At 47.2% G+C, this 144,179-nt stretch overlaps 2 protein-coding genes across 3 annotated transcripts; one reads left to right on the forward strand and one right to left on the reverse strand.

Annotated features, from left to right (window-relative positions):
- Window positions 1–25,993: 25,993 nt before the first annotated feature.
- Window positions 25,994–35,653, reverse strand: LIPT2 (lipoyl(octanoyl) transferase 2). Its single transcript, XM_082247852.1, has 2 exons — window positions 35,156–35,653; window positions 25,994–26,358 (listed from the first exon to the last, which is right to left on the reverse strand). Exons 1-2 carry the CDS (start codon window positions 35,595–35,597, stop codon window positions 26,087–26,089), a joined length of 714 nt encoding a protein of 237 aa, XP_082103978.1. The 5' UTR covers window positions 35,598–35,653; the 3' UTR covers window positions 25,994–26,086.
- Window positions 35,654–61,319: 25,666 nt separating this feature from the next.
- Window positions 61,320–120,513, forward strand: LOC309545541 (putative nuclease HARBI1). 2 transcript variants are annotated; one of them, XM_082244753.1, is made up of 5 exons: window positions 61,320–62,285; window positions 78,592–78,957; window positions 87,266–87,322; window positions 107,441–107,511; window positions 120,100–120,513. In XM_082244753.1, coding segments are annotated over exons 1-3 (1,128 nt in total). In that variant the 5' UTR covers window positions 61,320–61,525; the 3' UTR covers window positions 87,268–87,322; window positions 107,441–107,511; window positions 120,100–120,513. The 2 variants fall into 2 exon arrangements, with proteins under 2 accessions (XP_082100879.1, XP_082100878.1); XM_082244752.1 differs by having other exon boundaries at window positions 61,321–62,285; window positions 87,266–87,326.
- The last annotated feature ends 23,666 nt before the right edge of the window (window positions 120,514–144,179 follow it).

A 144,179-nucleotide genomic window follows, 5' to 3' on the forward strand; every position in this document is an offset into this window, starting at 1 on the left:
TAAAAGTTCCCCGGGCCCTTTCAGTTCAGGAACAGAGGCTGGGGGTAGAAAGGGGACTTTCATTTTCGGGATCAGGTGGAGTAATCCTCGGTGCTGTGGCTCCCAATAATAAATTAAATTGCCTAAAGAATCAATTCTGTGCCCCTCTCTGATTTAGTTTTACTAGGGTTGAATTTCTCTGATTTCATTGCTATAATAATGGCAGCCGGGGTGGAAGAGTGGGTCCCCCTGTACCAGTTCAACAAGGGACTCGGGTTCAGAGAGGGAATTCTTTAAAAGCCTTTGGGTGCATGTTACATAGTTACATAGTTACATAGTTAGTGAGGCTGAAAAAAGACACAAGTCCATCCAGTTCAACCTATGTGTGTGTGTTTGCTTTTAACCGTACATTGTATACCCCTGTATGTTGTGGTCTTTAAGGCGTCCATCCAATAGTTTTTTGAAACTATCAATGCTCCCCGCTGATACGACTGCTTGCGGAAGAGAATTCCACATCCTTACCGCTCTTACAGTGAAGAACCCCTTACGCACTTTAAGGTTAAACCGCCTTTCCTCTAGTTTTAGTGAGTGGCCACGTGTCTTATTGTATTCCCTTACTCTAAATAGTTTGTTCCTTATGCTCGGGTCGCCAGTACAGTATTTGTACATTGATATCATATCCCCCCTCAAGCGTCTCTTCTCCAGAGAGAATAGGTTCAGTGCTTGTAGTCTTTCCTCATAGCCGATGTCCTCCATTTCCCTAATTATTTTTGTTGCCCTTCTCTGGACTTTCTCCAGTTCCAGCACATCCTTCCTGAGGACCGGTGCCCAGAACTGGACAGCATACTCCAGATGTGGCCGGACCAGAGTCTTGTAGAGTGGAAGAATAATCTCTTTATTTCTGGAGTGAATCCCCTTTTTTATACAACCCAGTATTCTGTTGGCTTTGCTTGCAGCGGCTTGGCATTGCATGCCACTTCCAAGCCTGTTGTCTACCAGTACCCCCAGGTCCCTTTCCATCCTAGATTCACCCAGAGGTTCCCCCCCTAGTGAGTAGCTTGCTTTCTGGTTTCTGGCCCCCAAGTGCATTACTTTACATTTTTCTACATTAAATCTCATCTGCCATGTAGTTGCCCACCCCGTTATTTTGTTCAGGTCTGCTTGCAAGATTTCCACATCCTGCATAGAAGATATTGGCATGCCTAATTTAGTATCATCTGCAAATACTGAGATTGTACTAGATATCCCCTCCTCTAGATCATTTATGAATAAATTAAACAGGATTGGTCCCAGGACAGAACCCTGGGGGACCCCACTTTCCACACCCGCCCAATCCGAGTACTCCCCATTAATCACCACCCTCTGTACTCTCCCCTGGAGCCAGTTCTCTATCCAGGTACTCACCTTATGGTCCATACCTATCTTCCTTAGTTTGTACAGTAAGCGTTTGTGGGGAACGGTGTCAAAGGCCTTTGCAAAGTCCAGATACACCACATCCACAGGCTTACCTTTATCTAAGTGGCAGCTCACTTCATCGTAGAAGGTTAATAGATTGGTTTGGCATGAACGATTTTTCATGAATCCATGCTGATTACTACTTATAATACCGTTTTCATTACTAAAGTCTTGTATGTGGTCCCTTATCATCCCCTCCAAAATTTTGCAGACTACAGATGTTAGGCTGACCGGCCTATAGTTACCCGGGATATATCTCGGCCCCTTATTAAATATTGGTACCACGTTGGCTTTTTTCCAATCAGCTGGCACCATACCTGTCTGTAAACTATCCTTAAAGATCAAGAATAATGGTCTGGCAATCACCTGACTGAGCTCATTTAGAACCCTTGGGTGCAAGCCATCCGGTCCCGGGGATTTATTTATGTTAAGTTTCTCTAGTTTAGCTCTAAGTCTATCCTCTGTTAGCCATGGCGGCACTTCCTGAGGTGTATTATTTAGTTCGGCCTTACAAGCGGGGTTCATGTAGCCCCCCGATTCCTTTGTGAAGACTGAAGAAAAGAAATTATTTAACACTTCCGCCTTTTCTCTGTCCTCAGTGGCCATTTTTCCTTTATCATCTTTTATGGGGCCAATGTGTTCTGGCCTTGCTTTTTTTACTGTTTATATACTTAAAGAATTTCTTGGGGTTCTTTTTACTCTCCTCCGCTATATGTCTCTCGTGTTCTATTTTAGCCGCCCTGATTTCATCTTTACATTTCTTATTGCACTCTTTGTAATGCTTAAATGCTGCCAATGACCCCTCAGTCTTGTATTTTTTGAAGGCCTTTTCTTTAGCTCTAATATACATTTTTATGTTGGAGTTTAGCCACCCAGGGTTTAGTTTTGCTCTTTTAAATTTATTTCCCAGTGGAATGCACTGGCCCACCCCCTTGTTAAGTATGCTCTTGAAGCACTCCCATGTTTCCTCCGTGTTCTTTGTTCCCAGGGTTCTATCCCATTTGATATTTTCTAGCAGTGAGCGCAGTTTAGGGAAATTGGCTCTTTTGAAATTCAGTGTCCTTATATTACCCTTGTGTTTCCTATTACTGTAATTAATACTGTAACCAATTGACCTATGGTCACTGTTCCCTAAGTTGTCCCGTATTTCTATATCCGTGAGCAGGTCTGTGCATGTACAGTAATCCCACCAGCCGGGGGTCCCAGCTATTAAATACAAGTTCCCCGGGCTTTAGGATTGGCGTTCTGGTCCACCCTGGTTGGTTGATATAGAAGAAGAGACGGTAACTTTAATTTAATGGTCAGTGGATTACGCCACCTAATCCAGAAAATGAGTGAATAGCCCAATGTCTATCCCCGGCCGCTGCTGCTGAACTGATGGGGCCTGAAGCTCTTGTATTTACGTAATCATTGGTAGCAGAGGCGTAACTAGAACCTTCAGGGCCCTGGTGCAAGAAACCATGAAGGGCCATCCGAGCCCCAGACCAGGGCCCTTCACATTGATTCTGGGGCCCTTTAATCCTGTTGCACTGCCCCCGTAGGGACTGCTGAATATTAATTCTGCAGGCTCCCTTGGTTATCAACACACGGTTATAAGAAAATGCAATTCTTACATTCCTCTTGGCTCTTCACTTCAATAAAAAGCCCAGGGGTATTGTTTTTTTTGTTGTTTATTTAGTAATGGGGATAGGAGAAGGGAATAGTTGGATACTCCAATTTAACTATTCACAATATCTGAGGACTTCCATCTTCACAACTCCGCTTGTAGATGTGAAACAGCCAGGCTGTTAATTCATCCCGCCACTTTAGATGAATGGGGTTAAAGCAGAGTTCTGGCCACGGGGATGAAATTTAGATAAATATACCCCTGGGACAGTCAGGGCTAGTAGTACATTCCATAATGGATAGCCTCTGTACTGTCCCGGGTCGCACTTAACTTTTAGAAGAAATACTTACCTTGAAAATTTCTTCTCCAGCGCTGCCATCTTGGATGTGGGCAGCTGAAGCCAGCGTGTCCTCTTCCGTGTCCTCTTCCCCCAGAATGCGCCTGCACCGGCCCCACTCGTCACTTCCAGTGCGGCGCGTCATCCCTCCACAGCTTCTGGGCATGCCCAGAAGCTGTTTAGCAGGGAATGAGGCGCCGCACCAGAAGTGACAAGCGGGGCCGGTGCAGGCGCATTGATTCTTGGGAGCGATGACGTTCAGCTCCCAGGAATCAATGCAAAGAGGAAGTGAAGGCGCGGGCCCCGGCCGCAGAGGGAGGAAGTGGAAGAAAGGTGAGTATATGTTGGGGGTTTTTTGGTGCCTCAAACCAAGTAGAAAATGGGACTTTATGGGCAAGTAGATGCGAAGTATTGATATATGAATATACAATATATACAAAATATACAAAAAATGATAAAGGATATATTACTCTAAGGATAAAAAATCCAAACAATGATTTATTTAACAAAATAATTTTTCCAGGTATTATTGATAGCATAATAGTGAGTATTGTGCTTGGGGTAAGGAGCCCAAAAGTGAGAAAGTAAGAAAGAGGTTGATTCCGAGGAATCAGTGACAGTGGTGCAAAGGTGACAAATCTTGAGGATTTTTTGGGCTGTTTTCCAGTAGATGTTATAGGGACTTTAGGTCCCCCCAAAAAGATCCCAGTTTTCTGGCGCGTTTCGGCTCGCAGGCCTTTTTCAAAGCTTTCAGTCACTCAGTGCTTGTTCTATGAAGAAGAAAGTATGTTTAAGCCTATTTGGGTCCTTAATATTACCATAGGTATGATACAGTTAATGGGTAGGAAGACAATTCCACATACATTAATGTAGCTGGCGGCTATTGCATCAGGGTCCCCTGTCCTTATTGTAGTCACAGCGGGATCATGTTCTGCGCAAGACCTGGGATGGTATTGGTGAAAAAAGGTAAGTATTGGATACAGTATGTCCAATTTGTGTGTAGACATATGTATGTATATTTATGGCCACTTACAGTTGCGGAGGTTAATAGACGCTTCCTCTTAGGGGGGTGGTTTTTAGGGAGGAAACGCTTTAAAGCCTAGTACACACGCAACGAATTCCCGCCGACCGGTTGTCCGTCTTTTGTCCAGAGTTGTATTTTGTTGGTTGGAATGTACCTAGACTGCACACAAATTTTCCCGCACGACAAAATTCTACTTCAGAAGTGATGTCATGTGTTGGATTGCTTTCTTTGTGTTCTTTCTTCTCTGAGCATGCCCAGTCTTGCTCATAAGATTTTTCCCGGTCGAAATCTGTACTGACTTCACGAAAATCGGCGGTGTTTTGACGGAGGACAAAAATTTTATACCTGCACACCAGATTTTTTTCGGCTGAAAAGTTGGAGTCGGTTGTCAGAAGCAACATACTAACAAGCCGAAAATCGGCAGATCGGTCAGACGAAAATTCCCGGCCGAATTTTGACGCGTGTGTACAAGGCTTAAGTCTCTTGCTTTCTCTCAAGAGGGCTTGGTGAACAATATCTTACTTTATCTTTAAGGATTCTCTCCCTAGTATACTTTTTCTGCTGACACCCGTCGACTGGCTATCCTATGAGCAGGGGTGGCCCCCCTCAGGGAGAAGGCCTGGCTCGCAGTCTCCGCTCTAATTCATCCCAAAGGTCTTCTATCAGGGTTAGGTCAGGACTCCCAAACCAGTGGCGGAGCTAGACTTTTAAAACAGGGGTGGCAAGTTACTACAGCGTGCCCCCATTCAATGCAGAGTTACTACAGTGTGCCCTCATTCAATGCAGAGTTACTACAGCATGCCACCATTCAATGCAGTGACCAGCGTGCCCCTCATCAATGCAGTGACCAGCGTGCCCCCCATCAATGCAGTGACCAGCGTGCCGTGTCCCCTTCAATGCAGTGACCAGCATGCCCCCCATCAATGTAGTGACCAGCGTACCCCCCCCATCAATGTAGTGTAGCAGCATGCCCCCCATCAATGTAGTGACCAGCGTACCCCCCATCAATGTAGTTCTCTTGACTGAGCGGTGAGCGCGACACAGCGAACCAATTATGTTGTGAGTAGCGGCACAGTGAAGCAATCAGGTGTGCAGGCACGCGTGATTGGTTAGCCGTGCAGCTGCTCACGGCGCCGCTGCTGCTCACCGCTCAGTCAGGAGAACTAGCTGCAGGCGCCTACGCTCTATCGTTCAGCTAATAAGTGTAATGTTTTCAGCGAGCGGGGTGGCAACAGGGGTGGCAAGGACTTCGTCTTGGGTGGCAATTGCCACCCCAGCTAGCCCTCTGGCTCCGCCGATCGCTCATCCATGCCTTTATGGACCTTGCTTAGTGCACTGGTCCAAATCATTTGGTGGAGGGGGGATTATGGTGTGGGGGTGTTGGGTTTGACCCCTTAGTTCCAGTGAAGGGAACTCTTAAGGCATCAGCATATGAAGACATTTTGGACAATTTAATTTCAATTTCATGCTCCCAACTTTGTGGGAACAGTTTGGGGATGGCCCCTTCCTGTTCCAACATGACTGCGCACCAGTGCACAAAGTAAGATCCATAAAGACATGGATGAGCGAGTTTGGGGTGGAGGAACTTGGCTTGGTCCTGACCTCAACCCAATAGAAAACCTTTGGGATGAATTAGAGTGGAGACTGTGAGGCAGGCCTTGTCGTCCAACATCAGTGCCTGACCTCACAAATGTTCTTCTGGAAGAATGGTCAAACATTCCCATAGACACTCCTAAACCTTGTGGACGGCCTTCCCAGAAGAGTTGAAGCTGTTATAACTGTAAAGGGTGGACCAACTCAATATTGAACCCTACGGACTAAGACTGGGATGGTATTAAAGTTCATGTGTGTGTAAAGGCAGGCGTCCCAATACTTTTGGTAATATAGTGTATATCTCTGATGTCTGTACTCAGTAATAAATGGAGCACAGGTTGAATTTTCTAACAGATATGGTAGATTCCATAGGAGGACGGCACATCTGGTCAGCACATGTCACACTCTCCCTCTAGTTTGTGATGTCATCGGAGCAGAACAGACAAATCACCGACAGACACTAAATGGCAGAAGAAATATCACTGCAGCACCATACAGCCCAGCTTCTTAACCACTTCTGGACCGGAAGGATTTCCCCCCTTAATGACCAGGCCATTTTTTGCGATTTGGCAATGTGTTACTTTAACCACATAAGCCCCGGAAGATTTTACCCCCATTCCAACCAGGGTGTTTTTGCGATTCGGCACTGCGTGACTTTAACGGACAATTGCGCGGTCGTGCGACGCCGTACCCAAATGAAATTGACGTCCTTTTTTTCCCACAAACAGAGCTTTCTTTTGGTGGTATTTGATCACCTGTGTGATTTTTACTTTTTGCGCTATAAACAAAAAAAAAGCGAAAATTTTGAAAAAAATAACAATATTTTTCACATTTTTTATATGAAATTCCCCAAAAAAAAAAATGTAAAAATCTAAATTTTTTTACATTTTAGGCCAATTTGTATTCTGCTACATATTTTTGGTAAAGAAAAATCCCAATAAGCGTATTTTGATTGGTTTGCACAAAAGTTATCACATCTACAAACTAGGGGAAAGATTTATGTCATCTTTATTTTTTATTTTTTTAACTAGTAATGGCGGCGATCTGCAATTTTTAGCGGGATTGCCACATGGCGGCGGACAGATCGAACCCCTAACTGACATTTTATCAAACCAGAAAAAAAATCCCCTAAGGGTTTGGGACTTTTAAGGCACTAAGTAGGGTATACAGGATTTATTTTCATAAAAAAAAAAAAATTTTTGACACATAGATAAAAAAAACAGGTAGATATACACAATTCAACAAGAAATACAAAAGATAAATAAGATCGCAAACCATGAATTATGGCATGACAATACAAGAGTGGTGATGTTGTAGTACAGCGTAACCATACCCGACACGTTTAAAGCTATCTGGTGCTTCTTCTTCAGGGGTATAGTATTTTGTTACACATAATCTCTAGGGGTAAGATAATACAGTAATTGGTGTACATAATTTGATATATTTATGATATATATACATAATTTGATATATTTGTAATATTTAGAGATTTATATGTTTACACATAACACATAACATACTCATGGCACAGTAACTAGAGAACTCTATGCTGAGAAAACCCATTTATTTAACTAATTGACACTTTTGGGGGGGACCAGTGACATTACTACAGTAATCAGTGCTAAAAATATGCACTGTTGCTGTAATAATTACACTGACAGGGAAGGGGGTTAACCCAGGGGCGATCAAAGGGTTAAGTATGAGCCTAGGGGGTGTTTTCTAACTGTATGGGGGATGGGCTTGTGGAATCAACACAGAGACCTGTGATCCTATATAGAAGGATCACAGGGACTCTGTGTTCATTCAATAAAGAACAACGGTCTGCTGTGTTTACAACAGCAGACCGCCATTCTCTCTTCGCGGGGAGCGATCGCGGGTGCCCGGTGGCAATCGCGGCCGCCGGCCCCATGGATCGGCTTCCCCACTGGCGAGTGGGCGCCCCCAGGATCGGTCCCGTGGACCGCCGTACAGGTACGGCAATTCATGGGAACCTGCCGACATATAACTGTGCCGGCTGGTCGGCAAGTGGTTAACTTTTTTATTTTCTGTACATAGGGGGCAAAACGTCCCCTATGTGATGATTTTTAGGTGACAGGTTCTCTTTAACGAGGCATGCATGGTCTAAAAGACCCCTCCTCTGGGCTCCAATGAATGTATTACAATGCAGATGGCACTGCAGTACATCCCCTCCCGGCTTGGCTAGCCAGGGAAGGTGACAGGGTGACGCAGAAGTGACATCATACACGTCACTTTCCAGGTCACAGCAAGAAGGGGAGAAGAGCGGATGTGTGTCCACTCTTCTCCCTCCCCTCCACCCGCCATGTTGGTCCCGGTCCTGCAGATGGACAAGCGGTGCCCGGATTACATGTTAGGGGGAGGGGCACTGGCACTGGGGGTGAGTGGAGGCAATCGGGTGGCAGCACAGCCGACCGGATTCTTCCACCTGACAGGCAGGAGTCTGACTGTCAGTTTTACACGCACTCCTGGTGTATGGAACCCTTCCGCTGTCAGGTCAGTATTATATTCAGACCTGGAAGTGATAGGGTTAATAATAGATTGTAAGCTCTAACAAGCAGAGCCCTCTGATTCCTACTGTATTGAAGTGTATTGTATTTGTACTGTCTACCCTCAAGTTGTAAAGCGCTGGGTAAACTGTCGGTGCTATATAAATCCTATATAATAATAATAATAATAAAAAAATTAAAAAATAAATAGTTAACTGGAGAAGGGGAAGAAGGAGTTCATTTGGGATGAATAGAGTAATTAAAGGGTTAAATAGAAATATATTTCATTAAAAATAAGCAACTTTAAGGTTTCTTAACCCGCAAAGGCATCCCTTAAAAATTTTCAGAATTTTTTTTTTTGGGGGGGGGGAGGGGTGGCCCAATCACGTGACCACTGTGATAGTGTGATTGCCTGTCACCAAGGTCACATGATCTGGAGTATTTTCAGCTGGGAGTGCTGACAACAGCTGAGACATGGAAGCCTATGGGTGCCGTCACCACTCCCAGATTTCCCAGGCGTTGTTGGCACTCTCTCTTCTCCCCTGTGTCAGTGAGTGGTGGCTGCAGAGGAGAGGAGGAGGGAGTGCCAACAACAGCTGAGACATGGAAGCCTATGGGTGATGTCACCATTCCCAGATTTCCCAGGTTTTGTCTACGCTCCCTGCTCTCTCCTGTGGCATTGAGCAACAGCTGCAGGGGAGAGGAGAGAGTGCTGACAACAGCTGAGATGAGACATGGAAGCCTATGGGTGCCGTCACCACTCCCAGATTTCCCAGGCGTTGTTGGCACTCCCTCTTCTCCCCTGTGGCAGTGAGTGGTGGATGCAGAGAAGAGGAGGAAGGAGTGCCAACAACAGCTGAGACATGGAAGCCTATGGGTGATGTCACCATTCCCAGATTTCCCAGGTGTTGTTTGCGCTCCCTCCTCTCTCCTGTAGAAGTGAGCAACAGCTGCAGGGGAGAGGAGAGAGTGCTGACAACAGCTGAGACATGGAAGCCTATGGGTGCTGTCACCACTCCCAGATTTCCCAGGCGTTGTTGGCACTCCCTCTTCTCCCCTGTGGCAGTGAGTGGTGGCTGCAGAGAAGAGGAGGAGGGAGAGCCAACAACAGCTGAGACATGGAAGCCTATGGGCGATGTCACCGCTTCCAAATTTCCCAGGCGTTGTTGGCACTCCCTCTTCTCCACTGTGTCAGTGAGCAGCAGCTTTAGGGGAGAGGAGGGAGCTCTGACAACAGCTAATATAGAAGCCTATGGGTGTTGTCACCACTCCCAGATTTCCTAGGCCTTGTTGGCACTCCCTCCTCTCCCCCGTGTCAATGAGCACTGGCTGCAGGGGAGAGGGAGTAAACATTTGCCCTAAAATTCACTTTATTGTGTTTTTTACTGAATTCTGCAGTAATATCGTGTGACATACAAAATTGGAAGTACCACTATTTAATTTTCTACGCGGGTGTCCGCTTTCAGAAAATATACACTGTTAAAAAAAATGAAAGGAACACTTGGAAAACACATTGGATGTCAATGGGGAAAAAATCTCATGCTGGATATCTATACTGGTATGGACTGGGTAATGCGTTAGGATCTATACTGGTATGGACTGGGTAATGTGTTAGGATCTATACTGGTATGGACTGGGTAATGTGTTAGGATCTATACTGGTATGGACTGGGTAATGTGTTAGGATCTATACTGGTATGGACTGGGTAATGTGTTAGGATCTATACTGGTATGGACTGGGTAATGTGTTAGGATCTATACTGGTATGGATGGGGTAATGTGTTAGGATCTATACTGGTATGGACTGGGTAATGTGTTAGGATCTATACTGGTATGGACTGGGTAATGTGTTAGGATCTATACTGGTATGGACTGGGTAATGTGCTAGGATCTATACTGGTATGGACTGGGTAATGTGCTAGGATCTATACAGGTATGGACTGGGTAATGTGTTAGGATCTATACTGGTATGGACTGGGTAATGTGTTAGGATCTATACTGGTATGGACTGGGTAATGTGTTAGGATCTATACTGGTATGGACTGGGTAATGTGTTAGGATCTATACTGGTATGGACTGGGCAATGCCTTAGGAAGGAAAGGATTGTAAGCTCTAACGAGCAGGGCCCTCTGATTCCTTTTGTTCCAAATTGTATTGTAGCTGTACTGTCTGCCTTCATTTTGTTAAGTGCTGCGCAAACTGTTGGCGCTATATAAATCCTGTATAATAATAATACCACATAGTTTGATGGAAATTAAAATTATCACCCTACAGAGGGCTGAATTCAAAGACACCCCAAAATAATAGTAAAAAAATGATGCAGCAGGCGAGTCCATTTTGCTGAAATTTCATTTAATCTCAGAATGGTCCTCAGTAGTGTGTATGGCCCCCACGTGCTTGTATGGATGCCTGACATCGGGACATGCTCCTAATGAGATGACGGATGGTGTCCTGGGATATTTCCTCCCAGATCTGGACCAGGGCATCACTGAGCTCCTGAACAGACTGAGGTGCAACCTGGCAGTGTCAGATAGACCGAAACATAATGTCCCAGAGGTGTTCTATTGGATTTAGGTCAGGCGAGTGTGGGGGCCATTCAATGGTATCAATTCCTTCATCCTCCAGGAACTGGCTGCATACTCTCATCACATGAGGCCGGGCATTGTCATTCACCAGGAGGAACCCAGTACCCACTGCACCAGCGTAGGATCTGACAATGGGTCCAAGGATTTCATCCCAATACCTAATGGCAGTCAGGGTGCCATTGTCTAGCCTGTAGAGGTCTGTGTGTCCCTCCATGGATTTGCCTCCTCAGACCATCACTGACCCACCACCAAACCCATTCATGCTGAGCGATGTTACAGGCAGCATAACGTTCTCCACGGCTTCTCCAGACCCTTTCACGTCTGTCACATGTACTCAGGGTGAACCTGCTCTCATCTGTGAAAAGCACAGGGTGCCAGTGGTGGAGCTGCCAATTCTGGTGTTCAATGGCAAATGCCAATCGAGCTCCATGGTGCCGGGCAGTGAGCACAGCGCCCACTAGAGGACATCGGCCCTTATTCCACCATCATGAAGTCTGTTTCTGATTGTTTGGTCAGAGACATTCACACCAGTGTCCTGCTGGAGGTCATTTTGTAGGGCTCTGGCAGGGCTCATCCTGTTCCTCCTTGCACAAAGGAGCAGATACCGGTCCTGCTGATGGGTTAAGGACTTTCTACGGCCCTGTCCAGCTCTCCTAGAGTAACTGTCTGTCTCCTGGAATCCCCTCCTTGCTCTCAGACTGTGCTGGGAGACACAGCAAACCTTCTGGCAATGGTACATATTGCTGTGCCATCCTGGAGGAGTTGGACTGCCTGTGCAACCTCTATAGGGTCCAGGTATCGCCTCATGCCACCAGTAGTGACACTGACCCCAGCCAAATGCAAAACTAGTGAAAAACAGTCAGAAAAGATAAGGAGGGAAAAAAAAATGTCAGTGTACTGAATCTGTAAAACCATTTCTGTTTTGGAGGCCGTCTCATTGTTGCCCATCTAGTGCACCTGTTGTTAATTTTATTAACACCAAAGCAGCTGAAACTGATTAACAACCCCCTCTGCTACTTAACTGACCAGATCAATATCCCAGGAGAGTTGATGCTATACTCGGATTAAAAAGTGTTCCTTTAATTTTTTTGGGCAGTGTATAATATTTTTTTTGGGGGGGGGGGGGGTATGTGATCTTCAGGCCTGAATAGATTTTATTAAACGTGCGTGCAAAAAAATAAAAAGACATAAATAAACGCAAAAATGGCTCTGGCAGCAAAAGGGTTAATATTTCCATTTGGCCGGTTTTCATGTTGTTTTGTACCTCAAAACTAAAAAACGTGAAGAAATAAATAAAAAAAAAAAAAAAAAAAAAAAGGAAATGCCTTTATTCATTTTCAAAGAACTTTGAACCAGAAATATCATTTACTTCCTTTTAAACTGAAAAATTAAAGAATCCATTTTCTATTTTTCTTTAAACCACAGCCCCAAAACGGATGAAAATTACATTTTTCTATTTTTTCTTTTGTCTATACAATCAATAAACAATAAAATCATTTTTGAAATGCAATACTGGGAAAAGGAAACCTATTTTTTCCCCTTAAAAAATTTGTACTTTTTTGTACGTTAGCGTATAACTAAAGGAAAACTTTTTTTTTTTTTTAGATAGAGTGGAGAGGGAGTAGAACCCCTGTCATGTGTTTATTGCTGTCTGTGTCCCCGTTAGTGAGATTTACCCTCCTTATGGTCCCTGTTTACTGTTATCACTGAGAGTGAATGTGAAAGATAATCCCAAATGTTGGGCTGTGACCAGAACAGGAATAGAAGGGAAATCTTCCAATGGGGACACTAGTTTTGGTGACAACCGGGGATTCCCTCACGTTGGAGTGATTTCCTCTCACTTCCTGTTTTGGCTATGGGACAGGATGTGAAGGGAAATCTGGGGCAGGGTGGGACGAAAAAAAACTGAGAGGGGTTATAACTGTCCCTTATTCCCCCCCCCCCCCCCAAAAAAAAAAAAAAAAAAAAAAAACAACAACAAAGTTTTGCCTTCAGATCTCCTCTAAGAAGTGACAAAGGTATCGGCAAATAAACAGTCCCATAGTGGAGATGTAAATTTTGCTCTGGTCCACCAGTAGTGTGCAGGGACAAGAGCCTAAATAATACACAAAATTCATTTTTATTTTAATTAGAACTAAAATAAAAACTGTATTTTTCATTTTGGATAGAGTAAGGGAGGATTATAACCTGTCAGTTTTTTTTTTTTTTTTTTGCTGTGTCCCATTGGGGACATTCCCTGCACTTCCAGTCCTATAACTGAAACAGGAACTGAGAGAAAATCCCTCCAAAGTGAGGGAATCCCTGGTTGTCATCAGAACTGGTGTCTCCATTCGGGAGATTTTCCTGTACTTCCTGTCCGATAACTGAAACAGGAAGTGAGGGAGTCCCTGGCTGTCATCAGAACTGGTGTCTCCATTCGGGAGATTTTCCTGTACTTCCTGTCCTATTACTGAAACAGGAAGTGAGGGAATCCCTGGCTGTCATCAGAACCGGTGTCTCCATTCGGGAAATTTTCCTGTACTTCCTGTCCTATAACTGAAAACAGGAAGTGAGAGGAAATCCCTGGTGGTCCCCAGAACTAATGTCTCCATTGGGGGGATTCCCTGCACTTCCTGTCCTATAACTGTAACAGGAAGTGAGAGAAAATCCCTCCAAAGTGAGGGAATCCCTGGTTGTCATCAGAACTGGTGTCTCCATTCGGGAGATTTTCCTGTACTTCCTGTCCGATAACAAACAAGAAGTGAGGGAATCCCTGGCTGTCATCAGAACTGGTGTCTCCATTCGGGAGATTTTCCTGTACTTCTTGTCCTATTACTGAAACAGGAGGTGAGGGGATCCCTGGCTGTCATCAGAACTGGTGTCTCCATTTGGGAAATTTTCCTGTACTTCCTGTCTTATAACTGAAAACAGGAAGTGAGAGGAAATCCCTGGTGGTCCCCAGAACTAATGTCTCCATTGAGGAGATTTCCCTGCACTTCCTGCCCCATAGCCAAAACAGGAAGTGAGAAGAAATCCCTCCAAAGCGAGAGAATGCCTGGTTGACACCTGAACTAGTGTCTCCATTAGGGAGATTTCCCTGCACTTCCTGTCCCATAACCAAAACAGGAAGTGAGCAGAAATCCGCCAGAACTAGTGTCCCCATTGAGAAGATTTCTATTCACATTCTGTCTCATAACCAGAACAGGAAGTGAGCGGATATCTCTCCAAAGTGAAGGAATCCCTGCTTGTCACCAGAACTAGTTTCTCCATTAGGGAGATTTCCCTGCACTACCTTCCACATGATGGTAAAGGGATGGAATGGCCTTACTTGAAAAGAAATGTCTTTTTGGAACCTGCCACTGTGGTACAGCACATTCTGCAAATTCACGAAAGGGGGCAGAGTCTACCAGATGAAAAGGCAGCAATTGTAGTGCTAGCAATTTGGCCACGCTAGCATTTAGATGCTGAGCATGTGGATGGCTGGGACGGGATTTCTTTTTACGGTTCAGCAACTGGGATAGCGAAATTTGCCTGCTGGTCAAATCAACAGGTGGTGTACCGCTAGCAGATTGGGTGCAAGTATCTGTGGCACTCATTTCTATACCATCATCCCTCTCAGTGCAGGTTTTTGAGATGGCATGAGGTATAGTAGGGGTAGAGATCTCAGATGAGGAGCAAGGTGAAGTATGCTTTTTATTATGATGTTGGTCTTTCAGGTGCTGTTGCCAACGGACTGCATGGCAGGTCGTCATATGTCTTTTCAAGCATGTGGTGCCCAAGCGGCTGGTGTTCTGGCCACGCTTGAGCCGCTTCAGACAGAGATTGCATACAGCAATGCTGCAGTCTACTGCACATGTGCTGAAAAAAGCCCACACCAATGAACTTTTGGAAGTCAGCGGGGAGTTAACAGCGCCCTGCAAGTGTGGAGCTCTGTGATGTGATGCAATAGGGTGGCTTCCCTTAAGGCGGCCCCTGGAGCACATCCTGCCTCATTGGAGTTGTGCCACCTCCCTTTCCTCTATTCTCTCAGGCACCCAAGTATAGTCAGTGACCTCATTATCCCCTCCCTCCTCGTCACTAGAGCAAACTTGGCAGTATGCTGCAGCTGTGGCAACATGACTGCTAGTTTCTTGTCCATCATTGTCACCCCCTCTCTTTAGGCTCACGTTATTCCCTTCCTCAATCTGGGAACCAACATTGAAGCATTCAAGTTGCTGCGCATCCTCCAGCATCATGCAACTGACACTATGATCAAATAATTCAGGTGACTCCTCCATGCATGATGGTGAGGCTATGGAAGGAGTAGCTGTGAAGAAGGAGCCTGTGGAATGGGACACTTTGGCAGCCGCAGTGGAAGGCAAACTAGTACCGTGTTTCCCCGAAAATAAGCCTGGGTCTTATATTAATTTTGGCACCAAAAGACACAGTAGGGCTTATTTTTAGGGTAGGTCTTATAATGTTCTGTCCCTCTCTGCCCTCCCTGCCTGCCAGAAACCCAGTGTAAACCTAGTTTAGTGTATATAAAATCCTAGGATGCACTTTATTAGTGTTTTATATACTGTCCAGTGAGTGTTTTTATAATACAATTGTGTGAAATACCTTCATTATGGTACATCGCTGCTCTGTGCTCAGCTAATCTCCTGCTCTCTCCTCTCATACGGTAGCTGTCAGAGGGGGATCTCAGCCCCTCCCCTCTAAAGTGTACACAGAAGAGCCGGTGTTCCGTGGTAGATTAGATTAGAATAGGTTTAGCTGATCTGCCGCTCTGCTGTCCTCTTTTCCCTGGTATTTCCCACAATTCTAATCGAACATTCGGCGCTTTTGTGTACACTGCAGAGGGGAGGGGCTGAGATCCCCCACTGACAGCTACGGTATGAGAGGAGAAAGACAGCAGGGAATCACCTGAGAGCAGAGCGGCGATGTAAGGAAGGTATTTCACAGTATTATATTACAAAAACACACTGGACATTATTTAAAACGCTAATAAAGTACATCCTAGGATTTTTAATACTAAACTAGGGCTTATTTTCAGGGTAGGGCTTATATTGCAGCCCGCCACGATAATCAAGATAGGTCTTATTTTCGGGGTAGGGCTTACTTTCGGGGAAACACGGTATGAGCCTGGGTGACAGAGGATGAGGACGGCTTAGTCATCCACTCCACCAACTCTTCTGTATATTGTGGCTCAATAACATGGCCAGCACCTGAAAAAAAAAGGCAAGCATTCCCCACCTGCAGAGGATGCACAATGTCCGTTGCCATCACTTCTCACTGTGGACACAGAGGCTGCTTGGCCTCTTTTAGTGGTCTGTGAGCGTCTGCCTTTCCTTGTCGGCCTTTCGGACATGATGGGAATTTGGGGGGGGGGGGGGGTTTATAACTGATTATTATAGAATGTGTGATGGAAATATGATGCTTGGGTACAATAATTTTGTGCTTGGTGCACTACAAACTGTTTTATTATTGTGTTTTATTTTTTGGGGGGGATTTTTGTAACTTTTTAGTATAATGTGTGGAAAGGAAAGGAAATATGCTGCTTGGGTGCAATACTTTTGTGCTTGGTGCACTATAAACTGTTTTATTATATTTTTTTATTAATAAAGAAAAAAATAATAAAGCCAAAAAAAAGAAAACCCCTGCTCAGGCAGAAGGAAGATTGCCTGAGATGCACAAGGGTGTACAGCAATTATGCCCCTAATATTATGGGTGCTGGTTCACCACCAAAAAAAAAAAAACACCCACTTCTGGAGCTGAAGGAAAAGTGCCTGAGATGCACAAGGGGGGTACAGAAATTATGCCCCTAGTATTATTGTTGTTGGTTCACCACCCATCAAAAACACCCACGTCTGGTGCAGAAGGAAGAGCGCCTGAGATGCACAAGGGGGTATAGCAATTATGGCCCAATATTATGATTGTTGGTTCACCACCCATCAAAAAACATCAACTTCTGGAGCAGAAGGAAGAGCGCCTGAGATGCACAAAGAGGTACAGCAATTATGTCCCTAATATTGTTGTTGGTTCACCACCTACCAAAAAACACCCACGTCTGGAGCAGAAGGAAGAGCACCCGAGATGCACAAGGGTGTACAGCAATTATGCCCCTAATATTATTGTTGTTGGTTCACCACCCACCAAAAAGCACCCACATCTGGAGCAGAAGGAAGAGCGTCTGAGATGCACAAGGGGGTACAGCAATTATGGCCCCAATATTATTTTTGCTGGTTCACCACCCACCAAAAAGCACCCACATCTGGAGCAGAAGGAAGAGCACCCGAGATGCACAAGGGTGTACAGCAATTATGCCCCTAATAGTATTTTTGTTGGTTCACCACCCACCAAAAAACACCCACGTCTGGAGCAGAAGGAAGAGCGTCTGAGATGCACAAGGGGGTACAGCAATTATGCCCCTAATAGTATTGGTGCTGGTTCACCACCAAAAAAAAAAACACCCATGTCTGGAGCAGAAGGAAGAGCGTCCAAGATGCACAGGGGGGTACAGCAATTATGGCCCTACTATTATTTTTCCTGGTTCACCACCCACCAAAAAGCACCCACTTCTGGAGCAGAAGGAAGAGCACCCGAGATGCACAAGGGGGTACAGCAATTATGGCCCTAATATTGTTGATGCAGGTGTACCACCAAAAAACACCCACTTCTGGAGCAGAAGAAACAGTGCCTGAGATGCACAAAGGGAGCAGAAAGTATGCCCTAAATATTATTAGTGCTGCTGCGCAAAATAAAAAAAAAAAATTGCTGTTGACGCAGAAGGACTTTCTACCACCTGCGACACACAGGGGAGAGTACTAATTTTGCAGCAACAGAACCTGATGCTGTTTAAAAAATGGATTGAAAAGAAAAAAAAAATTATATATACAGTGGGTACGGAAAGTATTCAGACCCCCTTAAATTTTTCACTCTTTGTTATATTGCAGCCATTTGCTAAAATCATTTAAGTTCATTCTTCTTCCTCATGAATGTACACATAGCACCCCATACTGACAGAAAAACACAGAATTGTTGACATTGTTGCAGATTTATTAAAAAAGAAAAACTGAAATATCACATGGTCCTAAGTATTCAGACCCTTTGCTCAGTATTTAGTAGAAGCCCCCTTTTGATCTAATACAGCCAGGAGTCTTTTTGGGAAAGATGCAACAAGTCTTTCACACCTGGATTTGGGGATCCTCTGCCATTCCTCCTTGCAGATCCTCTCCAGTTCTGTCAGGTTGGATGGTAAACGTTGGTGGACAGCCATTTTTAGGTCTCTCCAGAGATGCTCAATTGGGTTTAAGTCAGGGCTCTGGCTGGGCCATTCAAGAACAGTCACGGAGTTGTTGTGAAGCCACTCCTTCGTTATTTTAGCTGTGTGCTTAGGGTCATTGTCTTGTTGGAAGGTAAACCTTCGGCCCAGTCTGAGGTCCAGAGCACTCTGGAGAAGGTTTTTGTCCAGGATATCCCTGTACTTGGCCGCATTCATCTTTCCCTCGATTGCAACCAGTCGTCCTGTCCCTGCAGCTGAAAAACACCCCCACAGCATGATGCTGCCACCACCATGCTTCACTGTTGGGACTGTATTGGACAGGTGATGAGCAGTGCCTGGTTTTCTCCACACATACCGCTTAGAATTAAGGCCAAAAAGTTCTATTTTGGTCTCATCAGACCAGTGAATCTTATTTCTCACCATATTGGAGTCCTTCAGGTGTTTTTTAGCAAACTCCATGCGGGCTTTCATGTGTCTTACACTGAGGAGAGGCTTCCGTCGGGCCACTCTGCCATAAAGCCCCGACTGGTGGAGGGCTGCAGTGATGGTTGACTTTCTACAACTTTCTCCCATCTCCTGACTGCATCTCTGGAGCTCAGCCACAGTGATCTTTGGGTTCTTCTTTACCTCTCTCACCAAGGCTCTTCTCCCCCGATAGCTCAGTTTGGCCGGACAGCCAGCTCTAGGAAGGGTTCTGGTCGTCCCAAACGTCTTCCATTTGAGGATTATGGAGGCCACTGTGCTCTTAGGAACCTTAAGTGCAGCAGAAATCTTTTTGTAACCTTGGCCAGATCTGTGCCTTGCCACAATTCTGTCTCTGAGCTCTTCAGGCAGTTCCTTTGACTTCATGATTCTCATTTGCTCTGACATGCATTGTGATCTGGAAGGTCTTATATAGACAGGTGTGTGGCTTTCCTAATCAAGTCAAATCAGTATAATCAAACACAGCTGGACTCAAATGAAGGTGTAGAACCATCTCAAGGATGATCAGAAGAAATGGAAAGCACCTGAGTTAAATATATGAGTGTCACAGCAAAGGGTCTGGATGGCTTGCACCCGAGGGTTCTTAATGAGCTCAGCCAGGTGATCGCCAGACCATTATTCTTGATCTTTAAGGATAGTTTACAGACGGGTATGGTGCCAGCTGATTGGAAAAAAGCCAACGTGGTACCAATATTTAAGAAGGGGCCGAGATATATCCCGGGTAACTATAGGCCGGTCAGCCTAACATCTGTAGTCTGCAAAATTTTGGAGGGGATGTTAAGGGACCACATACAAGACTTTAGTAATGAAAACGGTATTATAATAGTAATCAGCATGGATTCATGAAAAATCGTTCGTGCCAAACCAATCTATTAACCTTCTACGATGAAGTGAGCAGCCACCTAGATAAAGGTAAGCCTGTGGATGTGGTGTATCTGGACTTTGCAAAGGCCTTTGACACCGTTCCCCACAAACGATTACTGTACAAACTAAGGAAGGTAGGTATGGATCAGAAGGTGAGTAACTGGATAGAGAACTGGCTCCAGGGGAGAGTACAGAGGGTGGTGATTAATGGGGAGTACTCGGATTGGGCGGGTGTGGAAAGTGGGGTCCCCCAGGTTTCTGTCCTGGGACCAATCCTGTTTAATTTGTTCATAAATGATCTAGAGGAGGGGATATCTAGCACAATCTCAGTATTTGCAGATGATACTAAACTAGGCATGCCAATATCTTCTATGCAGGATGTGGAAACCTTGCAAGCAGACCTGAACAAAATAACGGGGTGGGCAACTACATGGCAGATGAGGTTTAATGTTGATAAATGTAAAGTAATGCACTTGGGGGCCAGAAACCAGAAAGCAAGCTACTCACTAGGGGGGGAACCTCTGGGTGAGTCTAGGATGGAAAAGGACTTGGGGGTACTGGTAGACAACAAGCTTGGCAGTGGCATGCAATGCCAAGCCGCCGCAAGCAAAGCCAACAGAATACTGGGATGTATAAAAAAGGGGATTCACTCCAGAAATAAAGAGATTATTCTCCCACTCTACAAGACTCTGGTCCGGCCACATCTGGAGTATGCTGTCCAGTTCTGGGCACCGGTCCTCAGGAAGGATGTGCTGGAACTGGAGAAAGTCCAGAGAAGGGCAACAAAAATAATTAGGGGAATGGAGGACATCAGCTATGAGGAAAGACTACAAGCCCTGAACCTTTTCTCTCTGGAGAAAAGACGATTGAGGGGGGATATGATATCAATGTACAAATACTGTACTGGTGACCCGAGCATAAGGAACAAACTATTCAGAGAAAGGAGATACAATAAGACACGTGGCCACTCACTAAAACTAGAGGAAAGGCGGTTTAACCTTAAAGTGCGTAAGGGGTTCTTCACTGTAAGAACGGTAAGGATGTGGAATTCTCTACCACAAGCAGTCATATCAGCAGGGAGCATTGATAGTTTCAAAAAACTATTAGATGGACACCTTAAAGACCACAACATACAGGGGTATACAATGTACGGTTAAAAGCAAACACACACACGCATCATAGGTTGAACTGGATGGACTGATGTCTTTTTTCAACCTCACTAACTATGTAACTATGTAACTATGTAACTTAGGACCATGTGATATTTCAGTTTTTCTTTTTTAATAAATCTGCAACAATGTCAACAATTCTGTGTTTTTCTGTCAGTATGGGGTGCTATGTGTACATTCATGAGGAAGAAGAATGAACTTAAATGATTTTAGCAAATGGCTGCAATATAACAAAGAGTGAAAAATGTAAGGGGGTCTGAATACTTTCCGTACCCACTGTATATATATATATATATATATATATACTGCTCTGGCGGATATATATATACTGGACTTGGCCGATATATATACTGCACTGGCGGATATATATCCCACAGTAACTGATAAAAATATATACTGCACTATCTGATATCATGAACTATCTTATATCCTGCAATAACTGATAAATATATATACTCCACTATCTCCTGCAATAGCTGATGAATATATATATATATATATATATATATATATATATAGGAGCAAAGTACGGAACAAGAGAGGCTAGCAATATAACCTTGCTCACCCGCCGCTCACAAAACTGTATAACTAAATAGAGTTGTTATACTTACGAAGGATTTCTACCATAAACAACTGTCTGAGATGCTTTCTGACACACAGACTTATGTGGAATTGAAAGGGGACCTGACGTCTGAATATCGAAGGGTATTGAAGGATTTGGTAACTTATGGGTATGATCAGCGGGTGTTATGCGATAAAGAAAAAAGATACCTTATGCCAAGTTTTAATCGGATCCCCACGATACCCAAAATCCATAAGGATGCTTTCAATCCCCCTGCCAGACCCATAGTCAATGGGATTAATTCTGTCACTGCTCGGATGGGAGAATATCTCGACTGCTTCCTTCAGACCAGTGTAATTAATCTGAGGTCCTATTTGAAGGACACAAAGGATTTTTTGTGTGCGTTGAGAGAAATTCCGGTTCCCCCAGATAAAGAGATGTTTTTAGTCACAGCCGATGTATCCTCTTTGTACACTGTGATACAGCATGATGATGCTTTATTAGCTCTCAACTGGGCTTTTAGTAGACGAACAGACCTCCCAGACCCCCAGAAAAGGTTCTTAAGGTATGCCTTGGAATTTTGCTTGGCAAATAATTATTTTTGGTATAATGGCAGGTTCTTTAGTCAGAAACGTGGAGTGGCTAAGGGAGCCAAATTTGCTCCGAGCCTTGCCAACCTTTTCATGGGGGAATGGGAGGATAGGTTGGGAGGAAGATCACAGCTCAAAATGTACAAGAGGTACATTGATGACCTGTTTTTTATATGGGAGGGCCCTGAGAATGAGTTGGCAGAGTTTGCCAACTCATTAAATTCAAATACTAATAACATCCGATTAGAATTTAATTGGAGCCAAGCTTCAATCCACTATTTGGATGTGGAGGTCATGTTGCGGAACAGGGTTTTAGAGACCAGGGTCTACTTCAAGCCCACGGACCGCAACGGTCACCTCCCCATCCATAGTGGACACCACAACAGTTGGTTGCGTAACATCCCTAAGGGGCAATTGTTACGGGTAAGGAGGAATTGTACCACTGATGCCGACTATCAGACTCAATCTCAAGTGATTCGCCAGCGATTCCTAGAAAAGGGATATGATGGCGAATCGTTAGATAAAAATATATTTGGAGGTGGCGACAATTTCACAACAGGCTTGTTTGGCAGAACGTGTTAATACTCCTGATAACAAACATGAGTGGAGTTTTTTAACTCAGTACAATTCCCAGCATAAAGAGATTGAGGAAATTATCAGGAGACATTGGGGGGTTCTATGCCTTGATAAGATCCTTGGCAACAACTTACCATCTAGGCTTTCTTTCATATATAGAAAAGCACCCACTTTCGGAGACCAAATTGTGCATAAGGTCTTAGATCCCCCTACCAAACCTACTATGTTTTGGGAGAATAAGACGGGTTTTTACACATGCCGACAGTGCAAAACCTGCAAACAAGTGCGTTCCCATTTAAGGGGTTTTACCTCTTTTTACTCTTTTGCTAATGGGGAGAATTTCGAGATCGAAGATTTAATCACATGCCACACGACCCATGTCGTTTATGGCATGGAGTGCCCTTGTGGTCTTCTTTATATTGGCAGGACCAAGAGAACCCTGGCGATTCGGATATCAGAACATATCGCCAACATTAGGAAAGGGTTCAAAGACCATAATGTATCCCTTCACTTTAAAGAGTACCACAACCAGGATCCCACATATTTGAAATTTTGGGGCATAGAACGGGTAGATCCGGTGTGGAGGGGTTCTAACCGAGTTAGAGATCTGTCCAAACGAGAAACGTATTGGATTTTCCAAACCAATTCTCTACATCCGAAAGGGCTCAATATAGATCTCAACATCAATTGTTTTATCAGTAATTATTGATTCGTGACATCTGTGTTTTATATTTTATATACTAAATGTGTTTATATATATATTGAGTAATTTTTTTATATATATCTATATTTATATTGGCTGATTCTATACCTGTATTTTGATTTTATGTAACCTATATGAAATTTTAGGGGTACGCAATCACCCTGCTGCCATTTTAGTCTATGTACCGTATATACTCGAGTATAAGCCGAGTTTTTCAGCACATTTTTTTGTGCTGAAAACGTCCCCCTCGGCTTATACTCGAGTCAAGGAAAAAAATGTCCTCTCCGACGGGTTTAAGGTTTAAAAATGGCGCCGCCCGTCGCATACATGTTACCGCGCACGCGCCGCCGCCGCTCGTGTAATTTCGGCTATTCCCGGCGCCGCTCGGGAGAGGCCGGGAATAGCCGAAAGTATACGAGCGGCGGCGGCGCGTGCGCAATGACGTGTCGGCCCCGGGCGGCGCCATTTTTAAAATGAAGGCGCCTCTGGAACAGGTAAGTGAAACAGCTTCACTACCTGCCATGGGCTGCGGGCACACTACGAGGGATGCAGTGCTGCGGGCATGGTCCACATGTACCATGCCCACAGCACTGCATCTCCTGTAGTATGCCCACAACCCCGGATCCTCTAGTACCATGCCAGTACCCTGCAATCTCCTGCACCATGCCAGTACCCTGCAATCTCCTGCACCATGCCAGTACCCTGCAATCTCCTGCACCATGCCAGTACCCTGCATTCTCCTGCACCATGCCAGTACCCTGCATTCTCCTGTACCATGCCAGTACCCTGCATTCTCCTGCACCATGCCAGTACCTTGCATTCTCCTGTACCATGCCAGTACCCTGCATTCTCCTATACCATGCCAGTACCCTGCATTCTCCTGCACCATGCCAGTCACCCTGCATTCTCCTGCACCATGCCCGCCGCCCTGCATTCTCACCCTAGGCTTATACTCGAGTCAATGATTTTTCCCATCTTTTTGTGGTAAAAGTAGGGGTCTCGGCTTATACTCGGGTCGGCTTATACTCGAGTATATACGGTATATAGGGTTTTATTGGTGGTTTTAATATGATTATATGAAATGTGTGATTAATTTATGATGTATTAATAACATGTATGCACAGCATTTGCACTTTATAATAGTTAGCCAAATTAGAGTACTAAAGCCATTAAGTACTTAACAATACTGTCATAGTATTGGCTATATGATCCGCTGATGATCTTGAGCCGGATAATGTGGTCTATGTGTGTGAACAGATCGCGATCCGGGCAGTGAAAGCGGTGACGCCAGTTGTGGGCGGAAGTGCAGCATACATGAAGAGTGCTGAGGAAAGGGCGGAAGTGGGAGGGAGGCAACTTGCCCATGTGATCGGCCAAATGCCGTCGCCGCCCACTCCAATGCAGTTAAATACTAGTGACTATGCTGCGTGACCACGCCCTCGGTAGAAGTCACTCGCTGACGAAATGCGTCAGGCGTGGTCACGCAATCACGCAGGAAGCCCTCGTCACACGCCGATTCCTCGAGGCTCGCAGCTAGGTACCGAGGGGCGGGCGAACAGGACGGGAAACGTCGGTAGAACTGTCGGCATTTCCTCAAATTAACATGCTGTTGATTTTATTCTGTCTGTAAGTGCAATGATTGAGGGATTTATGTTTTGGGAATAAAAAGCGCATTTTGCTGGATTACGCTATGTTGCTTTGTTATTCTACATGCAAACTGTCTACATGTTGGTGAGGCGATCATCGGTTTGATATCGTAAGGTGCTCCGATTGAGGTGCTGACCAAATTGCGGGTGTCTGGAGGAGACTAGGTGATCCCACTGACTGTTATGTTCGGCGCATATACAGATTCTATCTGGTAAGTGTTCCCACTTAAGGGTGCACACAGCGGTGTGGTGGAGGTCTTTTCTGGTTTCCTGCAAGAATTCACCATCTTCAGAATCTGGTTATATTTGGGACTTTATGCATGGACTTTCCCTGACATTTATTATATAGGTTCATTTTATGTGGACTTTAGCGCTGCTAGTGTGTGAAGGATTTCGAGCCAGTGGTTCTGTTAATTTGTTTCACACACCTATTTTTTGATATACCGTATTTTCCGGCGTATAAGACGACTGGGTGTATAAGACGACCCCCCCTAATTTTCATCTACCGGTAATAATTATACTTAGGTTACCTTGGAGATATTATACTCGGCGTATAAGATGACCCCCCATTTTTGGGGGATTTTTTTGAGGTTCAAAAGTACTCTTATACGTCAGAAAATACAGTATATATCTCCTACACTGGTGGATCTATTAATATATAACCCGCACACTCCACTAACTACCCTGCCTAATCTCCACTCCTAACACACTGCACATGACTGCAGTGTAAGCAGCCTTTATATAGTGTGGGGGGCGTGGACTTAGCCCCTGAGCCATGATTGGCTAAAGGCACCCTGCCTTTGGCCAATCACGGACATTGTGCTGTGATTGGCCAAAGCATACAGGTAAAGGTGCATGCTTTGGCCAATCACAAGCATTGTATTATGGAGTGCAAATTTCCCACGAACTGCCCCGTTTGTTCGTTGTTCTACGTACTAATGAACACTCGATGTTCGAGAGGAACTCGAAGCTCATTCCTAATTGGAGGATTCCTCCTTTATTCCTGTTCTGGAGACAACCCAAAAGTGGTTCCAATCCCTCTCCACTCTATCCAAACCTTCCCCACACATTCATTCATAAATTACACATTGCTAGTGGAATCATAAAGTACAGTCACTGTGTAGTAGCTCCTCAGTCTATTCATAAAGCACAGTCACTGTGTAGTAGCTCCTCAGTCTCTTCGTAAAGCACAGTCACTGTGTAGTAGCTCCTCAGCCTCTTCTCTATCGCTGAGCTGTAAAGTGCAGTTGAACTCTTCCTGGAAGGCTTCTAGGAATGGTGGGATGACCTCTTCCACGCCGATGTCTCTTCCCAGCTCGGCACTCAGGGAGGTGACCCCCTTCCCCTCGATCCCGCACGGCACGATGTGGTTGAACCATGTCAGGTCGGTGTTGCAGTTCAGGGCTAACCCGTGGGAGGTGATATGGTGAGAGCAATGGACGCCTGCCAGAGGGAGGAGATGTAATCAGCAACTTCACCAAAATAACACAAAGGGGTAAAAATAGAGAGAAAAATAATGATTTGATCCCCTGCAGATTGTGTAAGTTTGGAATTTTGCCAACTTATAGAGAAATAAAGAGTCTATAATTTTTATCATAGGTGTATTTTAAATGATAGAGACAGAATACCAACCATAAATCCAGAAAAAACACAATACAAATGTTATAAATTGAATTGCAGTTCAGTGAGTAAAATAAGTATTTGATTCCCAACCAACCAACAATAATTGGTCATATGGTGCACAGATTAGTTCAGTCAATGTAAGAAGGTGTTCCTAAATGACAACTCGTTATGTGTATAAAAGTCACCTGTCCACAGAATCTTCCTTCTATTCAAACCTCACCATCGTGGTTAACCACTTGCCGACCAGTCACTGGGACTGCACTGCGGCAAAGTGGCTCGATTCCGTCCAGCGACGTAGACCTACGTCACTGGACTCCTCCCCTTGTGGGCGGCGCTCGCGCGCCGCCGGAGGCGCGCTCCCGCTGTTTTCAGTCATAGCGGGAGTCTGGCCAGGGGAGGAGCAGCGGCGATCGCCGCCGCTCTTCCCCGATCGTCGGGGGAATCGAGTGAGGAGATCCGCCCGCTTGTGTAAACAGAGCAGGCGGATCTCCTAAGTGACAAACAGTGACAGATTGCAGGGTTCAGCATAGCTGAACATGCGATCTGTCCTTGTGTCACTCAGTCACCTCCCCCCCCCCACACGTCAGTAAGCACCAGGCATACATTAACCCCTCCCTCTCCAATAAAATTAACCCCTTCCCTGCCAGTGTAATTTTACAGTAACAGTGCATATATATAGCACTGATTACTGCAGTAATGTCACTGGTACCCCCAAAAGTGTCAAAAATGTCAGTCAAGGGTCCGATCTGTCTGCCGCAATGTCACAGTCCCGCAAAAAAAAGAAAAAAATCGCAGATCGCCGCCATTACGCGTTAAAAAAAACCCACCAAAAATGACAGAAATCTTTCCCTTTGTTAGTAAACGCGATAACTTTTGCGCAAACCAATCAAAATACGCTTATTGTGAATTTTTTTTACCAAACACATGTAGCAGAAAACAAATTGGCCAAAAATTTAAAAAATGTTTGATTTTTACATTTTTTTGGGGGGGAATTTCATATAAAAAATGTGAAAAATATTGTTATTTTTTCAAAATTTACGCTCTTTTTTTGTTTATAGCGCAAAAAGTAAAAATCGCACAGGTGATCAAATAACACCAAAGGAAAGCTCTGTTTGTGGGGAAAAAAGGACGTAAATTTCGTTTGGGTACGGCGTCGTACGACCGCGCAATTGTCAGTTAACCGGTTGCCGACCGCCGCACGACTATGTACTGCGGCGGTCAGCCCCGGCCAGGCAGAGTGACGTATCGATACGTCACTCGCCTGTCACTGACTTGCGAGCGGGCGCTGCGGCTCGTTCACAGACAAGTCAGTGCGTGTGACGGCGGACCCGATGTCCGCCGGTCACACTAGGATCGCTCCTGTGAAGGGAGAAAGGCGGAGCGGCTTATGTAAACAAGCCGCCCGTCATTCTCCCTGGTGTAAAAATGAAGATCAGACAGTTCTACTATGTAGAACTGTTGATCTTTGTTTTTACACCAATAGCATTGTCCCTGCACAGTTAGAATCACGCCCCTAGGACACACTTAACCCCTCCCTGTCCAATAAAGTTAACCCCTTCCCTGCCAGTGTCATTTTTGCAGTAACAGTGCATATGTATAGCACTGATTACTGCAGTAATGTCACTGGTATCCCCAAAAGTGTCAAAAATGTCAGTCAAGGGTCCGATCTGTCCGCCGCAATGTCGCAGTACCGCAAAAAAAAAAAAAAAAAAAAAAAAAAAAATCGCAGATCGCCGCCATTACGCGTTAAAAAAAAAAACACCAAAAATGACAAAAATCTTTCCCTTTGTTAGTAAACGCAATAACTTTTGCGCAAACCAATCAAAATACGCTTTTTGCGATTTTTTTTACCAAACATAGGTAGCGTAAAACAATTTGGCCGAAAATGTTAAAAAATTTTGATTTTTACATTTTTTTGGGGGGGAATTTCATATAAAAAAATGTGAAAAATATTGTTATTTTTGCAAAAATTACGCTCTTTTTTTGTTTATAGCGCATGATCAAAAAATCGCATAGGTGATCAAATACCACCAAAAGAAAGCTCTGTTTGTGGGAAAAAAAGGATGTGAAATTCGTTTAGGTACAGCGTCGCACGACCGCGCAATTGTCCGTCAAAGTCACGCAGTAAAAAAAAAAAAAAATCGCAAAAAAAACCCTGGTCTTTTAGCAGCCAAATCCTCCGGGGCTTAAGTGGTTAAAGTCGCACAGTGCCGAATTGCAAAAAGTGGCCCGGACGTAAGACAGCAAAATCCTCCGGTGGTAAAGTGGTTAAGATGAAAGAGCTGTCAAAAGGACATCAGGGAGAAGATTGTAGATCTGATGCACAAGGCTGGAATGGGCTACAAGACCATCGGCAAGAAGCTTGGCGAGGAGACAACTGTTGGAGCGATTATTTACAAAGAAGAAATACAAAATAAACATCAATCGCCCTCGGTCTGAAGCTCCATGCAAGATTTCCCCTCATGGGGTAAGGATGATCATGAGAAAAGTGAGGGATAACAAAGAACTACACGGGAAGAGCTTGTGAATGATCTCAAGGCAGTTGGGACCGCAGTCACCAAACAAACCATTGGTAACACAATAAGTCGCCATGGGTTGAAATCTTGCAGCAACCGCAAGGTCCCCCTCCTCAAGAAGGCCCATGTACAGTAATGCCAATGAACATCTAAACCAGGAGTGTCAAACTCAATTTCATTGTGGGCCGTATCAGCATTAGGGTTGTCCTAAAAGGGACTGTTGTATCTGTAAGACTATCGACTTATGGCACTTTTCCACTGCAAGTACCGGCTCGGCTCCACTCGGCACTGCTTGGCCCAGCTCGGTTTGCTTTTCCACTGTGTGGTACGGGTCGGCACGTTTCGGCACTGTATAGGCTCTAATCGGCTCAGTTTGCTTTTCCACTAAAGTAGTAAGTGGGTGGGATTACAATGATTCTCTGACCAATCAGTGGCTAGTAGTGACAAACAATCAAGGCTGCATGCAAAGGATTGTGGGATATGGTATAGGTACAGCCCACTTGGAACCCCAATCGAGGTGGTACTGTTTAAGCGAGCCGTACCATGTAGTGGAAAAGCGCCGCTGTACCAAACCGTTCGAACACGTACCATGCGGTACCATGCAGTGGAAAAGCGCCAAACCGAGCCGTACCATGCAGTGGAAAAGCGCTATAAGATACCTATGAGTGTAGAGTTCACGTGTGTGCTACATACAGATTGCAGTGTTCACGGTAGCGCTGTGTACAGACTGCAGGGTTGAGGAGTGTATTGGCACTTTTCCACTGCAAGTACCGGCTCGGCTCTACTCGGCCCGGTTTGCTTTTCCACTGCTGGTACCGCATGGTACAGTGTTGGAACGGTTCGGTACGGTACGGTTTGCTTTTCTACCAAAGTAGTACTAAAGTTAAGTGGGTGGGATAACAACTGGGTGGGTGGGATTCTCTGACCAATCAGTGGCTAGTAGTGACTGCATGCAAAGGATTGTGGGATATGGTACCGGGTATGGTACCTCTTGGAACCACAACCGAGGTGGTACTGTTTTTGAGAGCCGTACCGTTCGGTTCCATGCAGTGGAAAAGCGCCGCCGTACCGTACCGTACCGTTCCTACACTATACCATGCGGTACCAGCAGTGGAAAAGCACAAAAGCGAGCCGAACCGTTCGGTTCCATGCAGTGGAAAAGCGCCATATGACATACAGAGTGCAGGGTTGAGGAGTGTAGGACATACAGAGTGCAGGGTTGAGGAGTGTAGGACATACAGAGTGCAGGGTTGAGGAATGTAGGACATACAGAGTGCAGGGTTGAGGAGTGTAGGACATACAGAGTGCAGGGTTGAGGAGTGTATGACATACAGAGTGCAGGGTTGAGGAGTGTATGACATACAGAGTGCAGGGTTGAGGAGTGTTTGAAATACAGAGTGCAGGGTTGAGGAGTGTATGACATACAGAGTGCAGGGTTGAGGAGTGTGTGACATACAGAGTGCAGGGTTGAGGAGTGTGTGACATACAGAGTGCAGGGTTGAGGACTGTTTGACATACAGAGTGCAGGGTTGAGGAGTGTATGACATACAGAGTGCAGGGTTGAGGAGTGTGTGACATACAGAGTGCAGGGTTGAGGAGTGTGTGACATACAGAGTGCAGGGTTGAGGAGTGTATGACATACAGAGTGCAGGGTTGAGGAGTGTATGACATACAGAGTGCAGGGTTGAGGAGTGTATGACAAACAGACTGCAGGGTTGAGGAGTGTATGACATACAGAGTGCAGGGTTGAGGAGTGTATGACATACAGAGTGCAGGGTTGAGGAGTGTATGACATACAGAGTGCAGGGTTGAGGAGTGTATGACATACAGAGTGCAGGGTTGAGGAGTGTATGACATACAGAGTGCAGGGTTGAGGAGTGTAGGACATACAGAGTGCAGGGTTGAGGAGTGTAGGACATACAGAGTGCAGGGTTGAGGAGTGTAGGACATACAGAGTGCAGGGTTGAGGAGTGTGTGACATACAGAGTGCAGGGTTGAGGAGTGTATGACATACAGAGTGCAGGGTTGAGGAGTGTATGACATACAGAGTGCAGGGTTGAGGAGTGTATGACATACAGAGTGCAGGGTTGAGGAGTGTGTGACATACAGAGTGCAGGGTTGAGGAGTGTATGACATACAGAGTGCAGGGTTGAGGAGTGTATGACATACAGAGTGCAGGGTTGAGGAGTGTGTGACATACAGAGTGCAGGGTTGAGGAGTGTGTGACATACAGAGTGCAGGGTTGAGGAGTGTATGACATACAGAGTGCAGGGTTGAGGAGTGTATGACATACAGAGTGCAGGGTTGAGGAGTGTATGACATACAGAGTGCAGGGTTGAGGAGTGTATGACATACAGAGTGCAGGGTTGAGGAGTGTATGACATACAGAGTGCAGGGTTGAGGAGTGTATGACATACAGAGTGCAGGTTTGAGGAGTGTATGACATTCAGAGTGCAGGGTTGAGGAGTGTGTGACATACAGAGTGCAGGGTTGAGGAGTGTGTGACATACAGAGTGCAGGGTTGAGGAGTGTATGACAAACAGAGTGCAGGGTTGAGGAGTGTATGACATACAGAGTGCAGGGTTGAGGAGTGTATGACATACAGAGTGCAGGGTTGAGGAGTGTATGACATACAGACTGCAGGGTTGAGGAGTGTGTGACATACAGACTGCAGGGTTGAGGAGTGTATGACATACAGACTGCAGGGTTGAGGAGTGTATGACATACAGACTGCAGGGTTGAGGAGTGTATGACATACAGACTGCAGGGTTGAGGAGTGTATGACATACAGAGTGCAGGGTTGAGGAGTGTATGACAAACAGACTGCAGGGTTGAGGAGTGTATGACATACAGAGTGCAGGGTTGAGGAGTGTATGACATACAGACTGCAGGGTTGAGGAGTGTATGACATACAGAGTGCAGGGTTGAGGAGTGTATGACATACAGACTGCAGGGTTGAGGAGTGTGTGACATACAGAGTGCAGGGTTGAGGAGTGTGTGACATACAGAGTGCAGGGTTGAGGAGTGTGTGACATACAGAGTGCAGGGTTGAGGAGTGTATGACATACAGAGTGCAGGGTTGAGGAGTGTATGACATACAGAGTGCAGGGTTGAGGAGTGTATGACATACAGAGTGCAGGGTTGAGGAGTGTATGACATACAGAGTGCAGGGTTGAGGAGTGTATGACATACAGAGTGCAGGTTTGAGGATTGCGTGACATACAGACTGCAGGGTTGAGGAGTGTGTGACATACAGACTGCAGGGTTGAGGAGTGTGTGACATACAGACTGCAGGGTTGAGGAGTGTATGACATACAGACTGCAGGGTTGAGGAGTGTATGACATACAGAGTGCAGGGTTGAGGAGTGTATGACAAACAGACTGCAGGGTTGAGGAGTGTATGACATACAGAGTGCAGGGTTGAGGAGTGTTTGACATACAGAGTGCAGGGTTGAGGAGTGTATGACATACAGACTGCAGGGTTGAGGAGTGTATGACATACAGAGTGCAGGGTTGAGGAGTGTATGACATACAGACTGCAGGGTTGAGGAGTGTATGACATACAGAGTGCAGGGTTGAGGAGTGTATGACATACAGAGTGCAGGGTTGAGGAGTGTGCTACGTACAGAACGCAGAGATAAGCAGTATGGGGCATGCAGATTGCAGGAGTGTGCGGAGTACAGAGTTCCCCCCACCTCCCAAAAAATCTTCCTCACATCTCAGCTGCCTGTCTCTACTACCTCCCAGCAATGTAGGTCTCTCTGTAGATCATTGGTCGGCACTGCCTTGCCCCGTTGTGAGTGCATGCAAGGTAGGCAAGGATCTGCAATACTCGGAGGTGGTGGAACGGAGTTCCACCACATTCCAGTTGAAAAAAGCCCTGGGTGCGAGGGCCACATGAAATGGCCTGGCGGGCCTTCTGTTTGACACCTGTGATGTAAAGGATTCAGAGAAGAATTGGGAGAAAGTGCTGTGGTCAGATGAGACCAAAATTGAGTTCTTCGGCATTAACTCAACTCACCGTATATGAAGGAAGAAAAATGCTGACTACGACCCTAAGGACACCATCCCTACACTCAAGCATGGAGGTGGAAACATGATGCGTTGGGGCTGTTTCCCTGCTAAAGGTACAGATCGACTTTGCCGAATTGAGGGGTCAATGGATGGGGCCATGTATTGGATGAGAAACTTCTACCCTCAGCCAGAACGCTGAAGATGGGTCTTCCAATATGACAATGACTCAAAACATACCGCCAAGGCAAGGTGAGGCTCAAGAAGAAGCACATTGGAGAGTCATGGAGTGGCCTGCATGTCTCCAAACCTTAATCCTATAGAAAATGTATGGAGGGAGCTGAAACTTCGATTTACAAAGAGTCAACCAAGAAACCTTAAGGATTTAGAGAAGATCTGTAAAGAAGAGTGGATTAAAATCCCTCCTGAGATGTGCAAACCTGGTCACCAACTACAAGAAACATCTCTTACCTAACAAGGGCTTCTCCACCAAGTCATGTTTCACTTGGGGATCAAATACTTATTTTACTCACTGAACTGCAACTCAATTTATAACATTTGTATTATGTTTTTTCTGGATTTGTGTTTTTTTTCTGGATTCTGTCTCGATCATATAAAATACACCTATGATAACAATGATAGACCCTTCATTTCTCTGTATGTGGGCAAACGTACGAAATCTGCAGGGGGTCCAATAATTATTTCCCCCACTGTAGATGAGAATGGACAATATGGAGCTAAGGATGGAGTGCGGGAGGTTAGAACCCCTGGTAGGTTATTTATAGCTGTCTATGTCTCTCCCAGGGAGATTCTCCCTCTCCAGTTGGGAGTTGTAGACCCCTCATATAATATATAGGACGTGCTGAGAGCTGTAGTCCTCCTCATATAATATACAGGACAGACTGGGAGTTGTAGTCCCTTCATATATTACACAAGACATGCTGGAGGTTGTAGTCCCCCCCATATAATATACAGAACATGCTGGGGGTTGTAGTTCCCTCATATAATACACAGGACATGCTGGGAGTTGTAGTCCTCTCATATCATATACAGGACATGCTGGGAGTTGTAGTCCTCTCATATCATATACAGGACATGCTGGGAGTTGTAGTCCTCTCATATCATATACAGGACATGCTGGGAGTTGTAGTCCTCTCATATCATATACAGGACATGCTGGGAGTTGTAGTCCCCTCATATAATACACAGGACATGCTGGGAGTTGTAGTCCCTTCTTATAATACACAGGACATGCTGGGAGTTGTAGTCCCTTCATATAATACACAGGACATGCTGGGAGTTGTAGTCCCTTCTATAACACACAGGACATGCTGGAAATTGTAGTCCCTTCATATAATACACAGGACATGCTGGGAGTTGTAGTCCCTTCTATAACACACGGGACATGCTGGGAGTTGTAGTCCTCTATATAATACACAGGACATGCTGGGAGTTATAGTCCCCTCATATAACACACAGGACATGCTGGGAGTTGTAGTCCTCCCATATAACACACAGGACATGCTGGGAGTTGTAGTCCTCCCATATAACACACAGGACATGCTGGGAGTTGTAGTCCTCCCATATAACACACAGGACATGCTGGGAGTTGTAATCCTCTCATATAACACACAGGACATGCTGGGAGTTGTAGTCCCTAATATAACGTAGAGGACATGCTGGGAGTTGTAGTCCCTTCTATAATACACAGGACATGCTGGGGGTTGTAGTCCTCTCATATAATACACAGGACATGCTGGGAGTTGTAGTCCCTTCTATAATACACAGGACATGCTGGGAGTTGTAGTCCTCTCATATAATGCACAGGACATGCTGGGAGTTGTAGTCCCTTCTATAACACACAGGACATGCTGGGAGTTGTAGTCCTCTCATATAACACACAGGACATGCTGGGAGTTGTAGTCCCGCATATAACGCACAGGACATGCTGGGAGTTGTAGTCCTCTCATATAACACACAGGACATGCTGGGAGTTGTAGTCCTCTCATATAACACACAGGGCATGCTGGGAGTTGTAGTCCTCTCATATAACACACAGCAGTACCCCGCACACAGAGTCCAGTCCTCACCTATGGCGCAGATCTTCTTCTCTCCCACCCAGACTCCGGTCTCCTCAGCCCGCTCCCCGGACACCCCGAGCCCCCGGCACAGGCCTATGGCCGCCCCCTCCAGGCCGCACACGTATCTCCGGAGTCCGCGGTGCAGGCGGCGGAGGCTGAGGACCGGGTAACACACCAGCTGCCCGGGGCCGTGGAAGGTGATGAGGCCCCCGCGGCCAGTCCGCTGGAAATCCGCCCCAAGTGCCCGGAGCCTGGCCTCCTCCTCCGCCGAGTACCGACCCTGCCGGATCCCCACCGTGTACACCGGCCTGTGCTCCAACAGCAGCAGCCTGTCCTCCCCCCGCTCCGCACACAGGCGGGCGCTCCGGGCCTGGGCCCGCACAGCCTCGGGGTAGGGCAACAAACCCAGCCGCAGGACGCGCAGCATCGGTCGGCCCGCCGAGTGCGACATACCGGGGTTCCGCCGGGGCCTGCTGGAGGGGGCGGGGACGTCTGTTCTGGGTCACAGGCTGGAAGACTGCAAGTCCCAGCCAGGAGTCAGGACTAATGATGCATCACAAGTCCCAGCCAGGACTGATGAGGCACCACAAATCAGAGGTAGAACTAATGAAGCACCACAAGTCCCAGTCATAACTACTATGTACCACAATTCCAAGCCAGGACTAATGAGGCACAACAAGTCCCAGCCAGCCAGGACTAATTAGGCACCACAAGTCCCAGTCAGGACTAATGAGGCACCACAAGTCCCAATCATAACTACTATGCACCACAAATCCAGGCAGGCCTAATAAGGCCCCACAACTCCCAGCCAGGACTAATAAGGTATCACTACTCCCAGCCAGGACTAATGAGGCACCACAACTCCAAGCCAGGCCCAATAAGGCACCACAAGTCCCAGTCTAGTCATAACTACTATGCACCACAAGTCCCAGCCAGGACTAATGAGGCACCACAAGTCCCAGTCATAACTACTATGCACCACAAGTCCCAGCCAGGACTAATGTGGCACCACAAATCTTAGGCAGGACTAATGAGGCACCACAACTCCCAGCCAGGCCTATTGTGTAAAGTAACTTGTCAGAAGAGTCACATAAAAGCAGCTGTTGCATAATTCTAATGGAAAGGCATGTTGCCTGTCTGTAATCCTGGCTGGGATTTGTAGTTCCCAGGAATGCTGTGCAGGGAACTGCATGGTAACCAAAGTCCTGGCTGGAATTTGCAGTCCAGTGGCTGGGACATGTAGTTCTGCTGTACGGCTGCCTGGGAGTTGTGGTTTAATAATAGGACTGGCTGAGGAGTAGTTCAGTGGTGGGTCTGGCTGGGACTTGTATTCCTATAAAACTCCTTCCTGTGACTGTCTGCGGATTATAGTGGTAGAACACGCTGCGACATGTAAGCACTATATGGCACAGGGCTTACTTGGAGACACTATATGGCACTGGGCTTACTTGGAGACACTATATGGCACGGGGCTTACTTGGAGACACTATATGGCACAGGGCTTACTTGGAGACACTATATGGCATGGGACTTACTTGGAGACACTATATGGCACAGGGCTTACTTGGAGACACTATATGGCATGGGACTTACTTGGAGACACTATATGGCACAGGGCTTACTTGGAGACACTATATGGCACTGGGCTTACTTGGAGACACTATATGGCACGGGGCTTACTTGGAGACACTATATGGCACAGGGCTTACTTGGAGACACTATATGGCACTGGGCTTACTTGGAGACACTATATGGCATGGGACTTACTTGGAGACACTATATGGCACGGGGCTTACTTGGAGACACTATATGGCACTGGGCTTACTTGGAGACACTATATGGCACGGGGCTTACTTGGAGACACTATATGGCACAGGGCTTACTTGGAGACACTATATGGCATGGGACTTACTTGGAGACACTATATGGCACAGGGCTTACTTGGAGACACTATATGGCATGGGACTTACTTGGAGACACTATATGGCACAGGGCTTACTTGGAGACACTATATGGCACTGGGCTTACTTGGAGACACTATATGGCATGGGACTTACTTGGAGACACTATATGGCACGGGGCTTACTTGGAGACACTATATGGCACAGGGCTTACTTGGAGACACTATATGGCACTGGGCTTACTTGGAGACACTATATGGCATGGGACTTACTTGGAGACACTATATGGCACGGGGCTTACTTGGAGACACTATATGGCACTGGGCTTACTTGGAGACACTATATGGCACAGGGCTTACTTGGAGACACTATATGGCACTGGGCTTACTTGGAGACACTATATGGCATGGGACTTACTTGGAGACACTATATGGCACGGGGCTTACTTGGAGACACTATATGGCACTGGGCTTACTTGGAGACACTATATGGCACTGGGCTTACTTGGAGACACTATATGGCACGGGGCTTACTTGGAGACACTATATGGCACTGGGCTTACTTGGAGACACTATATGGCATGGGACTTACTTGGAGACACTATATGGCACAGGGCTTACTTGGAGACACTATATGGCACTGGGCTTACTTGGAGACACTATATGGCATGGGACTTACTTGGAGACACTATATGGCACGGGGCTTACTTGGAGACACTATATGGCACTGGGCTTACTTGGAGACACTATATGGCACAGGGCTTACTTGGAGACACTATATGGCACAGGGCTTACTTGGAGACACTATATGGCACTGGGCTTACTTGGAGACACTATATGGCACAGGGCTTACTTGGAGACACTATATGGCATGGGGCTTACTTGGAGACACTATATGGCACAGGGCTTACTTGGAGACACTATATGGCACGGGACTTACTTGGAGACACTATATGGCACTGGGCTTACTTGGAGACATTATATGGCACAGGGCTTACTTGGAGACACTATATGGCACAGGGCTTACTTGGAGACACTATATGGCACTGGGCTTACTTGGAGACACTATATGGCACGGGACTTACTTGGAGACACTATATGGCACTGGGCTTACTTGGAGACACTATATGGCACAGGGCTTACTTGGAGACACTATATGGCACAGGGCTTACTTGGAGACACTATATGGCACTGGGCTTACTTGGAGACACTATATGGCACAGGGCTTACTTGGAGACACTATATGGCACTGGGCTTACTTGGAGACACTATATGGCACAGGGCTTACTTGGAGACACTATATGGCACAGGGCTTACTTGGAGACACTATATGGCACGGGACTTACTTGGAGACACTATATGGCACTGGGCTTACTTGGAGACACTATATGGCACAGGGCTTACTTGGAGACACTATATGGCACGGGACTTGGAGACACTATATGGCACTGGGCTTACTTGGAGACACTATATGGCACTGGACTTACTTGGAGTCACTATATGGCACTGGGCTTACTTGGAGACACTATATGGCACGGGGCTTACTTGGAGACACTATATGGCACAGGGCTTACTTGGAGACACTATATGGCACAGGGCTTACTTGGAGACACTATATGGCACAGGGCTTACTTGAAGTCACTATATGGCACTGAGCTTATTTGGAGACACTATATGGCACTGGGCTTACTTGGAGACACTATATGGCACTGGGCTTACTTGGAGACACTATATGGCACAGGGCTTACTTGGAGACACTATATGGCACTGAGCTTATTTGGAGTCACTATATGGCACTGGGCTTACTTGGAGACACTATATGGCACTGGGCTTACTTGGAGACACTATATGGCACAGGGCTTACTTGGAGACACTATATGGCACTGGGCTTACTTGGAGACACTATATGGCAGGGGGCTTACTTGGAGACACTATATGGCACAGGGCTTACTTGGAGACACTATATGGCACAGGGCTTACTTGGAGACACTATATGGCACAGGGCTTACTTGGAGACACTATATGGCACTGGGCTTACTTGGAGACACTATATGGCACAGGGCTTACTTGGAGACACTATATGGCACAGGGCTTACTTGGAGACACTATATGGCACAGGGCTTACTTGGAGTCACTATATGGCACTGAGCTTATTTGGAGTCACTATATGGCACAGGGCTTACTTGGAGACACTATATGGCACAGGGCTTACTTGGAGACACTATATGGCACAGGGCTTACTTGGAGACACTATATGGCACAGGGCTTACTTGGAGACACTATATGGGACTGGGCTTACTTGGAGTCACTATATGGCACTGAGCTTATTTGGAGACACTATATGGCACTGGGCTTACTTGGAGACACTATATGGCACGGGGCTTACTTGGAGACACTATATGGCACAGGGCTTACTTGGAGACACTATATGGCACTGGGCTTACTTGGAGACACTATATGGCACTGGGCTTACTTGGAGATACTATATGGCACTGGGCTTACTTGGAGACACTATATGGCACAGGGCTTACTTGGAGACACTATATGGCACTGGGCTTACTTGGAGACACTATATGGCACTGAGCTTATTTGGAGTCACTATATGGCACTGGGCTTACTTGGAGACACTATATGGCACAGGGCTTACTTGGAGACACTATATGGCACAGGGCTTACTTGGAGACACTATATGGCACTGGGCTTACTTGGAGACACTATATGGCACAGGGCTTACTTTGGAGACACTATGTGGCACAGGGCTTACTTGGAGACACTATGTGGCACAGGGCTTATTGGAGACACTATATGGCACTGGGCTTACTTGGAGACACTATATGGCACAGGGCTTACTTGGAGACACTATATGGCACAGGGCTTACTTGGAGACACTATATGGCACAGGGCTTACTTGGAGACACTATATGGCACAGGGCTTACTTGGAGACACTATATGGCACAGGGCTTACTTGGAGACACTATATGGCACTGGGCTTACTTGGAGACACTATATGGCACTGGGCTTACTTGGAGACACTATATGGCACAGGGCTTACTTGGAGACACTATATGGCACTGTGCTTACTTGGACACACTATATGGCACTGGGCTTACTTAGAGACACTATATGGCACAGGGCTTACTTGGAGACACTATATGGCACGGGGCTGAGTTGGAGACACTATATGGCACGGGGCTTACTTGGAGACACTATATGGCACTGGGCTTACTTGGAGACACTATATGGCACAGGGCTTACTTGGAGACACTATATGGCACAGGGCTTACTTGGAGTCACTATGTGGCACGGGGCTTACTTGGAGACACTATATGGCACGGGGCTTACTTGGAGACACTATATGGCACAGGGCTTACTTGGAGACACTATATGGTACAGGGCTTACTTGGAGACACTATATGGCACTGGGCTTACTTGGAGACACTATATGGCACAGGGCTTACTTGGAGTCACTATATGGCACTGGGCTTACTTGGAGACACTATATGGCACTGGGCTTACTTGGAGACACTATATGGCACTGGGCTTACTTGGAGACACTATATGGCACGGGTCTTACTTGGAGACACTATATGGCACTGGGCTTACTTGGAGACACTATATGGCACTGGGCTTACTTGGAGACACTATATGGCACGGGGCTTACTTGGAGACACTATATGGCACGGGGCTGAGTTGGAGACACTATATGGCACGGGGCTTACTTGGAGACACTATATGGCATGGGGCTTACTTGGAGACACTATATGGCACTGGGTTTACTTGGAGACACTATATGGCACGGGGCTTAGTTGGAGACACTATATGGCACAGGGCTTACTTGGAGACACTATATGGCACTGGGCTTACTTGGAGACACTATATGGCACGGGGCTTACTTGGAGACACTATATGGCACAGGGCTTACTTGGAGACACTATATGGCATGGGACTTACTTGGAGACACTATATGGCACAGGGCTTACTTGGAGACACTATATGGCATGGGACTTACTTGGAGACACTATATGGCACAGGGCTTACTTGGAGACACTATATGGCACTGGGCTTACTTGGAGACACTATATGGCACGGGGCTTACTTGGAGACACTATATGGCACAGGGCTTACTTGGAGACACTATATGGCACTGGGCTTACTTGGAGACACTATATGGCATGGGACTTACTTGGAGACACTATATGGCACGGGGCTTACTTGGAGACACTATATGGCACTGGGCTTACTTGGAGACACTATATGGCACGGGGCTTACTTGGAGACACTATATGGCACAGGGCTTACTTGGAGACACTATATGGCATGGGACTTACTTGGAGACACTATATGGCACAGGGCTTACTTGGAGACACTATATGGCATGGGACTTACTTGGAGACACTATATGGCACAGGGCTTACTTGGAGACACTATATGGCACTGGGCTTACTTGGAGACACTATATGGCATGGGACTTACTTGGAGACACTATATGGCACGGGGCTTACTTGGAGACACTATATGGCACAGGGCTTACTTGGAGACACTATATGGCACTGGGCTTACTTGGAGACACTATATGGCATGGGACTTACTTGGAGACACTATATGGCACGGGGCTTACTTGGAGACACTATATGGCACTGGGCTTACTTGGAGACACTATATGGCACAGGGCTTACTTGGAGACACTATATGGCACTGGGCTTACTTGGAGACACTATATGGCATGGGACTTACTTGGAGACACTATATGGCACGGGGCTTACTTGGAGACACTATATGGCACTGGGCTTACTTGGAGACACTATATGGCACTGGGCTTACTTGGAGACACTATATGGCACGGGGCTTACTTGGAGACACTATATGGCACTGGGCTTACTTGGAGACACTATATGGCATGGGACTTACTTGGAGACACTATATGGCACAGGGCTTACTTGGAGACACTATATGGCACTGGGCTTACTTGGAGACACTATATGGCATGGGACTTACTTGGAGACACTATATGGCACGGGGCTTACTTGGAGACACTATATGGCACTGGGCTTACTTGGAGACACTATATGGCACAGGGCTTACTTGGAGACACTATATGGCACAGGGCTTACTTGGAGACACTATATGGCACTGGGCTTACTTGGAGACACTATATGGCACAGGGCTTACTTGGAGACACTATATGGCATGGGGCTTACTTGGAGACACTATATGGCACAGGGCTTACTTGGAGACACTATATGGCACGGGACTTACTTGGAGACACTATATGGCACTGGGCTTACTTGGAGACATTATATGGCACAGGGCTTACTTGGAGACACTATATGGCACAGGGCTTACTTGGAGACACTATATGGCACTGGGCTTACTTGGAGACACTATATGGCACGGGGCTTACTTGGAGACACTATATGGCACAGGGCTTACTTGGAGACACTATATGGCACTGGGCTTACTTGGAGACACTATATGGCATGGGACTTACTTGGAGACACTATATGGCACGGGGCTTACTTGGAGACACTATATGGCACTGGGCTTACTTGGAGACACTATATGGCACGGGGCTTACTTGGAGACACTATATGGCACAGGGCTTACTTGGAGACACTATATGGCATGGGACTTACTTGGAGACACTATATGGCACAGGGCTTACTTGGAGACACTATATGGCATGGGACTTACTTGGAGACACTATATGGCACAGGGCTTACTTGGAGACACTATATGGCACTGGGCTTACTTGGAGACACTATATGGCATGGGACTTACTTGGAGACACTATATGGCACGGGGCTTACTTGGAGACACTATATGGCACAGGGCTTACTTGGAGACACTATATGGCACTGGGCTTACTTGGAGACACTATATGGCATGGGACTTACTTGGAGACACTATATGGCACGGGGCTTACTTGGAGACACTATATGGCACTGGGCTTACTTGGAGACACTATATGGCACAGGGCTTACTTGGAGACACTATATGGCACTGGGCTTACTTGGAGACACTATATGGCATGGGACTTACTTGGAGACACTATATGGCACGGGGCTTACTTGGAGACACTATATGGCACTGGGCTTACTTGGAGACACTATATGGCACTGGGCTTACTTGGAGACACTATATGGCACGGGGCTTACTTGGAGACACTATATGGCACTGGGCTTACTTGGAGACACTATATGGCATGGGACTTACTTGGAGACACTATATGGCACAGGGCTTACTTGGAGACACTATATGGCACTGGGCTTACTTGGAGACACTATATGGCATGGGACTTACTTGGAGACACTATATGGCACGGGGCTTACTTGGAGACACTATATGGCACTGGGCTTACTTGGAGACACTATATGGCACAGGGCTTACTTGGAGACACTATATGGCACAGGGCTTACTTGGAGACACTATATGGCACTGGGCTTACTTGGAGACACTATATGGCACAGGGCTTACTTGGAGACACTATATGGCATGGGGCTTACTTGGAGACACTATATGGCACAGGGCTTACTTGGAGACACTATATGGCACGGGACTTACTTGGAGACACTATATGGCACTGGGCTTACTTGGAGACATTATATGGCACAGGGCTTACTTGGAGACACTATATGGCACAGGGCTTACTTGGAGACACTATATGGCACTGGGCTTACTTGGAGACACTATATGGCACGGGACTTACTTGGAGACACTATATGGCACTGGGCTTACTTGGAGACACTATATGGCACAGGGCTTACTTGGAGACACTATATGGCACAGGGCTTACTTGGAGACACTATATGGCACTGGGCTTACTTGGAGACACTATATGGCACAGGGCTTACTTGGAGACACTATATGGCACTGGGCTTACTTGGAGACACTATATGGCACAGGGCTTACTTGGAGACACTATATGGCACAGGGCTTACTTGGAGACACTATATGGCACGGGACTTACTTGGAGACACTATATGGCACTGGGCTTACTTGGAGACACTATATGGCACAGGGCTTACTTGGAGACACTATATGGCACGGGACTTGGAGACACTATATGGCACTGGGCTTACTTGGAGACACTATATGGCACTGGACTTACTTGGAGTCACTATATGGCACTGGGCTTACTTGGAGACACTATATGGCACGGGGCTTACTTGGAGACACTATATGGCACAGGGCTTACTTGGAGACACTATATGGCACAGGGCTTACTTGGAGACACTATATGGCACAGGGCTTACTTGAAGTCACTATATGGCACTGAGCTTATTTGGAGACACTATATGGCACTGGGCTTACTTGGAGACACTATATGGCACTGGGCTTACTTGGAGACACTATATGGCACAGGGCTTACTTGGAGACACTATATGGCACTGAGCTTATTTGGAGTCACTATATGGCACTGGGCTTACTTGGAGACACTATATGGCACTGGGCTTACTTGGAGACACTATATGGCACAGGGCTTACTTGGAGACACTATATGGCACTGGGCTTACTTGGAGACACTATATGGCAGGGGGCTTACTTGGAGACACTATATGGCACAGGGCTTACTTGGAGACACTATATGGCACAGGGCTTACTTGGAGACACTATATGGCACAGGGCTTACTTGGAGACACTATATGGCACTGGGCTTACTTGGAGACACTATATGGCACAGGGCTTACTTGGAGACACTATATGGCACAGGGCTTACTTGGAGACACTATATGGCACAGGGCTTACTTGGAGTCACTATATGGCACTGAGCTTATTTGGAGTCACTATATGGCACAGGGCTTACTTGGAGACACTATATGGCACAGGGCTTACTTGGAGACACTATATGGCACAGGGCTTACTTGGAGACACTATATGGCACAGGGCTTACTTGGAGACACTATATGGGACTGGGCTTACTTGGAGTCACTATATGGCACTGAGCTTATTTGGAGACACTATATGGCACTGGGCTTACTTGGAGACACTATATGGCACGGGGCTTACTTGGAGACACTATATGGCACAGGGCTTACTTGGAGACACTATATGGCACTGGGCTTACTTGGAGACACTATATGGCACTGGGCTTACTTGGAGATACTATATGGCACTGGGCTTACTTGGAGACACTATATGGCACAGGGCTTACTTGGAGACACTATATGGCACTGGGCTTACTTGGAGACACTATATGGCACTGAGCTTATTTGGAGTCACTATATGGCACTGGGCTTACTTGGAGACACTATATGGCACAGGGCTTACTTGGAGACACTATATGGCACAGGGCTTACTTGGAGACACTATATGGCACTGGGCTTACTTGGAGACACTATATGGCACAGGGCTTACTTTGGAGACACTATGTGGCACAGGGCTTACTTGGAGACACTATGTGGCACAGGGCTTATTGGAGACACTATATGGCACTGGGCTTACTTGGAGACACTATATGGCACAGGGCTTACTTGGAGACACTATATGGCACAGGGCTTACTTGGAGACACTATATGGCACAGGGCTTACTTGGAGACACTATATGGCACAGGGCTTACTTGGAGACACTATATGGCACAGGGCTTACTTGGAGACACTATATGGCACTGGGCTTACTTGGAGACACTATATGGCACTGGGCTTACTTGGAGACACTATATGGCACAGGGCTTACTTGGAGACACTATATGGCACTGTGCTTACTTGGACACACTATATGGCACTGGGCTTACTTAGAGACACTATATGGCACAGGGCTTACTTGGAGACACTATATGGCACGGGGCTGAGTTGGAGACACTATATGGCACGGGGCTTACTTGGAGACACTATATGGCACTGGGCTTACTTGGAGACACTATATGGCACAGGGCTTACTTGGAGACACTATATGGCACAGGGCTTACTTGGAGTCACTATGTGGCACGGGGCTTACTTGGAGACACTATATGGCACGGGGCTTACTTGGAGACACTATATGGCACAGGGCTTACTTGGAGACACTATATGGTACAGGGCTTACTTGGAGACACTATATGGCACTGGGCTTACTTGGAGACACTATATGGCACAGGGCTTACTTGGAGTCACTATATGGCACTGGGCTTACTTGGAGACACTATATGGCACTGGGCTTACTTGGAGACACTATATGGCACTGGGCTTACTTGGAGACACTATATGGCACGGGTCTTACTTGGAGACACTATATGGCACTGGGCTTACTTGGAGACACTATATGGCACTGGGCTTACTTGGAGACACTATATGGCACGGGGCTTACTTGGAGACACTATATGGCACGGGGCTGAGTTGGAGACACTATATGGCACGGGGCTTACTTGGAGACACTATATGGCATGGGGCTTACTTGGAGACACTATATGGCACTGGGTTTACTTGGAGACACTATATGGCACGGGGCTTAGTTGGAGACACTATATGGCACGGGGCTTACTTGGAGACACTATATGGCACTGGGCTTACTTGGAGACACAGGGGGTGGTCTAGAGGCCACTAGATCAGGATTTCTCAACAAGGATTCCTTTAGAGGTTGCAAGGGGTTCCTTGAGCAACAAGTAGTTTCTGCCTTTTAGATAAGTTCCCACTGACACCATTGATCTTATAGGTATCTGTGAAGGTTGGATTCTTCCCAGTGACCACAAGTGTAAGGAGAATTCTTTCCACTGACCATCACACTCATATACTGTGAGTTACAGATATAGTAATTTTTGGTCCCTGAGACAAGAAAGTTATTTTAAGGGTTCCTCTGTGTTAAAAAGGTTGAGAAAGGCTGCATTAGATGATTCAAGGAGTGCTTGGAAATAGGGGGCAACAAAGGGGCACACTTGGAGATACTGGGTGCACTAGCAGCCACTAGATAACAGAGGAACTTGAAGCCTTTAAAGTGACACCTAGGGACAATTTTGGGTACCGTAGTTTGTTGCCATTTAATGGGTGCACACAAATTTAAGGCTTCACACGTTTGGTAACTTTTTAATCAATGCAAACTCTTCTTTTATATATTACCAACAAATTGGATATTATACAGTATATTGTTTGTATGATAAAATTGAATTCAGTACATTTCTTTTTACTGAAAATTTGGGTTGTGCTATTATCATGTTACATAAGATATTGCAACTGCCACCGTTTTATTCTCCAGGGTCCCTGCTTTCATATATAATGTTGGGTGTTTTTATCTTATCTCCTGGCCTAAAATGTGCATTTTTACATATGTGCAAAAAAAAAGGCAAAAGCAGATAATGGTGTGTTGTCTGCTGGATTTACCCCCTGGCAGGTTTGCTACCCTGGGCTACAGTCTATAAACCCAACACAGAAATTCGACCCTGAGAAAAATTGTAGAAGATGTACAGTTAATACGTTTTTAAAGAGAACATTAGAGATCATCTATTCACTCCTCCTGTCATGGTTCTGCCAATATTTCCTCTGAGTCTGTATTGGCTCGGCTTTGTCTTTGTGCCGTCTCTGAAAAACAAAGTACACAAACACAGAAATAGCTGAAAAACAGGATGTTTTCCTACGTTCCGACATCAGCCGGCATGTTCACCAGAGGCGCACTGCTCGGAGAAAGTTCTCCTGACCTTGTTGTGGGGTGCAGAATCTGAATACGGGATGTTATGAGCTATGATTTAAAGTTCCGCTGCAGTAAACCATAAAAATGTCACATAGCTACTGGCTGCTGCATTGCAGTAATTGGCACCCATTCGTTTATTAAACCCAATCCCTAAAAGCTCATAGGAGCTATAGCATGTTAACCACTTAAGCCCCGGAAGATTTTACCCCCTTCCTGACCAGGCCCTATTTTGCGATTCGGCACTGCGTGACTTTAACGGACAATTGCGCGGTCGTGCGATGCTTACCCAAATTAATTTGACATCCTTTTTTTCCCACAAACAGAGCTTTCTTTTGGTGGTATTTGATCACCTGTGCGATTTTTACTTTTTGCGCTATAAATAAAAAAAGAATGTCAATTTTGAAAAAAATAACAATATTTTTCAAATTTTTTTATATGAAATTCCCCAAAAAAATGTAAAAATTAAAATTTTTTAACATTTTTGGCCAATTTGTTTTCTGCTACCTATGTTTGGTAAAAAAATCACAATAAGCGTATTTTGATTGGTTTGCACAAAAGTTATTGCATTTACTAACTAAGGGAAAGATTTCTGTAATTTTTTTTTCTTTTTTTTTTAACGAGTAATGGCGGCGATCTGCGATTTTTTTTTGCGGGACTGCGACATTGCGGCGGACAGATCGGACCCTTGACTGACATTTTTGACACTTTTGGGGGTACCAGTGACATTACTACAGTAATCAGTGCTATACATATGCACTGTTACTGTAAAAATGACACTGGCAGGGAAGGGGTTAACTTTATTGGAGACGCAGGGGTTAAATGTGTCCCTAGGGGCGTGCTTCTTACTGTAAAGGGGCGTGGCTTTTCATGTAACCACAGAGACATACGATCCTAAATAGCAGGATTGTATGATCTCTGCAGTTACACCAGGGAGAATGACAGGTGGCTTTGTTTACATTAGCCGCCTGCCTTTCTCCCTCTGCAGTGGATGATCGCGGTTGGCCAGCGGACATCAGACCTGCCGGTCACTCGCGCTGGAATGTCCGTGAACGAGCGGAGGCGGGAGCGCGCCTCCGGCGGCGCGCGCTCGCCCCCTATTGGCTCGCGGGCGAGTGACGTATATATACACGTCACTTTACCCAGGAGGGGCTGACCGCCGCCGTAAATAGTCGTGCGGCGGTCGGCAAGTGGTTAATAAGGCTTCGAATGTTTCCATAAAAACCCCCAGCTTTCAGTACAAGACTCCTTGGTGATCCTGCCATGTAGGTCCATGTTCAAGAACTTCCTAATATAAGGTGACAATGCTCTGTCTCAAAAGAAAAAAACAACCAAGTTGGGAGACCCAACTTGGCTCAAAAGTGGAATTTATGGGCACATAATAGGATAGGCTTCACATCCAGGGCGACACATTAGAGGAGCAGTTTCTGGCCTGGCCAAAGGGAGTTTTTTCCTTCCTTCCTTACTACCCGGGGAGGCCAGCAATTTTGGGAGGCTCCCTGTTCTGGGCATTTCCTCAGGCTAAATGGGACTCTTTATTGTTGACTTTTTTCACCCAAGTTACTACATCATATATTCTACATCTAATATTGGGGTTTTTCTTCTCTAAATCTACTACGCCATCTTAACTAGTATACTTACAACAAATTATAATATCCAGACTCTACCTAGTGGCCCTGGGTATATTAGTCTTCATGGGATAGATGTGTCTTAGTTGTATCCAAGTACAACATTTCCTACAAAGTTTACCTTTGGCCTTACTTACTCCCTGTGTCCGCCCAAAACCAATTTTTGCCGCCTTGCGCTATATTGAGAAGAACAATTCCGTCTGCATTTGGTCCTGACGAAGCATACTGCAAAACGCGTTGACTTTCGAACAGACGTATTTTCTCACTATTACGCAATGTTTGTTATGTAACTCATTGTGAGGGAAATCACCTTAGACCACAATCTGATACAAGGAAAAAATGTATTCTCGTATACGAGGAGACAAGTACAGGAGATTGTCAGATATTCACCCACCGGTTCTGTGGGTGAATATTCCGCGGGACCTGTGACCCGCGGAATAGGGCTCCATACACAGTAGCTAGCCTAGTTGGCTTCGTATCTGACACTTGTCTGAATTCTTTATGCTAGCTCACACATTTATATACAGTTAAAACATCCTGACTTAACCCTTCCCCCAGGACAATGAGGAATGTCTTTTTTATTGCCATTTCCTTAAAGGGGAAGGAGTTTCATCTTACAAACTCTGAAATCTAGCCATTACCATATATAGTATAGGGCATTTAACTACTTGCCTTCTGTGCACTTAAACACCCTTCCCATCCAGGCCAATTTTCAGCTTTCAGCGCTCTCACACTTTGAATGACAATTGCGCGGTCATGCTACACTGTACCCATATGAAATTTTTATCATTTTTTTCACACAAATAGAGATTTCTTTTGGTGGTATTTAATCATCTCTGGGTTTTTTATTTTTTACAAAAAAAAAGAAAAAAGACAGAAAATTTTGAAAAAAAAAAAAAAGTTTTTCTTATTTTCTGTGAGTAAATTTTGAAAATAAATTTTTCTCCCTCACTGATGTGCGCTGATGAGGCGGCACTGATGGGCACTGATAGGCTGCACTTATGGGCACTGATAGGCTGCACTTATGGGCACTGATGAGGTGGCACTTATGGGCACTGATGAGGTGGCACTTATGGGCACTGATGAGGAGGTACTAATATGCCGCACTGATGAGCACTGATAGGCGGCACTGATAGGTGGCACTGATAGGCGGCACTGATAGGCAGCACTGATAGGCGGCACTGCTGGGCACTGAGAGGTGGCACTGCTGGGTACTGAGAGGTGGCACTGCTGGGCACTGAGAGGTGGCACTGACGGGTGGCACTGATGGGCACTGATAGGCGGCACTGATGGACACTAACGGATGGCACTGATGGACACTGACGGGTGGCACTGATGAGCACTGATGGGCGGCACTGATGAGCACTGATGGGCAGCACCATCAGTGCCCACACTCAGTGCCCATAGTGCTGCCAGTCAGTGCTCATCAGTGCCTAGATGAGCAGGCACTGATGGGCACTGACTGGCAGCACTATGGGCACTGATTGTGGGCATTGATGGGGGGCACTGATGGCGGGCACTGTGGGCACTGATGGGGGGGCAATGTGTGTGTTTTTTTTACCTTCAGTAATCAGGGCACTGGTGATCAGTGCCCTGATTACATGTCTCTGTGTCCCCAGCGGCTGTCGGCTCCCCCTCCTTCCTCACACTGCAGTGTCTGTGTGAGGAAGGAGCGCCGGCGATGAGAGATGATCTCATATGTTTACATATGAGATCATCTCTCATTGGACGGCTTGATCACGTGGTGAATGGCCGCTGTGATTGGCCATTCACCACGATCTGTGATCGGCCGTGTCCCTTGGACACGGCCGACACAGATTCTCCCCGCTGCGCGCTCCCAGGAGCGCGCGGGGGGGCGTGTCACTGGAGGCCGTTTAAAAACGGCCTCCCGAAAATTCGAGTCCGTGCTGCAGCCGTATATAGGCTGTAGCACGGATGTGAGGAGGTTAAAACCAGTTAGATTGTATTCAAGCAGAATAAAATGGAGTCACAGTCAGCCTTATACATAAATGATTATAAAGATATTTTTAATTTCTCTAACACTCATATGATTTATGAGTATGTTTTGATTATATATGTGTATCTAATATGTGAGATGAACTAGAACCCATGCTTGGGTCAGGTTTGTGAACTAGAACCCATGCTTGGGTCAGGTTTATGTACTAGAACATTTGCTTGGGTCTGGTTCTTTTTATGTATTAATGTTTTTAATGGAAATCAATAAACGTTTTTTATACACTTTTTGATGTCCAAGTCTATCCTATTATGTGCCCATAAAGTCCACTTTTGAGCCAAGTTGGGTTTTACAACTTGGTTGATTTTTTCTTTTGTCTGTTCTTGGGATCATGGCACGCTCTTGGTAGCTCATATTTTTGTTTTTTAACGCCCCGTCTCAGTTTGCTAATTGTGCTCCTGTATGGATTTTGCATGTTTTCCCTGGGCTTGTGTGGGTTTCTTCCTGGTTCTTCCGGGTATATTATTCACTTTAAGGTCAACACAGAGGACAAGGGGGCACTCTTTTTACGTCTAGAGGAAAGGGGATTTAGTCTCCAAATAAGGAAAGGTTTCTTCACTGTAAGAGCTGTGAAAATGTGCAATAGACTCCCCCCAGAGGGGGTTCTGGCCAGCTCAGTAGATTGCTTTAAAAAAGGCCTGGATTCTTTCCTGGGTGTACATAATAGAAATGGGTACTAATATTTATAGGTAAAGTTGATCCAGGGAATATCCGATTGCCTCTCAGGGGATCAGGAAGGAGTTTTTTTTCCCCTGCTGTAGCAAATTGGATCATGCTTTGCTGGGGTTTTTTCGCCTTCCTCTGGATCACCTGCGGGTATAGGATTGTGTATATGGGATTGTGTGGTTGGGTTTTCATTACGGTTTTGTTTTTCTTTTTTCTTTTTTTATTGGTGGAGCCAGATGGACTTGTGTCTTTTTTCAACCTGATTAACCACTTGCCTACCGGGCACTTTCACCCCCTTCCTGCCCAGGCCAATTTTCAGCTTTCAGTGCTCTCACGCTTTGAATGATTTTCTGCGAGTAAATTTTGAAAATAAATACATTTTTCTCCTTCATTGATGTGCGCTAATGAGGCAGCACTGATGGGCACTAATAGGCTGCACTGATGGGCACTGATGAGGTGGCACTTATGGGCACTGATGAGGAGGTACTAATATGCCGCACTGATGAGCACTGATAGGCGGCACTGATGAGCACTGATAGGTGGCACTGCTGAGCACTGACAGGTGGCACTGATGAGCACTGATGGGCGGCACTAATGAGCACTGATGGGCAGCACCATCAGTGCCCACACTCAGTGCCCATAGTGCTGCCAGTCAGTGCTCATCAGTGCCTAGATGAGCAGGCACTGATGGGCACTGACTGGCAGCACTATGGGCACTGATTGTGGGCACTGATGGGGGGCACTGATGGAGGGCACTGTGGGCACTGATGGTGGGCACATTGTATTTTTTTTACCTCTGTTGTAATCAGGGCACTGGTGATCAGTGCCTTGATTACATTCCTCTGTGTCCCCAAACGGCTGATCGGCTCTCCTCCTTCCTCACACGCAGTCTCTGTGTGAGGAAGGAGAGCTGGCAATGAGAGATGATCTCATATGTTTTACATATGAGATCATCTCTCATTGCATGGGCCGATCACGTGGTAAATGGCCGCTGTGATTGGCCATTTACCACGATCTGTGATTGGCTGTGTCCAAGGGACACGGCCGACACAGATTTTCCCCGAAGCGCGCTCACGGGAGCGCGGGAAGCCTGTCACTGGGAGGCCGTATAAAGACGGCCTCCCGGAAATTAGAGCCCGCGCTGTAGCCGTACTTCGGCTATAGTGCGGACCGGAAGAAGTTAACTATGTAACTCCAGTTTCCTCTCAAACTCTAAAGACATGCTGGTAGGTTATTTGGCCGGGGTATGTGTATGTACTTTATGCATAGTATATGACAGGGATATGCAAACTGTGGCCCTCCAGCTGTTGCAGAACTACAAGTCCCATGGGGCATAGCAAAACTGACTGCCACAAGCATGAAGACAGGGACCTTAGATTGTAAGCTCTTTGGGGGCAGGGGCTGATATAAAGTGTTGTATGTAAACTGTCAACACTATATAAATACATATAATAAATACAGGGCCATGCGGGGGCCATAATATAACTTTCACAAGTATAACTGTCTTATTGTTATGTCTCTTTGACCCGTTCTGACTCATGGCTCCGTTCACTGTTTGCATTCCTTGCTGGGACTGGTGAGGTTTCATGTGTATTTGAAGTGTCTGGTTCCTCCAAGTCTCTATTTCCAGCCCTGGACGCTGATTAGGAAGATATTATCAGTTAGGTATTTATATTCTCATGCTGAATGAAGCTCCTCATCATACTTCCCTCACACACTCTGGTCTGAGACGCTGAAGAGTCACAGATCCGGAGAGCCTGGGCTAAAGGCGTTCAGTCCAGATTTGCATTCTCCTTGTGTGGTAACCTACGTTATGTTGCCCATTTAGGCAGCCAACTGAAATCACTGGCAATGCATCAAAATTTACCCAAAATATCAGACGCACCATATCATTTATAACATGCCACAACGCAGTTCAGCAGTTAAGTTTGCCAAGTCAATTTGCATTGTTTTAATAGTTTCTCCACATCAGGTTTCCTATAACTGTGGGGTTGGGACTCAAATTGGGTTTCAGATGTGTTCGTGATGGGTCGCCACTTGTCTAGGTATCCCAGTTTGTCCAAGAGCAAGATCATTGGGAGATGATATATAACAGTGGGACTCAACAACCGAACCATGGCTCACTGTCGAGCCAGAGCCACCTTTTTCCCGAGCCTCAAGTCAGCTGAAGATCTTTTGGCCTCCCATACTGCCTCCCAGCTCCCATGGTGCGCTTCAACCTCCAAAAGTAGACAACAGTGTCCCAGGGCCCACAGAGAGCCCTAAGCCTCCTCAGTGCCTCCCAGCTTGCTGCAAAGCCCCCCATAGTGCCCCAAACCACCAACAGTGTTCCACAATGCCCTTCAGCCCCCTCCAGAAACCTCATCCCCTGCACGGCCACCAAGTCTGTTACAGACTCTCCTAACCTATTCTACAACCCCAACAGTGTCCCACGGTGCCCCTCAGCTCCAGCCAGAAACCTCATCTCCTACACGGTCACCATGTCTACTACAGAGTCTCCTGACCTACTACACAACCCCAACAGTGTCCCACAGTGCCCCTCAGCCTTCTCCAGAAACCCCATCCCCTACATGGTCACCATGTCTGCTACAGGGTCTCCTAACTTACTCCACAACCCCAACAGTGTCCCACAGTGCACCTCAGCCGCCTCCAAAAACCTCATCCCCTACATGGCCACCAAGTCTGCTACAGACTCTCCTAAGTTACTCCACAACCCCAACAGTGTCCCACAGTGCCCCTTAGTCCCCTCCAGAAACCTCATCCCCTACCTGGCCACCAAGTCTGCTACAGGGTCTCCTAAGTTAGTCACAACCCCAACAGTGTCCCACAGTGCCCCTTAGCCTCCTCCAGAAACCTCATCCCCTACCTGGCCACCAAGTCTGCTACAGAGTCTCAAAGTCTCCTAACCTACTCCACAACCCCAACAGTTTCCCACAGTTTCCCTTAGCCCCCTCCAGAAACCTCACCCCCTACATGGCCACCAAGTCTGCTACAGGGTCTCTCAACTTACTCCATAACCCCAACAGTGTCCCACAGTGCCCCTCAGCCCCCTCCAGAAACCTCATCCGCTACACGGTCACCATGTCTACTACAGAGTTCCCTAACCTACTCCTAGTTCTTTATTGGCTGTGTACTGCTTTCAGGGCACAGGGACTGCTGGGACTTGTAGTTTCCTATTGGCTTTATGCTGCTATTTGGACACTGAGATTGATGTGACTTGTAGTTCCATATTGACTGCATGCTGCTATCTGAACACTGGGGCTGCTGGGACTCGTAGTCTTTTATTAGCTGGTCACTTTGACTGATGGGACTTGTAGCTCTGTATTGGCTGTGTGCTACTATCAGGACATAGGGACTGCTGGGACTTGTAGTTCCCTATTGGTTGTATTCTGCTATTTAGACACTGTAACTGCTGGAACTTGTAGTTTTTGCATTGGCTGTGTGCTGCTATGTGGACGCTGGGATTGTTGGGACTTGTAGTCCTGTATTAGCTGCTATCAGGACTTGTAGTTCCATATTGGCTGCGTGCTGCTATCAGGACACAGGGACTGCTGGGACTAGTAGTTCCCTATTGGCTGCATGCTGCTATCTGGACACAGGGACTGTTGGGATTTGTAGTTTCATATGTGCTGTGTGCTGGTATCTAGACACTGGGATTACTGGGAGTTGTAGTTCCATATTGGCGGTATGCTGCTATCAGGAAACTGGGACTGTTGGGACTTTTATTTCCATATTGACTGTATCCTGCTATCTGGACACAGGGACTGTTGGGATTTGTAGTTTCATATTGACTGTGTGCTGATATCTGGACACTGGGATTTCTAGAACTTGTAGTTCCATAATGGCTGTATTCTGCTATCAGGACACTGGCATTGCTGGGACTTGTAGTTCTATATTGGCTGTATGCAGCTATCAGGACACTGCGACTGCAGGTACTTGTACTCCTGTATTCGTGGGACATTGGGACTGATAAGACTTTAGTCCTGTATTAGCTGGACACAGGGACTGCTGGGACTTGTAGTTCCCTATTGGTCGCATGCTGCTATCAGGACACAGGGACTTCTGGGACTTGCAGTTCCATATTTGCTGTATGCTGATATCAGTACACTGCGACTGCTGGGACTTGTAGTTCCCTATTGGCTGCATGCTGCTATCTAGACACAGGGACTGTTGGGTTTGTGCTTCTAGTCCTGTATTAGCGGGACACTGGGACCAGTGTTGCCAACCGTCCGTTTTTTCACGGACAGTCCGTAAATTCGGGGCACTTTTCTCCTGCCCGTAAATGCCCGTAGCAGGAGAAAAGTGCCCGTTAAAACAATGGCTTCGGCGAGACAATCTGACTGCGCATGCGCGGCGTGCGCCTCGGTCCCATCGCCGGACACTCTAACAGTCAGTGAGTCTCGTCATCATCTCCTCCTCCCCCGCCTGACCGCCTCTGCCTGTGCCCTGCCCATGGCCCGCCCAGAATGTTCCCGCCACTGCCGCCGCGGCCGCTACCTCCCCCAGCAGCCTGAGCCTATCGGATCCACGGTGAGAGTAGCTGTGGCTAGAAGAGGAGCACACAGTCAGGACTCAGGAGCCGAGGACACTCATGGAACTTGTGAGAAGGGGGCAGACCCGGCAGAGCCAGAGAAGGACAGTGCCTGTGGGGACTAAAGGGGACAGGGAATGACAGTGCCTATGGGGACTAAAGGGGACAGGGAATGACAGTGCCTATGGGGACTAAAGGGGACAGGGAAATTGGGAATGACAGTGCCTGTGGGGACTAAAGGGGACAGGGAAATTGGGAATGACAGTGCCTGTGGGGACTAAAGGGGACAGGGAATGACAGTGCCTGTGGGGACTAAAGGGGACAGGGAATGACAGTGCCTGTGGGGACTAAAGGGGACAGGGAAATTGGGAATGACAGTGCCTGTGGGGACTAAAGGGGACAGGGAAATTGGTAATGACAGTGCCTGTGGGGACTAAAGGGGACAGGGAGGAATGACAGTGCCTGTGGGGACTAAAGGGGACAGGGAATGACAGTGCCTGTGGGGACTAAAGGGGACAGGGAATGACAGTGCCTATGGGGACTAAAGGGGACAGGGAAATTGGGAATGACAGTGCCTGTGGGGAGTAAAGGGGACAGGGAAATTGGGAATGACAGTGCCTGTGGGGACTAAAGGGGACAGGGCAATTGGGAATGACAGTGCCTGTGGGGACTAAAGGGGACAGGGAAATTGGGAATGACAGTGCCTGTGGGGACTAAAGGGAACAGGGAAATTGGGAATGACAGTGCCTGTGGGGACTAAAGGGGACAGGGAATGAAAGTGCCTGTGGGGACTAAAGGGGACAGGGAATTACAGTGCCTGTGAGGACTAAAGGGGACAGGGAATGACAGTGCCTGTGGGGGCTGAAGGGGACAGGGAATGACAGTGCCTATGGGGGCTGAAGGGGACAGGGAATGACAGTGCTGTGGGGGCTGATTCTGAAGGGGACACAGAAGGACAGTACTATGGGGTCTGAAGGGGGCACAGAAGGACAGTACTATGGGGTCTGAAGGGGGCACAGAAGGACAGTACTATGGGGGCTGAAGGGGGCACAGAAGGACAGTACTATGGGGGCTGAAGGGGGCACAGAAGGACAGTACTATGGGGGCTGAAGGGGGCACAGAAGGACAGTACTATGGGGGCTGAAGGGGGCACAGAAGGACAGTACTATGGGGGCTGAAGGGGGCACAGAAGGACAGTACTATGGGGGCTGAAGGGGACACAGAAGGACAGTACTATGGGGGCTGAAGGGGGCACAGAAGGACAGTACTATGGGGTCTGAAGGGGACACAGAAGGACAGTACTATTTGGTCTGAAGAGGGCACAGAAGGACAGTACTATGGGGGCTGAAGGGGACACAGGACAGTACTATGGGGGCTGAAGGGGACACAGAAGGACAGTACTATGGGGGCTGAAGGGGACACAGAAGGACAGTACTATGGGGGCTGAAGGGGACACAGGACAGTACTATGGGGGCTGAAGGGGACACAGAAGGACAGTACTATGGGGGCTGAAGGGGACACAGAAGGACAGTACTATGGGGGCTGAAGGGGACACAGAAGGACAGTACTATGGGGGCTGAAGGGGACACAGGACAGTACTATGGGGGCTGAAGGGGACACAGAAGGACAGTACTATGGGGGCTGAAGGGGACACAGAAGGACAGTACTATGGGGGCTGAAGGGGACACAGGACAGTACTATGGGGGCTGAAGGGGACACAGAAGGACAGTACTATGGGGGCTGAAGGGGGCACAGAAGGACAGTGCTGTAGAGGGTATATGAAGGTGGGCAGAGGAGGACTCTGCTGTGGGAGGGTGATGTAAAAGGTGGCAGAGGTGGACACTGATGTGGAGGGTGAAGTGGAGCAGATTAGGACACTACTGTTGGGGGGGGAATGGGGGGTGTCTGCAGCCTCTAAATACCTCCTGTACCATGTCCGCGCAGCCTCTGACCATCTCCTGTAGAACGTTCGCAGTCTCTGACCTCCTCCGGTATCACGTTCGCAGCCTCTAACCACCTCCTGTATGATGTCCACAGCATCTGACCACCTCCCGTATCATTTCCGCAGCCTCTGACCACCCTCAGGTAAGTGACAGCACTGCCAGGCCAGGCTAAGGGGGGGTCACTGATGCAAGGGCTGGGTGAATACAGTAATGTAAGGGGGAACTGATATAAAGGTTTCCCCCTTATAGCAGGGAATCCCCCCCTTACCTTAGTGTAATTAATCTGTGGAAGGTGGTCTCTGGTCACCAGAGTCCCCCCACCCCCCATCAGAGTTCCTGATATTCCTCTCTACATCAGAGTCTGCAGGATTCTCCCCTTACAGTGCAAAGGGGGAACTCTGCGGACTCTGATGTAAAAGGGAACTCTGATGTAAAGGGGAATGCAGTGGACTCTGATATAAGGCGGTTTCTGGTCACCAGAGCCCCCTCTTAAATCAGAGTTGCCCCTTAAATCAAGATCTGCAGCATTCCTCTTTATGTCAGAGTTACACTGTAAGGGAAATCCTGCACACTCTGATATATGGGGGAACGCTGTGCTGGCTGGGTTATATTAATCTGATCTTCATGTAAATGGAGAAATATGGTTTTTGACTTTTGTTTAACCTAAACACATTGCTAATAGCTCTATCTACATGTTTATAGTTTAAGTATTGATATTTGCACGGTTTAGCACTGAAAACAGCCTGTTTATGTACATTTTTGCAATGCCAGTAAAAAATTTGTGCCGTCCGTAAATTTTGGACATTCTGCCAGTAAATTTCCCTCCGGGGGGTTGGCAACACTGACTGGGACTGATAGGACTTGTAGTCCTTTATTAGCTGGTCACTTTGACAGATGGGACATGTAGTTCTGTATTGGCTGTGTGCTGCTATCAGGACACAGGGACTACTGGGACTTGTAGTTCCCTATTGTCTGTATGCTGCTATTTAGACACTGGGACTTGTAGCTTTTGCATTGGCTGTGTGCTACTATTTGGACACTGGGATTGTTGGGACTTGTAGTCCTGTATTACCTGCTATCAGGACTCATTGACTGCTGGGACTTGTAGTTCCCTATTGGCTGCATGCTGCTATCAGGACACAGGGACTGCTGGGACTTGTAGTTCCCTATTGGCTGCATGCTGCTATCAGGACACAGGGACTGCTGGGACTTGTAGTTCCATATTGACTGTATGCTGCTATCAGGACACTGGGATTTCTGGAACTTGTAGTTCCCAATTGGCTGCATGCTGCTATCAGGACACAGGGACTTCTGGGACTTGCAGCTCGATATTTGCTGTATGCTGCTATCAGTACACTGGGACTGCTGGGACTTGTAGTTCCATATTGGCTGTGTGCTGCTATCAGGACACAGGGACTGCTGGGACTTGCAGTTCCATATTTGCTGTATGCTGATATCAGTACATTGGGACTGCTGGAACTTGTAGTTCCCAATTGGCTGCATGCTGTCTAGACACAGGGATTGTTGGGATTTGTAGTTTCATATTGGCTGTGTGCTTGAAGTTCCATAAGGGCCCTGTGCTGCTATGTGGATATTGGGTTTGCTGGGACTTGTAGTTCCTTATTGGTTGTATGCTGCTATCTGGACACTGGGATTACTGGGACTTGTAGTTCCATATTTGCCGTATGCTATCAGGACACTGGGACTGCTGGGACTTGTAGTTCCAAATTGGCTGTATGCTGCTATCAGGACACTGGGATTTCTGGGACTTGTAGTTCCATATTTACTGTATCCTGCTATCTGGACACAGGGACTGTTGGGATTTGTAGTTCAATATTGGCTGTGTGCTGCTATCAGGACACTGGGATTTCTGGGACTTGTAGTTCCATATTGGCTGTATGCTGATATCAGGACACTGCGACTGCAGGTACTTGTAGTCCTGTATTAGCGGGACACTGGGACTGATAGGACTTGTAGTTCTTTATAAGCTGGACACTGGGACTGATAGGACTTGTAGTCCTGTATAAGCTGGACACTGGGACTGATGGGACTTGTAGTTCTGTATTGGCTGTGTGCTGCTATCAGGACACTGGGACTGCTGGGACTTGTAGTTCTGTATTAGCGGGACACTGGGACTGATGGGACTTGTAGTTCCGTACTGTGTGCTGCTATCAGGACACAGGGACTGCTGGGACTTGTAGTTCCATATTGGCCGTATTCAGCTATCAGGACACTGTGACTGCAGGTACTTGTAGTCCTGTATTAGCAGGACACTGGGACTGATAGGACTTGTAGTTCTGTACTGGCTGGGTGCTGCTATCAGGACACAGGGACTGCCGGGAATTGTAGTTCCGTATTGGCCGGCCAGTGGGACTGCTGGGACTTATAGTTGTGTATTGGCTGTGTACCGTTGAGACCTAATGTTCCATATTGGGTGTGTGCTGCTATCTGGGCAGAGGGACTAATGGGACTTGACGTTCCATATGGGCCCCATGCTGCTATGTGGATATTGGGTTTGCTGGGACTTGTAGTTCCTTACTGGCTGTGTGCTGCTATCTGGACACTGGGATCTGTTTATGAGATCGATCATATTTTGATCGATCAGATCATGACTTTGTATGGGGAAAGCAGAGATGCGACTGATAACTCACCATGGTACTGTATATCCAACTATCAATCAAAGTCCACTTCTCCATGTGTTGCCTATCAATCAGATGGGTTGTGGACTATAGATGGATGATCCCTATTGGGAGAGATCAATGGGAAAAGAAATCGATCATTTATCAAAGCATGTATGGCCACCAGAAGAATGCAGGGAGCCCCCTTCATAGATCAGCAGGTAATCCCATGTCTCATTCCATCACAGATCCCAACAATTAGAGGATTACTCCTCATTTCTGCACACTGAACATTCTAGAGGACCTTTTCCATCCCTTTAGTCCCTGTAGGGTCGTACTGGCGGAGAAAACGCAGACGAGACCTTTGTGTCCCACGCCTGGACACCATAGTTTAGGGGGATGGTTGTGCTAGGGTGAAAGCCAGCCCACATTACACAGACATTGTTCCCCCAGGCCCCAGGCAGCAAGGCTCGTCGTGGGAACAATGACCAGCTCTCAGGACGACAGCGATGTCCTGCAGATGACAGCAGCCGAGGGCTCTCTCGGGGAGGAGGCCCAGCAGCCCCCCGCGGACGCCGAAGGGGGAGCCCCGAGTCCGTTGGCGCCCGTGAGAGTCCGGCAGCCCCGCATGTTCAGGAGGCGTGCGTACCTTTTGGACGAGCTGTCCGACGACGAGGTGGTGAGGAGGTACCGGCTCAACCGTTCTGCCATCCAAGAGCTCTTCGAGCTGGTCGGCGAGGACCTGGAGCCACAGACCAGGAGGAATAAGGCTCTGCCCGGGATGTGCAAGCTGCTAGCGGTCTTGTACTTCTTGGGCAACGCCACCTTCCAGCCGGTCACCTCGCTCCTCATCGGTATGAGCCAGCCGACCTTCTCCAGGATCCTCAAGCAGGTGGTGGAGGCCATTCTCAAGCACTCCAGGCGCCTCATCCATTTCCCCTCGTCCTCAGCGGACTGGCAGAGGGTGAAGCAGGACTTCTTCCTTTTGGGGGGGATGCCAAACTGCCTGGGCGCCATCGACTGCACCCACATCGCCCTGGCGCCGCCGCGGGAGAGGGAGGAGGTGTTCCGCAACTGGAAGGACTTCCACTCCCTCAACGTGCAGGTGGTGTGCGATTCCCACCTGCGCATCATGAGCGTCAACGCCGCCTTTCCGGGCAGCTGCCACAACTCCTACATCCTGCGGCAGTCCGCCCTTTACGACAAGTTCACGCAGAGGCAGATGCCGGACGGATGGCTCGTGGGTAAGCCGCTTGCACGCGCGCTCCTGGAAAATTAAAGGCCAGCTCCGGCCCAAATGTTATTTTTTTTCAGTTTTGGATGGAGTGGGGAAGGGTTAAAACCCCTGTCAGGTTCTAAAGAGGAGCTCCAGGCTCCCCCCCCCCAAAAAAAAAAAAACATTAAGAGCCCATTCACACTGCCGCGACTTGTCAGGCGACTTGCCAGCCTGAAAAGTCGCGGTCCGTTGACTGCTACAGGACCCCTTCTAATAGGAGCGACACAAGTTGCTCCGACTTAGAAAAAGGTTCCTGTACTACTTCGGGGCGACCTCGGAGTGACATGCATAGACATTCATTATATGAAGTCCGTGCAAGTCGCGCCGAAGTCACGGTGCACAGCAGTGCACGCGACTTCACAGGTCGCCCCCCCGAAGTCGTGCCGCTTCAGTGTGAACCGGCACTAAAAGTCAGCAGCTACAAATACTGTACAACACTTACCTGTCCAGGGATTCAGCGATGTCCTCACCCGAGCCAATTCCTCAATCGGCTTCAGGGGTTGGGCGCCGACATCTCAAGTAAGGGAAACCGGAAGTGACGTCTTGCAGCTTCATAGCCAGGTTTCCTACCGCACATACATGAGCCACGCTGTGCTTTGTGAATGGTCCCGCTGTCTTCTGGGACCTGTGTGTGCGTTCCAGAAGACTGCAAGGTAAGTAGAGAGGGCCGAACGTCCGCTCAGATCGCCACAACGCATCTGACCGGAAGTAAGAAAGATGCGATGTCAAAACCAGGTACCCCCGCGCCCCCAAAAAAAGTTTCAAATGTGGCAGTGGAGGGTGCAAACAAGTGGAACTTCCCCTTTTGGGTGATGTTCCGCTTTAACCACCTTGCTGCCCGCCTACTGTCAAATGACGGCGGAGCGGTGCGGCTCTCGTTCTGGGACGCCGTCATATGACGGCGCACCAGAACGACCACTCTCGTGCGCCAGCGGGGGCGAGCAGTGCGGCTATCGAGGCCGTGCCGCATTACTAGGACACGGAGTGACCCCGATCTTGGTATAGAGCCAATGACATGGCTCTTTACCCATCGGCTTAGCGGTCACAGCCGGTCACATGTCAATGAGGAAGTGGTGTTTATCGGCTCTCCTCGCCTCACGCTGTGTGTGGCGAGGAGAGCCGATCAGTGGCTCTTCCTCAGAGGGGAGAATAGGACAGGTAATCAGGGCACTGATCATCAGTGCCCTGATTACTGTGAAGTAAAAAAACGTGCCCAAAGGTCCCCCCAACCAATGCCCATCAGTGCCCACAGTGCCCACCATCAGTGCCCATAGTGCTGCCAGTCAGTGCCTGTTCATCTGTGCTGCCCATCAGTGTCACCTGTCAGTGCCCATCAGTGCTTATCAAGGCTGCCCATCAGTGCCACCTCTCAGTGCCGATGAGTGGCTCTTCCTCAGAGGGGAGAATAGGACAGGTAATCAGGGCACTGATCATCAGTGCCCTGATTACTGTGAAGTAAAAAAAACGTGCCCAAAAGTCCCCCCAACCAATGCCCATCAGTGCCCACAGTGCCCACCATCAGTGCCCATAGTGCTGCCAGTCAGTGCCTGCTCATCTGTGCTGCCCATCAGTGTCGCCCGTCAGTGCCCATCAGTGCTTATCAAGGCTGCCCATCAGTGCCACCTCTCAGTGCCCATCAGTGTGGCATATTAGTATCTCCTCATCAATGCCGCCTCATCAGTGCTTATCAAGGCTGCCCATCAGTGCCGCCCATCAGTGCCACCTCTCAGTGCCCATCAGTGCCACCTATCAGTGCCCATCAGTGTGGCATATTAGTATCTCCTCATCAATGCCGCCTCATCAGTGCTTATCAAGGCTGCCCATCAGTGCCACCTCTCAGTGCCTCCTATCAGTGCTCATCAGTGCCACCTACCAGTGCCTCCTATCAGTGCTCATCGGTGCCACCTACCAGTGCCCATCAGTGTGGCATATTAGTACCGCCTCATCAATGCCACCTCATCAGTGCCGCCTCATCAGTGCACATCAGTGAAGGAGAAACATTATTTTCAAAATTTACTCACAGAAAATAAGAAAAACCTTTTTTTTTTTTTTTTCAAAATTTTCTGTCTTTATTCTTTTTTTTTTTTTGTAAGAAATAAAAAACCCAGCAGTGATTAAATACCACCAAAAGAAAGCTCTATTTGTGTGAAACAAATGATAAAAATGTCATATGGGTACAGTGTAGCATGACCGCGCAATTGTCATTCAAAGTGCGACAGCACCGAAAGCTGAAAATTGGCCTGGGCAGGAAGGGGGTGAAAGGGCCCGGTATTGAAGTGGTTAAGTACCAAGTGTGTCCTCTTCAAGGGTATTTCCTGTTCTTCCTGTTGTGTGTGACACCCAGGAGGTGTGGAGAATTCCCCCCCTCAATGGGGACATTGACAGCAATATACATCTGTTCCTCCCCCACCCTACTGAAAAAAAAACGATCATTCAGTGTGACTTAAACGATTAAATTGAATAAAAATCCAAACAGCTCCTCCATTGGATCATCTAGGAAGCTCATAAATAATTTTAATATCTGCCGGTTGGTCGTGGCAGCATTCTGTCGATCGCTTCTGATCGATCGAATAATTATATGTGTGTGTGTTGCAGAACTCATCGTAATACAGATTGATGAGACACATCCAATCACTCTCCAAAGCTTGCCGTCTCAACCGCCGCAACATCTCCAGAATACGTCAATTCCTAACCAATGACACCACAAAGTGTCCTCTCCCTGGTCATCTCCTGCCTCTTCAGTCCATCATGAATGCCGATGCCAGACTCCTCCACCTTACCAACCGTTCAGCATCTGCTACCCCTCTCTGCCAATCTCTCCATTGGCTGCCACTCACCCAATAATTAAAATTCAAAATACTAACAACAACTTACAAAGCCGTCCACAACTCGGCCCCCAGATACATCACTAACCTAGTCTGAAAATACCAACCAAATTGTACTCTTCATTCCTCCCAAGACCTCCTGCTCTCTAGCTCTCTTCTCATCTTATTCCATGGTGGCCTCCAGGACTTCTTCAGAGCCTCTCCCATCCTTTGGAATTCCCTACCCCAATCTGTCTAACTCCCAACTCTATCCACTTATGGGCAATCCCTGAAAAGCCTTCTTTCCTGCCTCCACCTCACAACTGTACTTTTATTTTCTCCATCAACTCATCCCCCCCCCCTTATTACCTTTTCTATCACTTGACCCTCCCTTCTAGATTGTGAACTCGATCGAGCAGGGCCCTCTCCTTCCTCCTGTATTGTAACTGCACTGTCTGCCCTCACGTTGTAAAGCGCTGCACAAACTGTTGGTGCTATATAAATCCTGTACTATAATAATAATGATGATGAAACGATCAATTTCAACCAGTTCCTACCAAGGGTATGCATATTTGTTGGCCTTCTAGAATGGGGTGACCAGACGTCTGGTTTCCGGGGACAGCCCCCGGACTGAGGACACTGTCCCCTGGAGCAAGCCTGTCCCTGGTTTTGTCCCCAGATTCAGGGCCAGAATACAGTGGACAAGGTATCCCATGCTGCCTGAGAAACAGCCTGGTGGCTCGAATGCCGACGTCTCTGTGTATTATGCAGTCCTGTGCCCAGTAATCTGTGTATTATGCAGTCCTGTGCCCAGTGCTCTGTGTATTATGCAGTCCTGTGCCCAGTGCTCTGTGTATTATGCAGTCCTGTGCCCAGTGCTCTGTGAATTATGCAATCCTGTGCCCAGCGCTCTGTGTATTATGCAGTCCTGTGCCCAGCGCTCTGTGTGCTATGTAGTCCTGTACCCAGCACTCTGTGTATTATGCAGTCCTGTGCCCAGCTCTCTGTGTATTATGTAGTCCTGTGCCCAGCGCTCTGTGTATTATGCAGTCCTGTGCCCAGCGCTATGTGTGCTATGTAGTCCTGTGCCCAGCGCTCTGTGTATTATGCAGTCCTGTGGCCAGCGCTCTGTGTAATATGCAGTCCTGTGCCCACCGCTCTGTGTATTATGCAGTCCTGTGCCCAGCGCTCTGTGTATTATGCAGTCCTGTGCCCAGCTCTCTGTGTATTATGCAGTCCTGTGCCCAGCGCTCTGTGTATTATGCAGTCCTGTGCCCAGCGCTCTGTGTATTATGTAGTCCTGTGCCCAGCGCTCTGTGTATTATGCAGTCCTGTGGCCAGCGCTCTGTGTATTATGCAGTCCTGTGCCCAGCACTCTGTGTATTATGCATTCCTGTGCCCACCGCCCTGTGTAATATGCAGTCCTGTACCCACCACCTTGTGTATTATGCATTCCTGTGCCCAGCGCCCTGTGTAATATGCAGTCCTGTGCCCAGCGCCCTGTGTAATATGCAGTCCTGTGCCCAGCGCTCTGTGTATTATGTAGTCCTGTGCCCAGCGCTCTGTGTATTATGCAGTCCTGTACCCACCACCTTGTGTATTATGCATTCCTGTGCCCAGCGCCCTGTGTAATATGCATTCCTGTGCCCAGCGCCCTGTGTAATATGCAGTCCTGTGCCCAGCGCTCTGTGTATTATGTAGTCCTGTGCCCAGCGCTCTGTGTATTATGTAGTCCTGTGCCCAGCGCTCTGTGTATTATGTAGTCCTGTGCCCAGTGCTCTGTGTATTATGCAGTCCTGTACCCACCGCCCTGTGTAATATGCAGTCCTGTACCCACCACCTTGTGTATTATGCAGTCTTGTGCCCAGCACTCTGTAGTTTATGCAGTCCTGTGCCCAGGACTCTGTGTATTATGGAATCCTGTACCCAGTGCTTTGTGTGTTATGCAGTCCTGTGCCCACCGCTCTGTATATTATGCAGTCCTGTGCCCAGGACTCTGTAATATGCAGTCCTATACCTAGCACTCTGTGTATTATTTAATCATATGCCCAGAGCTCTGTGTATTATGCAGTCCTGTGCCCAGCACTCTGTGAATTATGCAATCCTGTGCCCAGCGTCTTGTGTATTATGTAGTTCTATGCCCAGCGCTCTGTGTATTATGTAGTTCTATGCCCAGCGCTCTGTGTATTAAGCAGTCCTATGCCCAGCGCTCTGTGTATTAAGCAGTCCTGTACCCAGCACTCTGTGTATTATGCAGTCCTGTGCCCAGCGCTCTGTGTATTATGTAGTCCTGTGCCCAGCGCTCTGTGTATTATGTAGTCCTGTGCCCAGCGCTCTGTGTATTAAGCAGTCCTGTGCCCAGCGCTCTGTGTATTAAGCAGTCCTGTGCCATTTGCCAATAAAAAAAAGTGTCCTCGGATTTCATTTAAAAAATCTGGTCACCTTATTCCAGAAACGTCTTGACACCGAACGGCGAGCTTTCCGATTGGGCGAGCTTATTAAGGACCAGGTCTATTTCTGACATTTGTTGTTTACAAGTTAAAATCAGTATTTTTAGCTAGAAAATTACTTGGAACCCTCAAACATTATATATATTTTTTTAGCAAAGGTTCTGGAGAATAAAATGGCGGTCGTTGCAATATTTTTTTTCACTCGGTATTTGCACAGTGATCTTTCAAACGCCATTTTCTTGGAAAAAATAAATTTCCCTGCATTTAAAAAAACGAAACTGTAAAGTTAGCCCAATTATTTTGTATATTGTGAGAGATGATGTCACGCTGAGGCTGAGTAAATAGATACCTAACATGTTACGGTATAAAATTGCGCACACTGGAATGGCAACAAACTGCGCTACTTAAAAATCTCCATAGGCGACGCTTTAAAAAATTTTAACGGTTACCAGTTTAGAGTTACAGAGGAGCTCTTTTTTTTTTTTTTAAAGTATTGCTCTCGCTCTTGCGATCGCGGCGTTACCTCTTATGTGTGGTTTGAACACTGTTTTCATTTGCGGGCGCGACTTACATATGCGGTCTCCTTCCTGCGTGAGCTCACGGCGACAGATGTGCTTTTAAAAAAAAAAAAAATTCCCTATTTAGTTTATTATTTCTTTTTTTTTTAGCAGTTTAAAAAAAAAAAAAAAAAATCTGATCACTTTTATTGCTGTCACAAGCAATGTAAACATCCCTTGTGACAGTAATAGGCAGTGACAGGTACTCTTTATGGGGGGATCGGGGGGAGGGGGGGGGGAATGTGACAGTAATAGGCAGTGACAGGTACTCTTTATGGAGGGATCGGGGGGAGGGGGGGAATATGATAGTAATAGGCAGTGACAGGTACTCTTTATGGAGGGATCGGGGGGGGGGGGGGGATGTGACAGTAATAGGCAGTGACAGGTACTCTTTATGGAGGGATCGGGGGGAATGTGACAGTAATAGGCAGTGACAGGTACTCTTTATGGAGGGATCGGGGGGGAGGGGGTTAATGTGACAGTAATAGGCAGTGACAGGTACTCTTTATGGAGGGATCGGGGGGGAGGGGGGGAATATGACAGTAATAGGCAGTGACGGGTACTCTTTATGGAGGGATCGGGGGGGGGGGAATGTGACAGTAATAGGCAGTGACAGGTACTCTTTATGGAGGGATCGGGGGGGAGGGTGGGAATGTGACAGTAATAGGCAGTGACAGGTACTCTTTATGGAGGGATCGGGGGGAGGGGGGGAATATGATAGTAATAGCCAGTGACAGGTATTCTTTATGGAGGGATCGGGGGGAGGGGGGGGGGAATGTGACAGTAATAGGCAGTGACAGGTACTCTTTATGGAGGGATCGGGGGGAGGGTGGGAATATGACAGTAATAGGCAGTGACAGGTACTCTTTATGGAGGGATCGGGGGAATGTGACAGTAATAGGCAGTGACAGGTACTCTTTATGGAGGGATCGGGGGGAGGGGGGGAATGTGACAGTAATAGGCAGTGACAGGTACTCTTTATGGAGGGATCGGGGGAATGTGACAGTAATAGGCAGTGACAGGTACTCTTTATGGAGGGATCGGGGGGAGGGGGGGAATGTGACAGTAATAGGCAGTGACAGGTACTCTTTATGGAGGGATCGGGGGGAGGGGGGGAATGTGACAGTAATAGGCAGTGACGGGTCCTCTTTATGGGGGGATCGGGGGGAGGGGGGAATATGATAGTAATAGGCAGTGACAGGTACTCTTTATGGAGGGATCGGGGGGGAGGGGGTTAATGTGACAGTAATAGGCAGTGACAGGTAATCTTTATGGAGGGATCGGGGGGGAGGGGGGAAATATGACAGTAATAGGCAGTGACAGGTACTCTTTATGGAGGGATCGGGGGGGAGGGGGGAAATATGACAGTAATAGGCAGTGACAGGTACTCTTTATGGAGGGATCGGGGGGGAGGGTGGGAATGTGACAGTAATAGGCAGTGACAGGTACTCTTTATGGGGGGGAGGGGGGGGGGGAGATGTGACAGTAATAGCAGTGACAGGTATTCTTTATGGAGGGATCAGGGGGGGGGGGGGGGGGAATGTGACAGTAATAGGCAGTGACAGGTCCTCTTTATGGAGGGATCGGGGGGAGGGGGGGAATGTGACAGTAATAGGCAGTGACAGGTACTCTTTATGGAGGGATCGGGGGGGGGGGGAGATGTGACAGTAATAGGCAGTGACAGGTACTCTTTATGGGGGGATCGGGGGGGAGGGGGGGAATATGACAGTAATAGGCAGTGACAGGTACTCTTTATGGAGGGATCGGGGGGAGGGGGGGAATATGACAGTAATAGGCAGTGACAGGTACTCTTTATGGAGGGATCGGGGGGAGGGGGGGAATGTGACAGTAATAGGCAGTGACAGGTACTCTTTATGGAGGGATCGGGGGGGGGGGGAGATGTGACAGTAATAGGCAGTGACAGGTACTCTTTATGGGGGGATCGGGGGGGAGGGGGGAATATGATAGTAATAGGCAGTGACAGGTACTCTTTATGGAGGGATCAGGGGGAGGGGGGGAATATGACAGTAATAGGCAGCGACAGGTACTCTTTATGGAGGGATCGGGGGGGGGGGGAGATGTGACAGTAATAGGCAGTGACAGGTACTCTTTATGGAGGGATCGGGGGGGAGGGGGGGAATGTGACAGTAATAGGCAGTGACAGGTACTCTTTATGGAGGGATCAGGGGGAGGGGGGGAATATGATAGTAATAGGCAGTGACAGGTATTCTTTATGGAGGGATCGGGGGGAGGGGGGGGATGTGACAGTAATAGGCAGTGACAGGTACTCTTTATGGAGGGATCAGGGGGAGGGGGGGAATATGACAGTAATAGGCAGCGACAGGTACTCTTTATGGAGGGATCGGGGGGGAGGGGGGGAATGTGACAGTAATAGGCAGTGACAGGTACTCTTTATGGAGGGATCAGGGGGAGGGGGGGAATATGACAGTAATAGGCAGCGACAGGTACTCTTTATGGAGGGATCGGGGGGGAGGGGGGGAATGTGACAGTAATAGGCAGTGACAGGTACTCTTTATGGAGGGATCAGGGGGAGGGGGGGAATATGATAGTAATAGGCAGTGACAGGTATTCTTTATGGAGGGATCGGGGGGAGGGGGGGGATGTGACAGTAATAGGCAGTGACAGGTACTCTTTATGGAGGGATCGGGGGGGAGGGGGGGAATGTGACAGTAATAGGCAGTGACAGGTACTCTTTATGGAGGGATCGGGGGGGGGGAATGTGACAGTAATAGGCAGTGACAGGTACTCTTTATGGAGGGATCGGGGGGGGGGGGGAAATGACAGTAATAGGCAGTGACAGGTATTCTTTATGGAGGGATCGGGGGGAGGGGGGGAATGTGACAGTAATAGGCAGTGACAGGTACTCTTTATGGAGGGATCAGGGGGAGGGGGGGAATATGACAGTAATAGGCAGCGACAGGTACTCTTTATGGAGGGATCGGGGGGGGGGGGAGATGTGACAGTAATAGGCAGTGACAGGTACTCTTTATGGAGGGATCGGGGGGGAGGGGGGGAATGTGACAGTAATAGGCAGTGACAGGTACTCTTTATGGAGGGATCGGGGGGGGGGGGGAATATGATAGTAATAGGCAGTGACAGGTCCTCTTTATGGAGGGATCGGGGGGGAGGGGGGGAATGTGACAGTAATAGGCAGTGACAGGTCCTCTTTATGGAGGGATCGGGGGGGAGGGGGGGAATGTGACAGTAATAGGCAGTGACAGGTACTCTTTATGGAGGGATCGGGGGGGGGGAATGTGACAGTAATAGGCAGTGACAGGTACTCTTTATGGAGGGATCGGGGGGGGGGGGGAAATGACAGTAATAGGCAGTGACAGGTACTCTTTATGGAGGGATCGGGGGGGGGGGGATGTGACAGTATTAGGCAGTGACAGGTACTCTTTATGGAGGGATCGGGGGGGAGGGTGGGAATATGACAGTAATAGGCAGTGACGGGTACTCTTTATGGAGGGATCGGGGGGGGGGAATGTGACAGTAATAGGCAGTGACAGGTACTCTTTATGGAGGGATCGGGGGGAATGTGACAGTAATAGGCAGTGACAGGTACTCTTTATGGAGGGATCGGGGGGGGGGGGGGGATGTGACAGTAATAGGCAGTGACAGGTACTCTTTATGGAGGGATCGGGGGGAATGTGACAGTAATAGGCAGTGACAGGTACTCTTTATGGAGGGATCGGGGGGGAGGGGGTTAATGTGACAGTAATAGGCAGTGACAGGTACTCTTTATGGAGGGATCGGGGGGGAGGGGGGGAATATGACAGTAATAGGCAGTGACGGGTACTCTTTATGGAGGGATCGGGGGGGGGGGAATGTGACAGTAATAGGCAGTGACAGGTACTCTTTATGGAGGGATCGGGGGGGAGGGTGGGAATGTGACAGTAATAGGCAGTGACAGGTACTCTTTATGGAGGGATCGGGGGGAGGGGGGGAATATGATAGTAATAGCCAGTGACAGGTATTCTTTATGGAGGGATCGGGGGGAGGGGGGGGGGAATGTGACAGTAATAGGCAGTGACAGGTACTCTTTATGGAGGGATCGGGGGGAGGGTGGGAATATGACAGTAATAGGCAGTGACAGGTACTCTTTATGGAGGGATCGGGGGAATGTGACAGTAATAGGCAGTGACAGGTACTCTTTATGGAGGGATCGGGGGGAGGGGGGGAATGTGACAGTAATAGGCAGTGACAGGTACTCTTTATGGAGGGATCGGGGGAATGTGACAGTAATAGGCAGTGACAGGTACTCTTTATGGAGGGATCGGGGGGAGGGGGGGAATGTGACAGTAATAGGCAGTGACAGGTACTCTTTATGGAGGGATCGGGGGGAGGGGGGGAATGTGACAGTAATAGGCAGTGACGGGTCCTCTTTATGGGGGGATCGGGGGGAGGGGGGAATATGATAGTAATAGGCAGTGACAGGTACTCTTTATGGAGGGATCGGGGGGGAGGGGGTTAATGTGACAGTAATAGGCAGTGACAGGTAATCTTTATGGAGGGATCGGGGGGGAGGGGGGAAATATGACAGTAATAGGCAGTGACAGGTACTCTTTATGGAGGGATCGGGGGGGAGGGGGGAAATATGACAGTAATAGGCAGTGACAGGTACTCTTTATGGAGGGATCGGGGGGGAGGGTGGGAATGTGACAGTAATAGGCAGTGACAGGTACTCTTTATGGGGGGGAGGGGGGGGGGGAGATGTGACAGTAATAGCAGTGACAGGTATTCTTTATGGAGGGATCAGGGGGGGGGGGGGGGGAATGTGACAGTAATAGGCAGTGACAGGTCCTCTTTATGGAGGGATCGGGGGGAGGGGGGGAATGTGACAGTAATAGGCAGTGACAGGTACTCTTTATGGAGGGATCGGGGGGGGGGGGGAATATGATAGTAATAGGCAGTGACAGGTACTCTTTATGGAGGGATCGGGGGGGAGGGGGGGAATATGACAGTAATAGGCAGTGACAGGTACTCTTTATGGAGGGATCGGGGGGAGGGGGGGAATGTGACAGTAATAGGCAGTGACAGGTACTCTTTATGGAGGGATCGGGGGGGGGGGGAGATGTGACAGTAATAGGCAGTGACAGGTACTCTTTATGGGGGGATCGGGGGGGAGGGGGGAATATGATAGTAATAGGCAGTGACAGGTACTCTTTATGGAGGGATCAGGGGGAGGGGGGGAATATGACAGTAATAGGCAGCGACAGGTACTCTTTATGGAGGGATCGGGGGGGGGGGGAGATGTGACAGTAATAGGCAGTGACAGGTACTCTTTATGGAGGGATCGGGGGGGAGGGGGGGAATGTGACAGTAATAGGCAGTGACAGGTACTCTTTATGGAGGGATCAGGGGGAGGGGGGGAATATGATAGTAATAGGCAGTGACAGGTATTCTTTATGGAGGGATCGGGGGGAGGGGGGGGATGTGACAGTAATAGGCAGTGACAGGTACTCTTTATGGAGGGATCGGGGGGGGGGAATGTGACAGTAATAGGCAGTGACAGGTACTCTTTATGGAGGGATCGGGGGGGGGGGGGAAATGACAGTAATAGGCAGTGACAGGTATTCTTTATGGAGGGATCGGGGGGAGGGGGGGAATGTGACAGTAATAGGCAGTGACAGGTACTCTTTATGGAGGGATCAGGGGGAGGGGGGGAATATGATAGTAATAGGCAGTGACAGGTATTCTTTATGGAGGGATCGGGGGGAGGGGGGGAATGTGACAGTAATAGGCAGTGACAGGTACTCTTTATGGAGGGATCAGGGGGAGGGGGGGAATATGACAGTAATAGGCAGCGACAGGTACTCTTTATGGAGGGATCGGGGGGGGGGGGGAGATGTGACAGTAATAGGCAGTGACAGGTACTCTTTATGGAGGGATCGGGGGGGAGGGGGGGAATGTGACAGTAATAGGCAGTGACAGGTACTCTTTATGGAGGGATCGGGGGGGGGGGGGAATATGATAGTAATAGGCAGTGACAGGTCCTCTTTATGGAGGGATCGGGGGGGAGGGGGGGAATGTGACAGTAATAGGCAGTGACAGGTCCTCTTTATGGAGGGATCGGGGGGGAGGGGGGGAATGTGACAGTAATAGGCAGTGACAGGTACTCTTTATGGAGGGATCGGGGGGGGGGAATGTGACAGTAATAGGCAGTGACAGGTACTCTTTATGGAGGGATCGGGGGGGGGGGGGAAATGACAGTAATAGGCAGTGACAGGTACTCTTTATGGAGGGATCGGGGGGGGGGGGGATGTGACAGTATTAGGCAGTGACAGGTACTCTTTATGGAGGGATCGGGGGGGAGGGTGGGAATATGACAGTAATAGGCAGTGACGGGTACTCTTTATGGAGGGATCGGGGGGGGGGGAATGTGACAGTAATAGGCAGTGACAGGTACTCTTTATGGAGGGATCGGGGGGGGGGGGAAATGACAGTAATAGGCAGTGACAGGTACTCTTTATGGAGGGATCGGGGGGGGGGGGGATGTGACAGTATTAGGCAGTGACAGGTACTCTTTATGGAGGGATCGGGGGGGAGGGGGGGAATATGACAGTAATAGGCAGTGACAGGTACTCTTTATGGAGGGATCGGGGGGGGGGGGAGATGTGACAGTAATAGGCAGTGACAGGTACTCTTTATGGAGGGATCGGGGGGGAGGGGGGGAATGTGACAGTAATAGGCAGTGACAGGTACTCTTTATGGAGGGATCAGGGGGAGGGGGGGAATATGACAGTAATAGGCAGCGACAGGTACTCTTTATGGAGGGATCGGGGGGGAGGGGGGGAATGTGACAGTAATAGGCAGTGACAGGTACTCTTTATGGAGGGATCGGGGGGGGGGAATGTGACAGTAATAGGCAGTGACAGGTACTCTTTATGGAGGGATCGGGGGGGGGGGGGGGAAATGACAGTAATAGGCAGTGACAGGTACTCTTTATGGAGGGATCGGGGGGAGGGGGGGAATGTGACAGTAATAGGCAGTGACAGGTACTCTTTATGGAGGGATCGGGGGGGGGGGGGGGATGTGACAGTAATAGGCAGTGACAGGTACTCTTTATGGAGGGATCGGGGGGGGGGAATGTGACAGTAATAGGCAGTGACAGGTACTCTTTATGGAGGGATCGGGGGGGGGGGAAATGACAGTAATAGGCAGTGACAGGTACTCTTTATGGAGGGATCGGGGGGGGGGGATGTGACAGTATTAGGCAGTGACAGGTACTCTTTATGGAGGGATCGGGGGGGAGGGGGGGAATATGACAGTAATAGGCAGTGACAGGTACTCTTTATGGAGGGATCGGGGGGGGGGGGAGATGTGACAGTAATAGGCAGTGACAGGTACTCTTTATGGAGGGATCGGGGGGGAGGGGGGGGAATGTGACAGTAATAGGCAGTGACAGGTACTCTTTATGGAGGGATCAGGGGGAGGGGGGGAATATGACAGTAATAGGCAGCGACAGGTACTCTTTATGGAGGGATCGGGGGGGGGGGGAGATGTGACAGTAATAGGCAGTGACAGGTACTCTTTATGGAGGGATCAGGGGGAGGGGGGGAATATGATAGTAATAGGCAGTGACAGGTATTCTTTATGGAGGGATCGGGGGGAGGGGGGGGATGTGACAGTAATAGGCAGTGACAGGTACTCTTTATGGAGGGATCGGGGGGGAGGGGGGGAATGTGACAGTAATAGGCAGTGACAGGTACTCTTTATGGAGGGATCGGGGGGGGGGAATGTGACAGTAATAGGCAGTGACAGGTACTCTTTATGGAGGGATCGGGGGGGGGGGGGAAATGACAGTAATAGGCAGTGACAGGTACTCTTTATGGAGGGATCGGGGGGGGGGGGGGATGTGACAGTATTAGGCAGTGACAGGTACTCTTTATGGAGAGATCGGGGGGAGGGGGGGATGTGACAGTAATAGGCAGTGACAGGTCCTCTTTATGGGGGGGAGGGGGGGGGGGAATGTGACAGTAATAGCAGTGACAGGTACTCTTTATGGAGGGATCGGGGGGGGGGGGGGGGGAATGTGACAGTAATAGGCAGTGACAGGTCCTCTTTATGGAGGGATCGGGGGGGAGGGGGGGAATATGACAGTAATAGGCAGTGACGGGTACTCTTTATGGAGGGATCGGGGGGGAGGGGGGAAATATGACAGTAATAGGCAGTGACGGGTACTCTTTATGGAGGGATCGGGGGGGGGGGGGGGGGAATGTGACAGTAATAGGCAGTGACAGGTACTCTTTATGGAGGGATCGGGGGGGAGGGGGGGAATATGACAGTAATAGGCAGTGACGGGTACTCTTTATGGAGGGATCGGGGGGGGGGGGGGAATGTGACAGTAATAGGCAGTGACAGGTACTCTTTATGGAGGGATCGGGGGGAGGGGGGGAATGTGACAGTAATAGGCAGTGACAGGTACTCTTTATGGAGGGATCGGGGGGAGGGGGGGAATGTGACAGTAATAGGCAGTGACAGGTACTCTTTATGGAGGGATCGGGGGGGGGGGGGGAATGTGACAGTAATAGGCAGTGACAGGTCCTCTTTATGGAGGGATCGGGGGGGAGGGGGGGAATATGACAGTAATAGGCAGTGACGGGTACTCTTTATGGAGGGATCGGGGGGGAGGGGGGAAATATGACAGTAATAGGCAGTGACGGGTACTCTTTATGGAGGGATCGGGGGGGGGGGGAATGTGACAGTAATAGGCAGTGACAGGTACTCTTTATGGAGGGATCGGGGGGGAGGGGGGGAATATGACAGTAATAGGCAGTGACGGGTACTCTTTATGGAGGGATCGGGGGGGGGGGGGAATGTGACAGTAATAGGCAGTGACAGGTACTCTTTATGGAGGGATCGGGGGGAGGGGGGGAATGTGACAGTAATAGGCAGTGACAGGTACTCTTTATGGAGGGATCGGGGGGAGGGGGGGAATGTGACAGTAATAGGCAGTGACAGGTACTCTTTATGGAGGGATCGGGGGGAGGGGGGGAATGTGACAGTAATAGGCAGTGATGGAGGGATCGGGAGACCCCAGACTCCTCGACTGCACTTCAAAGTATTTAAAATGCTGAAATTGGCATTTTTCAATACTGACAGTTTTTTAAATTTGGCGCCGTTAGCCGCCCAGTAAGTGGCGTCATGACGTCGCTTTCCGGGTTAATACATTGGAGACCTGATCTCAGCCGAATCCGGCTTTGATCGGGACTCCAACCAGCCGGTGGACATGCCGGCTGGCTGCTCGGGTCTCCCCGGTGGGAGGGGAGACCCGGGCAGAGCCCTGGAAGGCAGCGGGAGAGGGGGGACATCCCCTCCCGCTTGCTGGGATAGCGGTTGAGCAGTTCCTAAGCCGCATCCGACTGTTATCTTCTGAAAGCCGCCTGCCGGCTCTAAAGAACGGTACAGAGGTGATGCCTGCAGCTGCAGATCATCCCGCTACAACCAATTCTCGAAGGCACTGATGTGGGCAAGAAGGCCTGGCTCGCATTCTTCACTCTAATTCATCCCAAAGGTGTTGTGTCGGGTTTTAGGGCCAGACTCTGTGCAGGCCAATCAAGTTCCTCCACCCCAAACTCACTCATCCATGTCTTTATGGGCCTTGCTTTGTGCATTGGGGTGCAGTCATGTTGGAACAGGAAGGGGCCATCCCCAAACTGTTCCTACAAAGTTGGGAGAATGAAATTGGCCAAAATGTATTGGTATGCTGATGCCTTAAGAGTTCCCTTCACTAGAACTCAGGGGCCAAGCCCAACCCTTGAAAAACAACCCCACACCATAATCCCCCTCCACCAGGGGCGTAACTACAGGGGTTGCAGGGGTTGCAATCGCTACCGGGCCCCATGCTCCAGGGGGCCCGGTAGCAAACCAGTGGGTGAACTTCCAGGATCGCAAAGGTCACACTTGCGACCGGACCCTGGCATTGCACCACTGTGGGGAGGCCCCAAGATTGCAGGAAGGGGGCCCACAAGATTGCAGGAAGGGGGCCCACTGCAGAACCTGTGAAAGGACCGTAATAAAAGGCCATGCAACGAGTGTAAAGAGCCCCAGGATTAGTGGGAAGAGCCCTGGGCTTGAAGGTAAGGGCCAGGGGTCTGGGTGGCCCTTCATGGTTTCTTGCATCAGGGCCCTGAAGGTTCTAGTTACGCCTCTGCCCTCCACCAAATGATTTGGGCCAATGCACAAAGCAAGGTCCATGAAGACATGGATGAGCGAGTTTGGGGTGGAGGAACTTGACTGGAGCTTGCATCCCATTTTAATAAATGATAGATCAGCTGTATGTCACTTGTGCCTGGATTGAACTCCAGTTGTCACGTGAATGGCCACCAGATAGCGGTAGAAACCTTCCAGGGCTTCTAATTCTTTACCACTCTATCCAAAACTAAAGAGGAACATGTTGGCTGGTCGTAGAAAAACATTTTCCTTTCTGTGCCCTACAGGCCATGCGGGATACGGGACTCAACCATGGCTGATGACTCCGCTGACGACTCCAGAGACGGCAGCAGAATCTCGGTACAATCGTGCTCAGCAGAAAACTCGCCAGTGTCTAGAACGACTCTTTGGGGTCTGGAAATCGCGCTTCCGATGCCTCTCGTCCACAGGCAAACTGCTCTACGCGCCCACCAGGGTGGCCGAACTTGTCATTGTTTGCGCGGCGCTCCACAACCTGGCTTGCAAGCACGGAGCGCCACAGGACATCGACGACAACCTGCAAGCGGAGGATGAGGGACCGGCTGCTGACGACGAGGAGTCCTCGGAGGCAGGGCTCAGAAAGAGGGCGGAGCTGATCGCCTCCCACTTCAGTTGTGAGTATATAAGTATATATTCTTTAAAGCAGCAGTAGGCAACCTTTGAGAGGCGGAGGTCTACCTGAACAACATGAAAGAGATCACAGATCACCGGGGTGCCACCCCCTTTTTTGTTTGTACAGAAATTAACTAGCAAGGCCCAACTAAATAATAAGGAAAACTTAGAAAAAGATAATAAAACAAATGTCACTGTAAAAATATAAACTTAGCCGACCTTAAGAGTAAGGGGACCAGATTTTTTTTAAATGAAATCCGGGGACATATTTTTTTTATTGGCGAATGGCACCGGACAACATAATACACAGAGCGCTGGGCACAGGACTGCATAATACACAGAGCGCTGGGCACAGGACTGCATAATACACAGAGCGCTGGACACAGGACTACATAATACACAGAGCACTGGACACAGGACTACATAGTACACAGAGCACTGGGCACAGGACTGCATAATACACAGAGCGCTGGGCACAGGACTACATAATACACAGAGCGCTGGACACAGGACTACATAATACACAGAGCACTGGACACAGGACTACATAGTACACAGAGCACTGGGCACAGGACTGCATAATACACAGAGCGCTGGGCACAGGACTGCATAATACACAGAGCACTGGGCACAGGACTACATAATACACAGAGCGCTGGGCACAGGACTGCATAATACACAGAGCGCTGGGCACAGGACTGCATAATACACCGAGCGCTGGGCACAGAACTGCATAATACACAGAGCACTGGGCACATAACTACATAATACACAGAGCACTGGGCACAGGACTACATAATACACTGAGTGCTGGGCACAGAACTGCATAATACACAGAACACTGGGCACAGGACTGCATAATACACAGAGCACTGGGCACATAACTACATAATACATAGAGCACTGGGCACAGAACTACATAATACACAGAGCACTGGCCACAGGACTGCATAATACACAGAGCACTGGGCACCGAACTACATAGTACGAAGAGCGCAGGGCACAGAACTACATAATACACAGAGCGCTGGGTACAGGACTGCATAATACACAGAGAGCTGGGAACAGGACTGCATAATACACAGAGCGCTGGGCACAGGACTGCATAATACACAGAGAGCTGGGAACAGGACTGCATAATACACAGAGCGCTGGGCACAGGACTGCATAATACACAGAGCACTGGGCACAGAACTACATAGTACGAAGAGCACAGGGCACAGAACTACATAATACACAGAGCACTGGGCACATAACTACATAATATACAGAGCACTGGGCACAGGACTACATATTACACAGAGCACTGGGCACAGGACTACATAATACACAGAGCGCTGGGCACCGAACTACATAATATACATAAGGGTGTTAGGCATAGAGTACAGGGTTCAGAGGTTTGCTATGCACAGAGGACACTTCTGCCCACACATCCATAGCTCACCTCTGCACCCTTCTCTCACACATTATCTCTGCAGCCACCTCTTAGCCCCTCCCCCACAACAGCTAAACGCTCCATCTCTCCATGAAGCTGCATCAGATCTGACCCCTCCTCCCCCACTGCCCTCACCTGTGTACAGACAACCCCCCCCCCCATCTACTTACCTCCCGGTCTCAGGGCTCCCCACAGTCAATTTTTGGCTCTGCCTCTCCTCCACTGAACAGCAGTGAGATCGTCCAGCAGGGGGCGTCTGCATCCGAGACACCAGATTGTTTCTCAGCAAGCATTGGATGCCCTGTCTACATTAATTTGGCCCTGAATCCGGGGAAAGAACCGGGGACAGACTTGGACCGGGGACAGTGTCCTCATTCCGTGGACTGTCCCTGGAAACCGGGGACGTCTGCTCACCCTACTTAACCACTTTACCACCGGAGGATTTTGCTGTCTTCCGTCCAGGCCACTTTTTGCAATTCGGCACTGTCATACCTGCCAACTGTCCCATTTTTCCCGGGACAATCCCGGCAAATAGGAGCCTGTCCTGGGTATTTTCCAGTGTCCCTGTTAATCAGGGACAATGTAAATCATTTAAAAAAAAAAAAAAATTTTTTTTTTTTTTTTATTTTGTGCCACACAGTGTCGCTCTCACCCCAGCTAGGAGTTGTAGCTCTGGCAGCAGGTTGTCTCTCTCTCTGTGCCCGCTCACTCTTACCGCCTGTCGCAAATTTAACGTGTCACCGAAGGCAGGGTGTCAGCATGGTGCACTTTCCAAAATCCGCCAGCAGGGGGAGGCAGAGCACCTTCCGACAAGCTGGAGGCCTCACACTCCATTAATTACTACTATCAATAATGTTTTTTTATAGATATAATTTATACACCTGTTAATTTATACATATATATAGTTTTCTAGCTCTAGATAAATGTGTGTACATATCCGTGTATGTGTATGTGTGTGCATATATATATATTGCTCAAAAAAATGAAAACAGACCTCAATCCTCAATGGGAAAAATCTCATACTGGATATCTATACTGGTATGGACTTGGTATGTGTTAGGATGGTATGGACTGGGTAATGTGTTAGGATCTATACTGGTGTGAACTGGGTAATGTGTTAGGATCTATACTGGTATGGACTGGGTAATGTGTTAGGATCTATACTGGTATGGACTGGGTAATATGTTAGGATCTATACTGGTATGGACTGGTAATGTGTTAGGATCTATACTGGTATGGACTGGTAATGTGTTAGGATCTATACTGGTATGGACTGGTAATGTGTTAGGATCTATACTGGTATGGACTAGGTAATGTGTTAGGATCTATACTGGTATGGACTGGGTAATGTGTTAGGATCTATACTGGTATGGACTGGGTAATGTGTTAGGACCTATACTGGTATGGACTGGGTAATGTGTTAGGACCTATACTGGTATGGACTGGGTAATGTGTTAGGATCTATACTGGTATGGACTGGGTAATGTGTTAGAATCTATACTGGTATGGACTGGGGAATGTGTTAGGATCTATACTGGTATGGACTGGGGAATGTGTTAGGATCTATACTGGTATGGACTGGGGAATGTGTTAGGATCTATACTGGTATGGACTGGGTAATGTGTTAGGATCTATACTGGTATGGACTGGGTAATGTGTTAGGATCTATACTGGTATGGACTGGGTAATGTGTTAGGATCTATACTGATGTGGACTGGGTAATGTGTTAGGATCTATACTGGTATGGACTGGGTAATGTGTTAGGACCTATACTGGTATGGACTTGGTAATGTGTTAGGATCTATACTGGTATGGACTGGGTAATGTGTTAGAAGCTATACTGGTATGGACTGGGTAATGTGTTAGGATCTATACTGGTATGGACTGGGTAATGTGTTAGGATCTATACTGGTATGGACTGGGTAATGTGTTAGGATCTATACTGGTATGGACTGGGTAATGTGTTAGGACCTATACTGGTATGGACTGGGTAATGTGTTAGGACCTATACTGGTATGGACTGGGTAATGTGTTAGGATCTATACTGGTATGGACTGGGTAATGTGTTAGAATCTATACTGGTATGGACTGGGTAATGTGTTAGGATCTATACTGGTATGGACTGGGTAATGTGTTAGGATCTATACTGGTATGGACTGGGTAATGTGTTAGGATCTATACTGGTATAGACTGGATAATGTGTTAGGAAGGAAAGGATGCTACATTGTTTTATGTAAATGAAAATTATCACCCTACGGAGGGCTGAATTCAAAGACAGGTGAATAAAGTGTGAAATGTGCTCAGGTGTGACCATACAAAAAATGTAATATGGAAATCTAAATAAAGTGCAAGGTGTAAATAAGTACGATTATACTATCTGGTATAATTAGGTTTTATTGTACTTATTTACACCTTGCACTTTATTTATATTTCCATATTCCATGTTTTCTATGGTCACACCTGAGCACATTTCACACTTTAGAATTGCAGGGAATTGTGATGAGAATTTTAAACTTTAGGCAGAAGTAGTGCAGCTGAATAGGAGAATTATTCCAACTCTGCTACTTTGGCCTTAAGTTTTCAATTCCCTTTTCAATTTCCTGTAATTCTCGCTTTATGAAGTAGACCCTATAATCTGATAAATAGGCGGAGATTAATTATGCGGAGTGGGCGGGGCTTCAGGGAAGTGGGTGTGGTAAGTAATTGATAGCTGTGCTGCAAAGTGTCCCTGGAAATTTTTTTCAAATATTGGCAACTATGCACTGTGCAAATTTAACTGACAATTGCGCGGTCATGCAACGCCGTACCCAAATGAAATTTACGTCCTTTTTTTCCCACAAACAGAGCTTTCTTTTGGTGGTATTTGATCACCTGTGCGATTTTTACTTTTTGCGCTATAAACAAAACAAGAGCGACAATTTTGAAAAAATAACAATATTTATCACATTTTTTTATATGAAACCCCCCCCCAAAAAAATTTAAAAATCAAAATTTTTTATCATTTTAGGCCAATTTCTTTTCTGCTACATATTTTTGGTAAAAAAAATCACAATAAGCGTATTTTGATTGGTTTGCGCAAAAGTTATTGCGTTTACTAACTAAGGGAAAGATTTCTGTCGTTTTTGGTGTTTTTTTTTTTTAACGGCGGCGATCTGCGATTTTTTTTTAATTGCGGGGCTGCGACATTGCGGCGGACAGATCGGACCCCTGACTGACATTTATGACACTTTTGGGGTTACCAGTGACATTACTGCAGTAATCAGTGCTATAAATATGCACTGTTACTGTAAAAATGACACTGGCAGGGAAGGGGTTAATTTTTATTGGAGAGGGAGGGGTTAATGTATGCCTGGTGCTTACTAACGTGTGTGGGGGGAGGTGACGTGAGTGACACAGGGACAGATCGCATGTTCAGCTATGCTGAACCCTGCAATCTGTCACTGTCTGTCACTTAGGACAGTGGTTCCCAACTCCGGTCCTCGGGACCCACCAACAGGCCAGGCTTGCAAGATAACTAAATTACATCACAGGTGATCTAATTTGCTGCTCAGTGATTGCAGTATTCTAGTCTGCATCCCCCAAGGTAATACTTAAAATCTGGCCTGTTAGTGGGTCCCGAGGACCGGAATTGAGAACCACTGACTTAGGAGATCCGCCCGCTTTGTTTACACAAGCGGGCGGATCTCCAGACTCGATTCCCCGAAGATCGGGGAAGAGCGGCGGCGATCGCCCCTGCTCCTCCCCTGGCCCGACTCACGCTGTGACTGAATACAGCGGGAGCGAGCCTCCGGCGGCGCGCGTGCGCCGCCGAGAAGGGGGAGTGTCTGGTGACGTAGTACTACGTCGTCAGACCTTACAAGAGCCACTTTGCCGCAGTAGAGCTCTAGTGAGCAGCGGTAAAGTGGTTAAGAGTGGACAGTGTCTCAATAGATGCTGAAAAAGCGTTTGACAGACTGGGAATTTATGATGAATACAATAGAAGCGATAGGTTTGGGTCCAGTGGATTAAAACACTATATAAACATCCAACCGCATCAGTAAAGGTTAATGGAACCCTGTCTGTCGGCACCGTTTGAGATGCATAACAGGACAAGACAGGGATGTCCGCTCTTCCCCCCCCCTCTTACTCGTGTTGTCATTGGAGCCATTCTTGGCCACCATACTGAACTGCGCAGATATAGGAGGGGTAAAGATCGGAGATGTGGAACATAAAGTTGCGGCATATGGCGATTATATTTTGTTTTATAGAACTAAACCAAGAATTACACAACAAACGTAACCACTTGCCGACCAGCTGCCTCGATGTACAGCGGCAGGTCGGCACGTTCCTGTACGGCGGTTCGCGGGAGTGATCCTGGGGGCACCATTCGCCACGGGGCCGACGGCCATGATTGCCGCTGGGCACCCCGCGATCACTCCCCGTGGAGAGAGAACGGTGATCCGCTGTTGTAAACACGGCAGACCGCCGTTCTCTCAGCAATCAACACAGGGCTCCTGTGATCCTCCTATTTAGGAACACAGGTCTCTGTATTGATTCAATAAGCCCACCCCCTCACAGTTAGAAAACACCCCCTAGGGACACATTTAACTATTTGATCGCCCCTGGGTTAACCTCCTTCCCTGCCAGTGTCATTATTACATTAATACAATTTTTTAATTATTTGTTGAGTACTGAGTCTTTTTTTTTGTATGTTTGGAAGGTGTGAGGGTATACAGATGGTATCTTTACATCTATTGTAGATAAATAAATAAATATTTATGTACATTATGCTGCATAGTTTATTATACGCCTTCTTTAGCCCCGGTTCACACTAGGGCGACCTGGTCGCCTCACAGGTCGCCGCAGGTCGCCTCCCATAGGAAAGCTGCGGACCCGTTCTAATAGGAGCGACACAAGTCGCTCCGACCTAGAAAAAGGGTCCGGAGCTTCTTTGGGGCGACCCGGAGGCGACCGCCATAGACTTCAATGTTATGAAGTCCGTGGCGGCCGCTCCGAGGTCGCGGCGCGCTGCTCGCACCTCGATCTCGGAGGTCGCCCCTGAAAGTTGCGTCGCTCCTATGTGAACCAGCGCTTATACCGACTGTACTCTACAGCTGTATTCCCTCTTTTTTCTTTCATTATTACAGTAACAGTGCATATATATAGCACTGATTACTGTAGTGATGTCACTGGTAACCCCAAAAGTGTCAAAAATGTCAGTTAGGGGTCTGATCTGTCCGCCGCAATGTCGCAGTCCCGCTAAAAATCACAGATCGCCACCATTACTTTTTAAAAAAAAACAAATAAATAAAAATGACAGAAATCTTTCCCCTAGTTTGTAGACATTACTTTAGCGCAAACCAATCAAAATACGCTTATTGCAATTTTTTTTTTACCAAAAATATGTAGCAGAAAACAAATTGGCCTAAAATGTTAACCACTTAAGCCCCGGAAGATTTTACCCCCTTCCTGACCAGGGGGTATTTTGCGATTCGGCACTGCGTGACTTTAACGGACAATTGCGCGGTCGTGCGACGCTGTACCTAAACTAATTTGACGTCCTTTTTTTCCCACAAACAGAGCTTTCTTTTGGTGGTATTTGATCACCTGTGCAATTTTTTGATCACGCGCTATAAACAAAAAAAGAGCGTCAATTTTGCAAAAATAACAATATTTTTCACATTTTTTTATATGAAATTCCCCCCAAAAAAATGTAAAAATCAAAATTTTTTAAAATTTTCGGCCAATTTGTTTTACGCTACCTATGTTTGGTAAAAAAAATCGCAAAAAGCGTATTTTGATTGGTTTGCGCAAAAGTTATCGCGTTTACTAACAAAGGGAAAGATTTTTGTCATTTTTGTTGTTTTTTTTTAAACGCGTAATGGCGTCGATCTGCGATTTTTTTTTTGCGGTACTGCGACATTGCGGCGGACAGATCGGACCCTTGACTGACATTTGTGACACTTTTGGGGTTACCAGTGACATTTCTACAGTAATCAGTGCTATACATATGCACTGTTACTGTAAAAATACACTGGTAGTGAAGGGGTTAACTTTATTTGGGAGGGAGGGGCTGTGTGTGTCCCTAGGGGCGTGCTTTCTACTGTGATTGGCTGTGGCTTGAGCTGTAAGGACACTGATCACACGGATCTACATAGTAGATCCGTGTGATCAGTGTCTTTACAGCGAGGAGAATGACAGGTGGCTTGTTTACACAAGCTGCCTGACTTTCTCCCTCTCCCCCGCCGATCGCCGAGTGACCGGCGGACATCGGGTCCGCCGGTCACACGCGCGGGGGGGTCCGTGACCACGCGGGAGCGCGCCTCCGGGGGCGCGCGCTCGCTCCCTAGACCCTCACAAGCTAGTGACGTAGCCCTACGTCACTTTGCCTGTGAGGGGCTGACGTAGATCGGCGTTAGGCAGTCGGCAAGTGGTTAAAAAATTTTGATTTTTAAATTTTTTTTTTGAGAATTTTATATAGCAGAATGTGAAAAATATTGTTTTTTTTTTTCTTTTCAGGATTGTTGCTATTTTTTTGTTTATAGAGCAAAAAATAAAAATCGCACAGGTGATCAAATACCAGCAAAAGAAAGCTCTGTTTGTGGGGAAAAAAGGATGTAAATTTTGTTTGGGTACGGCGTCGCACGGCCGCGCAATTGTCCGTTAAAGTAACGCAGTGCCGAATCGCAAAATAGGGCCTAGTCATTAAGGGGGGAAATCCTTCCGGTCTTAAAGTGGTTAAGTTTACATTACAGTGCCACATACAGAATACAAAACCGGTCATAAATGCTTCTTGTGACTTTGTTGATTAGATGTCTGAATGATCCTTAGTCACCTCTTTATACCTCTCTCATGTGTTGATGGGTACATAGATAACCGGTATTTTTTGTTGGTAGAATCTGAAGAAGACGGGTGACTGTTACCAATCACACAACGCATGGCCAGCCTCTTCCGTAAGTACGTATCATCTTTATGATTAAATAGGAGTTACTAATTCCATTTTAGGTCGGGTATTTTTATAGTGAAATCCAGGGCTTTTTTCAGCTGAAACATGGGGGGGGGGGGGGGGGGGTACAGTTCCAGCACCTCCAGCATGGAATGTATGTAATGGCAAGGATGGTGAGATGTGTTGGAGGGTCTGTTGATGCTGGCTGCTGGGGGATCTATTGTTGCAGGGCAGGGGGGAGGGGGTCTAATAATGCTGGTGGGGGTCTTTTGTTGGTGGGGGGTCAGTGGTTGTTAGGAGGGATCTACTGCTGAGGAAGGGGTCTATTGTTGCTGCCTGCTGGGAGTTCTATTGTTGCTGGAGGGAAGTTATGTTGCTGGGGGGGGGGGTTAAATTGTTACTGGGATGGATCCTCTAAGGAGGGAGGGGTTTATTGTTGCTGCATTCTGGAGGTTCTGTTATCTATTGTTGCTGAGCGGGCTTAGGTTGCTGGGGGATCTATTGTTGTGGGGGGGAAAGGTCTTTTAATGCTGGTGGGGGTCTTTTGTTGCTGGGGGGTTAGTGGTTGTTAGGAGGGATCTACTGCTGAAGAAGGGGTCTATTGTTGCTGCTTGCTGGAGGGTCTATTGATGCTGACTGCTGGGGGATCTATTGTTGCTGGGAGAACCTATGTTGCTGGAGGGGTGTTATGTTGCTGGGGGGGTTAATTGTTACTGGAATGGATCCTCTTAGAAGGGAGGGGTTTATTGTTGCTGCCTGCTGGAGGTTCTGTTAATGCTGACTGCAGCAGGGTCTATTATTGTTGACTGCTAGGAGGTCTATTGTGGCTGGGCAGGCTTAGGTTGCTGGGGGATCTATTGTTGCTGGGCGGGCTTAGGTTGCTGGGGGATCTATTGTTGCTGGGCTGGCTTAGGTTGCTGGGGGATCTATTGTTGCTACGAGAACCTATGTTGCAGGAGAGAAGTTATGTTGCTGGGGGGTTGATTGTTACTGGGATGGATCCTCTAAGGAGGGAGGGGTCTATTGTTGCTACCTGCTGGAGGTTCTGTTAATGCTGACTGCTGCAGGGTCTATTATTGTTGACTGCTAGGAGGTCTATTGTGGCTGGGCAGGCTTAGGTTGCTGGGGGATCTATTGTTGCTGGGCGGGCTTAGGTTGCTGGGCGGGCTTAGGTTGCTGGGGGATCTATTGTTGCTGGGTGGGCTTAGGTTGCTGGGCGGGCTTAGGTTGCTGGGGGATCTATTGTTGCTGGGCAGGCTTAGGTTGCTGGGGGATCTATTGTTGCTACGAGAACCTATGTTGCAGGAGAGAAGTTATGTTGCTGGGGGGTTAATTGTTACTGGGATGGTCTATTGTTGCTACCTGCTGGAGGTTCTATTAATGCTGACTGCTGCAGGGTCTATTGATGTTGGCTGCTAGGAGGTCTAATGTTTCTGGGGGGGATATATTTTTGTCAAGGGAGCGGGGAGCAGGGTCCAATGTTACCAGGTGAAGGGTATCTGTTTTACTGTTTTTCTTGTTATTAACAACAGTGACGGGACAAGGTCATCTAGAGCCCAGGGCGAACATGCCAAACTGAACCCCCCCCCCCCCCCAAGATGTATGAGCTTTATGTGCCAGGGAAAATCTCCCCACAAAAACACTGAGCACTAATCTGCATGATTACCCCCTTAGCATAACCCCCCCCCCCCCCCCTCCAAGTATAAATCTGCCCCCCTGCTGAAATACTCCCTCCCAGCACAAATCTTTGCCCCCATCCTCCAAATCTCCTTAGCTCAAATGTCGTCCCCCCCCCAACCAAAAAAAATGCCCTCCTGGTACACATCTTCTCTCCCCCACTTCAAATTTCCCCCTCCCAGTACAAATTCCCCCAAATCACCCCTTCTAGCACAAACCTTGTTCCCCCATTCCCCTCCCTTCCTTACACAAATCACCACCCCCCCCCCCCCAATTTCCTCTCCTAGAACAATACTTACCTCCTACTGCCCTAAAATTCCCCCTTCCAACATAAATCTCCCCCCCCCCCCATCTTCTTGTGGTGCCCCCTTACCTCACATGATACCACAGTGCCCAGCACAGCCGCACAGCCGCTCCCTTCTGCCCACCCTGTCCTGGCCCTGATTAACAAATCCTATACGAATTCCTGCACTACAAAATGATACTTGGCTCCGTATTCTCTAAAAAGGAAGGTACTGGGAGTTGGGTGGAGCCAAGGGACGGTGCTCAGAGGTGGGTCGGGGTGGAGACATTGGCTGACTCAGAAGGGGGAGTACTTGCACCTATTCTTTGATAAATATAGGCCCTGGTGCCAACAATTTTTGTGACGCTCTACATATTGTACATTTACATATACGTTTCTGCCCCCAAGGAGCTTACAATCTAAGATCTGTATCTCACATGTATAAATACACATAAAATGGACAATTGGAATCTGGAGTGCCTGGAGAAAACCCACCCAGGTATATAGTGTCCTGGCCAAGGGCAGAACTATGGACCACTCTGTGGTCATAACATTCTAAACTCGTCTGGGAAGGCTTTCAACGAAAATGTGGAGTGTATGTGTCCAAAAAAAGGATTTATAAAGTCAGGTACTGATATTGGATAAGAAGATCAGGCCTGCCATCTACGTTCCAATGCATCCCAGGGTGTTCAGTTAGGTTGAGGTAATAAGAACTCTGTGTTGGCCATTTGAGTTCCTCAAGGTTGGAAGGGTTAGCACAAGGTTTGAAGAGCACATTCATGAAAGATATCTTTGTATAATGAAGCATTCCTTGGAAAATATCTTAACTCAATTGTTTTTATTGTTTTTAGTGGGGGGGGGGGGTCTACATACAGTGGGTACGGAAAGTATTCAGACCCCCTTAAATTTTTCACTCTGTTATATTGCAGCCATTTGCTAAAATCATTTAAGTTCATTCTTCTTCCTCATGAATGTACACATAGCACCCCATACTGACAGAAAAACACAGAATTGTTGACATTGTTGCAGATTTATTAAAAAAGAAAAACTGAAATATCACATGGTCCTAAGTATTCAGACCCTTTGCTCAGTATTTAGTAGAAGCCCCCTTTTGATCTAATACAGCCAGGAGTCTTTTTGGGAAAGATGCAACAAGTCTTTCACACCTGGATTTGGGGATCCTCTGCCATTCCTCCTTGCAGATCCTCTCCAGTTCTGTCAGGTTGGATGGTAAACGTTGGTGGACAGCCATTTTTAGGTCTCTCCAGAGATGCTCAATTGGGTTTAAGTCAGGGCTCTGGCTGGGCCATTCAAGAACAGTCACGGAGTTGTTGTGAAGCCACTCCTTCGTTATTTTAGCTGTGTGCTTAGGGTCATTGTCTTGTTGGAAGGTAAACCTTCGGCCCAGTCTGAGGTCCAGAGCACTCTGGAGAAGGTTTTTGTCCAGGATATCCCTGTACTTGGCCGCATTCATCTTTCCCTCGATTGCAACCAGTCGTCCTGTCCCTGCAGCTGAAAAACACCCCCACAGCATGATGCTGCCACCACCATGCTTCACTGTTGGGACTGTATTGGACAGGTGATGAGCAGTGCCTGGTTTTCTCCACACATACCGCTTAGAATTAAGGCCAAAAAGTTCTAATTTGGTCTCATCAGACCAGAGAATCTTATTTCTCACCATCTTGGAGTCCTTCAGGTGTTTTTTAGCAAACTCCATGCGGGCTTTCATGTGTCTTACACTGAGGAGAGGCTTCCGTCGGGCCTCTCTGCCATAAAGCTCCGACTGGTGGAGGGCTGCAGTGATGGTTGTCTTTCTACAACTTTCTCCCATCTCCTGACTGCATCTCTGGAGCTCAGCCACAGTGATCTTTGGGTTCTTCTTTACCTCTCTCACCAAGGCTCTTCTCCCCCGATAGCTCAGTTTGGCCGGACGGCCAGCTCTAGGAAGGGTTCTGGTCGTCCCAAACGTCTTCCATTTGAGGATTATGGAGGCCACTGTGCTCTTAGGAACCTTAAGTGCAGCAGAAATCTTTTTGTAACCTTGGCCAGATCTGTGCCTTGCCACAATTCTGTCTCTGAGCTCTTCAGGCAGTTCCTTTGACCTCATGATTCTCATTTGCTCTGACATGCATTGTGATCAGGAAGGTCTTATATAGACAGGTGTGTGGCTTTCCTAATCAAGTCCAATCAGTATAATCAAACACAGCTGGACTCAAATGAAGGTGTAGAACCATCTCAAGGATGATCAGAAGAAAATATATGAGTGTCACAGCAAAGGGTCTGAATACTTAGGACCATGTGATATTTCAGTTTTTCTTTTTTAACCACCTCAATACTGGGCACTTAAACCCCCTTCCTTCCCAGACCAATTTTCAGCTTTTAGCGCTGTTGCAATTTGAATGACAATTGCGTGGTCATGCAACACTGTACCTAAACCAAATTTGTGTCATTTTTTCCCCACAAATAGAGCTTTCTTTTGGTGGTATTTGATCACCGTCAGGTTTTTCTTTTTTGGTGCACAAATAAAAAAAGACTGAAAAATTTGAAAAAAAAAAAAAAGTTTCTTGTTTAGGTTATAAAATTTTGTAAATAGATATGTTTTTTCCTGCACTGATGAGCACTGATGATGCCGCACTGACAGGCACTGATGAGGAGACACTGATGGGGTGGCACTGATGGGGTGGCACTGATATGCAGCACTGATGGGCACTGATAGGTAGCACTGATACGCAGCACTGATGGGCACTGATATGTGGCACTGATAGATAGCACTGATATGCAGCATTGGTGGGCACTGATAGGCAGCACTGATGGGCACTGATTGGCGGCACTGATGGGCACTGATAGTGGCACTGTTGGGCGGCAATGATCGGCACTGATCGGCACTGATGGGTGGCACTGATCGGCACTGATGGGGGGCACTGATGGGCACTGATAGGCAGCACTGGTGGGCAATAATGGGCACTGGTGGGCGGCACCGATAGATGGCAATAATGGCACTGGTGGGCAGCACTGATAGATGCCATTGATGGGCAACACTGATAGGGAGGGCACTGGGGGGCTCTCTGAGCCCTGCTTGCCATCCCTGGTGGTCATCCCTGGTGGCTTAGTGGCACCCCTCCCCCCCCCCCCCAGGGCTGCACTGGTAATCAATGTTCTGATTACCAGCACAGACCCCCCCTGTGATCAGTGAGTAATTAGAAATACTCACTGATCACCCCAGCAGCAGCACCGATCCTCTGATCTTCTCCTCACTGACAGGATCTGTCAGGAGGAGAAGAGATCGAAGCCGTTACAACGGCTCTATTTACATTACATGACGGCTGTGATTGGACACAGCCGTCATGTGATCAGGAGGGCCAATCACAGGGCCCTCCTGCCGAATGTTGTTGCCGTGTGTCCGAGGGACACAGGCACATCGAGATCGCGCCGCTGCGCGTGCCCGCGGCGGCGCGATCTCTCTCCTTCTGAAGGACGTTCCGGAACGTCCATTTAGAAGGACGAGACTCCCACCCGGCCGTATATTTACAATGGCCCGGGTGGGAGGTAGTTAATAAATCTGCAACAATGTCAACAATTCTGTGTTTTTCTGTCAGTATGGGGTGCTATGTGTACATTCATGAGGAAGAAGAATGAACCTAAATGATTTTAGCAAATGGCTGCAATATAACAAAGAGTGAAAAATTGAAGGGGGTCTGAATACTTTCCGTACCCACTGTATATATGACCATGTAGTGAAGGTGCCATGGTGAGCTCTCTGAAAGCTTTTGGCCATGTAACGTAGCACTAATCACGTAATTCAAGAGTTAAAACAGTGCCTGAAGGGGGAGTAGGCAAGCTGCCCCTCCTTCTAGCCTGCTCACTCCTAATACTGAATGGATCTTGGTGTTCTCCCCCCCCCCCCCCCCCTCCTCCCTACTCCTCTGTATTACTCCTAAATACTGAGGAAGGGGGAGTGAGAGCTGGCGATACGAAATAAACAGACGTCCTGTCTGAGCAAAGCACAGATTGACTAAGCAGCGTTTCTCAATCTTTTTTACCCCGAAGGAACCCTTGAAATAGTTTTCAGGTCTGGGGGAACCCCTACTAAAAATGATTCTACCTACAGTTCATGGTACATTAACAAACAGGCAAAAAATTTGGGGGAGCATACCCATGTATTTCCAAAGCTGCAGCAGCTATGAACCAAAAGACATGTATATTAAAAAAGAATAGCGCGCAAATGCAAAAGAAATAACTACCAAATCTGAAGACAATCCATAAATAAAAATGGGGGTTTGGTCCCACCATATGGCCATATCGTGCTCAAGCCCACTACTGCGTCAATGTACCCCATTGTCAGTGGGTCCTACACTATCCATGAAAAAGAGATGAATCCAGCCTTTCTAACACTCCTTGCTGGGATTAACGTGATGATTAAATTTTAATTTAGGTATAAATAATATGGCATACCTAGCATATATATCTAACACCCAGACCACCTTTATCTCTTTTATCTTGCTCTATATCACATCATTTTGGGTAGAAATCTTTACATTAAATGAATACAGTAAACCACAAAGAAATAGAAATAGTCAGAGTTGTGGTGTCTCTAACAAGTGTAGATGGGTCCCTTACACTGGTAGTTATAGGTAGGAGATCCATTTGCCTTTTCTCTCTTCTCAAGGTTGCCCTAGCATCTTCAGGAGTACCCTAGGGTTCCACAGAACCCTGGTAGAAAAGGGCTGCTTTAAAGTAACTTGCCATGTGGGGTTCTTTAAGAGCCCCAAAGCCAAGTCAACGCAATTTGCAAATGCAGTCTCCAGTTCCTGAAAGAACGCTTAAACCAGCCATAGATGTTTTGAATCATGTATGGGCAGGCTGATTGTACCCAAGTTGATAGTCTGTCAGATTTTTCATGCAGTAATTGTCAGCGGCTATAGCCGCTAGTGTGCTCTCCCGTCTGGTACAGCTCCCTCCACCGTGAGAAAACAATAGCTCCACGGGCGGGATTTCCCCATCAATACCGACTGTGTTGATGGGGGAACTGAGAAATTTTATTTCCTGCAACCAGAAAATTGCTCTATCTATGGCAGGCTTTATTCCTGCCCCCTCCCATTACTGAGTAACTTACACTGTGGAGCTCTTTACCAGCCCCAAAGCCAGGAAAACTCCTAATTTACAAATAGAGGCTTCAGTACCTTAAGCATGCTTGGTCACCCCCCTCCCATAACTCAGTGCTGTATCCTGGCCTAGGCCAACAAGGCCCAGGCCTAGGGCGGCACTTTGCAGGGGGGCAGCAGAAAAAAATATTTCATTATTTGTATGATGACTATGGAGTTTCTATTTTTTATACAAAAAAGTGAAATAATCCTATAATTACAATCAGTGGCAGCAAACACAAGTCCAAATATCTTAAAAGAGTAATCTTACTAATCCCATGACATAAGGCTGTACTAATGGGCACTCATGGGGCTGCACTGGTGACCACTGATGAGGCCACACTGATATTATGCTGCACAGATGGGCAATAAAGAGGCGGTACTGATAAGGCTGCACTGATGAAGCTGAACTTATGGGAACTGATAAGGCTACGCTGATGGGCACTGATAGACTGTGGTTATGGTCTGTGGTTTACAGATGACAGGGTGGGTCATAAACGGGAAGGGGTGTGGCCTTTACAGGAAGGGGTGGGTCATATTTAAATTAGGGGGTGCACAAGTTTAGTCAGGCCTTGGGCAGCACAATACCCAAATACGCCACTGCCATAACTACCACTGTAGAGCTTGGTCATGCATGGTCTTGCCCCCTCCTGTAACTAGATAACTTATCCTGTGAAGCTACCCCCTCAAAGCTAAAAGACCTCCTATTTTGCAAATAGAGCCTTCAGTTCCTCAAGTAATGCATGGTTCTGCCCCTTCTCATAACTAAGTATTCTGTCATTGATTCTGTCCATCACCAGGCCTGGATCTAGGGGGGTGCTGGGGTGGGTTGTGCCCCGCAAGATTTTAGCAATGCCCCTCAGGGCTCTAGGAGTACATCTCACTGATCCATAAGACATTTGGTTGTGATTACAGTTGATGTAAGGGGACACTCTTTTGGGGACAGATGATGTAAGGGAGCACTCTGTTGGGGACTGATGTAAGGGGGCACTCTGTTGGGGGCGATTGATGTAAGTGGGCACTCCCAGGGGACAAGTGATGTAAAGGAGCACTCTGATGGGGGCAGTTGATGTAAAGGGGAAATCTGTTGGGTACAATTGATGTAAGGGGGCATTCTGTTGAGGACAGTTGATGTAAGGGGGCACTCTGAGGGGACAAGTGATGAAGGGGACACCCTGATGGGGACAGTTGATGTAAGGGGGAACTCTGTTGGGGATGATTGATGCAAGGGGACAAGTGATGTAAGAGGGCACTGTGATGGGACAAGTGATGTAAGGGGGCACTCTGATGGGGGCAGTTGATGTAAGGGGGCACTCTGTTGTGGACAACTGATGTAAGGAAGCACTCTGAGGGGACATTTGATGTAAGGGGGCACTCTGATGGGGACAATTGATGTAAGGGGGGTTCCGATGAGGACAGTTGATGTAAGGATTTACTCTGATGTAGACAGTTGATGCAAGAGGGCACTTTAATGGGGACACCTGATGTAAAGAAAGACTATGACGAGGACAGTTCATATGAGGAGGCACAGGTTCCACTTAAGCTTCCTAAACTAATGACAGCCTAATACATACTTGTGTTTCCTGTTCATTCCTGCACCACCTCTGCACTACCTGTCAATCGTTATTTACAGATTTCGATTTTGTGGTACAGAATTGTGCTGAATGGATGGGGAATGTTGGTTCCCAGCATCTCTGGCTTACTCATTATGCCCCTGACTCTTTATAATGCACCCCCAGATTAGATAGGCTAGATCCGGCCCTTTCTTTCACAAGGATGGCCCAAACTGAGAAAGCAGAGGGCATGGGGCCAAGCACCACTTCAGGAGCTATCAGCATATTAGAGTTCCCATGCTCTAGGGCTCCTTGGTAGGTTTACCAGGTAAATGACTACGTATGCTGGCCTCTTAGCCTGCCAGTATTATATGTCTTCCTGTGATTTTGTACATTCAAAATTGGTTCACTTTAAAAATGGCCTCCTGGTAGGTACATTGAGAATGTTTTGTGGTTTACTTTATGGCCAAACATTTGTCGAACAGTTAAACATTGCATATGAGTAAAAACTGTGTGGACTTCCCTCCCAACCATTGAGTTCAGGTGTTTCCAGTAAAACGTCCCGTTAATGCTACAGCATACTAATACATTTTAGACAATTTTGCACTTTCAACCTTGTGGTAACCGTTTGGTGAAGGCCCTTTTCTGGTCCAGCATGACGGTGCTCATATGTACAAAGCCAGACATGGTTTGACCAGTATGGTGTGAAGGAACTCAAGTGACCTGCACAGAGTTGTGACCTCAAACCTAATGGACATCTTTTGGGTGAACTGGGATACTGATTGTGAGCAAGATCTTCTCACCCAAAGATGCGAGGTCCTTAGCATTCCAAATAGATGTGTTTTACGCATGTGTTTGTGAAGATAGCTGTAATGTTCTGGTACCTCTGGTACCCTTATTCCACTTTCCTATTCAGTGTATGCGTCCCACCATTCTCTTCTGGTAGGTGCGCATACACCTTTAAGACCGATGCTGTCATCACTGAGCGCCGCAGAGCGGCTATTTCAACCGCCGGCGTTCTCACTCACATGTTCGTTCAACCGTCATGGTTGGATCGTCCCTGTCTGAAGACGGCATGCCAGATGTTACTCGCTCCTGTATCTCGCTACCTGAACTTGTTCCATATCTGATCCTGTGTCTCGCCACCCGATCACTCCCAGCATGCTGCTTTCACCCTTCACTCTTCAACCTGCCTTGAAGCTCATATGCTTACAAGCGTACCTCGCTGTCGGAACCTCGCTGCTGATCCCTGTATCCCGCTACCGGATCACTCACTCATACCGAACCTCTCTACTACTGCTTGCTATTAGTGATAAGTACCCCGCAGGGGATTCCTCCATAACCTTCCTACTAAGCTTACACTATCTAGCTCTGCATATTAAGGACTGTTACTATCATCTGCACTGTTGTTTTAGATTGCTAGCTCTTGAGCCTACTAACATCTATCCTTGCACTGGGTTAGTCTCTCCTGTATGTCATCTGCTGTCCTACCACCTACTACCATACATGATTGCTAACCTATCTGCATCCTACCTGTTACCATCTATACTCTCATGAACATTTCTCTCAAGTGCTGTTTACCTATTTGTCACTGTTCATACCTGTCTCTTCAGCTCATCACTAGGGATGATCGAACTTTTGAAAAGTTCGGTTCGACCAGAACACCCGAACTTCACGAAAGTTCGGTTCGGATTTCAGAACCCCATTGAAATCAATGGGACCCGAACTTCTGTAATCAAAAAACACCATTTTTAAGCCCTAAAACCCAATAAATGCCCCTAAAAAGTGCCTAGGGTTCTGGGTCATGCCCCAGGGACTATTAATCACACAAAAAAAAGTTCTTAAAAATTGTCGTTTTTGATAGATAGCCAATTATTGAAAAAATAAAAAAAAAAAAAAAAAAAGAGATTTCTTTGGATTTAGTGTCTGGGGGGTCTAAAAGTTGTACCTGTGAAGTTTCAGCTCTGTAGCATGTCCAGAACCAGAATTACAGCATACCAAACCTTCAAAAATGACTTTTTTGCTTAACCGCACCTTTCTTTTGCTCCTAATCAACGGCTCAGCCAATGTGTATGATGGGGACATAATGCAGTGCACTGGGAACAAGATTAGAGGTTTTTTTGGAAAAAGGTGCTGTCTCTTTAAATGTGCATATAATTAACGGGTGTATTTCCACAATGGGGCTTTTATTACCAAATGTTTCAAGAAGTCCAAAGATGTATGTAATTGCACTTTATTTCATGTAAAATGGTGTTTGGTGCACTTTAACTTGAAATCTCACAAGAAACAGACATATATGCACGGATACATTGAGGGTTAGGGGTAGAGGCCACAATGTAGTGCAGAGTGAACAAGATTAGAGATGTTTTGGATGAATACTGTTGTCTCTTGACTTTGAATAGAAGTAAAGGATGCTTAAAAATTGGGCATTTGGTGGTGCGGACGATGCCTTGACACCATATCCCTATGAAAGTGCTGGTAATGAAAGCAATAATTGCCTTTGTAAGGAAAAAAATTACAATGATATGCATCTGTGTGACAGGTGCGCAAAAATTGTTGTTTGGGTGTTGGCGGAGCCATACCACTGTAAGCCCAAAGAGCTGGTGTTGAAGAAGGCGTAAAAATTATGAAGGTGTGCACCTGTGGAACAGGTGCGCAAACATGGTAGTTTTGGTGTTGGCGGAGCCTCCCCACCATAACCCCAAAGAGCTGGCTTTGAAGGAGGCCCAAAAATTGTAAAGGTGTGCACCTGTGGAACAGGTTCGCAAACATGGTAGTTTTTGTTTAGCATAGCCTCCCCACCTTAACCCCAAAGAGCTGGTGTTGAAGGAGGCCCAAAAATTGTAAAGGTGTGCACCTGTGGAACAGGTTCGCAAACATGGTAGTTTTTGTTTAGCATAGCCTCCCCACCTTAACCCCAAAGAGCTGGTGTTGAAGGAGGCCCAAAAATTGTAAAGGTGTGCACCTGTGGAACAGGTGCGCAAACATTGTCGTTTTTGTTTAGCATAGCCTCCCCACCTTAACCCCAAAGAGCTGGTGTTGAAGGAGGCCCAAAAATTGTAAAGGTGTGCACCTGTGGAACAGGTGCGCAAACATTGTCGTTTTTGTTTTAGCATAGCCTCCCCACCTTAACCCCAAAGAGCTGGCGTTGAAGGAGGCCCAAAAATTGTAAAGGTGTGCACCTGTGGAACAGGTGCGCAAACATTGTCGTTTTTGTTTTAGCATAGCCTCCCCACCTTAACCCCAAAGAGCTGGTGTTGAAGGAGGCCCAAAAATTGTAAAGGTGTGCACCTGTGGAACAGGTGCGCAAACATTGTCGTTTTTGTTTTAGCATAGCCTCCCCACCTTAACCCCAAAGAGCTGGTGTTGAAGGAGGCCCAAAAATTGTAAAGGTGTGCACCTGTGGAACAGGTGCGCAAACATTGTCGTTTTTGTTTTAGCATAGCCTCCCCACCTTAACCCCAAAGAGCTGGTGTTGAAGGAGGCCCAAAAATTGTAAAGGTGTGCACCTGTGGAACAGGTGCGCAAACATTGTCGTTTTTGTCATAACCAAAATGAGGTTCTGTGAACGTAAAGAGAATGAGAGGAGGGTTTGAGGGTGGCACCATGGTCCAGGCTTAAACTGAGGCTCAACTGCCACATCACAACGATAGCCTAGTCTACAAGGTCTGCATCAGGTGCATCAAAGCTTGATATCCACGACTGATTCATCTTAATGAATGTCAAACGGTCGACTGAGTCGGTGGAGAGTCTAGTTCGATGGTCTGTGACGAATCCTCCTGCTGCGCTGAATGCCCGTTCCGATAGGACACTGGAAGCAGGGCAGGCCAACAACTCCATGGCATACTGGGCCAGTTCTGGCCAGTGGTCTAATCTTAAGACCCAGTATGCCAGTGGATCGGATTCGTCACATGAAAAGCCCTCTGTGTCACTTTGTGCCCTCACGTAATCGTCCACCATGTGATGCAGACGCTGTCGATGCGATGTGGCAGCTGAGAGGCCTGGGCGGTGAGGACTAAAAAAAGACCGAAAGGCATCCGTCAACCGCACGCCTTCTCCAACGCTCCTCTCGTGACCACCAGTAGAATCCATGGTAGGTTGTCCCCGCCCCTGCACCCTACGGGAGTCGGGGAACATGTTCACCAGATTCCTCTTGAGACTGTCCTCAAGGGATTTGATCCTGTGGACTCTATGGGTGGATGGGAAAAGCTCCGAGACTTTACACTTGTACCGGGGGTCAAGTAGGGTGGCCAACCAATAGTGGTTAGTCTCTTTAATGGCCTTGATTCTGGGGTCCTTTCGCAGGCTCTGGAGCATGATGTTTCCCATGCGTCGCAAATTAGCGAAGGCCTGAGAAGCTGACTCCTCGGGGTCACTCATAACGACATTATCTTCAACGGGCTCCTCCTCCTCCCAGCCACGTACTACTCCAAAGTGTCCCGAGGGAGTCAAACTAGGCCTTGCAGATTGCCGCATGTCTTCCTCCTCCTCCTCCTCAAACCCTGCAAAAGTTCCCGCAGAATCGTCCTCCTCCTCCTCTTCCACCCCTGGATCCTGCTCGGGCCTCTGGGAGCTAGGCATAATGGGGTCAGGATTCTCAGGATAAAGGGGGCCTTGAGAGGCAAGGAAGTCCTCCTCTTCCTCCTGCTGCTCTGCCTCCAGTGCCCTGTCCATAATGCCACGCAGAGTGTGCTCCAACAAAAACAGTACCGGTAGGGTGTCACTGATGCATGCGCTGTCCCGGCTGACCATCCTTGTGGCCTCCTCAAATGGCGAGAGGACAGCGCATGCATCCTTAATCAAAAGCCACTGCCGTGGTGAAAAGAAGCCCAGGCGCGCAGAGCCAGTGCTGGTGCCGTACTCGCATAGGTATTCATTGAGGGCCCTCTGCTGCGTGTACAGGCGCTGCAGCATAGCCAAGGTGGAGTTCCAGCGGGTGGGCATGTCACAGATGAGGCGGTGTACCGGCAGGTGAAACTCGCGCTGCACTTCGGCCAAACGTGCAGTGGCACTGTACGACCGCCTGAAGTGACTGCACACCCTTCTTGCCATCCTTAGCACATCCTGCATTCCCGGGTACGAGTTCAAAAACCGCTGTACCACGAGATTCAGGACATGCGCCAGGCATGGCACATGGGTTAACTTTCCCTGACGAAGGGCGGCCAGGAGGTTTGACCCATTATCAGTAACCACCATCCCTGGCTGCAGCTGGCGTGGTGTCAACCACCTCTGGGCCTGTGCCTGCAGAGCCCCAAGAATCTGAGGGGCAGTGTGCTGCCTGTCCCCTAGACACACAAGCTGCAGCACTGCGTGACACCTTTTGGCCTGAGACATAGAATAGCCCTTTGAACGTTTACGTGGTATCTCATCATATTCAAAGGACCATTCTGCAGAGGAGGGCATGGAGGAGGTAGAGGAGGAGGAGCAGGAGGGGGTAGAAGTGATCGATCTACCCGGATCAGCGACACCACCAGCTGTTTGCAGACGTGGGGGCAACACTGGCTGCAGCACCGAGCCCTGGCTACAATCCCTTCCACTGGCAAGCAGTGTCACCCAGTGAGCAGTGACAGAAATGTACCGTCCCTGCCCATGTTTGCTTGACCAAGTGTCAGCCGTCAAGTGTATCTTACGGCTGACTGACTTGGCCAGGGATGACACTACATTGCCTTCCACATGTTGGTATAGGGATGGCAGGGCCTTACGGGAAAAGTAATGCCGACTTGGCACCTGCCACTGTGGAACTGCACATTTTGCGAAGTCACGGAAGGGAGCAGACTCTACCAGGTTAAATGGTAATAGTTGCAGAGCCAGTAGTTTAGCCAAACTACTGTTTAGACGCTGGGCATGTGGGTGGCGGGGAGTATACATTTTTTTTCGTTCCAGCATGTGTGGAATCGAAATTTGGCGTCTAGATGATACAGCTGGTGGTGTGCTGGAGGTAGATGCGACACTGCCTGCTATATCATCATCCCTGCCAGTGGAGGCTGCCAACAGGTGACGAGTGACTATAGCAGGGCCAGGAACAGACTGATGTGCAGGTGGAGCAGGTGGAGCAGATGGAGCATGAGGAGGAGCGCGAGGAGAACTAGGAGGCCGACTGACCAATCTTTGGCCCTTTTGTGGGTTCTTTAAATGCTCCTGCCAATGGGCCGAGTGGTGGGTTGTCAAATGCCTGTTTAGGCAGCTTGTACCCAGGTGGTTGACATTTTTGCCACGTTTTATACCCTTCTTACAAATCTTGCAGATCGCAACTGTTTTATCTGCATGGGATGTCTCAAAAAAGGCCCAGCAAGATGAGGTGTGTATAGTGGCCCGGGAGACAACAGGTGCGGCCTTAGATGGAGTAGGCCGTCTGCTCTCCCCTCTTGCTTGCTCTGCCTCCTCCTCAACCTCAGACCCAACATCTGACTCCATCAAAGACTGAGCATCAGGCCTGGCCTGGGAGACAACAGGTGCGGCCTTAGATGGAGCGGGCCGTCTGCTCTCCCCTCTTGTTTGCTCTGCCTCCTCCTCAACCTCAGACCCAACATCTGATTCTATCAAAGACTGAGCATCAGGCCTGGCCTGGGAGACAACAGGTGCGGCCTTAGATGGAGCGGGCCGTCTGCTCTCCCCTCTTGTTTGCTCTGCCTCCTCCTCAAACTCAGACCCAACATCAGACTCCATAAAGGACTGAGCATCAGGCTGGAGTAGATGGCCGACACTGTGGTCAAACAGCTCAGCTGACTCCTCTGCCATGTCTGAAATTGGGTCTAAGGGAGGACATGAGGTGGACATGGACTCATCTGTATTTGTTCTGACAACTGCAGAAGACTGACCACTTTTCTCTGCCTGGGTCACTGTAGTTGCAGATGATGCCGATGATGAGGGTTTGTTCATATAGTCCACCACCTCCTGTACATACTGTGGACGTATAGCTTGGCCACTGCCGGAGAACAATCCAAATGGTGGCCTGGCTGAGGACTGACCACCACGTCCACCCCTGCCTCTAGACACCCTAGAAGCTGTGCCCCTTTCCGCAGCAGGGCCACGTATGCCTTTTCTTGGTCTACCAGGCATATTTGTCACTGATGCGTTGGCAACTGTGTGCGGTGAAAAACGCACACTGCTATGCGACCCACAGTTGTCGCTGGATACAGCACAGCAGTTGCGGTTCACGCACAGTAGCAAAGCCTTTTGCACAGTGGACCTAACGCTTTGAACAACAGGCGTTAGGTTGTCACTGATGCGTTGGCAACTGTGTGCGGTGAAAAACGCACACTGCTATGCGACCCACAGTTGTCGCTGGATACAGCACAGCAGTTGCGTGTCACGCACAGTTGCAAAGGCTTTTGTACAGTGCACCTAACGCTTTGAACAACAGGCGTTAAGTTGTCACTGATGCGTTGGCAACTGTGTGCGGTGAAAAACGCACACTGCTATGCGACCCACAGTTGTCGCTGGATACAGCACAGCAGTTGCGGTTCACGCACAGTAGCAAAGCCTTTTGCACAGTGGACCTAACGCTTTGAACAACAGGCGTTAGGTTGTCACTGATGCGTTGGCAACTGTGTGCGGTGAAAAACGCACACTGCTATGCGACCCACAGTTGTCGCTGGATACAGCACAGCAGTTGCGGTTCACGCACAGTAGCAAAGCCTTTTGCACAGTGGACCTAACGCTTTGAACAACAGGCGTTAGGTTGTCACTGATGCGTTGGCAACTGTGTGCGGTGAAAAACGCACACTGCTATGCGACCCACAGTTGTCGCTGGATACAGCACAGCAGTTGCGTGTCACGCACAGTTGCAAAGGCTTTTGTACAGTGCACCTAACGCTTTGAACAACAGGCGTTAAGTTGTCACTGATGCGTTGGCAACTGTGTGCGGTGAAAAACGCACACTGCTATGCGACCCACAGTTGTCGCTGGATACAGCACAGCAGTTGCGGTTCACGCACAGTAGCAAAGCCTTTTGCACAGTGGACCTAACGCTTTGAACAACAGGCGTTAGGTTGTCACTGATGCGTTGGCAACTGTGTGCGGTGAAAAACGCACACTGCTATGCGACCCACAGTTGTCGCTGGATACAGCACAGCAGTTGCGTGTCACGCACAGTTGCAAAGGCTTTTGTACAGTGCACCTAACGCTTTGAACAACAGGCGTTAAGTTGTCACTGTATTTTGCTGCCTAGCAAGCACGTATACCTGCTGTGATACAGCAGCACTGTGCCACGTGCTCACTAAACAGAACCCTCACACTTTCCCTACAGAAACTAAATTTTCAAATCTAACTAATGTAGTACAAAGTTCCCTAACTACACTAGATATCCCTTTCCACTAAATAGAAAGCTCCATACAGCAGAAGACTGACACTGTCCCTTAAGTTTTTTTTTTTTTTTTTTTTTTTTTTTTTTTAACTCTAAGAACCAGCACAATCGCTGTATCTAACTACACTGGCTGTAAGCTAAATACAATTCTGCTATATGGAGCTTTAGAACCACTCGATATGTAGGAAATGTAGTGTAGCAAGCAGGAGTCAGACAGAACTGCTTCAACTCTCTTCAACAGGCTCTGGATAACTGTGCTAGGGGTTAGGCGGGGCCATCTTATATAGTGTGGGGCGTATTCACTCCTGATTGGCCTCTGGTCCCCGTAGTCACTCCAATCACGTTCCTAGGAGACTCCTGCCCCCTCATTGGCTTTTGCAGACGTTTCTGGGCCAATCACGGGCTTTTAAAGCCCAGTTCCTGTCCCAGTGCATTTTGGGCGGTTCTGGTGGCCGAATACCGAACTTTTGCCGCAAAAAGTTCGGTATTCGGCCGAATATCGAACATCCAATGTTCGGGTCGAACCGATGGTCGACCCGAACCGTTCGATCATCCCTACTCATCACCACTATACTGCTATATACATCTATCACTCCAGGAACATCTTATTGAGTGTGTATATTTGTATGCTGAATCAGACAGACCACAGTGATGAGTCTTGGGAGTTGGAATTGGTATTTCAACGTATCTCTACATGACTACTGAGTGGAGTTTTTCTGCAGCTGCAAATCCATCTTGTTTCAGAAAACGCAGGAGCGTTACAATAGCATCGCACATAGTAGGTCATAAGAAACCAACGTTTCAGGGCCTTGAGGAAGGGACCCTTTGAGGTCCCAAAATGTTCCTTCTTCACAATGAATATGTGAAAGACAACTATTTGGAGTGCTGGGGATCTTGTTTGGCACAGTACTATCTGTAGCAGATAACTTTGAGCACCACCTAATAACTAAATATCAATTAGGGATAATACTGAGTATACTCCCCCCTACCTTTTGGCATATCTTCTATACCTTTAAAGAGGATTTAAAATAGTGTTTGGATGAACGCTTTCTAAGGTCATTCAAGTGGACTAAAGAATTAATGAGAAATATCGGTATTGCTCGGTCTCTTTGGCCCTAACGAAGCCTTATGCGAAACACGTTGGCTCATTGAGACCCTCAAACCGAATGTCATCAGAGACTCCTTGCGTCAACATCAGCTTGAAGCATGTATTTCTCCCGCTATAGGGAATATATTTCTGTGCTGCGTTTTTAGACTGTTGGTGAATATATGGGGGACTTTTTTCTTTTGACCCTCATCTATACACATATTTTATTCAATAAACTGAATTAATTTTAGATGTTTGTATCCTGGTCTTCCTTCTCCCAATTGGCTTCACAAACCCCTACTTTTTCTGTGTCCTTGGTTTTGTAAAATATATTTTTTGGGGCATGGGCCGACCCACACGGTAATTTTTCTCATAAATATCAATTGCTGTGAGTACAGCTTCTATTTTGTCTTTTTTTAGGTCTTGTCACCCAACATCAGTACGTGATGCAAATGGAGACAACTCCATATTAACCACTTGCCGACTGCTCACAGTATATTTACTGCGGTGGTCAGCCCCTCACAGGCAGAGCGACGTAGTACTACGTCGCTAGCCTGTGAGGGTCTAGGGAGCGAGCGCGCGCCCCCGCTTCCGCGCGGTCACGGACCCACCCGCGCGTGTGCCCGGCGGACCCGATGTCCGCCAGCCACTCTGCGATCGTCGGTGCAGAGGGAGAAAGGCAGGCGGCTGATGTAAACAAGCCGCCTGTCATTCTCCCCTGTGTAGGAATAGTGATTATACGGTTCTACTATGTAGGACCGTTGATCACTGTTCCTACACCTCAAGCCACAGCCAATCACAGTTAGAATCCCGCCCCTAGGGACACACTTAACCCCTCTCTCTCTCTCTCTCTCAAAAAAGTTAACCCCTTCACTGCCAGTGTAATTTTACAGTAACATTGCATATGTATAGCACTGATTGCTGTAGAAATGTCACTGGTAACCCCAAAAGTGTCAAAAATGTCAGTCAGGGGTCCGATCTGTCCGCCGCAATGTCGCAGTAACGCAAAAAAAATCGCACATTGCCGCCATTACGCGTTAAAAAAAAACAACAAAAATGACAAAAATCTTTCCCTTTGTTAGTGAACACGATAACTTTTGTGCAAACCAATCAAAATACGCTTTTTGCGATTTTTTTTTTTTACCAAACATATGTAGCATAAAACAAATTGGCCGAAAATGTTAAAAAAATTTGATTTTTACATTTTTTTGGGGGGAATTTCATATAAAAAAATGTGAAAAATATTGTTATTTTTGGAAAATTGTCGCTCTTTTTTTGTTTATAGCGCATGATCAAAAAATCACACAGGTGATCAAATACCACCAAAAGAAAGCTCTGTTTGTGGGAAAAAAAAGGACGTCAAATTCGTTTAGATACAGCGTCGCACGACCGCGCAATTGTCCGTTAAAATCACGCAGTGCCGAATCGCAAAATAGGCTCTGGTCAGGAAGGGGGTAAAATCTTCCGGGGCTTAAGTGGTTAAAGAGGTTGTAAACTCGTTCAAAAAAATTTTTTTTTTTTTTTACAACCTGCAAGAGAAAGACATAATGAGCTAGTATGCATCGCATACTAGCTCATTATGAAATACTTACCTTAGAACGAGCCCCCGCCATGCCGCTCTCTTACCTGTATGACGAGCGACATGTTCAGTCGCCCGTTTTCCGGGATCGCGGCATCCGGCCATCTGATTGGCCGGAGCCGCGGTGACGTCACTCCCACGCACGCGCGCGGGAGCCGACGGTCACGGCACGGGGCTCAGAAGGAACGGTACGATCAGCCGTTCCTTCAGAGCGCATGCGCCAGTGACGTCACTGGCTGCATTAAAGGTAAATATCTCCTAAACCGTACATGTTTAGGAGATATTTACAGTACCTATAGGTAAGCCTTATCATAGGATCACCTATAGGTACAACTTCCTGAGGAGGGTTTACTTCCTCTTTAAGGCCCAGGATTTTGGAATGAGATGTTCATCAAGCTCATGTAGGTGTGATGGTCAGGTGTCCATAAACATTTGGCCATATACAAAAGTGTGCTAAAATTCTACGCTTTTAAAGTAGTCTTTTTTTCTTTTTATTACAGAGGCTCTCCATCTTGGAAGAATTGGCATGTACATAGCCTATAGGCCCGTGGGTCATTCGGCTCTCCTCTTGGTAAGTACCCCCCCGCCTGTCTTTGTATAAACAGTTGCAGTTTTGTCTGATGCATTGCTTTTGCTGCACCTACTTAAAGCTGAACTCCAGGTGGATATCGAAAGACTAAATTCAACTCTGCATTCTGTATTACGTCCTTAAACTTATTTATTTTTTTAATGCAAGCAGGGTAAGTAACTGAATTTGACTTGGTATTGGCCTCCTGCAGGCCTTGTATAGCAGAGCTAAGACTGGGGGAGGGAGATGCAACACAAGGAGCCGTGTTGCAGTGCAAGGAGCATGCTGATAGGAGGAGAAGGCAGAGTGATAGAGAAATGAGCTCATCACTGTGCCACTTCTTCTTTTGATGTCCAATCGTAGGGTGGGGGAGTGTAACGCTCCTGCGTTTTCTGAAACAAGATGGATTTGCAGCTGCAGAAAAACTCCACTCAGTAGTCATGTAGAGATACGTTGAAATACCAATTCCAACTCCCAAGACTCATCACTGTGGTCTGTCTGATTCAGCATACAAATATACACACTCAATAAGATGTTCCTGGAGTGATAGATGTATATAGCAGTATAGTGGTGATGAGCTGAAGAGACAGGTATGAACAGGGACAATAGGTGAACAGCACTTGAGAGAAATGTTCAGGAGAGTATAGATGGTAACAGGTAGGATGCAAATAGGTTAGCAATCATGTATGGTAGTAGATGGTAGGATAGCAGATGACATACAGGAGAGACTAACCCAGTGCAAGGATAGATGTTAGTAGGCTCAAGAGCTAGCAATCTAAACAACAGTGCAGATGATAGTAACAGTCCTTAATATGCAGAGCTAGATAGTGTAAGCTTAGTAGGTAGGTTATGGAGGATTCCCCTGCGGGGTACTTATCACTAATAGCAAGCAGTAGTAGAGAGGTTCGGTATGAGCGAGTGATCCGGTAGCGGGATACAGGGATCAGCAGCGAGGTTCCGACAGCGAGGTACGCTTGTAAGCATATGAGCTTCAAGGCAGGTTGAACGAACATGTGAGTGAGAACGCTGGCGGTTGAAATAGCCGCTCTGCGGCGCTCAGTGATGACAGCATCGGTCTTAAAGGTGTATGCGCACCTTACCAAAAGAGAATGGTGGGACGCATACATGAATGGGGAATGAAATAAAGGGTACCAGAGGTACCAGAACATTACAGGGAGGGGGACAACCTGTATGTGTTACTGAACTGCAACAGAGAAACTCAGGTTTCCTGCCCTTCCAGAGAGGGCTGTGCTGTGTGGCAGAGCTGTGTACATCTCAGAACTGGATGGGCAGAAGTGCAAATTTTTGGAGCAGGGATGACAGCTACTTTATATGTATTACATTTTTTTTTTGCCTGGAATTTAGCTTTATTGAAAATGTATAGTGCAATTTCAGTTTATTTGATGGGTTGCTTGACATACAGAAGCAATGCACAAGCAGTCAGTTACTTCCTACCCTTTTCTCTAGGACTGTCCCAGTTGCAGAGTTTCCAGGAAGTCAGAAAAGTTGTTTGTGTGTGATAATAAGTGTGCACACAATGTTTATAAAATGTTGTTCCTCTAAGAGGCCCAATCTTCCCATTCCTGGGGGACTGGACTGGGTCATTGTCTTTATTGCAGGTCTGGAAATTCTGTAATGTAACGAGAATTTAAATTGAAGCACCACACCACTGCTAAGGTCCAGATACAACTTTATTCCATTAAAATTCAGGGGTACATTTTAAAAAAAGTATCCAACGCGTTTCGGGGGTCCCAGCACCCCTTCATCAGAGCTTGACTGGTAGCAATATGAACAAACCAGAAGTGAAGTCGTCCTACAATTGTATTATTTCCAGTGTGAGGCCTCATCAGCAGCTTGTTTGTAGTCACTCCTGAGCTTCTCATTAGGGGAGGACTGGACCAGGGGACAGGGGGGCAATTCCCCCCGCCCCCCCAGGCCATTCTGATGCCCCGTTAAAAGGCTGCACTGCTTCTGCCACAGACATGCCTAAAGTTTTCTGGTGAAGAGAAGTAAAAACTCTCTGCCACTGACCTATGTAGTGCGGGTTGAAGACAAAGACAGAGCGCAGTCGTCCCCCAGCATGGATGGTGTAAGCTGTGTCTGAACAAAGGCCAGTTCAATGCACCAGTGGAGACTCAACTCCCCCCAGCCATCCCAGATTGAGCTGTCCCAGCCCCCCTCTCCCCCCCCCAACCTGCTGGCCGGGTCAGGAACCCAGATTTCGCCGGTGAGTAGAGAGTACCTGGAGTGGACCTTCAGCCTGGAATGGGGGTCAGGGGGAGGCCGGGAAGAGGAATAGTGGGAGTGGGGCCGATTCGCTTCACCATGGGCTTCTGGTTTGTACTTGCCAGCTGGGCCGAAGGTTGCCAGTCATCCCCTGCTTCTCATGGACGTAACATAACATTGTGCCTAATGCAACTGTGTATGGTCGGTTAAGGAAGGTCGGAGGAAGGACGATGCCAGAAGTATTGCCGTGTTAGCTACTTTTAATTTTTATTTGTGGGTTTAGTTACTTCTTAAAGTTGACCTTCAGCCTTCCCTTCAGTCTTGCACAGTTGTACCGGCTTCTCTACTGGACTGAAATGGCTTACTCGGATTTCACTGCACACTTTGAGCTTCTCACCATGTGCATTAGAAGCCGCAACAAGTCAGGTAGACCCTGCCCCATTTCCGTGTTGGAGGATGTCCTCCCCATCCTGACTGTCCATGGCCCAGCCCCTTTCATTAATTGGATGTCAGTTCTTTCAATCATGAAAAGTTAGCATCACATGTGGGTGTTCAAAAAAACAGTATTTCTCCTGCGCTCAAGTGGTATGCAAGAAGGTGTGTGGTCTTTGTTAACACCACCTAAGGTCTTGCCGCACCCTCAGGACCAAGGGTATCCAAATACACTGAAAAACAACAAGAGAAGGGCGCACCGACCTTGTGCATTACCACTAAAAAGGTTTATTAAAATCCAAAGAAAGCAACATACATTGTACTCACAAACATATAATAGTTGCACACATGTAAAGATATTGGACCCAATCGCTTTCAAGACAGCCCGGATGTTCCTATGGTGCTGGATGATGTGATGGTATCCACATATAGCTGGCTGACGTGTTTCGAGGGAGGACCCTCTTCCTCAGAGCCAAATAATGCTACTGAGCCACCATTGCATTTGCGACATGTTATATAGTCAGTCTGTACCGCCCACCACACTCCACCCGGCCCCACAGGGAGCAAAGGTCAAGGGTGTGTGTAACTGGGATGGAATTTGTTTATGGAAAGTCTGTGAAGCCCATCAGGGGCGTAACTACAGGGGTTGCAAGGGTTGCAATTGCAACCGGGCCCCATTTTGCAGGGGGCCTGTGCGGCTCCCCTGTACACCTGGATAGGAGGGGCGGTGGAGGCAGCATGTAGAGAAATCACTATCCTCCTGTATCCTCCTGTAGCTGCAGGAGGAAAATGGAGGAGATTGGTTCCTCTGTATGCTGCCCCCGCCGCCACTCCTATCCAGTTCACTTGTGTTCTGCTGTCTCTGGGCCCCTGTGTGCTCCCCTGGTCCCCCCCCCCCACTGTGCTCCCTCCCCTCTCCTGCCGGCTGCTGCAGGGGATGAATCACAATAGAGAACCAGGAAGGGGTCGGTAAATACGTAATTTACCAGCTCCTTCCTTTTCTGAATGGACAGAGTCATAGTCAGTCACATTGTAAAAAAATAAAATACAATGATAAAAAATAATACAATTAAAATACTGTAGTATGGTAAGCAACGGGTTAAGTTGCTGTCTGCAAAATGTTACAATTATGTATATGTCTGGGAGCTGGGTGTGGCTGAAGTTAGTTGCATGCTGATGTGCAGTGAATAAAGAAGCAACCTGTACAGCTTGTCTGTGTTAATACACTACATTTTGGCGACGAGGATGGCTAGCTTTCTGGATTTACCGGCTATCGGACCGTTTGATGTGTCTGGAGACCACACTAGTCTCTCACAGCGCTGGGACAAGTGGAAGAAGGGATTTCAGCTCTATGTTATAGCCACAGGAGTGACTGCACCTGCTCAGAAGAGAGCCATGCTGCTGCATCTAGCTGGACCTCAAGTTCAGGACATTTTTGAAACCCTGGGAGCAACAGGGGAAGATTCAGACTATGAGACAGCCATGAATAGACTGAGTGAGTACTTTGAGCCAAAGAAAAATATTCCCTATGAAAGATATAAGTTTAGACAGGCTGTGCAAGAACTGGGAGAAACCACAGACAGTTATGTGACTAGGCTGAAATATCAGGCAAAGTCTTGTGATTTTGGGACTGTAACTGAGGAGATAATCAGAGATCAGGTCATAGAGAAATGCACATCTGTGCACCTCAGGAGGAGATTATTGAGAGAACCTAGTCTCACACTTACTAGTCTGCAGGAGATTGCAAGAGCCATTGAACTGTCTGAGCTCCAGGCTCTGCATATTGAAACCCAGAACACTGCATCTGTCAATACAGTCTCAAAACCTACCTATAATAATAGGAATATCTGGAGTAGGAAAGAGAGTTTTCCAAAGAGGACTTTACATATCACCTGCAATAAATGTGGCAGGGCGGGACACACAAGTCAGGACTGCACTGTGGAACAGAATAAAATGTGCTATGCTTGTGGAAAGACAGGTCATTTTGCAGCTGTGTGTAGAAGTACAACCAGAGATAACAAAACCAAAGGACAATCTGCACAAGTAAATGTTATAGCTGAGGATAAAGAGAGTGCTCCTGACTGTGAATTTATATTCTCCCTGTGTTCTCTGCAAGCTGGGACATTAACCATTAAGATTGGAAATACAGATGTGTCAGTGTTGATTGACTCTGGAGCTACATGCAATGTTATGGACTTGGCTTCTTGGCACAGTCTTAATGGCAGAGAAAATCACCTTAAATTGTGTAACACCACTAAACAGATTTATACTTATGGCTCCAGTACACCACTGCAACTTAAAGGCAAATTTTATACCTCTGTTCAAACACATGAGACTGGTCCTCCATTGCAGACCGAATTCTATGTTGTAGATGGCACAGGGTCGCCTCTGCTTGGTCGTCAAACCGCAATGGCACTAGGGGTGTTACAGATTGGCCGTGATGTAGGCAGCGCAAGAGTGAATATGGTGTCTCCTGCTATTTCTGCATTGAAAGAGGAATTTAAAGATTGCTTCTCTGGGTTTGGAAAATTAAAGGATTTTCAGTTGGAGCTTCACATTGATCCACATGTAAAGCCTATTGCACAGCCAGTACGCAGACTTCCTTATAGCCTGAGATCACCTGTTGAGCACAAACTGGCAGAGCTGCTAGACCTTGACATTATTGAACCTGTGGAAGGGCCCACTCCGTGGGTATCGCCGTTAGTTGTACCAAAGGGCACAGATATTCGGATTTGTGTGGACATGAGATGTGCTAACCAAGCTGTGCAGAGAGAGAGACATCCAATTCCCACTATTGAAGATGTTCTGCATGCAATGAATGGGGCAAGTGTCTTCAGTAAACTGGATTTGAAATGGGGTTATCATCAGATTGAATTGACCCCAGCATCTAGAGTCATCACTACATTTGCAAGCCATAAAGGTCTTTTTAGATACAAGAGGTTGATGTTTGGCGTATCGTCCGCACCGGAGGCCTATCAACATGTGATTCAGCAAGTGCTACATGGTTGTGAAGGCACGCATAACATTTCTGATGATATAATTGTGTGGGGAACAAACGCACAGGAGCACGACGAACGTCTCCGTGCAGTGCTAAATCGCTTGAAGGAGAAAGGGTTAACATTAAATGAGAAGAAATGCACATTTCAAATGAATAAAATGACTTTTATGGGCCATGTGCTGTCTGACAGGGGCATTGGTCCGGAGGACTGTAAAATTAAAGCTGTGTCTGATGCCAGAAATCCTGAAAACCCTGCAGAAGTACGCAGTTTTCTTGGGCTAGTGAATTACTGTGCCAAGTTTATTCCAGATATGGCGACTGTCAGTGAACCTTTGAGAGTGTTGACTCGCAAAGCAGTCCCGTGGAAGTGGGGCTTTTTGGAACAAGGTGCATTTGATGAACTTAAGAGACGGCTGACTTGCGCCACAACTTTGGCTTATTTCAATCCTACTGCACACACCCAAGTTATTGTCGATGCTAGCCCTGTGGGGTTAGGCGCCATCTTGGTTCAGAGACAATGCACAGGCGATTACAGGCCTATTCAGTATGCAAGCAGATCCCTCACTGATGTAGAGAGACGTTATTCTCAGACCGAGAAAGAAGCTTTGGCTGTTGTTTGGGGATGTGAAAGGTTTCACACCTATCTCTACGGCCTTGATTTTGAAATCATCACAGACCACAAGCCTCTGGAAGTGATATATTCGCCACTCTCAAAACCATCCGCCAGAATTGAGAGATGGGTTCTCAGATTGTTACCATATCGCTTTACAGTGCGGTACAGACCTGGACCGACTAATGCGGCAGATGCACTTTCCAGATTGCCTCAGTCTTCTGCACCTGTTCATAACCTGGCAGAAGAGTACATTCGTTTTGTGGCTACTAACGCCATGCCTCAGGCATTGACACCGCGGGAGGTTGAAGAATTGTCATCTGTGGATCTGGAAATTGCTCGGTTGAGAAAATGTGTAAGACAAGGGGTTTGGGTGGATTGTGACCCAAGCTGTCACAGAATCAAACAAGAGCTGAGTATTGCAGGACAACTAGTTCTACGTGGCAATCGTATTGTGATGCCTAAAGATTTACGGAAACGTACATTACATTTAGCCCATGAGGGCCATCAAGGCATTGTACGCACCAAACAAAGATTACGTGAGGAAGTCTGGTGGCCAGGAATTGACAAGGATGTGGAACGTTTGGTTTCTTCATGTCGAGCATGTCAGTTGGTGGGCAGCAAACCTAAACCAGAACCAGTAACTCACACTGTTCTACCTGAGGGACCATGGGAAGATTTAGCCATTGATCTGTGCGACATTCCATCTGGACACCATCTTTTAGTTGTTGTGGACTATTATTCAAGGTGGCAAGAGGTGGTAGTTCTCACTAAAGCTACATCATCAACTGTAATTGAGGGGTTGGAGAGCATTTTTGCATCTCATGGGCTGCCTAAACGGATTGTGAGTGATAATGGTGCCCAATTTACTTCTCAGGAATTTCAGGATTATCTGAAATCAAATGCTATTGAACATCATCGTACAACTCCATACTGGCCACAGGCTAACGGGGAAGTGGAACGCCAGAATCGAACCTTGCTGAAAGCTTTGCGGATTGCTCATTTAGAGATAAGAGACTGGAAAAAGGAACTGTGGCGTTTTCTTTTGGCTTATCGCACAACTCCGCATACTGTCACTGGCGTTAGTCCTGCGGAACTTCTTTGTGGTCGCAAATTCAGGAAAAAATTGCCAGACATTGGGGGTCCTCCTACAAGTCAGAAACCTTTTCGGCATATTGATGAGGAAAGGAAGATCCGGGCTGAACAGTATGCAAACCACCGCCGCCATTGTCAACCTAGTGGCCTTCAACAGGGTGATAAGGTGTTGCTTCAAAGTGATCGGTTTAACAAACTGGCTCCGTCCTTTGAACCTGAGCCTTATGTTGTAAAGGAGAAAAGAGGTACTCAAGTGGTTTTAGAGGATTTAGATGGACACACAAAAGTGCGTAATTCCTCATTTGTGAAGAAATTTATTGAGTCAGAAGGTCAAGTATCGGAAGATGGCGAACAGGCAAAGAGTAGTGATGATACTGCCAGTGATCCAGACTTCAATCCACAACCATCCACATCGGAATGGCCAAGAGAAAAACGAGCAACAAATCCACCGGCCTACCTTAAGGACTATGTGTATAGTCAGGAGTTTATAGTTTAAATTTTTAGTTGTTCATCCATGCATTTTGTTAATCTTATTAATACGTTGTGCATGTTATGTTTTATTCAAAGAGAGGAGGGAATGTAGTATGGTAAGCAACGGGTTAAGTTGCTGTCTGCAAAATGTTACAATTATGTATATGTCTGGGAGCTGGGTGTGGCTGAAGTTAGTTGCATGCTGATGTGCAGTGAATAAAGAAGCAACCTGTACAGCTTGTCTGTGTTAATACACTACAAATACCAAAAATTAAAAACTACTGACACCAGTGGGTGAACTTCCAGGATCGCAGGATCACACTTGCGACCGGGCTCTGGCATTCCACCACCGTGGGGATGCCCCAAGATGGCAGGAAGGGGGCCCACAGAACTTGTGAAAGGATCCCGCTGCGGGACCGTAATAAAGGGCCCCGCAACGAGAGTAAAGGGCCCCAGGATCAGTGGGAAGAGCCCCAGGCTTGAAGGGAAGGGCCCCGGCCAGGGGTCCAGTGGGGGCCCTTCATGGTTTCTTGCACCAGGGCCCTGAAGGTTCTAGTTACGCCTCTGAAGCCCATAGTATCAAGGGACCATGCAGTACAAACCAACCACAGACCCACACCAATTCCAAATGCTGATGGTAGCAATAACAAAGATAAACTGTTAAACCAATGTTACACACTGAGAGTAAAAACTAATTTTAAACATAGTTAATATTATGAGTCATTATCAGAGCTGGCAACCCATATAGGAGCCAGGATTGATTTATTAAACTTTGACCTCAATTCCAGAGGCGCACACATACTGAAATATATGACCACAATATATGCATATATAATAAAGAAAGGTGTACAGCTCCATACAGTCCGACCTTGATAGGATTGCAGAATATTGAGGGTTCTGTTGAGCTCACTCCAAAAATTGAACCGATATCGATCTGTTTATCTGCACAGCGCAACATCTGTGCCCCCAGCCACATCGCGCCGGCCTGGAACGCACGCCTGGCTCATAAATCTGGAAGCGCAGGCGGATCTGCGTTCCAACGCCCAGCGCATCACTTCCGGGTGTACCGCGGCGCCACTTCCTGTGGCATCCGAGATTGCCACACACCATGAATGACAGCCCCAGAGGCCAACAAGCATCCTGGTGCGTCATGGATGGCCACATCAGCCCGCCCTCGCCTGGCAGATGCACACAGGAAGGCGACATCGACGTGGCTCCCTAGTCAAAGGACCGAGAACGGCCTGGCGAGACACACAATGTACTACAGACCCCTGAGCTGCAGGAACCCAAGATGGGGGGACCAACAGGCAATTATATGCAGGCACATACCCAATCAAAGTCTAAACTTTCCACTGGCTTCCTTATTAGTGCAATGATGCAGTAATACTGTAATCTGACACCAACAGGTCTGACATAAAATTGAAAATGAAAAATAATAAATGATGATAATAATAATAAAAAAAAATCCAAAATTCCAATGATAAAAAGTAATAGTAAAAAGGTGTGCAATAGGGTGTGCCCCAACGGCCCACATGTGTGTACAAGGTAGTGGACCTCCACCTGTGTACCACTGCACATGCGCGGTCGCCCCAAGAGGTGCGGTCTCATATGTGCATGCATTCATAAGGATTTTTTTTTTTTTTTTTTAAAGCCCATGGTGTGTGAACACACCCAAAAGACTTGCACCCTGTGCATAAAAAAGTGCCCACACACAAGCGTGAAGAACACAAAAACTGCACAGGCTGTGCGGAATGGTCTGGCCTCCGAAGAGGTTGGACCCTGACCCTGATCCCCCGGGGCGCAAGACTCCTGACAGGGACTGAGGTACTTCCAATGGTCTGCCTTGCCGAAACCAGGCAAACCCCGTTCTCTAGAGGGACTGCCGAAACAGCCCTCCCCAAGTAGTAGGTGGGGCTCACCCGAAGGGAGGCCCCATGAGAGAGGGCGAACTAAGCCAGAAGGCCATATCGTCCGCCCCCCCCCCCCCGAGAATAAAAAATTCCTCCGGTCCGAGCCAAAAGGGCTGTCCCAAGAGGCAGGTGTGAAAAAAGTGTGTATGGTGCAGTGATCAAGGTGCCGAAAAACTCAAGGCGAGCTGCCCCTCACCAGTGAGAATTAAGGCACCCTGGGCTGCCACCCCAGGGGCACATACACCACAGGCTTTTTTTCGGTCTCGACCTCCGGCCAGACCTGGTGCAGCCCATCCCTACCAGGAGGCTTGGAACGTGGACAGCATTAGGGGGAGCCCGCCTTCAACTGGGGAAAAAGTCCCCCCTGCAAGGCCAGATTCAACCCAGGAGGAAAGGCCCTCCCACCGCCATCCCAATTCCTTACCAATTACATCCAGGAGCAGTACTAACCGGAAATTGGTGAAACCAGCTTTCTCGCTCCCTTCAAACTGATAGGGGCGGATCCCATTCAAATCAGAAGGCAATGGACCCATCTGGCTTTCTCTGACAGTGCCTACTTCCCAGTCCCCCAGATTCTCCTGAGGCGCCCTGGTTCATTTCAGCTCCTGCCCCTACTAACCTTCAGGGTCCATACCAACTGATAAGAACAGATACTGCACTTGATCTTAGCCAAAAGGCCGAGAAGCGTTCATAAGGATGTCGCAGGTAAGTTCGGCTTAAATGTAATGCACAAGGTCGGTGCGCCATTCTCTTGTTGGCGTTGTTTTTCACATGTGGGTGTTACCTAGGGTGATCTGCATACAAATTCAGTCTGCCTAGGAACGCCCACTTCTTCAGACTATCATCCAGTGGCGGCCCGTGCATAGGGGGCGCCGGAGCGCCGCCCCCCCTAAAAAAAAAGAAGAAAAAAAAAATAGAAAAAAAAAAATGACAAAAAAAATAAAGTTTTGAAAAAAAAAATGACAAAAAAAATAAAGTTTTGAAAAAAAAAAAAAAAATTGGGTTTGCAGGCCTATGCGCTCGGCCTGGTGGATATGGAGGGGGGGGGGTGGGGTTTACGACCCAGAAGAGGCGCCGATTGGCTGCCTTCTGGGGACGTAACCTGGGCGCAGCCAAAAGCGCAGCGCCACCCCCACCTTCGTGATATCCTGGCTGTGATTGGTCCAGTCTCCAGCCTGGACCAATCATCATCCAGGACATCGCTGACTCGCAATGGGGGCTGACGCACGCACCGTCACCGCCCATCTCCTTCCCGCCGCCCGGACCGGAACTGAAGACAGAAGACTGAAGACGAGGACGTCCGCGCTGCTCGTCTCGGTTCCCGGAATCCCGCCATCCCGCCGCCGTCAGAAGGTAAGTGATTGCAGCCGGCCTGTACCATCACCTGTGCCATCCCTATGCCATCACCTGTGCCATCCCTATGCCATCACCTGTGCCATCACCTGTGCCATGCCTTTGCCATCACCTGTGCCATGCCTATGCCATCACCTGTGCCATCACCTGTGCCATGCCTATGCCATCACCTGTGCCATGCCTATGCCATCACCTGTGCCATCACCTGTGCCATGCCTATGCCATCACCTGTGCCATGTCTATGCCATCACCTGTGCCATCACCTGTGCCATGCCTATGCCATCACCTGTGCCATGCCTATGCCATCACCTGTGCCATGCCTATGCCATCACCTGTGCCATGCCTGTACCATGACCTCAAAGTCATGCAATTTTTTTACCGCGTTTTTTTGCTGCGAAGCAATACCTATTACATTTTTCTTTTTGCGCCCCCCCAAAAATTTTGAGCACCAGCCGCCACTGCTATCATCCCCCCCCCCATCAATGCATTTTGATATTTGCATAACTCCTCCCAATAGCCAGCCCACTGTTTGCATAAGGGACGCGGCTTCTTGAGAGGAGAACTGAGGTAGGGTGCTGTGATATTTTCATAAAGCTATGTACAGCAAAATATATAAAACGTGCAGCACTGAAAGGAAGTGATAATTATAAAATAAATCACTCAAAAGAACAAATGAATGATAAAAAGTGAATACAAAAAATTATTCCCAAGTGCAAAAGTCCAGGGTGATGTGTGTGATCACAGTACGAGCAGGGAAACAGTAATATGCGCTCACCAGAAGGACTGGACCCAAAGTACTGTGTAGTAAATGGGTCAAACGGGCTCACATGGTATAAGGTGGGTCTCCAAAGCAGTGCTGCAACCTCGGATGTTCCAGTATGCAATCACAAGACGAATTAAGTAGGATGAAGACTCTCATTCACCAGATGACATAAAGGGATAAACCAAAACGAAGCAAACATAGTGTAAATCCGCTTAAAAAGATTTATCTAAAAATAAGGGAATACACTTACAGACATCCAGGGATATGAGCACACAAATTGGACGCATAAATCAGGCTGATTTTGGCATGGGCTGACGCGTTTCGTCACAGATGACTTTAGCAAAGGTATTTGCTGCTTTGTTTTTTACAGCTATGTACAGCACCCTGTTGGCCGATCCCACCAGCCATAATTTACCTGCATTGCATAGTTGTCCAGAGAGACCTCGTGCTCATTACATTGGCTGAATGAAAGGAGCATTAGGTATGTAATGAAAACGAAGAATTTTATTAAAATATAACATTAGCATGTTGATGAAGGGGGAGAGAAGAACCAGGGAATGGAAAATATAGCTAATAGTGTGTTTTTTGTCAGTATAGAGTTCAGCTCTAATTATTTATGTGAAAAGCAGAACAATTTTTAGTTTTGGGTCTTTTTAAGAAGTAAAGTATGATAACTTGGTATGACACTTTCGACACCAGGTGTGCTATAAAATATTCCTTTTTGTTTCCCCAGCAGTGATAGAGGAGGAGATCGGGACTTCCTGTTTGTCTGCGGCTGATAAGTACCATGCAGGAACTTTAAGCTACCCATCCAAGATGGCCGACCATCATTTGGTCACCGTTAACACAAAGTACAGGTGACCGCCATTATGCCCTGTAACTAAGTATTGGACTAGTTACATACTGTATGTCTTGGCTTTGTAAGACCAAAATCATCATTCCCCTGTCAGAACTTATAAAACAAGTTATATATTTGAAGAAGACATTGGAGTACTGTAGGTGACACTTTATTTGCACTAATAAGTGCCCCAAAAATCGCTACAATTGACTTTCAGAAGAAATATCTGAACTTTGGTTGGCAGAAATGTGAAACTTTATTGTATATAAAAAATGGAATTTATAATCTGTTGTATTGTAAAATAAAATGTTCCAGTTATTTAATAAAAAAAAACATTTTATGTGTTATAATCCGTAAGGACCCCCTGCATCATGTTTTTTTTTCTTTACTTCCTCTTATCTTATATGTTTGGTTGGGTTGGGTTCTGTTCAAAGGGCATACCCACTCACCCAGGGAATAAAGCCCTAGGCATCTGCTGTTCCACTGCTGCACACCACGTCCAGCACCACCATCTTCCTATCCTACATCATCAGGGTAGCACTTGAGGAGGGAAACCTTTGGGGGCCTAGGCAAGAATAACATTTCCCTGGCTCCCACAGCCACCTGGGATGCCCATGTCAAATATCCTAGGATGCATCAAAGGCTCAGAAACTGCAAAGAAAAAGGGGGACAAGCTTCGGGGTCCAGATGCAAAAACCCAGAAGAGACAGCTAGCCCCCTGAAAGGTCCTCCTTCTCCGATGCTGGTATGGAGTCTCTAAAGTCTCCTGTGATATCTGCTGTGGATATCCTAGAACAGGGGTGTCATACTCAATTTCATCATGGGCCACATCAGCAAAATGATTGCCCTCAAAGGGCCAGTTGTATCTGTAAGACTAGATGTCCAGAGTACCCTTCCCCTCCTTACACCAGATGTCAAGAGCACCCACACCATCAGCAATGAAGAGTACTCCACCCTCCCTTACATCACAGTGCTCCCCCTTGCTTTGTGCTGCTGATGAGAAGTAGCTGGGGGCATTGTTGGGAAGCAGAAACTGCAGGGTCTGGAGGGCAACCAGAGGAAGGCTGGAGCTTTCCTGCAGCTGCAGGAGAGGTGCGAGGGCCACATAAGATGGCCTGGAGGGCCAGATTCGGCCCACGGGCCTTGTGTTTGACATATGTGATTTATACAGTAAGTTAGGCTATTTACAGTATTCTATTTGTATTTTTCTTTGTAATTTGTTTGTTTCTAAAATGCCAGTCTACTTTCCCTATTTTTGGACATACAGTAACCTTTATGGGATATTGTTTTTCTTGCTTACCTCCTAATAAAAACTGATTTGAATAAAGAGCCCCAACTATAGCCGGCAAAAGTACACAGTAAAGGATTGCTCTGTAAAGCCCATCTACAAGCCCCCTATCTATCACTCCTTCCTTTATAATTTTCTTAAAGAAGGAAGGAAGGAGGGAAGAGGAGAAAATAAAAGAAAGGCTCTCTTCCCCTTTTTGTGCTGCTATATCATATACTGTATATGTCAGGCTATTTATTCTATTTGTATTTTTCTTTGTATTTTTTGTTTTGTTTTGTAAAATACCTACTTTTGATATTTTTAGATATAACCTGTACTGGTTACTCAAAAATTGCCAAATAGGCCAGAAGGGAAAGAGGTGGGACTTTGAGTGATGCCAAAAATCATGTAATCAGTAGGAACAATGTTAAATAAAATGTTATACATTTACCGTATATACTCGAGTATAAGCCGAGATTTTCAGCATGTTTTTTCATGCGCATTCACAGTGACGTATTGGCGCCGGGCGGCGCTATTTTTAAATCAAAGGCGCCTCACCGAAAGGTAAGTGAGACTCCTCCGCAGCCCCTGCATTTCCTCATGCAGTGCTGCGGGCATGGTACAGGACATTCTCCTGTACCATGCCCGCAGCACTGCATCTTCTGTGCCATGCCTGTACATACTGTGCCATGCCTGTACCTACTGTGCCATGCCTGTACCTACTGTGCCATGCCTATACCATCTCCTGTACCATGACCTGTGCCATGCCTGTACCATGCCATTACCATGACCTGTGCCATGCCTATACCATGACCTGCGCCATCTCCTGTACCATGCCTGCAGCCCCTGTTTTGTGTCTCGTGGTGGTCCAGTTGGGTCCAGTAGCTGCTGCATTTCCAACCCTAGGCTTATACTCGAGTCAATAAGTTTTCAAACTTTTTTGTGGTAAAATTAGGGGCCTCGGCTTATATTCGGGTCGACTTATACTCGAATATATACGGTATTAACATGAGTTAAAACTTTCCCATAACGTGGGACTCAAATGACAAACGGTTAAAATAACCACATAAGGAGTCAAACCTATGTAGCACATCACAGCATGGGCCTGACAGTGTAAGTGCACAGCAGGGTACGGTCCCATTGGTTCTCCATTGGTTCTTGTCCAAAGCTCCAACACGTTTCAACTTATCCAAGTCTTCTTCAGGTGAATGCTGGACAGTAGGATAATACTGATATCTCTGAAATTATAACATATATTCAAATACATGTATATATGAGAATATAAAATACACAAGTGGTCTCACAAAATGGATAGAAAGAATTACAAAAATGACAAAATTGTGCTGGGAATCCATCCAAGCATAGGAATCATATAGTGGGGGAATACTGTACTGGATATAGTTTTTCTTGCTTACCTCCTAATAAAAAACGAATTTGAATAAAGAGCCCCAACTATAGCCAGCAAAATAACACAGTAAAGGATTGCTCTGTAAAGTCATTTTACAAGCCCCCTATCTATCACTCTTTTAAAGGATACCTCCGTTCAGTTAACCTAGGCCTAGCATAATCACCCTTAATTCACTCTGGTAGTATAGTCTCCCAAAAACAGTAAATCTAGCCATGTTACTGTCCATTGCTGCATTCATGGTAATCTTGGTACTGTTTATGCTGATCCTGGTGCATATATGTTAGATATCATATGTTATATGTATATATAGTTACATAGTAGGTGAGGTTGAATAAAGACAACAGTCCATCCAGTTCAACCTGTGTAGGTGTGCGTGGCTGTAATCATCTCACATAGCCCTGAATGTTCTGATCCTTGAGATGTAAGTCTAAGAGTCTTTTGAAAGCCACCATACTACCCGCAGAAACCACCTCTTGTGGTAGAGAATTCCACAATCTTGTAGCCCTAACAGTAAAGAACCCCCCACGTTGCCTGAGGTTAAAACGCTTCTCCTCAATTCCTTCGAATGAACAGTTTTTTTTCTAAGCTGAGATCCCCATTAAGATATTTATAAATTGCTATCATGTCCCCCCTCAGACGTCTCTTCTCCAGGGAGAATAAATCGAGCGATTGCAGCCGCTCTTCATAGTTAAGGTCCTCCAACCCCCTAATCAGTTTAGTTGCCCTTCTCTGGACTCTCTCCAGCTCCAACACATCTCTCCTGAGGACTGGCGACCAGAACTGGACAGAATACTCCAGATGCGGTCGGACCAGAGTTTTATAAAGTGGAAGGATTATAGTCTTATCTCTGGAATACATCCCTTTCTTTATGCATGCTAATATTCTGCTGGCTTTGGCAGCTGCTGCTTGACATTGCATGCTGTTGCCTAATCTATCATCAACCAAGACTCCCAGATCTTTCTCCATTTTTGATTCCCCCAAGGGTTCCCCTCCTAACGTGTATTGTGTTTTTATGTTTTTAGTCCCCAAGTGCAAAACCTTACACTTCTCCACATTAAACCTCATTTGCCATGTCGTTGCCCACTCCGTTATTTTGTCCAGGTCATTCTGTAGGATATATGCTTCATGCTGTGCAGTTATTGCCCTGGCCAATTTTGTGTCATCTGCAAAAACTGATAACGAACTACTGATCCCGTCCTCAATGCTGTTTATGAATAAATTGAACAAGGTTGGTCCCAGGACTGAGCCTTGGGGCACCCCGCTTACCACCTCAGACCAGACTGAGTATGTGCTGTTTATTACCACCCTTTGGACACGGCCTTTTAGCCAGTTTCGTATCCAAGAGCAAACCCTGCTGTCGCTACCTGCAGACCTTATTTTATAAATTAAGCGCTTGTGGGGAACTGTATCAAACGTCTTAGCGAAATCCAAGTACACCACATCCACTGGTCTGCCCCTATCTAGCTCACAGCTCACCTCCTCGTAGAATGTTAAGAGATTGGTTTGTAAACCCGTGCTGATTACTGCTGATGATGTTGTTGTCTTTAGCATACTCTACGATATAGTCCCTTATCCCCTCCAGAAGTTTACATATTATTGATGTCAAACTGACAGGCCTATAATTTCCCGGGACATGCCTCTGGCCCTTTTTGAATATCGGAATCACGTTAGCCTTCCTCCAATCCCCTGTTGCATCTCCTGTCCTAATACTGTCAGCAAAGATCAGGAACAGTGGTCTAGATATAACTTTACTGAGTTCCTTGAGTACTCTCGGATGTACGCCATCCGGGCCTGGTGATTTGTTTGTGTTAAGTTTATCCAGCCTTTCCCTGATTTCACCCTCTGTTAGCCATAGTGGCAAGTCCTGTGTATTACTATTAACCATACAGTCATGGTCAGTGTACCCCTCCTTTTCCTGTGTAAAGACTGACGAGAAAAAAGCATTCAACATGGTTGCTTTTTCAGTGTCCTCTGTAACCATCCTCCCATCATTGTTAATTATGTGTGCAATATGCTCTGCCCTAGGTTTTTTGCTGTTGATATATTTAAAGAATTTCTTTGTTTTTTTTTTACTATCCTTCACTATTTGTCTCTCAAAGTTGATTTTAGCCATCTTGATTTCTTGTTTACTTTTCTTATTTGCCTCCTTGTATTGCTCGAAAGCCGAAACTGTGCCCTCCGATTTATATTTCTTGAAGGCCAATTTTTTTCCCCTAATAAGTTTTTTAATGCTACGGTTTAGCCAGCCAGGTTTGACTTTGTCTCTTCTAAATTTATTTCCCATAGGAATGCACTGCAAGATGCATTTGCTTAATATGTTCCTAAAGCATTCCCATTTTTCCTCTGTGGTCAGTGATCCCAGGGTTTGGTCCCAGTTTACCCTTTCCATCAATGAGTACAATTTTGGAAAGTTTGCCCTTCTGAAGTTTAGGGTTCTTATGTTCCCCACTTGCCGTGTTATATTGTTATTTACACTAAATGTGATCATCCTGTGATCGTTAGAGCCCAGGTTGTCCTGGACTCCTACCTCCGAGATTAGGTCTGGGTCATTAGTGATCAATAGATCCAGGACTGCGTTTTCTCTGGTAGGGGAATCCACCAACTGTGACATGTAGTTGTCCTGTAAGGTTTCCGTGAATAGACGGGCCTTCTGTGAGTGTGCAGTCCCCTCATCCCAGTCAATGTCGGGATAATTGAAGTCCCCCAATATGATGACTGATCTCAATCTTGCCACTTTACCCAAAAGTGCTAAAAATTCCAGCTCTACCTCCTCCCCTTGGTTAGGTGGCCTATAGCAAACCCCCACAATTACTTTTCCCTTTTCTCCTTCCCTATGGAGTTCAACCCACACAGATTCTAAATCCATGCTCATCCCATCCGTAATGTCACTCCTTTCTATCACCTTTATATTGTTCTTGACATAGAGACATACCCCTCCCCCTCTTTTTCCTACCCTGTCCTTCCGGTACACCAAATACCCTTGGATATTGGCCAGCCAGTCATGTGAGGGGTCGAACCAAGTCTCTGTTATTCCCACCAGGTCTATGTCATCCTCATGTACTAACATTTCCAACTCATTCATTTTATTAGCTAGGCTCCTGGCATTAGCATATACCCCTCTTAGTTTCACGGAAGTTAAACGTGATTGGCGGTTATGTTTATTCCTGTTTGGTCTGAGGTTTTCCCGCACACTGGATAGGATGGGTTCCCTGTTCTTTGCCTCAACAGTTATGGTCAGGCAGGTTATCCTATACCTACTGCTGACTACTAATAATGCCGCATATTGAGCTGTGCTACAGCTATTACTTTCAAGCCTTTATTGCTACCAAACAAATTGTGTGACAATATATTGACACTTTCTAACTACTAATTATTTTGGTGTCTTTTTGCTGACGCAGCATCATTATTGTGTACCTGGTACTGCGGTCAGTGATTTCTGTGATATTGCAAGCTTTGTTCACTTAACCCAGTGTGTGAGAGGGGCTGAAGTCATTTAGGTTGAGGCAAAGAACAGGGAACCCATTCCATCCTATCCAGCAACTCCTATGGGGGAAGCACTGCATGTGGGGGCTCGTATGGGATCCCTCTGTTCTGAATGTCAGTAGCCTAGATAACAAGCCAGAGGGAGTTAACATGGATCACATTGCAGCCGCAGAGTGGTGCCTAGAGTAAAATGTCTGACCAGAACTGTCGAGGCAAAGAACAGGGAACCCATCCTATCCAGTGGTTCCTATAGGGTAGCGCTCCATGTGGGGGCTCATACGGGATCCCCCTGTTCTGAAGGCCAGTAGCCTAGATAACAAGCCAGAGGGAGTCAACATGGACCCCGTTGCAGTCGCAGAGTGGTGCCCAGAGTAAAATGCCCGACCAGAACTGTTGAGGCAAAGAACAGGGATCCCATCTTATCCAGTGTCTCCTATAGGGGTAGTACCGCATGTGGGGGCTCATCCAGGATCCCCCTATTCTGAATGCCAGTAGCCTAGCTAACAGGCCAGAGGGAGTCAACAAAGACCCCATCGCAGCTGCAGTATGGTCCCTAGAGTAAAATTGTGACCAAAAAACCTGCATCGTGTGCCGCTCAGGCTCTCTGGAAAGAATAAAAGCCCTAAACATCCACTGCTGGTTCAGGTAGGAGCTCGTCCTGGCTCCTATAATGGCTAAATAAATCTCCCTTTGACTGCACATCCATACCATCCGTGAGGTAGGTGTAAGTGGCAACCTCAGCCTGGACTCCAGCCCGACCATGCCCCCAAGAGTATGGCCTGGCTGGAGTTCAGGCTGAGGTAGCCACTAACACCTATCTCGGGGATGGTATGGATGTGCGGTCATAGTGAGATTCTTCTCCACTTCAAGCCTAGAGTAAAATGCCTGACCGTAACTGTTGAGGCAAAAAACAGGGAACCCATCCTATCCAGTGGCTCCTATGGGGTAGCGCTCCATGTGGGGGCTCATACAGGATCCCCCTGTTCTGAAGGCCAGTAGCCTAGATAACAAGCCCGAGGGAGTCGACATGGACCCCGTTGCAGTCGCAGAGTGGTGCCCAGAGTAAAATTCCTGAACAGAACTGTTGAGGCAAAGAACAGGGAACCCATCCTATCCAGTGGTTCCTATAGGGTAGCGCTCCATGTGGGGGCTCATACGGGATCCCCCTGTTCTGAAGGCCAGTAGCCTAGATAACAAGCCGGAGCGAGTCAACATGGACCCCGTTGCAGTCGCAGAGTGGTGCCCAGAGTAAAATGCCCGACCAGAACTGTTGAGGCAAAGAACAGTGATCCCATCTTATCCAGTGTCTCCTATAGGGGTAGTACCGCATGTGGGGGCTCATCCAGGATCCCCCTATTCTGAATGCCAGTAGCCTAGCTAACAAGCCAGGGGGAGTCAACAAAGACCCCATCGCAGCTGCAGTATGATCCCTAGAGTAAAATTGTGACCAAAAAACCTGCATCATGTGCCGCTCAGGCTCTCTGGAAAGAGTAAAAGCCCTAAACATCCACTGCTGGTTCAGGTAGGAGCTCGTCCTGGCTCCTATAATGGCTAAATAAATCTCCCTTTGACTGCACATCCATACCATCCGTGAGGTAGGTGTAAGTGGCAACCTCAGCCTGGACTCCAGCCCGACCATGCCCCCAAGAGTATGGCCTGGCTGGAGTTAAGGCTGAGGTAGCCACTAACACCTATCTCGGGGATGGTATGGATGTGCGGTCATAGTGAGATTCTTCTCCACTTCAAGCCTAGAGTAAAATGCCTGACCGTAACTGTTGAGGCAAAAAACAGGGAACCCATCCTATCCAGTGGCTCCTATGGGGTAGCGCTCCATGTGGGGGCTCATACGGGATCCCCCTGTTCTGAAGGCCAGTAGCCTAGATAACAAGCCCGAGGGAGTCGACATGGACCCCATTGCAGTCGCAGAGTGGTGCCCAGAGTAAAATGCCTGAACAGAACTGTTGAGGCAAAGAACAGGGATCCCACCCTATCCAGTGTCTGCTATGGGGGTAGCACTGCATGTGGGGGCTCGTCCAGGATCCCCCTATTCTGTCCAGTGGCCCCTACAGGGATTGCGCTACAGTGGGGATAGGCAGTACAGAGGGGGTTAGTTGATAGTGGGGACAGGCAGTGCAGAGGGGGAGTGGATTGATGGTGGTGACAGGTAGTACAGAGAGCTTAGTTGATGGAGGGAACAGGCTCAGTGTTCTCTGTACAGCACTGCGGTATATGTCAGAGCTATATAAATGTATACAAATAATAGTGTGTTACCACGGTGGGACATTACAGTGCAAGCTCCCCTGGTGCAGACTGAGGTGACTGTACAATCACACTACTTTAGGATAAATTCCCCCATACCTTCTAAATATAACACCTGTCCTTGGACTTATTATTATATCTCGCCGTGTCCGTGCGCACTTTTCCCGCGTTCTCCCGCGACTCAGACACCTGCTGTTGTTTTTTTTTAGCAAGCCTTTCCGCTCATGTAAGATCTGCCAGCTGTACATCCGCTGTAACCTGCCCGGGCTGGAAGTGTCCGGGTAACATCAGGAAAAGTGCGTCCGGCAGCTCAGGAATGTTAGTAAATATATAACGCACCCAAATTAGACTTTTTGCGTAGAAGTTTGCCTTGAACATCCGGCTTCTCAAGCAGAGAGGATGAGGAAATGTAAAATGAGCCTGGACGTAAATATCCCGGCATCCTCCAAATCAAAGCAGATGAATCATCAAACAATGGTCCGCGTCTGACGGTGGGAACCGCGATGGCAACAAAGTGTTCAGATACACAACACTGCAATCTGCAGGAGTTTAAAGGGACAGCGCCTCCCCAGAATTACATGGGCTCTGATTGCTAGACTCTGGGCAGATATAAAAGACACAAATTATTTCTGCTTTGTATTAGTGTAATCAGTCATTCTTTAACCACTTTTGGACCGGAAGGATTTTCCCCCTTAATGACCAGGTCATATTTTGCGATTTTTTACTGCGTGACTTTAACGGACAATTGCGCGGTCGTGCGACTCTGTACCTAAATAAAATTGATGTCCTTTTTTTTCCCACAAATAGAGCTTTCTATGGGTGTTATTTGATCACCTCTGCGATTTTTATTTTTTGCGCTAAAAAACAAAAAAAATAGCTAAAATTCTGAAAAGAAAATCAATATTTTTCACATTCTGCTATATAACATTCCCAAAAAAATCAAACTTTTTTAACATTTTAGGCCAATTTGTTTTCTGCTACATATTTTTGGTATAAAAATTGCAATAAGCGTATTTTGATTGGTTTGCGCAAAAGTTATCGTGTCTACTAACTACGGGAAAGTTATGTCATTTTTATAGTTTTTTTTTTTTTTACTAGTAATGGCGGGGATCTGCGATTTTTAGCGGGACTGCGACATTGTGGCGGACAGTTCGGACCCCTAACTGACATTTTTTACACTTTTGGGGGGACCAGTGACATTACTACAGTAATCAGAGCTAAAAATATGCACTGTTACTGTAATAATGACACTGGCAGGGAAGGGGTTAACACTGCGGGTGATCAAGGAGTTAAATGTGTACCTAGGGGCGTGTTTCTAACTGTATGGGGCTGCGTGGCTTGTGAAATGATCACAGAGACCTGTGTTCCTTTATAGAAGGATGAGATGGGCTCTATGGTCATTGCAGGGAGAAGAACGGTCAGCTGTGTTTACAATAGCGTTCTTCTCTCTCAGCGGGGAGCGATTGTGGGTGTCAGGCGGCAAACGGAGCCGCCTGCCCTGTGCTTCGGAGTCCCTGCTGACGAGTGGGGGGCAGAAGCGCGGCGGCGCGTGCTCGCCCCCTAGCTGCAGGTGCGTGATCGACGTATGCCTATGTGGGTTTGCGCAGGAGGGCCGCCGTGCCACGGAAGCGCTTAAGCACTTGCCGACCAGCCTCCACCTATATACGGCGGCAGGTTCCTGCGAATCGCCGTACCTGTACGGCGGTTCGAGGGAGCGATCCTGGGGGCGCGCCGCCAGAGGCGAGTAGGCACCCACTCACCAGTGGAAAAGCCGATGTTCAGGGCCGGCGCCTGCAATCGCTCCCCGTGAAGAGAGATCGGCGGTCAGCTTTTGTAAACACAGCAGACCGTTGTACTCTCTGGAATCAATACAGAGCTCCTGTGTTCCTCCTATTTAGGATCACAGCTCTCTGTATTGATTTCACAAGCCCATCCCCCCACACAGTTAGAAAACACCACCTAGGCTCACATTTAACCCTTTGATCGCCCCTGGCGTTAACCCCTTCCCAGTGTCATTAGTACAGTAACAGTGCATATTTTTAGCACTGATTGCTGTAGTAATGTCACTGGTGCCCCCAAAAGTGTCAAAAATGTCAGTTAGGGGTCTGATCTGGCCGCCGCAATGTCGCAGTCCTGCTACAAATCGCTGATCACCACCATTACTAGTAAATAAATAAATAAATAAATAAATAAAAATGACATAAAACTTTCCCCTAATTTGTAGACGCAATAACTTTTGCGCAAACCAATTTAAAATATGGATATTGGGATTTTTTTTTACCAAAAATATATAGCAGAAAACAAATTGGCCTAAAACAGGGGTGGGGAACCTATGGTTCGTGGGCCGTTTGCGGCCCGCAAAGTAATTTGGTCCGGCCCCCCATGCAGCTGAGTCTGTGTCTCTCAGCTGATCTGTCAGAACGGAGCCGATGCTTCCTGTATAGTTCCGGCTCCGTTATGACAGCCTGAGTGGGTCACAGGCGGAGTGATATTAAATGCACTCCGCCTGTGACCAATACAAGAAACATCGCCTCTTCCTCCAGCGTTGCGCTGCTACACTTCTCCTAGCCAGCAATTCCCTCCAGCAGCACACACAACAGTACCAGCCAGAATCAGAAGTACTCACAGCAGTACCAGCCAGAGCCAGCAGTACCAACCAGAGCCAGCAGTACCCACAGCAGTACCAGCCAGAGCCAGCAGTACCAGCCAACAGTACCAGCCTGAGCCAGCAGTTCCCACAACAGTACCAGCCAGCTGTACCCACCAGCAGTACCAGCCAGCTGTACCCACCAGCAGTACCAGCCAACAGTACCCACAGCAGTACCAGCCAACAGTACCCACAGCACAGTACAAGCCAGCAGTACCAGCCTGAGCCAGCAGTACCCACAACAGTACCAGCCAGCTGTACCCACCAGCAGTACCAGCAGGCTGTACCCACAGCACAGTACCAGCCAGCTATAGCCACCAGCAGTACCAGCCAGCTATACCCACCAGCAGTTCTTTTCAAAACTTACCACCACAAAAAGTAAACTGCGCTCCAGACTGACCGACGCAAACCTGGAAAACCAGTTGCGAGTAGCATCATCATCAATACCAGCTAACATCACACACCTCACCAAAGAGAAGCAGTTGCAGACATCACATTAGGGATGAGTTAATTAAATGTTTGACGAGATATAACAGACAAATTTTTAAGTTGATAATTTTGTACGGCCCCCGAATGATTTTATAAATACCCAAATGGCTCTTGGCAGAAAAAAGGTTCCCCACCCCTGGCCTAAAAGGACGTAAAAATTTTTTAGATTTTTACATTTTTTATTTTTGGGAATGTTATATAGCAGAAAGTGAAAAATATTGTTTTTTTTTTCAGAATTGTCGCTCTTTTTATGTTTATAGCGCAAAAAATAAAAATCGCAGAGGTGATCAAATACCACCAAAAGAAAGCTCTATTTGTGGGGAAAAAAAGTACCTCAATTTTATTTTGGTACAGCGTCGCACGACCGTGCATTTGTCAGTTAAAGTAACGCAGTGCAGAATTGCAAAAAATGGCCTGGTCATTAAGGGGGAAAATCCGTCCGGTCCAGAAGTGGTTAACCGCAAATAAACAAAACCTTAACCCTCTCATTTCTTTATATTTTGCACATGTTACAATGTACATTTTAGGACAGAAGATTTGATAAAAAAAAACAAACAATATATATTCTGAAAGGCCCTGTGGGATGAATTGCATTAGTTGCAATTTTTTTATTTAGCACACGTTTATCCAACACATATCAAATATTAAAGTTGATTTTAGTGTGCACAAACACAATATCATACCCAATTTGTTGGTAAAAAGTAAAAGACGAGGTTGCATCGATTAAATAGATACCCAGCATGTCAAGCCTTAAAACAGGTACAAACTTCCATAGCCAAAATTGTCTATAGGGGGCGCTGTAAAAGCCTTTACAGCTTATCAATCTAGGGTTAAAGGAGAAGTATGGCCAAAGCTCTTTTGACCGTACTTCTCCTATACGTCACAGGAGCGCACTTAGTTCTGCACCCCTGTGATCCAGATTCAGCTGACAGCGGGCAAAGTCCTGCTGTCCGGTTGACTTCACAAAGCTCTGCAGGGATCTTGACAATAATGTCGGGATCTGCCCAGATGCCTGACCAGCAGCTGGCTCAGGCTCTCAGTGCAGCACTGTCAGGAGAACTGAGATCTGTGAGAGGAAATAAATACCTGCAAGTCTCACACGGACACATTACTCATCATGCTGCATTGAACAGGAAAAATATATTTGATGACAGGTCCACTTTAAGCGAATGTGACATTGTATTTAGTAGCTGGATGGGAGATTGTGTTTGTTAATTAAGTGATATATGTTTAATAATAATAAAATATTATTACTACTAATATAAATAATAACAATTATTATTTTTATTTTATTATAATAAACTATAATTAATTATTTATTATTATTATTATTTTAATGATTTTATCTGTAAACAAGTTTTTATTATTTGTATTATACTAATTATATAATATATAAAATAATCTCTTATAATATCAATTAATAATAAGTAATAAATAGGTAGAATACCAATAATAATAATAATAATAATAATAATAAAGATTTTTATTTATATAATATCTATAAATAATAAAAAAGAAGGAGAAGAATTATTAATAATAATAATAATAATAATAATAATAAAGATTTTTATTTATATAATCTCTATAAATAATAAAAAAGAAGGAAAAGAATTATTAATAATAATAATAATAATAATAATAAGAAAGATTTTTATTTATATAATATCTATAAATAATAAAAAAGAAGGAGAAGAATTATTAATAATAATAATAATAATAATAATAAGAAGAAGAAGAAGAAGAAGAAGAAGAAGAAGAAGAAAGATTTTTATTTATATAATATCTATAAATAATAAAAAAGAAGGAGAAGAATCAATAATAATAATAATAGTGAATAACAATTTTTATTTTTAATATTATTATTATTATGATTATTATTATGATTAATAATAATCATAATAATAATAATACCAATAAAAGGTTTTATGTATAAAATATTACAATAAGAATATATAATATAATATCTACTTATAATAATAATAATTTGTACTATAGTATGTACAGTATATATCATTATAATTATAAATAAGAATATTAATAATAAAGATTTTTACCTATAAAATATTTTTATTACATTATTTATGGAATCTCACATAATATCTATGAATAATAAATAGGAAGTAGAAGAATCAATACTAATAGTTATTATTAGTAATAATAATAATATATATATATATATATATATATATATATATATATATATATATATATATATATATATATATATATATTATATTTAAGAAGTTTTTATTGAAAATAAGTTTGCAATACAGATATGCATAAAAACATCAAATATTAACAAGTCCTACATTTGGCTACAAGCCACTCCAAAACATACACATAAGTAAAGATGTTTAATATGTTCGGTTAATGTCTTCCAGAAAAAAGAAAAAAAAAAAAAAAGACAAACCATCACTTTCAAGTAGTACTATTCAATTTCACCATACCGGTCAAGGGAATAATGATTTGTATCTATAAATATATTTTTTCATTATATTAATTTGAATATCTCATAATTTATATATAATATAAAAGTTGGACTATAGTAAGTTTAACAGCTCATATAATATCTACGAATAAGAATAATAACAAAAACAATAATAATAACCATAATATTTTTTATTATTATTATCATATTATCTGTATTATTTCTGTCTTGGTATGCCGACGCCTTAAGTGTTTCCTTCACTGGAACTAAGGGGCCAAGCCCAACCCCTGAAAAACAACTCCACACCATAATCCCCCCTCCACCAAATGATTTGGACCAGTGCACAAAGCAAGGTCCATAAAGACATGGATTAGGGATTTTGGGGTGGAAGAACTTGACTGGCCTGCACAGAGTCCTGACCTCATTAAACACCTTCGAGCGGAGATTGCAAGCCAGGCCTTCTCGTCCAACATCAGTGCCTGACCTCAGAAATGTGTTTCTGGAAGAATGGTCAAACATTCCCATAGACACACTCCTAACCCTTGTGGACAGCCTTCCCAGAAGAGTTGAAGCTGTTATAGCTGCAATGGGTGGGCCAACTCAATATTGAACCCTACGGACTAAGACTGGGTGCCATTAAAGTTCATGTGTGTAAAGGCAGGCGTCCCAATACTTTTGGTAATATAGTGTATGATAACGCAAGGCACCAGAACACCACGCTCTGATTGGGCCCTCAGTTAGAAACAACATGTATTATTGGAGTACGGATGTCAGTATGGCTCTTATCTGACCTCTCTGGGTTTCTCTGACATTCCACCTTGGTGTCTTGTTCTGTCTGAGCGCCCCGCCATTGGCAGTCACCCATTGGAGGAAGATAATATCGGAGGAAGTATTACCTGGACATTGATTCATACTGAGCAGCAGCCAGGACCTGGCCTTCCTCCAGTGTACCGGTGCTAAATATGTCTGTCCTACAAAATAGAACTATCACATCCTTTCCAGACACACAAATCTCCCTCCCTGAGCTATATTTACCCTGAGATCCATCACACATAACCCACACCTCATTTCATGGGTCTGCTGCGTCCGTATGTCCGGGACTACAGCGGGTCAGCTTTATGGCTGCTAATTAAAGCTGCACTGCAAGCACAAGAACTTATATGTACATATATCTCCTAATAGCCACAGATGATAGAAATCTATATGTGTGCTCTAAATGCCTTTTCAAAGACAGATTTTGTAAAACCTTGAACAGAGGGGTGGCTGTGGACGTAGTATACTTGGACAGAGGGGTGGCTGTGGACGTGGTATACTTGGACAGAGAGGTGGCTTTGGATGTAGTATACTTGGACAGAGGGGTGGCTGTGGACCTAGTATACTTGGACAGAGGGGTGGATTTGGAGGTATTATACTTGGACAGAGGGGTGGCTGTGGACATATTATACTTGGACAGAGGGGTGGCTGTGGACGTAGTATACTTGGACAGAGGGGTGGCTGTGGATGTAGTATACTTGGAAAGAGGGGTGGCTGTGGACCTAGTATACTTGGACAGAGGGGTGGCTTTGGACATGGTACACTTGGACAGAGGGGTGGCTGTGGACGTGGTATACTTGGACCGAGGGGTGGCTGTGGACATAGTATACTTGGACAGGGGGGTGGCTTTGGATGTAGTATACTTGGACAGAGGGGTAGCTGTGGACGTGGTATACTTGGGCAGAGGGGTGGCTGTGGATGTGGTATACTTGGGCAGAGGGGTGGCTGTAGATGTGGTATACTTGGACAGAGGGGTGGCTTTGGACGTAGTATACTTGGACAGAGGGGTGGCTGTGGATGTAGTATACTTGGACAGAGGGGTGGCTTTGGACGTAGCATACTTGCACAGAGGGGTGGCTGTGGACCTAGTATACTTGGACAGAGGGGTGGCTTTGGACGTAGTATACTTGGACAGAGGGGTGGCTGTGGATGTAGTATACTTGGACAGTGGGGTGGATTTGGAGGTATTATACTTGGACAGAGGGGTGGCTGTGGACGTATTATACTTGGACAGAGGGGTGGCTGTGGACGTAGTATACTTGGACAGAGGGGTGGCTGTGGATGTAGTATACTTGGAAAGAGGGGTGGCTGTGGACCTAGTATACTTGGACAGAGGGGTGGCTGTGGACGTGGTATACTTGGACAGGGGGGTGGCTTTGGATGTAGTATACTTGGACAGAGGGGTAGCTGTGAACGTGGTATACTTGGGCAGAGGGGTGGCTGTAGATGTGGTATACTTGGACAGAGGGGTGGCTGTGGACGTAGTATACTTGGACAGAGGGGTGGCTTTGGACGTAGTATGCTTGGACAGAGGGGTGGCTGTGGACGTGGCATACTTGGACAGGGGTGGCTGTGGATATAGTATACTTGGACAGAGGGGTGGCTGTGGACGTAGTATACTTGGACAGAGGGGTGGCTTTGGACGTAGTATACTTGGACAGAGGGGTGGCTGTGGACGTAGTACACTTGGACTGAGGGGTGGATGTGGAAGTAGCATACTTGGACAGGGGTGGCTGTGGATGTAGTATACTTGGACAGAGGGGTGGCTGTGGACGTAGTATACTTGGACAGCGGGGTGGCTGTGGATGTAGTATACTTGGACAGTGGAGTGGCTTTGGATGTAGTACACTTGGACAGAGGGGTGGCGGTGGATGTAGTATACTTGGACAGAGGGGTGGCTGTGGACGTAGTATACTTGGACAGAGGGGTGGCTGTGGATGTAGTATACTTGGACAGAGGGGTGGCTGTGGACGTAGTATACTTGGACAGAGGGGTGGCTGTGGACGTAGTATACATGGACAGAGGGGTGGCTGTGGACGTAGTATACTTGGACAGAGGGGTGGCTTTGGATGTAGTATACTTGGACAGAGGGGTGGCTGTGGACGTAGTATACTTGGACAGAGGGGTGGCTGTGGACGTAGTATACTTGGACAGAGGGGTGGCTGTGGACATGGTATACTTGGACAGAGGGGTGGCTTTGGATGTAGTATACTTGGACAGAGGGGTGGCTGTGGACGTGGTATACTTGGACAGAGGGGTGGCTGTGGATGTAGTATACTTGGACAGAGGGGTGGCTGTGGACGTAGTATACTTGGACAGAGGGGTGGCTGTGGACGTAGTATACATGGACAGAGGGGTGACTGTGGACGTAGTATACATGGACAGAGGGGTGGCTGTGGACGTAGTATACTTGGACAGAGGGGTGACTTTGGATGTAGTATACTTAGACAGAGGGGTGACTGTGGACATAGTATACTTGGACAGAGGGGTGGCTGTGGACGTAGTATACTTGGACAGAGGGGTGGTTGTGGACGTAGTATACTTGGACAGAGGGGTGGCTTTGGATGTAGTACACTTGGACAGAGGGGTGGCTCTGGACGTAGTATACTTGGACAGAGGGGTGGCTGTGGACGTAGTATACTTGGACAGCGGGGTGGCTGTGGATGTAGTATACTTGGACAGTGGAGTGGCTTTGGATGTAGTACACTTGGACAGAGGGGTGGATGTGGACGTAGTATACTTGGAAAGGGGTGGCGGTGGATGTAGCATACTTGGACAGAGGGGTGGATGTGGACGTAGTATACTTGGACAGAGGGGTGGCTGTGGATGTAGTATACTTGGACAGAGGGGTGGCTGTGGACGTAGTATACTTGGACAGAGGGGTGGCTGTGGACGTAGTATACATGGACAGAGGGGTGGCTGTGGACGTAGTATACTTGGACAGAGGGGTGGCTTTGGATGTAGTATACTTGGACAGAGGGGTGGCTGTGGACGTAGTATACTTGGACAGAGGGGTGGCTGTGGACATGGTATACTTGGACAGAGGGGTGGCTTTGGATGTAGTATACTTGGACAGAGGGGTGGCTGTGGACGTGGTATACTTGGACAGAGGGGTGGCTGTGGATGTAGTATACTTGGACAGAGGGGTGGCTGTGGACGTAGTATACTTGGACAGAGGGGTGGCTGTGGACGTAGTATACATGGACAGAGGGGTGGCTGTGGACGTAGTATACTTGGACAGAGGGGTGACTTTGGATGTAGTATACTTAGACAGAGGGGTGACTGTGGACATAGTATACTTGGACAGAGGGGTGGCTGTGGACGTAGTATACTTGGACAGAGGGGTGGTTGTGGATGTAGTATACTTGGACAGAGTGGTGGCTTTGGATGTAGTACACTTGGACAGAGGGGTGGCTCTGGACGTGGTATACTTGGACAGAGGGGTGGCTTTGGATGTAGCATACTTGGACAGAGGGGTGGCTGTGGATGTAGTATACTTGGACAGAGGGGTGGCTGTGGACGTGGTATACTTGGGCAGAGGGGTGGCTTTGGATGTAGCATGCTTGGACAGAGGGGTGGCTGTGGACGTAGTATACTTGGACAGAGGGGTGGCTTTGGACGTAGTATACTTGGACAGAGGGGTGGCTTTGGATGTAGTACACTTGGACAGAGGGGTGGCTCTGGACGTGGTATACTTGGACAGAGGGGTGGCTTTGGATGTAGCATACTTGGACAGAGGGTTGGCTGTGGATGTAGTATACTTGGACAGAGGGGTGGCTGTGGACGTAGTATACTTGGACAGAGGGGTGGCTGTGGACGTAATATACTTGGACAGAGGGGTGGCTGTGGACGTAGTATACATGGACAGAGGGGTGGCTGTGGACGTAGTATACATGGACTGAGGGGTGGCTGTGGACGTAGTATACATGGACTGAGGGGTGGCTGTGGACATGGTATCCTTGGACGGAGGGGTGGCTGTGGACGTAGTATACTTGGACAGAAGGGTGGCTGTGGATGTAGTATACTTGGACTGAAGGGTGGCTGTGGATGTAGTATACTTGGACTGAGGGGTGGCTGTGGATGTAGTATACATGGACAGAGGGGTGGCTGTGGACGTAGTATACATGGACAGAGGGGTGGCTGTGGATGTAGTATACTTGGACAGAGGGGTGGCTGTGGATGTAGTATACTTGGATTTTGCAAAAGCGTTTCACAGTTCCCCCCACACGGCTAATGTGTAAGGTAAAGTCTACAGGCTTGGAAAGATCAGTTTGTAATTGGAAAGAAAATTGGCCAAAAGATAGAATTCAGAGAGTAGTGGTTAATGATTCTTACTCTGAATGGTGTAAGGTTATCAGTGGTGTATCCCAAGGTTCAGTGTTGGGACCCTTACTTTTTAATAAATAAATTATATCGGGTCTGGGATTAAAAGTACCATTTCAGTCTTTGCAGATGACACCAAGGGGCATGAGGGGAGGGACTGATGGTTGTATTATTGATCTTGAAGGTGTGCCGACAGTGTCTATCTCAAGGGGTGGAACACGGCCTAACCAGTCCGTACCCAAGAAGGGAAGCTTCCAGAAGGGGTTGCATGTCCCTTCATTTTCCCTACTTCTCCAGAACCTTTCCCTGATGTTTAGCATTTTCCCTGCCAGACGAGTGACTTGTCTCTACCCTGCCCAGGAGCCAGGTTCTTAAATAGATACTGCCTAACCCAAGATGGCAGCCAGAATCACATGGGGCATCAGCTGGCCCCTGTGACCCAGGAAACCTTACAGTTGCAATGCCACTATGGTTGAGCACCACCTGCAGTGGTGAAAGCAGACAGCACCTGCTTACATATTTCCACACAGAGGCAATGGTCTGACTACTGCTTCCACACAGACAGCAAGCGTCTGACCTCAGCAGATAAACTACTGCTACCACACAGAGAGCAATAATGTTCCCCTCTACAGATAGACCACTGCTTCCACATAAAGAGTGAGACTCCAACCTCTGCAGAGATACCACTGCTTCCACCCAGACAGCAAGGATTCAACCTCTGCAGAAAGACAACTATTCCACACGGAGATCAAGGATCTGACCTCTGCAGAGACACCACTGCTTCCACACAGAGATCAAGGATCTGACCTCTGGAGATAGACTGCTGTTTCCACAGTGGGATAAAGGGTCTTACCTCTGAAGATAGACCATTGCTTCCACACAGACAGCAAGGGTTCGACCTCTGCAGATAGACCACTGCTTTCACACAGGGAGAAAGAGTCCAACCTCTGTAGATAGACCACTGCTTCAACATAGGGAGCAAGTGTCCCACCTCTGCAGAGAGACCTCTGCTTTCATTCAGGGAACAAGGGTTAGACCACTGCAAATAGCAAGAGTCCAACCTCTGTAGATAGACCACTGCTTTCACCAGGGAGCATGAGTCCAACCTCTGTAGATAGATCACTGCTTTTACACAGGGAGCAAGAGTCTGACCTCTGTAGATAGACAACTGCTTTCACACAGGGAGCAAGTGTCTGATCTCTGTAGATAGACCACTGCTTTCACACAGGGAGCAAGAGTCCAACCTCTGTAGATTGAAAATTGCTTTCACACAGGGAGCAAGAGTCTGACCTCTGTAGATAGACCACTGCTTTCACACAGGGAGCAAGAGTCCAACCTCTGTAGATAGATCACTGCTTTTACACAGGGAGCAAGAGTCTGACCTCTGTAGATAGACAACTGCTTTCACACAGGGAGCAAGTGTCTGATCTCTGTAGATAGACCACTGCTTTCACACAGGGAGCAAGAGTCCAACCTCTGTAGATTGAAAATTGCTTTCACACAGGGAGCAAGAGTCTGACCTCTGTAGATAGACCACTGCTTTCACACAGGGAGCAAGTGTCCCACCTCTGCAGAGAGACCTCTGCTTTCATTCAGGGAACAAGGGTTAGACCACTGTGAATAGCAAGAGTCCAACCTCTGTAGATAGATCACTGCTTTCACACAGGGAGCAAGAGTCCGACCTCTGCAGATAGACCACTGCTTCCACACAGGGAGTAGGTATCCCACCTCTGTAGAGAGACTTCTGCTTTTATTCAGAGAACAAGGGTTAGACCACTGCGAAAAGTAAGAGTCCGACTTCTGTAGATAGAGCACTGATTTCACCAGGGAGCATGAGTCCAACCTCTGCAGATAGACCACTGCTTCCACACAGAGAGCAAGTGTCCAACCTCTGCAGATAGACCACTGCTTCCACACAGGGAGCAAGTGTCCAACCTCTGCAGATAGACCACTGCTTCCACACAGAGAGCAAGGGGCCTTCTTTGTGGTATGCTGGCAGGGGACAAACGTTTCTACTCAGGCTGTGGCTGCTTTCCACAGAAAATGAACTGTAAGACTTGTCTTTTGTTTTCTGGAATGTACTTTGCTGATTTTTAACTGATTTTTTAAAGGTATAGCTGGGCTTCAAATGCCCTTGTGATGGCCAGCATAACACTCCTGAAGTGTAAATAGCAATGGGGTGATATTTTCTTCCTATGTAGCACCCTCCTAGGTGGTAGGTGCTAGGTAAAGGCATAATTCTTTTGCTCTGCCTGATTATCAGGGGAGCCTGATCTGTTAGTTAGGCCTGTTACGTGTGTCCAGGTGTGAGTCATTAGGTCTGAGGGAGTGTCCTCACTATATCCAATAGGGGAGCCTGTTGGACAGTGGAGGAAACCCAGCAAATGACACACAGGCTTTTGTGGCAGTCTCAATGGGAGGGTACCACCGCAGTGCTTCCTCGGATTGACCATAAAAGCCAGGGGGACATGTGACAGGGTGTCTTCGGACGGGAAGCAGAGTCCCAGGAGGAGGGTGACGGCTGTCTTTCCTCCTGCAGTCTGAGGAAAGTGGTTACAGGCAGTCGGCCTAGTGAACCAGGTGTGGAGCTAAACCTTGAGGGTCCTGGCAAAGCTGATGGTGGAGCTGTGGACCAAGTCAACTGGGAAAAACAGTGTACGTGAGTACCAAGGGGCTTGTCAAGGGGTCCGCCCAGGAAAGGGGACCACTCCAGTGAAGTCAGAGGACAGAAGGTCAGCTCACACAAGCAGTGATAGTAAAGGGGGTGCCAAATAGAACCCTGAAGAGTAGAATAAAGTTGGTGTCAACTGGAACCCTGAAGAGTAATCTATCAAGAAGTTTGCCTTTGTGGCAAGGTGAAGCAGAGGCCTTGCCGCACTCAACATAGCTATAAGTCCTCATGTTGTGCATAGTTTATCAGGTTGGAGTGTCCGACACATCCCTTCTCCCATCCCAAGTTCTAAAATAAAACAACAAGAAAACCAAATTCACTGGACTGTTTTCTGACTGAGCCAAACACTTAAAGTACTAAGAATTGGCCATGGGGGCAGTGCTACACCAGATTGGGTGCTCATGGTGCTCAGTGGAGCTCCTCTTTAACCACTTTGCCGCTGCTCACTAGAGCTCTACTGCGGCAAAGTGGCTCGATAACGTCTGGCGACGTAGACCTACGTCACTAGACATTCCCCTCTCTCGGCGGCGCGCGCGCGCCGCTGAAGGCTCGCTCCCGCTGTATTCAGTCACAGCGGGAGTCGGGCCAGGGGAGGAGCGGCGGCGATCACCACCGCTCTTCCCCGATCGTCGGGGAATCGAGTGTGGAGATCCGCCTGCTTGTGTAAACAAAGCGGGCGGATCTCCTAAGTGACAGGCAGGGTCAGATTGCAGGGTTCAGCATAGCTGAACCTGCGATCTGTCCTTGTGTCACATAGTCCCCTCCCCCCACACACGTCAGTAAGCACCAGGCATACATTAACCCCTTGATCACCAATAAAAATTAACCCCTTCCCTGCCAGTGTCATTTTTACAGTAACAGAGCATATTTATAGCACTGATTACTGTAGTAATGTCACTGGTACCCCCAAAAGTGTCAAAAATGTCAGTCAAGGGTCCGATCTGTCCGCTGCAATGTCGCAGTCCCACAAAAAAAAAATCGCAGATCGCCGCCATTACTCGTTAAAAAAAACCCACCAAAAACGACAGAAATCTTTCCCTTAGTTAGTAAACGCAATAACTTTTGTGCAAACCAATCAAAATACGCTTATTGCGATTTTTTTTACCAAAAATATGTAGCAGAAAACAAATTGGCCAAAAATGATAAAAAATTTAGATTTTTACATTTTTTTGGGGGGAATTTCATATTAAAAAATGTGAAAAATATTGTTATTTTTTCAAAATTGTCGTTCTTTTTTTGTTTATAGCGCAAAAAGTAAAAATCGCACAGGTGATCAAATACCACCAAAAGAAAGTTCTGTTTGTGGGAAAAAAAGGAGGTAAATTTTGTTTGAGTACGGCGTTGCACGACCGCGCAATTGTCAGTTAAAGTCGCACAGTGCCGAATCGCAAAAAGTGGCCTGGATGTAAGACAGCAAAATCCTCCGGTGGTAAAGTGGTTAAAGAACTAATAATTGGCCATGGGGGCATTGCTATACCAGTTTGGGTGCTCAGTGGAGCTCCTCTTTAACCTCAGCCATTACTCAGCACTTTGTTCCGACAGAGACAGTAATTGGAGGGCACTGGTGACAATATGACATAAGCCGCCTGCCTGGAACAATCAGCGTATTCCATGTAAACAAGGCCAGCTGCATATCAAAAGCCGGGCCGTGACGCAGTTTACTTAAAGGTCTGATGCCGATTCCTTTTCCTCCCCGGATCAAAACAAGCCAATTATCAGCACTGAGTCCTCCTGAATGCCCATCAGCTCTGCACATCCTCTTCCTACTGCTGTTTAGATTGTTCCTGGCTGCTTCCTGCCCTCCGCTCCTCCTGTCCTTGGCACGAGAACTCCATATACTCCGCCGAATCCTTGGGAATCCATCACCTCCGCACTCATGGGTTTATTTTAGGTATCCGAATGTGGACACCTTAAAGGGTCAGTCCATCCAGAGCTGGGGTGTCACTGCTTAAGGGATCTATTAATGATAACTCTGCGCTTCTGGGTTCTTGATTCTGGACACCTGCTTTACCATTATAAGGGGTTCCTACCATGCCTGCACTGGGATCCAGGTTCTGGAATCACCTGTGCCCATTATGAGGGGCTCCTATCATGCCATACCTGCCAACTGTCCCGTTTTTCCCGGGACAATCCCGGCAAATAGGAGCCTGTCCCGGGTATTTTCCAGTGTCCCTGTTAATCAGGGAC

This window comes from Pelophylax lessonae (genome assembly GCF_965119305.1).
Source record: "Pelophylax lessonae genome assembly, chromosome: 2".
Classification (NCBI taxonomy): domain Eukaryota; kingdom Metazoa; phylum Chordata; class Amphibia; order Anura; family Ranidae; genus Pelophylax; species Pelophylax lessonae.

Coding starts and splice junctions, on each gene's coding strand:
- LOC309545541 (XM_082244753.1), top strand. CDS start 61,526: ATGACCAGCTCTCAGGACGACAGCGATGTCCTGCAGATGACAGCAGCC. Junction 62,286..78,591: donor GCCGGACGGATGGCTCGTGG/GTAAGCCGCTTG, acceptor TGTGCCCTACAG/GCCATGCGGGATACGGGACT.
- LIPT2 (XM_082247852.1), bottom strand. CDS start 35,597: ATGTCGCACTCGGCGGGCCGACCGATGCTGCGCGTCCTGCGGCTGGGT. Junction 26,359..35,155: donor GAAGAAGATCTGCGCCATAG/GTGAGGACTGGA, acceptor TCCCTCTGGCAG/GCGTCCATTGCTCTCACCAT.